This window comes from Globicephala melas, chromosome 8 (assembly GCF_963455315.2).
Source record: "Globicephala melas chromosome 8, mGloMel1.2, whole genome shotgun sequence".
NCBI lineage: Eukaryota > Metazoa > Chordata > Mammalia > Artiodactyla > Delphinidae > Globicephala > Globicephala melas.
In genome coordinates this window covers 19,361,127-19,505,305 of record NC_083321.1, presented here as the reverse complement: position 1 = coordinate 19,505,305, position 144,179 = coordinate 19,361,127, and the positions used below count along the sequence as shown (strand labels likewise).

The following is a 144,179-nucleotide window of genomic DNA, read 5'->3' as shown; positions in this document are numbered from 1 at the left end:
GAAACCAATGTAGACCTGACTGGGTGTCATCACTTTGATCCAGGCTCATCACTTATGTCCTAGAAGCAGCAGAGTACCACAATCTTGGAATGGATGCCCCATGTATGCGGAAGACCACCTCTAGTCAGCCGAGTACTTACCTAACCAGCAAGCCAAGATACCTTCAGCCAATTACCAACTGTAAGAGACTTTGCTTTCTTATAATGGGGGAGCAGGAAGGTTGTAGTCCTCTGAACTTTATATCAATAGTTCAGTGCCTACCTCGACTGTTTGATGGATTGGGTTGACTGCTTAGTAGTAAAACTTTTCATTCTGGGCTTAATCATTATCCTATTATTTTATAGGTTTCCTGTCCCCCCCAACCCTTTAATAATATTAAAGTCTAAATTCTGTAGCAGGACATTTAAGATTTGACCTTTGTTTCTCTCTTGAGATATATTTCCCAAAATCACTTTTTTAAAAATATTTATTTATTTATTTACTTATTTTATTTTTGGCTGCGTTGGGTTTTCGTTGCTGCACATGGGCTTTCTCCAGTTGTGGTGAGCCGGGGATTTTTCATCATTAGTGTATAGGAATGCTAGAGATTTCTGTGCGTTAATTTAGTATCTTGCTACTTCACCAAATTCATTGATTAGCTCTAGTAGTTTTCTGGTAGCATCTTTAGGATTCTCTATGTATAGTGTCATGTCCTCTGGAAACAGTGACAGCTTTACTTCTTCTTTTCCGATTTGGATTCCTTTTATTTCTCCTTCTTCTCTGATTGCTGTGGCTAAAACTTCCAAAACTATGTTGAATAATAGTAGTGAGAGTGGGCAACCTTGTGTTGTTCCTGATGTTAGTGGAAATGGTGTCAGTTTTTCACCATTGAGGAGGATGTTGCCTGTGGGTTTCTCACATATGGCCTTTATTATGTTGAGGCAAGTTCACTCTATGTGTACTTTCTGGAGGGTTTTTATCATAAATGGTGTTGAATTTTGCTGAAAGCTTTCTCTGCATCTATTGAGATGATCATATGGTTTTTCTCCTTCAATTTGTTAATATGGTTTATCACATTGATTGATTTGTGTATATTGAAGAATCCTTGCATTCCTGGAACAAACCCCACTTGATCATGGTGTATGATCCTTTTAATGTGCTGTTGGATTTTTTGCTAGTATTTTGTTGAGGATGTTTGCATCTATTTTCATCAGTGATATTGTCCTGTAGCTTTCTTTCTTTGTGACATCTTTGTCTGGTTTTGCTATCAGGGTGTAGGTGGCCTCGTAGAACGAGTTTGGGAGTGTTCCTCCCTCTGCTATATTAAAGCTTGTGTTTCCTTATTTATTTTCATTTTGGATGATCTGTCCATTGGTGAAAGTGGAGTGTTAAAGTCCCCTACTATGATTGTGTTCCTGTTGATTTCCCCTTTTATGGCTGTTAGCAGTTGCCCTATGTATTGATGTGCTCCTCTGTTGGGTGCACAAATATTTACAATTGTTATATCTTCTTCTTGGATTGATCCCTTGATTATTATGTAGTGTCCTTCTTTGTCTCTTGTAATAGTCTATTTTAAAGTCTATTTTGTCTGATATGAGAATTGCTACTCCAACTTTCTTTTGATTTCCATTTGCAAGGAATATCTTTTTCCATCCCCTCACTTTCAGTCTGTATGTGTCCCTAGGTCTGAAGTGGGTCTCTTGTAGACAGCATATAGATGGGTCTTGTTTTTGTATCCATTAAGCAAGACTGTGCCTTTTGGTTGGAGCATTTAATCCATTCAAGTTTAAGGTAATTATCGATATGTATGCTCCTATGACCCTTTTCTTAAATGTTTTGGGTTTGTTTTTGTAGGTCCTTTTCTTCTCTTGTGTTTCCCACTTAGAGAAGTTCCTTTAGCATTTGTTTGCTGGTGCTGAATTCTCTTAGCTTTTGCTTGTCTGTAAAACTTTCGATTTCTCCATCAAATTTGAATGAGATCCTTGCTGGGTAGAGTAATCTTGGCTGTAGGTTTTTCTCCTTCATCACTTTCAATATGTCCTGCCACTCCCATCTGGCTTGCAGAGTTTCTGCTGAAAGATCAGCTCTTAACCTTATGGGGTTTCCCTTGTGTGTTATTTGTTTTTCCCTTGCTGCTTTTAATATATTTTCTTTGTATTTAATTTTTGATAGTTTGATTAATATGTGTCTTGGCATGTTTCTCCTTGGATTTATCCTGTATGGGACTCTCTGTGCTTTCTGGACTTGATCAACTATTTCCTTTCCCATATTAGGGAAGTTTCCAACTATAATCTCTTCAAATATTTTCTCAGTCCCTTTCTTTTCCTCTTCTTCTTCTGGAACCCCTATAATTCAAATGTTGTTGCATTTAATGTTGTCCCAGAGGTCCCTGAGACTCTCCTCAATTTTTTTCCTTCTTTTTTCTTTATTCTGCTCTGCGGTAGTTACTTCCACTATTTTATCTTCCAGGTCACTCCTCCGTCTTTCTGCCTCAGTTATTATGCTATTGATGCCTTCTAGAGAATTTTTAATTTCATTTATTGTGTTGTTCATCACTGTTTGTTTGCTCTTTAGTTCTTCTAGGTCCTTGTTAAACATTTCTTGTATTTTCTCTATTCTATTTCCAAGATTTTGGAAAATTTTTACTATCATTATTCTGAATTCTTTTTCAGGTAGACTGCCTATTTCCTCTTCATTTGTTAGGTCCTTGGTGGGTTTTTTCCTTGCTCCCTCATCTGTTGTGTGTTTTTCTGTCTTCTCATTTTGCTTAACTTACTGTGTTTGGGGTCTCCATTTCACAGGCTGCAGGTTCGTAGTTCCCGTTGTTTTTGATGTCTGTCCCAAGGGCTAAATTTTGTTCAGTGGGTTGTGTAGCCTTCCTGGTGGAGGGGACTAGTGCCTGTGTTCTGGTGAATGAGGCTGGATCTTGGCTGTCTGGAGGGCAGGGCCACGTCCGGTGGTGTATTTTGGGGTGTCTGTGGCCTTATTATGATTTTAGGCAGCCTCTCTTCTAATGGATGGGGTTGTGTTCCTGTCTTGCTAGTTGTTTGGCATAGGGTGTCCAGCACTGTAGCTTGCTGGTCATTGAGTGAAGCTGGGTCTTGGCGTTGAGATGGGGATCTCTGGGAGATTTTTGCCGTTTGATATTACATGGAGCTGGGAGGTCTCTTGTGGACCAGTGTCCTGAACTTGGCTCTCCCACCTCAGAGGCACAGCCCTGATGCCTGGCTGGAGCACCAAGAGCCTGTCATCCACACAGCTCAGAATAAAAGGGAGAAATAAAAGAAAGTAAGAAAAAAAGAAGATAAAATAAAGTAAAATAAAATAAAGTTATTAAAATAAAAAATACATATTAAGAAAAAAAACGTTTTTAAAGTAAAAAAAAAAAAAAAAAAAGGAGAGCTAGAACCCTAGGACAAATGTTAAAAGGAAAGTTATGCAGACAAAATTACATACAGAAGCATACACACACACACTCACAAAAATAGAAAAAGGGGAAAAATATATATATCTTTGCTCCCAAAGTCCACCTCCTCAATTTGGAATGATTCGTTGTCTATTCAGGTATTCCACACATGCAGGGTACATCAAGTTGATTGTGGAGAGTTAATCCACTGCTCCTGAGGCTGCTGGGAGAGAGTTTCCTTTCTCTTCTTTGTTCACACAGCTCCTGGGATTCAGGTTTTGATTTGGACACGCCTCTGTGTGTAGGTCACCTGAGGGCGTCTGTTCTTTGCTCAGACAGGGTGGGGTTAAAGAAGCAGCTGTTTAGGGGGCTCTGGCTCACTCAGGCCGCAGGGAGGGAGAGGTACGGATTCGGGGCGAGCCTGCGGCAGCAGAGGTCAGCACGACATTGCACCAGCCTGAGGCATGCCGTGCGTTCTCCCGGGTAGGTTGTCCCTGGATCACGGGACCCTGGCAGTGGCGGGCTGCATAGGCTCCCAGGAGGGGAGGTGTGGATAGTGACCTGTGCTCACACACAGGCTTCTTGGTGGTGGCAGCAGCAGCCTTAGCATCTCATGCCCGTCTCTGGGGTCCGAGCTGATAGCCGCGGCTCGCGCCCGTCTCTGGAGCTCTTTTAAGTGGCGCTGTTAATCCCCTCTCCTCGCGCACCAAGAAACAAAGAAGCAAGAAAAAGTCTCTTGCCTCTTTAGCAGCTCCAGACTTGCCCGGACTCCCTCCCGTCTAGCCGTGGTGCACTAGCCTCTTCAGGCTGTGTTCATTCCGCCAACACCAGTCCCGGTGCTCTGACTGAAACCCGAGCCTCAGCTCCCAGCCCCGCCTGCCCTGGCGGGTGAGCAGACAAGCCTCTCGGGCTGGTGAGTGCTGGTTGGCACCGATCCTCTGTGCGGGAATCTCTCCGCTTTGCCCTCCACACCCCTGTTGCTGTGCTCTCCTCCGCAGTTCCGAAGCTTCCCCGCTCCGCCACCCGCAGTCTCCGCCCGCGAAGGGGCTTGCTAGTTTGTGGAAACCTTTCCTCCTTCACAGCTCCCTCCCACTGGTGCAGTCCCATCCCTATTCTTTTGTGTCTGTTTTTTCTTTTGCCCTACCCAGGTACATGGGGAGATTCTTGCGTTTTGGGAGGTCTGAGGTCTTATGCCAGCATTCATGAGGTGTTCTATAGGAGTTTTTCTACATGTAGATGTATTTCTGATGTATTTGTGGAGAGGAAGGTGATCTCAGCATCTTACTCTTCTGCCATCTTGAAGCTCCTGCCTCTGTTTAGTTTTATTTGGCTTTTTACTCTTTCATTTATTCCAAAATAGTATGATTATAAATAATCCTATTGCTACAATGACATTCTTTGCATACATCACTTCACACTTGCCTGATTGCTTCCATATAGTAAATCTGTAGAACCAGAGTTGTTTAAACAGATGATTCTGTAGAAAATTTTTATCTTTTGTATATATTATACTATTTAAGACAATGCCTATGTGTCTACAATGCCTTTTTAACAGAGTACTTTCAATTATTTTATTTGTAATTTAATTAATCTGAGAGATGAAAACGATATTTTAATACTAATTAATATGACCATAATTTTATGTCTAGAGATTAGTTGAAATTTTTATTCATATGTCTGTCAACTTTGGTTATCATATATTTGTCTCTCAAATTTTTACTCATTTATTTGTTAAACTGTACTTTCTTTTTCTGTCAGCTTTTGTGTTTTGTCCTATTCTGGCTTAGAAAAACCTTTCCAAACCCATCAGTATGATTATAAAATTATTCTTCTTAATTTTTTCTAGAATTACTTGCATAACTAAGCTCTCTAACTCATAATTCAAGCAAATAATGTACAGTTTCTTAGAAAAATATGTATTTCATCCAGATTTTCAAATTTATTACTATATGTGGATTTTAGGTATATATATATATATATGTTTTTTAATTTCTTCTGGAATATTCAACTATTCTGTTTGTTTCCAGAGTAGTTTAATATTCTAGAAGAAATTCAGAAATTCTCTGAGGAATAAACCATTGATATTTGACCCACTGAGACCTTGGATTGCTTTTCACTACAGCCTATACTGCCATATAGAAGTTAGTACTGGAGATGAAAAGCTGCCAAAACAAAAACACCAAAAATAGGTGATAGTAACTTAAGGGGCAGAAAGGAGACACTGAAGAAATAGTTATTGGAAGCTGAAAGGATGATAATGCAGGTTATCTAATGGATAGTAGTAAAACATGACTTGCAATAACTTGAAAGGAATTTTCAAGTTACAAACTTTAACCAGAAGGTAAAATGGTGGGAAAAAGAACTTTGATACCTTGTGGTGACTGATGCTACTTGCAGTTAGTAAGGTATTAAATGAATGAGATGAACTCAGAAAAGAATGGGTCAATTTGCAAGGAGAAATAGAAGAGAGAAGATTCAAACATAGAGGGACTTCAGAGAGTTGAAGAAGTAATTTCTGAATCCCAAATGACAAAACCTGATAAAAATACAACTTTGACTGGAAGGATCCAATCTATGATATTGGCTTTACACCCAACCTCTGAATGGATTACACCCAACTTTACACCCAACCCTGTACAAAATAGCTCAAGAAAAGGGAAACAAAGTATGGCTCTTCCATCAAAGCCAAAAGAGCTAAGTTGAGAAAGAAAGAAAAAAAAGGAAAATACAAGTAGAAAATTCTATATTGAACATATACACACACAGAGTCTAAAATATTTGTCTATAAAAAACTGTTGGCATGACTATAGGCACATGGAGATAACTGGACTCTGTTGAGAGATTTATGTTGCTAAAAGTACTGCCAACCTGGATTAAAAGATAGTGCAATTGTCTGAGAAGAATTACAACCACAGTTTTGTCAACCAACATTCATGCCACTGGTGAGCTAAGGAATTGCTTAACCCTCAAAGAGGTCATCGTCTCTGACGCCCAGTCTAGATGTAGCTTACAGAAACAAGAAAAAAGAAGAAATTCTCTGAGTTAAGAGGAGCCAAAGTCCAGAAAGAATGGGTTGGTGAACTTCTTCCAAGGAAGAAATGGACCCAAGTAAAGGATAATTCTCTACAGTAGCATAAGCCACTCTGGAAATATCTGCCCAGGATTTAAGACTTAATACAGATCAATGACTGCTATATCACCCTTTATTCTTCTTTATAAATTCTAGGTGTTCTCTCTTCCACAGTCTATTTTAGTTGTATGGGTTTCAATTAACTTTCCATTTTAGTTTGCCAATTTGTACATCAAGATGATTCACATGTGGAAGTACTACACATCACCCCCTGTTATTGTGATTACTGTGTACCATCTAGGGATAATGAACTAATTGATTCTAACATTGGATGGAATTTTGTTCTGTCTACTTTGGCAAGTAGGAGAGTATCTTTTGTGGGTAGGAGACAGAACCAAATCTTTGATTATTAGAATGGTGAATTCTGATAGCCATGAGTGGTGTTCAACAAATATTTTCCATTTTCCTCCTTCTAAGTACCTTCAGAAGTTAAGTGGGGTCCTGTTTTGTTTACTGCAACATGAACAGTAATAATACATAGCACTGTGGGTTAAAGTCAGTAAAACCAATATGCATGTCCACATAGCTCTTTTGTGATTGAGAAAACATGTGTTCAGATAAAGCTTCTACAGCCTGGTTCCCTTTGTGACAATGATATGCAGATGCTTCGTACCCTCTTCCATTGACCCAAATTGGACATGTATCATGAGCAAGAAAATGAGCTCTTTTTTTGCCTTAATCCACTGAGATTTGGGTGTTTGTTTTTTATTGCTACCACATAAATTTCTATTCTAAGTAAGACTGCATACAGTACAAAGCATTTTAAAAAATTATTTTAGAGTGTCCTCTTAACCTGGGTTTACTTCTATCTATGGGGGTATTCTAAAATTGCACCCAAGTATTCACATTCCTGTATATGAATGTCCTAGAACAGTGTCTGTCAAAAATAATATTGATTGCATACAGATTGATTTAAACTGAGAATGAAATCATAATGAACACTTCAGCAAAATCTACCCCTATCTCTAAGACCCTCACTTTGTACACTTTTCTTTCATCTGTATTTTGGAAAATTTTGCAGACTTGTTCAATGAGACAGAAAAGAAAATCTTAATTATTTTACTAAGCATGAGGCAAAATATATTAATATTGGTCTCTTTTTAAATATATCACACCATAAATTTTTGTTATGACCCAAATAATATGCTTTGGTAGCCTGCAGTTCAAGTCTACAGAAAAGAATCAAATTTATATATCTTTGTTTACATTGATGTTTCTGTCATTCCATTCACAATGATTCTTGCTGCCTCTCCGCTTTTTATTTTATTTTAATTTCCTTTTTACTTTTACTACTTTATTTTTAAAGTAACTTTTAAATTTACCAATACTTTTAGTTAAATTACTCCCAAGTTTCTTGTTTCAATTAATTCATTAGTATATTTATGTTATTCAAGATGTTGACCTAAAGTTATCAAGAGATTTAAACATACAGAATATTTCTCACTGAGGGTGGAAAATATAATAACAACAAACTGGGCCGGTGTGACTGATATAATGTGTTATCACCAGTCTAGAGTAAGAAAAATGAAAAAGATGGTGTATTTTGCTGTTTTTAAATTTTAAATTATTTTCATATATCTATGAAGTGGACCAGGATGGTTTAGCCAACAAAACATATTGCCATATGTTTTAAGTATCAAGACATATTACCATATGTCTTAAATTTGAATCAATTGAGCTTATTACGGTCAGGGTGTTTTTAGTTACAAGTAACCAAAACTCGATTCAAACTAGCTTTAGCTGAAAAGATTTATATATTTATTTATATCATTGAAAAGATTCAAGGGTACAAAAATATGTTGACAGGAATCAGTCTCTATCTCTTGCTATGCTTTACTCTGTATAGGCATCATTTTCAGGTAAGCTCTTTAGATATCATGGCAAAAATAGCTACCAGCACATCTAAGCTTACATTCTAATAGCTCAGCAGACACTACAGTAAGACAAAGTTCCAGCAATGGCCTGGACCGGCCCTCATGGACCCAGCTTGGCTTATGTTCATATTCTAGAACCAGCCACCAAAACCAAGGTGGTCTCCAGAACTCAGTGACCACCTTCAGCTAGGTGTTCTCTAGCTGAACTTTGTTCATGACGTCCCTCCTGGAGTGGTTTGGCCTTAATTTCAGTATATTGCCAAAGAAAAACTGGGGTCCTCTACCCAAAAAAAACTAGGTAAGAGATTTTGGGAAGGTAAAGATAACCCCTTACTGCAGAAACTTAGAGAATAAGTTAACCACTGCAAATTCACAGAGTTCTTTAATGGTAGAGCAAAGATAAATATGGCCTCTGACCCAAACACTTTCTTCTTTAGGACACAATGGTAAAACTACTTTGTATTTCATGTATGAATTCCTTATGATTATTGCTGTTGCTATAGATTTTAAATGTTTTTAATCACTCTGTTTTGGTATAAACTGATATGTAGATAAAAATATAAATATATATACATTTTTTTAGTACAAACTTTTTTTGAAAAATGCTCACATGTCGTGTAGTAAATTTAGGGTTTTTTTATGGTCATAATTGAATATAAATATCATTTAAAACAATATCTGTCAAAATGATTGGTGGGTGTTGATGGCACAAAAATAAAGCACGGCTATTAGTGTGTTATAGGTTGTTAATTAAACTGAGGGACTTTGATTAGGTTAGGATAAATGGTAATACTAGCTGTTGTCACTGGAAAGAGAAGTCTCAGCCTACTGTATAAGCATCCTGGCTCCAGCATCAAGAGAGTTACAGGAAATCAGGAGCAGTGGACCAAAGAGAAGACTTTGCTTCTTTCATACTAATTAAGAAAAGAAGTTATATAATATGTAAAATGACACCTTCCACATGATCCATTGTTAAATTCCTCACTGCAATTCCAGAGCAAACACATGGCTTAAAACATGAAAACATTTAAATCATCCTTATGTCTTAGGAAAGCTTAGGCTTCAAGTTTAAACTCAAGGTCAGTTGAAAGAACATGGTCTACTAAAGTCAAGGGTAATGCTGGAGCTAGAAGAATTAGTGCTTTTAAGGATTAATAAATAAGATTATTTATAAGAAATCCAACTAAACCTAAAAGTTGACATTTTCTTGAAAACCTTATTCTCTGGGATTAAAAGAGAGAATTTCTAACCAGTTTTTAATATTTCACCTATTGTTCAAAGAAAATTTCTTTTTTTCTGTTTCAAAGTTATCAAGAGTGAGTACAAATGTACCTCTCTTATCCATGGCTGTGAAAATCGGATGTGTGGAATTGACACATTATTTTTCACCTGGAGCAGTATATTCTAATAATCAGTGAGGTACCTAGAAGATAATAAATGACATAGTGACAGCTCACCATACAGTGGACAGTAAATATCGGAGAAACCATGATCCTAGTGTTGGCATTCACTTGGTACTGATAAAGATTTATTGCCAATCAAGAGGATTACTAAGTGCATTTTGTAAACAAGATGCTAGGTGCTGCAGCAGTAAATACAAAATAAATAAATAAAAGACAGCTTGCCCTGTTTTTTCATGCCCTGTCTAATCTGGTAGACAAGATATGCTAAACTCCACATGGTAAGGACTCTCAAAGCAACATTCCAACTAGCAAAGAAAGAAAAGAGTGTGGCCTTACTGGAGTCAGATATTGGTAATGAGGAACTCCTTGGTGGGAAAAGCTGAATTTTTTCATTTTTCTTTTTCTTTGTTTTGTTTTTAGTGGAAACATAGGTCATGTGTTAATTGAGTAGAAGAAGGAAGGGAGGTTTAGTTTTTGCAGTTGTTATCACCATGAAACAGTGCTCCCTCACCTCTTTTTTTTTGTGGGATCCTCCCGGACTGGGACACGAACCCGTGTCCCCTGCATCGGCAGGCGGACTCTCTACCACTGTGCCACCAGGGAAGCCCTTCTCTCCTGTTTTTTTTTTTCACTACTTCAGCTCCCCTAAACTCAATCTTGTAGCTAATCTAACTTCACTGTCCCTGTACAGAGAAAGAAAATTTTAAAAATTTACTGGGCACCACTGCCTCTATCCCTTTCTATGGTAAATTTCCCACAGTCAACATGCACAGTATCCATGAAGGGAGGATAGCATTTTGACTTGTGCCCAGAGTTAATCAAGCTGCACATTTGCAGTCTCCCTAAATGGTGGAAATATTTTTTCCAAACTAAAGTTTAGTGGTTTGGGAATCAAGGCCCATAGTCCTTTCTGTGTGATCTTGAGAAACATAGTTCCCTTGTCATGTTTGGTTTTCTCAATTTTAAATTTAAAAAAATTGTCAAAGATTAACTTTAAGGGTTCCCCCCCCCATTTGTTGTCATTCATCTATTTATTCAGTGAATGCTTATTGATTACCAGGTAAGGGCTATAAACAGTGTTCTAGGTTCTGGGGATACAAAACTAGCAAGGGTCTGAATGGCCATGCTCATGCTATTCATAGCCTTGTGTCAATAAAATAAATAAATAAATATCATTTTTAGTGCTGTAATGAGAAGAAATGGCATAATGAGTGCTTAAACTAGGGAGATACTTTCTCTAGGATATTCAGAGAAGGTCTATCTGAGGAAGTATCTTTTGGGTTGAAACCTGAATAAAAATAAAGGATTCAGCTGTGCATTAGAATATTATTTGAGCAGTTTCATGTTTCATCTGCAAGCATTCAAATTTTATTTCCCAAGCCCCTCACCCTTTCATCCAGATGATGTCACTCAACTGTCTGAGAACAGATAGTTTTTCTCCTTGCAGTTTTTCCATTATTATTCTTCACACACAGGGTTATGATTGCAACTCATTGTCTGTTGGACAGACTTCATACTGCATGGAGAGAGAACAATAAAATTATGACTTGGTGACAGATCTATTTTATTGCCAAGGTATGTTGTAGCTCTCCATTAATTTCATTGTTTCTCTTCTTTCTGTCTGTCATGTTACAGACAGGTGCTTTCAATGACAAGCAGACACAATGAAAAGACGCCAACTTAAAAACAAAAACAAAACAGCTTCTCAAAGATCTTTCAGATCCTGGCAGTTCAAATTTCAAAAATGTTTAAAGAACTGCCACTCGTTATGAAATTAAGGATAGGGGAATATTAATAATGATTTCTCTTGTTTGTGAAATCTTCTAAAATCTGTCCCTCCAGTCATTTTTCTTACAGGACACAACCTAATAACCGGACAGACTGTGTCGATAACCATACATCTCTGAATGAATAAATGAGAAAACTGTGCATGAAGAAAAACAAACGTAGTTTTTGTTTGTGATATCTGCACAGAACATTTGAAGGACACAGGATCAAATAATTCCATTGTGTTGGTAATTAAATAGCTCTAACAAGACAGATTTTTGGTTCCTACACAGTATGCATTATACCTTATAATGAGCAACCTGATATGCTTTTGGAAGTCCTAACCCAGAAGGAAAACAGAAAAGCTCAAACTAAATTAAAATTTAAAAAAGGAATAATTAGGAGAAGCAAAACAGAATGAGAGAAGTTACACACAGGAAAAAGGTGTAAGAAAAGGCACATTTGAAAATCTATTCTCTGAAGCATCTAAAAGAGCAATAAAATAATTAAAATCAAGAATGAAAGGAAATATGGGCTATTTGAAGTCCGCACAATCAAAATGGGAACTAAGGGTCAGTGAATGTATATGCACAATGCTGACTGAAACTCACATTAATAAATACTTATTATGTGCCAAATAAGATGCTAAGAACATCCAAATGCCTATTTTTTTATCCTTACAAATCTTTCAAATATGAATTACGACTGTCTCAGAGAATTTAGGTGACTTTCTCAAGTACTCATAGGTGGTAAAAGGTAAAAGAAAATTTTGAGAGTAATGTTCTTTATCTCTAGAGATCAGGCTTTTTCCTGTTATACACTGTTGTCTTTCAGTGAAAAATCCCTCATGTCTAAGACATGTCCAGGACAACCCAACCCCATTTAATCCTGTCACCATTTTAGAGTCAGTCAATTACTAAGTTTCTTGTGCCAGACCTAGCGGCCTCCAGGAAAGCAATTAAGAATTTGACTATAAAGTTAGTAACCCTCCTAGAGCTCATATCTAGTAGATTTACCTAGACGTCCTATCACACTTCAAGATCCTTTGGGTAACTTCAGAGGGGTGGTAAAGTGATGGTGGGGGAATAACTTAAGCTAATGTAATATATTATCTGAACAAATTATTCACTGAGAAACCAATCAGGGTTTAAAGTTATATAGAATCTGATTGATAAAATTATTTTAAAGACTTATGCTAAATATATATGGTAGAAAAAAAATTAGTTTAAATGATGACATGAGTTTAGGTTCTCTTAAACCCTTAAATCCTTCCTAGGATAAGAATAAGTTATTTGGAGAGAAGTGCACTTAAATATTTTTTAAAAGTCTTTGCAGTAGGGAAAACAAATTGTGTTGAGTTTTCACTTAAATATGCAACAGTCTGGAGATCTAATTAAATATAAAAGAAACACTCTAATAAACAATTACTCAAAACCCACACCTAACATTATATTCAATGGTGAAAATCTAAAAGTTTCTCCTCTAAGATCAAGAACACGACAAGGATGCCCACTGTTGCCACTTCTATTTAACATAGTGTTGGAAGTCCCAGGCACAGCAATCAGACAAGACAAAATAAATAAAAGGTATCTGAATTGGAAGGGAAGAAGTAAAACTGTAACTATCTGCAGATGACAGGATACTATATGTAGAAAACCCTAAAGACTCTACCAAAAAATCTATTAGAACTAATAAATAACTTCAGTGAGGTTGCAGGATACAAGATTAATTTACATAAATCTATATGCCTTTCTATACAGTAAAGAGAAATCAAGGAAAGAATCCCATTTACAATCATGTAAAAAAGAATAAAATACCTAAAAATAAATTTAACCAAGTAGGTGAAAGACATATACTCTAGAAACTATAAGACATTGATGAAGGAAATTGAAGACAAAACAAAAAAATGGAAAGATATCCTGTGTTTGTGGATTGGAAGAATTACTATTGTTAAAATGACCAAACTACTTAAAGCAATCTACAGATTTAATGTGACCCCTATCAAAATGCCCATGACATTTTCCATAGGATTAGAAAAAATAATCCTAAAATTTGAATGGAACCACAGAAGATCCCAAATAGCCAAAGCAGAGAAAAAAGAATAAAGCTGGAGACATCACACTCCATGACTTCAGCCTATACTACAAAGCTACAATAATCAAAACAGTATGGTACTGGCAAAAAACATATACACAGAACAATGGAACAGAATAGACAGCTCAGAAATGAATCCACACTTATGTGGTCAATAAACCTATGACAAAGGAGGAAATTATATACAGTGGGAAAAAGACAATCTCTTCAAAAAGTGATGTTGGGGAAACAGGACAACCACATGTAATAAAATAAAACTAGAATGTTTTCTCACACCATAGACAAAAAATAATATCAAAGTAGATTAAAGTCCTAAATTGTAAGATTTGAAACCATAAAACTCCTAGAAGAAAGCATAGGCACTACAATCTTTGACATTGGTCTTAGCAGTATTTTTTTGGCTATGTCTCCTCAGACAAGGGAAACAAAAACAAAAGTAACCAAATGGAACCTAATCAAACTTAAAAGCTTTTGCACCATGAAGGAAACCATCAACAAAATGAAAAGACAACCTACCAAATGAGAGAAGATATTTTCAAACAAGATGTCCCATCAGGGGTTAATATGCAAAATATGTAAAGAACTCATTGAACTTAATATCAAAAATAAACAAACAAGCAAAAAACAAGTAACCCAATTGAAAAATGGGCAGAGAGCCTGAATAGGCATTTTTCCAAAGAAGACATACTGATGGCCAACAGGCAACAGGACAATGCAAATCAAAACCACAATGAAATACCAATTCACAACTGTCAGAAGGGCTATCATTAAAAAGAAATACAAGTGTTGGCCAGGGTGTGGAAAGAAAAGGAGCCCTCCTGCACTGTTGATGGAGATGTAAATTGGTACAGCCACTATGGAAAACAGTATGGAGTTTCCTCAAAAATTAAAAATAGAACTACCATATGATCCAGCAATTCCACTCCTGGGTATTTATCCAAAGAAGACAAAAACACTGATTCAAAAAGACATATGTACTCCAATGGTTATAGCAGCATTGTTTAATAGCTGAGATATGGAAGCAACTTAAATGTCCACCAACAGTTGAATGGATAGAGAATACATGGAATATATATATATATATATATATATATATATATATAAAATTGGATATTGGAATATATAAATATATTCCATATTATTATCGAATATATATATTATGGAATATTAGCCACAGAAAGAATAAAATTTTGCCATTTGTGACAACATAGAACGGACCTGGAGGGTATAATGCTTAGTGAAATTAGTTAGACAGAGAAAAACAAATACTGTATGTTTTCATTTATACGTGGAATCTAAAAAGTAAAACAAATAAATGAATATAACAAAACAGAAAGACTTACAGATGTAGAGAACAAACTAGTGATTACCAGAGGGGAGAGAGTTGGGGGGGAAGGACAAGACAGTTGAACGGGATTAAGAGGTACATACTACTAGATATAAAATATATAAATTACAAGAATGTAATGTATAGCACAGGGATAATAGTCAATATTTTATAACAACTTTGTATGAATTATAACCTATAAAAATATCAAATTGCTACATTGTACGCCTGAAACTAAAATAATGTTGTAAGTCACCTATACTTCAATAAAATATTTTAAATAGTTATTTAGATCTAGCCTGTGTTTGTATGAATGTGTGTGTGTATGGCAGTAGCAAGTAGTACTTGTAATTAGGCTTATGAATAAGCACAGAATCCTTATTTAATTATTGTTTCCTTAAAAAGAATCATCTTTTTCTTTAAATTTCTTTAAATTCAACTCTCATTTTTTTAAGCACAAATAAATCTGCTTTCATTTACACTTTTATTTATAATATATTCCATTTAACTATTCTCACATAGAAGAAGTCTTTTGAGAAAGAAAGTGTGGCAGTATCTAAAGACCTTTTGTAGATCAGAATGTGTCCTTGATAATGATATGTGATAAATGATAATATCTAATAACTGCACATTAAACCATAACACTTTAAGGCATGATAGGACTGAAAATAAACTCTTCACAACATCATAGTATTTCCTGGTAATTATTTGGTAAATAATTAGGCCAAATACTTGGCAGGAGCAATAAAAGAAGATTAATCATTCATTTGGGTTACATAATCCTGCCATATAGTTTTACAGGCTTATTACATAATCCAATGAAACAGTGAATTGATCCATTCTTCAATTTCCCAGGGAACCTCATCTTTATTTATTTATTTATTCAGCTTTCTAATAAAGGAATGATTTTTTTTTTAATAGAGCTCCTGGGGTAAATACATTACGTTCTAGGTATTAGAGAATTTTAAAAATCTACATATGCTCATCCTACCGGAACAAACTGAGTTTCTTACTCATTTATGAACTCACTTGCAAGGTGAACCTCTGATTGGGGTAGTGGAGTACAATGACTGGAAAAATACTGAGGTTTGTGGGAACCCTGGCCAGGGACTGATGGACCCACACTTAGGTCTACACTGAATTTTTGCACTAGTCAAAGTGAAGTTATAGGGCTATAAACACACTGTTAATTTTACTGCAAACTGTAAATGGTGGCCAAATGATGTGTTAAAAAAAGGAAATGTTATGGAAAACAGAAAGAGGTCTTTGGGACACATTTCACTTTAGCTTTATAACAAAATTCCGAATTTTATATATTTATTTATTTATTTATTTATTTATTTATTTATTTATTCTTCTAGAGCTGAGTGGTTAAACCTGGCTATAAATCTGATTGTCTAATTACCTTTGCAAACATCTCCAGTTGCATGAAGAATAACAATTCCTGCTGGATAAAAGACGAGAATGTAAATTTTAATTCACCATCTCTATATTGCCTGAGAAGGGGGGGTGGAGTTATAAACTTTTGTGGGCTGATACATTATAATTATTTGTGAAATTTCTGCATATTTTTTTCTCTTCTACCTGGGAAATACATGTTCTTCAAACTCAGAATGGTGGCAGATACTTCTCCCAATACTCTTCTCACTTTGTCTCAGATTGTGAGGAGGACAACAATGTCCTACAGACCTTGGATGTAGAAGGCAATTTATCAATACTTGCTCAGAAATGCACTTAGACATAAAACCTTGTATAATCATAGAAAACAAACTTGTGGTTACCAAAGGGGAGAGGGAGTGGGGGAGGGACAAATTAGGGGTATGAAGTTAACAGATACAAACTACTACACATAAAATAGATAAGCAACAAGGATTTAGCACAGGGAATTATACCCAATATCTTATAATAACCTATAATCGAATATAATCAGCAAAAATACTGAATCACTGTGTTGTACAGCTGAAAGTAACACAATATTGTAAATCAACTATACTTCAGTTAAAAAAAACTTGTAGGATCATTAAAAATTTTTAGTCTTAGAGAGAATGTATGTCAAGCTAGTACCAGAAATCTTAGTACTGAATACATGCTGATTTGCTTTCCTTAGTACTGAATACATGCTAGTTTGCAAAATACATGTAATTTGCTTTCAATTACACATTAAACTCCTTAAATACAGACATTTCTTTAGTTTTGTGTGACCAGTATTTAGTGCATTCTTTCAAGACCTAATATTACTAGAATATAAGGTCTAGGAAAGAAGGATTTTTTTTTCCGTTTTGTTAAGTTTTTATTCCCAATACCTAGAATAGAGACATGTTAGGTATATAATAAATATTTTGTGACTCAACGAATAATAAAAACTGCTACTATATATTGAACACTTACTGTGTGCCTAAATAGTCTAGATATTTTACATAATAGTGTTTATTATGGTGTAAGAACAGCTATCCAATGCAGTAAGAAACTAATGCTTGGAGAAGATAAATAGCTTGTCCAAAGTCACATGGTTTGAAAATTCCAAAGCGAGATTTTAGCCCTAGTTCTGTTTGACTATGAACCCAGTGATCTTAAACAATATGATACTGCCTCAAGTATTCTATGTGCTTAATATTTATTTCCCCATTACACACCCACACTCAGCATTGTGAGTAAGATGCAAATAATTGTTTATAAAATTGCATTTATATTATACACTGGTATATTTTTATTAAAAGATTTAAGATTTTGTAGATTATCCCAGAACAGTGCTTTTCAATAGAGTAGGTATTTTAAAAACATATTTGTTCAATAAATGAATATAAAGAAAATAATTAAATGCTTAAAATGTTTGCGTCATTCTCTCGGCAGCCTTGTTCTTCTCTAGCATTGGCTATCAGTTCCCTTCTTTCAGTGGTTAGTTTGACCAATCTGGGTACATATAGCTGCAAGGAACATAGTGGCCAAATAAAATGACTTAATTAATGAAAACATAGGCTTCATGTAAGCACTCAAACATATATTCAAATATTTGAATCTTTTTATCTCTGCCATTATCAATGTATTAGCAAGTGTTGTTGTTTATAAGTTTGTTATTGCTTGGTTAGGATATGACTGAGGAAACTCCATCCATCATTAAACTTACTGAACCATGTTGAGTATAGGATGAAGAAGACTGATTTTTTTCTGATTTTTTAATAGCTATGTTTTAAATCCATCACAGAAGTTTGTATTTACCACTGGATGCCAAAGATTCACCTTTACATCAATTGACTAAAAGTGGACTGCATAAGTACTCTAAGCCATATACTAGCTAAGAGGGTTGAAATCACTATTCAAGACCAACTACTGTTTATCTTCCATGGCTGGTGGAAGAGATTATTTTCCCTGAGCATTTTTTCCTGCCAGAACAAAAGTAGCGTAGAAAGGATGAATGGCTTTTGGTAGTTAGTCATCACTGTCTATTTCATTCAAAGTCAACTTGCCAGTTACATTCCCATCATTTTTTTAACAAAAGAGTTGCCCTTGTTGTGTTAAGCTCATTCAGGTAGGATGAGGAAGCCCACTTTCAATTCCTTTCAAGAAATCATATCTTATAGGAGAATACGGCTAAAATTATGTTTGCCACACTACAATTTACTCATTATCTGCCTTTAACATAATTTGTAGAAACTATTATTAAAAAAAGTTAACTTGTAGATAAGGCATCTAGACTGAATGAAATCACCAAATATAACTTCTTAAGGAAAATAGACACCCACTACTTTGAATGCACCAGATGCTTTTTCTATAACACTGTTCTTAATCCACAAGGTACTTGACAAGGAAAGTATTATTATCTAAAATTTCTACTTGGGAAGCTTTAGAAAGGTTAGCTAAGTAAAGATCACTTAACTGGCTAGTGTTCATCAGTTACTCCATTTCCTTTCCAACTGAATCTAAAGCCCATCCTTCCTCTATTCTTCCACTCAACCTGCACAGGGAACAAAAATCACTCACATTGTTAGCCACCATGGACAACTACACTGAAGTCTCGTTCATTAGCAAACTTTCTAATTATACCTGCTTCTGAAATAGTTATGACAGAAATTGGCTTATCCATGGTGCAGTTGAAGACTCCAAAGTATTCCCAACTTGTGCCAAGGACAGTAGTAGGGTAGTATGGAAGGGTGTGGAAAATTAATCATTTTCATCAGCACAACAGTGAGGTGACTTAAGTGTTGGCTACACAAAACAATTGTATTTCCACAGCCAGAGTCCTTGGCAGCATTATTCCAAACAGAGTTTCTTGTCACAGCAGTTTCTCAAGACTGTTCAAATGCATTTACTTTTCCCTTAGGCTTATATGCAATCTTTCTGCTAGCTTGTTCTTCACTCACCTTTGTTTTCTCTGAGGGAGACAAGGAAAGATTATTCAAGAGGCTGGACTCAAGCTAAGTTGGGCAAAATCTATTGGGTATATGGTGAAGAAATGATTCATCAGGCCATTTTCTTTAATCAAAAAGATCATATCACACCTGCATCCTCATTTGGTAATACTATTAAACAGTGTTTGGGATTTCCTCTGATTTAGGCCACACCTTTGCTGATTCACTATTACAAATCTCTTCAACTGAAAATATATAGAAGGAAATGAGGGACAATAAATGCACATATAAACAAGGTGAGATTAATCATTCCCACACAAGAAAGGGTTTTAGAATTCTTCTTAACTGACTTGCACTTTTCTGAATTCCCCTTGGCTCAGAGGAAGAAAAAAATGGGTCAATGGACAAAACTCATCTTTGAAACTGACCCAGAAAGTGCCACTCTTTCTTTCTTTTTTTTTTTTAGAGATTACTTTGGAAAGGTATACTGATGAGTAAATGTGATGTTTAAAGTGTTATCACGTTCTCCCTGCCATAAAGGCTGTTGTATTAATGACAATGTGCAGCTTCAAAATAAAGTACAAATTCTTGAAAAAGATACACACAAAAACACAAAAATCTCCTGGTGATCTGGATTCAGCTTCATATACTTTCAAGGTAGTCACCATGTGTTTTCACCAGTCCAAACTAATCCCCTGGGAAAGAAGCAGCATTTGTTCAGTCCCAAGTTTCTGTATGTACACTTCCCCATCAGCCCCTTTCTATAGCTAACTCTATTTCACATGAAGACTCTGCTCAAAGATAATCCCAGCCAGAAAGTCTTCCTCAATGCCCTTCAGTGAGGAGTGGACATACCACATTTGTATTTCTGTAATACTCAAATATGTTGTTATCTTCTGTTACTGTGGGGTTTTTTTGTTTTGTTTTGTTTTGTTTTTACTATTTGTATGTTTATCTTCCTCAGATTCCTAATTATCTTGAAGATAAAATTATTTATTGCTTTTTGTGTGTACTCATAGTTTGAGTCTAGAAGATTGCATGGCCCAAATTTTGCCTGAATAAATAAGAGGTCAAACAGATTCTTGCATTCCCTAACACAAGAGAAGCAACTGGGGAAGGAAATGCTTATTCCCAACAATATACATTTTTCTGTTCTTCCTGTAATGAAGACCCTCTATAATTTGGTGGGGCCATTAGACTAAGGTCAAGCAACAGAACTTCCAGGCTGACCTATAAAACCTCTAGCATAATTCTTCTCTTCTCTCTATGCTTATCAGCCAGCTGGAGGCAAATGATCCAGTCAGAAGATGGCAGACCAACATGACTGAAGGATCCTGGCTCTCTGAATGAGTCAGTGGAAGGAGTGTGGACCCCTAAGTGACCTAATGGAAGAAGCCTGGGCTTCCTTTTTTTTTCTTTATTGGAGTATAATTGCTTTACAATGGTGTGTTAGTTTCTGCTGTATAACAAAGTGAATCTGCTATACATATACATATATCCCCATTTCTCCTCCCTCTTGTGTCTCCCTCCCATCCTCCCTATCCCACCCCTCCAGGTGGTCACAAAGCACTGTGCTCATTTCCCTGTGCCATGCGGCTGCTTCCCACTAGCTATCTATTTTACATTTGGTAGTGTATATATGTACCTGCCACTCTCTCACTTTGTCCCAGCTTACCCTTCCCCCTCTGAAGCCTGGGTTTCTTAATGACCCAATAGAATAGATCCCCACTGAGTTGAGCCATGATATGATAAAAACAAATGCTCATTGTATAAAGTATTAAAACTTGAGGGTTGTTTCAGAAATTAGACTAGCGTAATAAATTAAAAGATTTTGGGGACACTGCAACAAGATAGACAAGTGAATTTTTTATCAAACAGAAAATAATATTTTTTGCATTTCAACTTTATCTATGACATTTTCCTTGATCATTCATTCTCACTTTAAATTTTTATCTCATACTTATTTGTTACACTAATGACCTGTATGTGAAAAGTCTGATATATTGAACGAAACCAGGAAATCTGTTCAGCACAGATCCAATATTCTGTTTTAACAATCTTTGACCTCACATATACTTTCAAGTGGGCCAGGGAGGCAGAAAAGGGGGCTTGTAGATCATTATTTAATGACAGTGTCAGATTTTTTTCTACCCTGGGGTAGAGGATTCATTAGATCAAAGGAAGACGACCAAATATTATCTTCTTCACACCTGTAAACTATCCACTTGCAGTACTGTACCAGAGTCACATTGTTTTTCAATATGTTATTATTCACCTAGTTTTCTGTTTACATGTGCTTCACGTGGCTTTCTTCCAGTATGCAGGATGTGGGGCTATAGACAAATCTACTTTCTAAACTCTCAGCAACCTAATTGTGTAAGTTTCCTTCAGATATCTCTTTTCCCTTCCTTAAAGGCACGCATGTTCACTTAGCTTAAAAAAAATCTGAATTCAAGGGTTGGACTGGGAGTTTGGGGTTGGTAGATGCAAACTATTACATTTAGAATGGATAAATAACGAGATCCTACTGCATAGCACAGGGAACTATATTGAATATCTTGTGATAAACCGTAAAGGAAAAGAATATAAAAAAAGAATGTATATGTGTGTATACCTGAGTCACTTTGCTGTACAGCAGAGATTGGCACAGCATTGTAAATCAACTATATTTCAATAAAAATTTTTTTTAAAACCTGGGTTCAGTTCCTTCATTTACAAAAAAGACCTAGTTGATTATTAATAGCTTAAAACCCTCTATACAGTTTTCTTCTCATCTTGGAATAGTAGGATATATCCCTCTATAAAAGGAGGTCCCCCCTCAAACACCTCATTAGACATCACCTCATTTTTCTCACAATGGGTGAAGATGCTACTGTTAGGACTGTGTCACTGAAACAAACAGCATGAAGGTAATAAACACTGAGACTGACTGTATTGGCCAGTAACATTTCAGCACCATATGTGAGTGGGAAGGGATTTGGGTGGGTCACCCAATCAACCCAGTGCCCTACAAATACTGTTAACAGAGGCTTGCTTACTCAATCTACACACAGCACTGACCTATTTCAGACTAGAATACAGGCTCTTCTAGAAATAGATTTTAAGAAGCTACTTGGCTAAAGCAGTCTGTATCCAAAGTAGGCAGTAAAATCTGTTTTAAAAGTCCAGATTGCTAAAAGCAGAACTAGTTGCTAAGGGAAACGGCAAGGCGTATTTAAATAGATGATATATGATAGCTAGATGATAGATAGATAGATAGATAGGAGAGACAGAGAGAGAGAAAGAAGGAAGGAAGGAAAGAAGGATGAAAGGAAGGAGGGAAGGAAGGAAGGAAGGAAGGAAGGATGGAGGGAAGGAGGGAAGGAGGGAAGGAAGAGGAAGATGATGGGGGGGAGAATCTCTGTGTTTAAATGAAGTACATCGTTAGACAATTTTGAGTTGCTTAATCTAAACTCTTAGAGTTGACTTTGACCTTATTTTCTTCACAGATCAATTCTAATCTACCCAAAACCCTGAGAACCTTGCCTTTAGAATATTTTCACATATAGCCACTTACCACCTCTACCATTTTACCTTCGTCTAATCCTCCACTGTAGTTTCCCTCCATTGTAACAATAATCCCTAACTGGTAGATTTACCTCCACCCTAGACCCATGCATTCTATTTCAATTTAGCAGCCAGAGTTCTCTTGTTAAAATGTAGGTTGAATCACATAACTCCTCTGTGTAAAACTCTCCAAGGACCCCCTCTATTTGTTTCCTATTGCTACTGTAACAACTCAAAGCAATACAAATTTATCTTAATTTCTGTATGTCAGAAGTCTGACATGAGTTCTACAGAGGTTAAAATCAACGTTTCAGCTGCATTCTTTCTGGAGGCTCCAGGGAGAATCATTTTCCTTGCCTTTGCCAGTTTGTAGAGGTTGCCTGCATTCCTTGGTTTATGTTCCCCTCTTTCATCTTCAAAACACATCATCTAACACCTGCTTCCTTAGTCAAATCTCCTTACTGACTGACTTTCTTGTCCACTTATAATAGCCCTTGTAATTATACTAGGCCCACCTGGATAGCCAGGATAAGATGGAGGTGGAGATTCCCCATCTCCAGACCCTTAACTTAATCACATCTGCACATTTCCTTTTGTTATATAAGGTAACATATTCACAGCTTCCAGCAATTGGCTGTGGAAATCTTTGGGGGCCATTATTCTCTTTATGGTATTTCCCTATCTCAGTCAGATTAAAAACTTGAAATCCTTACTGTAATTCAATGGATTTGAGCCTAAAATAGTCCTGGCCTATATATGACTTGAAATATGGCAGAGGTGACATTCTAAAATGAAAAAAGGATAAACTACTCAATGCATGGTGCTAAACAAAATATGAAATTAGTGCCTATCTCATGTCAGACAAAACTGTCAATTTCAGATGTTATAAAGATTCTCTTAATAATCTTGGGAGAGGGAAGTTTTAAAAAAAAAGACACAACAAGTAATAACTACAATATGAAAGAAGGGTAAATACAACCATTTTAACTTAAAAAGTTGTGTTTCTTAAAAAGCACATAAAAAATGAAGACAAACCACAAGTTAGGAAAAGATATTTGCAACCCATATATCTGATAATTAGTATCTAGAATAAATAGAAATATCCCTATAAATCAATAGGAAAAATGAACAAAAGACATGAACACACATTTCAGAGGAAAAAACTTCTACATGGAGACATTCACCATAGATTCATAGATTCCAGGTGTATGTACCATCAACTATTCCATACAGAGACAGTACATCCTGTTAAAATAATTCCATAGGTAAGGACTCTCCTGACAAATATTGTTGGTGTGTTTTCCAGGAGGTCTGTCATTATTATCTGTACTAATAACACATTCTTTCTTTCCATGAGTAGAAGGACCATGGATCACAAAACTGTTTTAAACTATTTCCTTCCCAGTCCACCCTCTGACTTTGGTCAAATTTCTACTTTCCACGTATGTGTCACATGAATTTCCATTGTTCAACAATATATTACACAAAAGACAGAAGTCCCCTAACACCATAACAATGACCAGAATTTGAACCATTCAAATGGGATTAGGGATTTATTTTTTATAAAGTATTAAGTAGAATCATATTGTTTCACAGGTTTTTTTATATTATTCTCTTACTAGATCAGTCAGGTTTTTTCCCCTCTATTATCCAAATATACATGAATTATTTATACTTGAATCTTTTTATATGTGCTGATGGAGACATCTTTCTGTGTCATTTTTCTAAGGCCAAACTCACTTCTTATTTTGTCCCTCTGGTTTCCATAGGTATTATATTAATAATATAATATATTATATATATTATAATATATATTACATAATATAATATAATTATATTATATTGAGAGATTGAGATCAGACTCTCACTATCTTTTCTAACCTGATGGTATAAATATACTAGCCCTTTGTTGCACTACATAATTTTGATGGAGAGATTAAAGTAATGTTTGTTACACCATATATCAATTAAAATGACAGTAAAACTTTATTTCTTCCAAACAGGAAAGGCTTTCCCTATGGGTCACACATTCTGAGTTACTGAATCATGATTAGATAATCTTTTGCATATGAAATTCTGTATTCAATACTAAATGTTTTACAAACACCAGCTTCCAGATCTTATAGCACAAAGTTTTTGCCCCCCAGAACAATGACAAGGTGTTGCTTTCTTTCCCCTGTGAAATTTCAAGCAGTTGCACCACAAGGAAAGCAATTTCCCTTTTAATCTGTAGCACCAGGACATTAGAGAATAATGACAAAGCTACACTGCTCAGTGATCCTGCCACAACTAGGCTTCACATTATGCTCCCTCCCAGGCACCCTATAGCCTTGATCTTTAGCACTGTAGGTGGTTACCAATCTATAAAGACATTTGATCCCACAGTGATTAGAATATCTAATAGTCTTCCCTCTATGGGATTACAAGCTTTCTCTCAGGTCATTGATGGGTATGATTTCATTAGTCATTATTTGATTAGCCCTTTTGCTTTTAGTCTGCAAATTGCAACTGAATGATAACTGAAGTCATCTACATACCAGCTGAGCAATCACATTTTTTCCTCCAAAGTATCCAGAGAAAGTATTTATGCACAGTTTAGAAGCCAGTAGGACCCCAGTTTCCTTTGTCCAGAAAGAACAGGTCTGAAGGTTCCTCCCAGCATCAACTTTTTTTCAATGCTTGATCTGAGAGGTATAATTAAGAGTATTATTTTCTTAGAGAACAGACTTGTGGTTGCCACGAGGGAGGGTGTCGGGGAGGGATGGATTGGGTGTTTGGGATTAGCAGATGCAAACTATTATATATAGGATAGATAAACAACAAGGTCCTACTGTAGAGCACAGGGAACTCTGTGATAAACCATAATGGAAAGGAATATGAAAAAGAATGTATACATATGTATAACTGAATCACTTTGCTGTACAACAGAAAAGAACACAACATTGTAAATCAACTATACTTCAATAAAATAAAAATTTTAAAAAGAGGTATGATTGTCTTACCCTGTGGTGCCCTCCTGGACCTAGTATGGCTGTATTCCTCACTGGGATCATGGCCCATTTATGAGTACTCTTTCTATTTACTATGATCTCTTCCACTTTCAATCTATTTTGGGTTTGGACCCAAACCACCCTCCAGGCAGACAATAACAGCAGAGATGCTAAAACTTCTCAGCTCCATCCCTAGGCTTATGTTCTAGAATTTTACAAAAGCTGAGTGGGCTGCCTGTGACAGAGACTTCAGTAAATCCTGTAATAATTATTTTTGCTCAGAGTCCCATTTCAATTAAAGCTTCTTTTTGGAGATTATGAAGAGGAGCCAATAGGATTCTTCAGTTGGAAATATGATTTTTACCAAAACTCAAATAGCCATCTCCATCTCTGAGTTTCTTGCTTATGAGCAGGTTCTGTGAGAGATTTTTAACTTATTTTTTACAGTGATGAGGAATGTATTTGGGTTGTTCCAGCTCCTGTAAATCCCAGGAATTTTGTAAACTGGTTAGCTCTAAAACTTTAGCCAGATGTATCAACTACTTTCCATTAGCTATATTGATACAAATAATCCTTAAGTCCCTCAGAAAAGACAATGATTATAACTGCATCAATGTGGAGCATGAACTTGCACTTAATGAGTAGCAAGTTCAAGTCCAAACTCACTAGATAAGGCAATTTCCTTGACAAATAAAATAACACTGTGGCAAAACGGTGTATGTCTACTATGTCCATAGAATGTAAACTATGACTGGCTGGACTCCAAAATTCAAATAGAAAAGAAGGCATCCATTAGCCTACTGGTCCTCCTTACTCTGCTGTACTCTGTATATTCTCTAGCATATCAGATGTAGCTAAAACATTGGGAGGAACCACCCAGTTTAATTCTTGATCATCCCTTATTGACTCCATGAACCATCTGCCTTATGCCTTATGGCTAGACAGGACTATTAAATAAGGGGTTCGTGGGATTCAAAACTCCTGACTCAACAACTTTCTTAGCCAGAGTAATGACCTAATCACTTCCCGAGGGCTCCACCTACTAAATACCATCACATTGGGCATTAGGATTTCAACATTCAGACCTTAGCAGGAGCCATTTGTTTCATAAACTTTTCATCCTCAGTTATATTATTTAAAGGACATTTTCCAAGGAACTACATCTCATGAATTCAGATTCCATATTTATTTCCCATAAGCAAAGCTAGACAGAGAAGGTACATCCTGTGTAACACCCCTGAGGATAGGGTATTCCAGGTAGCACTTACCATTTGGTATGTTTGCCAGTAGTTCTGTCCTTAGTCTATTTACAAGCATATTTTTTGGGTCAACTGCTATGTAATCATTTCCTTACTAAGAGGTCCACAACATCATTTGTCTTGTGAGAGTCAGTGCCTCAAAATATTATTTCTCTTTTACACAAATAGCACACCAATAAAATAAAAAATGGTGCCTAAAATATCAAGCTAGGTATCACTAGTGAGAGCTAGTTTCAAACCACTTACTAACCAACAGTTACCCCTCCCCACTATTCCCTGTAATCACTATACATCTAGTCCCCATAGAGATATTTGGACTATTGGACTCCAACTTAACAGTCTTTTGTGGAGAGCAAGCTGAGATCATTTCAGAGCATGTGAATGATGAGACTTGTGGGAAGCCAACGAAACCAGGTGATAGTGAAGCAGACTCAGCTCCACCTTCTCTTAAGGACACTTGCCTAACATGTCACCAGAGATTTCTAGGAGCTCCAAGAGCAGTGTCCTTTTGGAAATTGTTCCCTTTGCACCCTCATACTTGGGTAGCAAGGAGCTACTTGGGTAGCTCCTTCTTACCCATCTAGCCTCATTTGTATGTCATCTCAAATGAGAAGGCTTCACCTCCAACTGAAGTGTGTAAAATGGTTCCACAAAACCACATATTCTTTAGCTTAGCCACACGTTTGTTTCCTTCATAACACTTATTGTATACTGTGATTACTGTATCTCTTTCTGTCTCCAATAGTGATTATTTATATTTCCCTCCAGTCTATAAACTCCTTGAAGACAATGTCAATGTTTGTACACAGTCACTGTTGAATAACAGGTGCCTGGCATAGAGTCTGGGCCATAATAAGTAGTCACTAAATATTTGATGAATGAATAATTAATGTTCCATCATTATGATGTAGTTATTTACAGAGAAAAATCTATGGGCTCCTTAGTAGAAATTTCTCATGCCATAGTTCAAGAAATGTATGAATGGAAGTTGAAGGTCCCCTTAAGTATTTTAACTAGCCTTTCATCATAACTTCTAGAGCTGTGCTGCAAAATATGGTAGCCACAATCTACACACATGTAGCTGTTTCAAATTAAATTTAAATTTAAATTAGAGATTGGTTCAAGATGGGGGAGTAGAAGGACATGCACTCCCTCCCTCTTGTGAGAGCACCAGAATCACAACTAACTGCTGAACAATCATTGACAGGAAGACACTGGAACTCACCAAAAAAGATACCCCACATCAAAAGACAAAGGAGAAGCCACACTGAGATGGTAGGAGGGGCACAATGACAATAAAATCAAATCCCATAACTGCTGGGTGGGTGACTCACAAACTGGAGAACACTTATACCACAGAAGTCCTCCCACAGGAATGAAGGTTCTGAGCCTCACATCAGGCTTCCCAACCTGAGGGCCCGGCAATGGAAGGAGGAATTCCTAGAGAATCAGACTTTGAAGGCTAGTGGGATTTGATTGCAGGATTTCAGCAGGACTGGGGGAAACAGAGACTCCACTCTTATAGGGCACACACAAAGTAGTGTGCACATTGGGACCCAGGGGAAGGAGCAATGACCCCATAGGAGACTGAACCAGACCTACCTACTAGTGTTGGAGGGTCTCCTTCAGAGACAGGGAGTGGCTGTGGCTCACCATGGGGACAAGGAAACTGGCAGTAGAAGTTCTGGGAAGTACTCCTTGGCATCAGCCCTCCCAGAGTGGGGTAGGCTAGAGTGCTAGGTCGCCTCAGGCCAAACAACCAACATGGAGGGAACCCATAAGCAGAAGAGTGGATTAAAGTTTTACTGAGCTCTGCCCACCAGAGAACAGCCAGCTCTACCTACCACCAGTCCATCCCATCAGGAAGCTTACAAAAGCCTCTTAGATAGCCTCATCCACTGGAGGGCAAAGAGGAGAAGCAAGAAGAACTACAATTCTGCCACCTGTGAAAGGAAAACCACATTCACAGAAAGATAGAGAAAATGAAAAGTCAGAGGTCTTTGTAACAGATAAAGGAAGAAGACAAAACTTCAGAAAAACAACTAAATGAAGTGGATAAGGGCAACCTTCCAGAAAAATAATTCAGAATAATGATAGTGAAGATGATCCAGGACCTCGGAAAAAGAATGGAGGCAAAGATCAAGAAGATGCAAGAAATGTTTAACAAAGACATAGAAGAAGTAAAGAACAAACAAACAGAGATGAACAATACAATAACTGAAATGAAAAATACGCTAGAAGGAACCAATAGCAGAATAACAGAGGCAGAAGAGCGGATAAGTAACCTAGAAGACAGAATGGTGGAATACACTGCCACAGAACAGAATAAAGAAAAAAAATGAAAAGAAATGAAGACAGCCTAAGAGATCTTTGGGACATTAAACACAATAACATTCACATTATAGGGGTCCCAGAAGGAGAAGACAGAGAAAGGACCTGAAAAAATATTTGAAGAGATTATACTCAAAAACTTCCCTAAAATGGGAAAGGAAATAGCCACTCAAGTCCAGGAAGCACAGAGAGTCCAGGTCAGAAAAAACCCAAGGAGAAACACATGGAGGCACATAGTAATCTAATTGACAAAAATAAAAGACAAAGTTAATTATTGAAAGCAACAAGGGAAAAATGACATAACATACAAGAAAAATTATTGAAAGCAACAAGGGAAAAACAACATAACATACAAGGGAATTCCCATAAGATCAATAGCTGATTCTCAGCAGAAACTCTCCAAGCCAGAAGGGAGTCACATGATATATTTAAAATGATGAAAGGGAAGAACCTACAACCAAGATTACTCTACATGGCAAGGATCTCATTCAGATTCAATGGAGAAATCAAAAGCTTTACAAACAAGCAAAAGCTAAGAGAATTCAGGACCACCAAACCAGCTCTGTAACAAATGCTAAAGGAACTTTTCTAACTGGGAAACACAGGAGAAGAAAAGGACCTACGAAAACAAACACATAACAATTAAGAAAATGGTAATAGGAACATACATAGTAATAATTACCTTATAGGTGAAAGGATTACGTGCTCCAACCAAAAGACAAAGACTCACTGAATGGATACAAAAAAAAGACCCATAAATATGCCATCTACAAGAGACCCACATCAGACCTAGGGACACATACAGACTGAAAGTGAGGGGAAGGAAAAAAGATATTCCATGCAAATGGAAATCAAAAGAAAGTGGGAGTAGCAATACTTATATCAGATAAAATAGACTTTAAAATAAAAAAATGTTACAAAAGACAAGGAAGGACACTACATAATGATCAAGGGATCAATCCAAGGAGAAGATATAACAATGATAAAAATATATGCACCCAACATAGGAGCACCTCAATATGTAAGGCAACTGCTAATAGCTATAAAAGAAGAAATCGACAGTAACACAATAATAGTGGGGGACTTAAACACCTCACTTACACCAAAGGACAGATCATCAAGACAGAAAATTAATAAGGAAACACAAGCTTTAAATGACACAATAGACCAGATAGATTTAATTGATATTTATAGGACATTCCATCCAAAAACAGCAGATTACACTTTCTTCTCAAGTGTACATGGAACATTCTCCAGGATAGATCACATCTTGGGTCACAAATCAGGCCTTGGTAAATTTAAGAAAATTGAAATCATATCAAACATCTTTTCCAACCACAGTTCTGTGAAATTAGAAATTAATTACAGTGAAAATAAACGTAGGAAACACAAACACATGGAGGCTAAACAGTACGTTACTAAATAACTAAGACATCATTGAAGAAATCAAAGAGGGAATCAAAAACCTACGAGAGACAAATTCCAACAAAAACACGATGATCCAAAACCTATTGGATGCAGCAAAAGCAATTCAATGAGGGAAGTTTATCGCAATACAAATCTACCTCAAGAAACAAGAAAAATCTCAAATAAACAATCTAACCTTACACCTGAAGGAACTAGAGAAAGAAGAACAAACAAAACCCAAAGTTATTAGAAGGAATGAAATCATAAAGATCAGAGAAGAAATAAATGAAATAGAGACAAAGAAAACAAGAGCAAAGATCAATAAAACTAAAATCTGGTTCTTTGAGAAGATGACCAAAATTTATAAACCTTTAGCCAGACTCATCAAGAAAAAGAGGGAGAGGACTCAAATCAATAAAATTAGGAATGAAAAAGAAGTTACAATGGACACCACAGAAATACAAAGCATCGTAAGAGACTACTACAAGCAACAATATGTCAATAAAATGGACAACCTGGAAGAAATGGACAAAGTCATAGAAAGGTATAACCTTCCAAGACTGAACTGGGAAGAAAAAGAAAATATGAACAGACCAATCACAAGTAAAGAAATTGAAACTCTGATTAAAAATCTTCCAACAAACAAAAGCCCAGGACCAGATGGCTTCACAGGCGAATTCTATCAAACATTTAGTGAAGAGCTAACACTTATTCTTCTCAAATTCTTCCAAAAACTTGCACAGGAAGGAATGCTCCCAAACTCATTCTATGAGACTACCATCACATGATACCAAAACCAGACAAAGATACTACAAAAAAAGAAAGTTACAGACCAATATCACTGATGAATACACATGCAAAAATCCTCAACAAAATACCAGCCAACAAAATCCAACAGCACATTAAAAGGATCATACACCATTACAAGTAGGATTTATCCCAGGGATGCAAGGATTCTTCGATATATGCAAATCAATCAATGTGATACACCATATTAACAAATTGAAGAATAAAAACCATATGATCATCTCAATAGATGCAGAAAAAGGTTTTGACAGAATTTAACACACATTTATGATAAAAACTCTACAGAAAGTGGGCATGCAGGGAACCTACCTCAACATAATAAAAGTCATATATGACACACAGCAAACATCATTCTCAATGGTGAAAAACTGAAAGCATTTCCTCTCAGATCAGGAACAAGACACGGATGTCCACTCTCGCCACTATCACTCAACATTGTTTTGGAAACCCAAGCCACAGCAATCAGAGAAGAAAAAGAAATAAAAAGAATACAAATTGGAAAAGAAGTAAAATGGTCACTGTTTGCAGATCACATGACACTATACACAGAGAATCCTAAATATGCCATCAGAAATCTACTAGAGCTAATCAATGAATTTGGTAAAGTTGCACGATACAAAATTAATGCACAGAAAACACTTGCATTCCTATACACTAACAATGAAAGATCAGAAGGAGAAATTAAGGAAACAATTCCATTCACCACTGCAACAAAAAGAATAAAATACCTAGGAATAAACCTACCTAGGGAGGTAAAAGACCTGTACTCATAAAACTCTAAGACACTGATGAAAGAACTCAAAGATGACACAAGCAGATGGAGAGATATACCATGTACTTGGATTGGAAGAATCAATATTGTGAAAATGACTATACTATCCAAAGCAATCTACAGATTCAATGCAATCCCTATCAACCTACCAATGGCATTTTTTACAGAACTAGAACAAAAAATCTTAAAATTCGTATGGAGACACAAAAGACCCCGAATAGCCAAAGCAGTCTTGAGGGAAAATAACAGAGCTGGGAGGAATCAGACTTCCTGACTTCAGACTATACTAGAAAGCTACAGTAATCAAGACAATATGGTACTGGCACAAAAACAGAAATAGAGATCAATAGAATAGGATAGAAAGTCCAGAGATAAACCCACACACTTATGGTCAATTAATATATGACAAAGGAGGTAAGGATATACAATGGAGAAAAGACAGTCTCTTCAATAAGTGGTGCTGGGAAAACTGGACAGCTACATGTAAAAGAATGAAATTAGAACACTCCCTAACACCATACACAAAACTAAACTCAAAATGGATTCGAGACCTAAATGTAAGACCAGACACTGTAAAACTCTTAAAGGAAAACATAGGAAGAACACTCTTTGACATACATCACAGCAAGATCTTTTTTGACCCACCTCTAAGAGTAATGGAAATAAACCCAAAAATAAACAAATGAGACCTAATGAAACTTGAAATCTTTTGCAAAGCAAAGGAAACTACAAACAAGATGAAAATACAACCCTCAGAAAGGGAGAAAATATTTGCAAATGAATCAATGGACAAAGCATTAATCTCCATAATATATAAACAGCTCTTGCAACTCAATATTAAAAAACCAAACAATCCAATCAAAAAATGGGTGGAAGATCTAAATAGATATTTCTCCAAAGAAGACATACAGATAGCCAAGAAGCACACGAAAAGCTGCTCAACATCACAAATTATTAGAGAAATGCAAATCAAAACTACAATGAGGTATCACCTCACACTAGTTAGAATGGGCATCATCAGAAAACCTTCAAACAACAAATGCTGGAGAGGGTGTGGAGGAAAGGGAACCCTCTTGCACTGTTGGTGAGAATGTTAATTGATATAGCCACTATGGAGAACTGTATGGAGATTCCTTAAAAACTATAAATAGAATTACCATATGACCCAGCAATCCTACTACTGGGCATATATGCAGAGAAAACCATATTTCAAAATGGCACATGCACCCCAATATTCATTGCAGCACTATTTACAATAGCCAGGTCATGGAAGCAACATAAATGCCCATCGACAGACGAATGGCTAAAGAAGTTGTGGTACATATATACAGTGGAATATTACTCAGCCATAAAAAAGGAATGAAATTGGGTCATTCGTAGTGACATGGATGGATCTAGCAACTGTCATACAGAGTGAAGTAAGTCATAAAGAGAAAAACAAATATTGTATATTAACGTATATATGTGGAACCTAGAAAAATGGTACAGATGAACTGATTTGCAGGGCAGATATAGAGACACAGATGTAGAGAACAAACATGTGGACACCAAGCAGGGGAAAGTGGTGGGGGGGTTGGTGGTGGTGGAGGGATGAATTGGCAGATTGTGATTGACATGTGTACACTAGCATGTATAAAATAGATAATAAGACCCTGCTGTATAATAAATAAATCAAATAAAATTCAAAAAAATTTTTAAGTTAATTAAAACCAAATATTACTAATTTAATTCCTCAGTTCCACCAGCCACATTTTAAGCTCTCTGTAGCCAGGCTAATGGCAGTCTAACATATGGCCAATGGCTGCTGTATTGGACAGTATAAAAGATCTGTCATCAGAGAAATATCTAGTGTAAATCTCTTTATAAAGACATCTTCATAACAGTGCTTTAGTGTATTGATTTAAAATTAAGAACAGAATTACCAAGGATCTTAGGCACTGGAGTGTAAGGAGATCTCTATGAGAATAACAACTGAGAAATTCAGTACTTAATTTCGAAAATGCAAAAATACTTTTGAGTTGTTTTTCTGTAGCAAGCTTCATAATACATGCTGAGTATAAGCAGTGAAAAAAAATTTTCAGGACTCCTGCCATCATGTGTCTTATAATCTAGAGAAATAAACAAATTAATACATACCCACTGTGCCTCAGTTTCCCCTTTTTAAAAATAGTACCTACTTCATGGGTTATTCTAAGCTAGTCACTTAAAATAGTGCTTGGAACATAGTAAGTATTCAATATCTCTTGGCTATTATTACTTGTGATAATGGTATTAAAATTGTGAAGTGTTGAAAGAAACAATAATGAAATGATAGAAAATAATGGCAGAGATGAAGAGGAAATAGATCATCTACTGAGGTATGGTAGTTTGAAATGGCTTCTCTGAAGAGGTGACATTCAAACTGTGACATTAATGCAGAAAGGGAGCCAAGCACTGAGATGAGGAGAAATATCTTCCAGGCAAAAGAGACCATACTTTCAAAGAAAAGGAAGAGTTTGTTATAGTGGAGGAACTGAAAAGAAGCTAATGTAGCTGGACTACAACAGCAATAAGGTTGAAAAGCAGGCAGTGAACATGGAGACGAAGAAAGTACATGGCTTTGCAGTGCCTTCCAGGCAAAGTACACGTTTTTTAAAAACATATTATTATTATTTTATTCAAAGTACACTGTTAGGTCACTGGAGAATTTACATAGAGGGAAAACAATCTGATGCACGTTTTAAAACCTATTTCTGGCTGGGTGTGGATGATTGAAAGGTACTTAGAAGGGAAGCAGAGACCACATTAGTATGTAAGTGTGTGAGTGAGGTCAATACATTTAATTGCTCTGTAGGTAGTTTGTCAGTTTTGCTGCAGTAACAACCCCCAAATCTTAGTGATTTAGAAAAACAAAGGATTTCTTGTCCATATTGAATATAGATTGCTCATTTGTTGTGACTGTGACAAATTCTACTTCCATACCATGCTGTGGGTAGGTTGCAACTTTGTTCCACAGGTCTTTAGGTAGTTTTCAACCTAAATTTGAAGTAGCAAACTCAGATGAGACATATTTATTCTCACAACACAGGGTAGAAGCAAAAGAGTAATGGAAATTCACTAGAACTCTAAAAGTTTCTGGGAAAGTTCACTTGCTTCCCATAGGTGAGAGTAAGTCACATGTCCAAACTCAACATTCATGTGGCAAAGAGATTCTGCTACCAAGAGGAAGTAGGGACCACAGACTATTGCAAAGAACTAAAGTTCCCCAAGAGAAAATCACCGCTCTCTATAAAGTCTCTGTCCTCTCTCTGGAGGTTATTTTCTTCTTTTAAGTATTTATATCTTTTGGGTTTTTTTGGCTGAAGCTTTAAGCTGAAAGTACTCTTTTCATGAAAAAAATAAGAGCCCAGAAAATCCCATCATCTCTATTTACAAACTAGTATTTAGATGATATGTTTTACAAAACAGTTTCAAATTCTCATCCTCAGAGAATATCTTAGTGATATTGAGGAATACCTTAGTGATATTTCAATGTATTACCAGTACTCCAAAATATGATAATAGCAATTAACAGAGTGGTTGATATTTACTGATGATTACTGTATAATAAGCACTTTATGTACATTATCTCAAATCTATATCAAAACCCTGCAAGGGAGATATTTTCTCACTTCTTATAATTGAGTAAACTGGGGTTTATAGAGTTCAAGTTATTTGCCCAAAGTCAAAGGTAGTTAAGGATTGAGCTGCATCAAACTCCAAGTTCAAAGCCTCTTACCTAAATTCTAACTGGCATTTCTTGTTCTCTATCTTGATATGAACAGGAACAGATGCTCTGGAGGAGAAACAAAAGTGTCGAAAAGGAATGTGCTCTTTACTTGGAGTTAATAAGTGTGCAAAATGATATATTTCACTACTATTTATTAGTTTGTTATTTTATGGTAAAGCATAAATATGCCATTTTATAATTAAGATCTCCACTATCCATTCAATATCAAGTCCCGACAAGTCAAAATAAGAAAATTGGAAACCATTTGGAATGTGGTGAAAAAAAATAATACGATTCTGATATAAAAGAATATGTGAAATTTTCAGAGTGGAATAAAATACTCTGATCTCATTGCAGAGTATGCTCCTAAATCACTCTAGGCTGGCTATCTTAAATACCACAGATTCTAAAGCATAAATAAGATATGAGTCCAATATATATATTAAATAACTGATGTTTAGATATGTCAAAACCTTGGCTCTAAATGAAACATTTTCAGCTTGCAGCAGACATTTTGCTGAATGCTGTTTACTTTATCTGAAGCTCCGTCTCTAACCTGATCATCCTGTATATTTATGCCTACAAACCACCTCCATTCCTTAAAGACACATGAGAGTTGTCAACATGAGGACACTGCTCTGCGAGCACCTGTGAATCCTGGTGACATATTATATAGGTGCCCTTAAGATCAGGTGAAGCTGAGTGTGCTTTGACTTCACGATCACCTGCTTTTGTTGGCTACCCACATGTGCCTCCTCATTCATGTGCTCTCAAATGATCTCAGCTTGCTCTCCACAGAAGAACAAAACTTGGAGTTGAAGAGTCCAAATTTCTCTGTGGCTACTGGCTGCATGGTGATCACAGGAGCAATCATGGACACAGGTATCTGTTGGTCAGCAAGAGATTTGTTATCTCATTATAATTTTTTTAAAATAGATCTTTATTAGAGTATAATTGCTTCACAATACTGTTTAGTTTCTGTTGTATGCCAAAGTGAATCAGCCATATGCATAAATATGTCCCCATATCCCCTACCTCTTGAGCCTCCCTCCCATCCTCCCTATCCCACCCTCATCGCAAAACACGAAGCTGATCTCCCTGTGCTATGCTGCAGCTTCCCACTAACTAACTATTTTACTTTCGGTAATGTATATATGCCTATGCTACTCTCACTTCGCCCCAGCTTCCCCCTCCCACCCTGTGTCCTCAAGTCCACTCTCTATGTCTACATCTTTATTCCTGCCCTGCAACTAAGTTCATCAGTACCATTTATTTTTTTTTAGGTTCCATATATATGTGTTAGCATATGGTATTTGTTTTTCTCTTTCTGACTTACCTCACTCTGTAGGACAGAAACTAGGTCAATCCACCTCACTATAAATAACAATTTTGTTTCTTTTTATGGCTAATATTCCATTGCATATATGTGCCACATCTTCTTTATCCATTCATCTGTCTATGGACATTTAGGTTGGTTCCATGTCCTGGCTATTGTAAATAGTGCTGCAATGAACATTGTGGTGCATGTCTCTTTTTGAATTATGGTTTTCTCAGGGTATATGCCCAGTAGTAGGATTGCTGGGTCATATGGTAGTTCGATTTTTAGTTTTTTAAGGAACCTCCATACTGTTCTCCATAGTGGCTGTATCAATTTACATTCCTACCAACAATGCAGGAGGGTTCCCTTTTCACCACATCCTTTCCAGCATTTATTGCTTGTAGATTTTTTGATGATGGCCATTCTGACTGGCATGAGGTGATACCTCATTGTAGTTTTGATTTGCATTTCTCTAACAATTACTGATGTTGAGCATCTTTTCATGTGCCTCTTGGCCATCTGTATGTCTTCCTTAGTGAAATGTCTATTTAGATCTTTCATCCATTTTTTAATTGGATTGTTTGTTTGTTTGATATTGAGCTCCATAAGCTCTTTGTATATTTTGGAGATTAATCCTTTGTCTGTTGTTTTATTTGTAAATATTTCCTTCCATTCTGAGGGTTGTCTTTTGATCTTGTTTATGGTTTCCTTTGCTGTGCAAAAGTTTTAAGTTTAATTAAGCCCCATATGTTTATTTTTGTTTTTATGTCTGTTACTCTAGATGATGGGTCAAAAAATATCTTGCTGTGGTTTATGTCAAAGAGTGTTTTTCCCGTGTTTTCCTCAGAGAATTTTATAGTGTCTGGTCTTACATTTAGGTCTGTAATACATTTGGAGTTTATTTTTGTGTATGGTGTTAGGTAGTGTTCTAATTTCATTCTTTTACATGTAGCTGCCCAGTTTTTCCAGCACCACTTGTTGAAGAGGCTGTATTTTCTCCATTGTATGTTCTTGCCTCCTTTGTCATAAATTATGTGACCATATGTGCATGGGTTTATCTCTGGGCTTTCTATCCTGTACCACTGATCTATATTACTGTTTCTGTGCCAGTACCATACTGTCTTGATTACTGTAGCTTTGTCATATAGTTTGAAGACAGGGAGCCTGATTCCTACAACTCCGTTTTTCTTTTTCAATATCGCTTTGGCTATTTGAGGTCTTTTGTGTTTCCATACAAATTGTAAAAATTTTTGTTCTAATTCTGTGAAAAATGCCATTGGTAGTTTGATAAGGATTGCACTGAATCTCTAGATTGCTTTGGGTAGTATAGTCATTTTCACAATATTGATTCCTCCAATCCAAGAACATGGTATATTTCTCCATCTGTTTATGTCATCTTTAATTTATTTCCTCAGTGTTTTATAGTTTTCTGAGTACAAGTCTTTTGCCCCCTTAGGCAGGTTTACTCCTAGGTATTTTATTCTTTTTGTTGTGAGGGTAAATGGGATTGTTTCCTTAATTTCTCTTTGTAAATTTTTGTTGGTGGTATACATAGAATGCCAGAGATTTCTGTGCATTAATTTTGTGTCCTGCAACTTTACCAAATTCATTGATTGCCTTTCCAAGAATTTGTCCATTTCTTCATAGTTGTCCATTTTATTGGCAGACAGTTGTTTGTTGTGGTCTCTTATAATCCTTTCTGCGGTGTCAGTTGTGATTTCTCCTTTTTCATTTCTAATTTTATTGATTTGCATCATCTCCCTTTTTTTTCTTAATGAGTCTGGGTAAGTGTTTATCAATTTTGTTTATCTTCTGAAAGAACCAACTTTTAGTTTTATTGATCTTTGCTATTGTTTTCTTAATTTCTATTTTATTTATTTCTGCTCTGATCTTTATGATTTCTTTCCTTCTACTGACTTTGGGTTTTTTTTGTTCTTCTTTCTCTAGTTGTGTTAAGTGTAGTGTTAGAATGTTTATTTGAGATTTTTCTTGTTTCTTGTGGTGAGATTGAATTGCTATAAACTTCCCTCTTAGAACTGCTTTTGCTGCATCCCATAGGTTTTGGGTCATCGTGTTTTCATTGTCATTTGTTTCTATGTACTTTTTTATTTCTTCTTTAATTTCTTCAGTTATCTCTTGGTTATTTATCAGTACACAGTTTAGCCTCCATGTATTTGGGTTTTTTACAGTTTTTTTCCTGTTATTGATTTCCAATCTCATAGCATTGTTGTCAGTAAAGATGCTTGATACAATTTCAATTTTCTTAAATTTTCCGAGGCTTGATTTGTGATGCAAGGTGTGATCTATCCTGGTGAATGTTCCATGTGCATTTGAGAAGAAAGTGTAATCTGCTGTTTTTGGGTGGAATGTTCTATAAATATTAATTAAATCTATCTAGTCTATTGTGTCATTTAAAGCTTATGTTTCCTTATTTATTTTCTGTTTGGATGACCTGTCCATTGGTGTAAGTGGGGTGTTAAAGTCCCCTACTATTATTGTGTTACTGCCGATTTCTCCTCTCATGGTTGTTAGCATTTGCCTTATGTATTGAGGTGCTCCTGTTTTGGGTACATAAACAATTATAATTGTTCTGTCTTCTTCTTGGATTGAACCTTTGATCATTATGTAGTGTCCCTCTTTATCTCTTGTAACAGTCTTTATTTGAAAGTCTATTTTATCAGATACGAGTGTTGTTACTCCAGCTTTCTTTTGATTTCCATTTGCATGGAATATCTTCTTCCATCACTTCACTTTCAGTCTGTATGTGTCTCTAGGTCTGAAGTGGGTTTCTTGTAGACAGCATATATACAGGTCTTGTTTTTGCATCCATTCAGCCAGTCTGTGTCTTTTGGTTGGGACATTTAATCCATTCACATTCAAGGTTATTACCAATATGTATGCTCCTATTACCATTTTCTTAATTGTTTAGGGTTTGTTTTTGTGGGTCTTTTTCTTCTCTTGTGTTTCCTGCCTAGAGAAGTTTCATCAGCATTTGTTGTAAAGCTGGTTTGGTGCTGAATTCTCTTAGCTTTTGCTTCTCTGAACAGCTTTTGATTTCTCTGTCAAATCTGAATGCGATCCTTGCTGGGTAGAGTAATCTTGTTTGTAGGTTTTTCTCTTTTTTTTTTTTTTTTTTTAATTTTTTTTTTTTTTTTTTTTTTTGCGGTACACGGGCCTCTCACTGTTGTGGCCTCTCCCGTTGCGGAGCACAGGCTCTGGACGCGCAGGCTCAGCGGCCATGGCTCACGGGCCCAGCCGCTCCGCGGCATGTGGGATCTTCCCAGACCGGGGCACGAACCCGTGTGCCCTGCATCGTCAGGCGGACTCTCAACCACTGCGCCACCAGGGAAGCCCAGGTTTTTCTCTTTCATCACTTTAAGGATATCCTGCCAATCCCTTCTGGCCTGCAGAGTTTCTGCTGAAAAATCAGCTGATAATCTTATGGGGATTCCTTTATATATTATTTTTTGTTTTTCCCTTGCTGCTTTTAATATTTTTTCTTTGAATTTAATTTTTGTTAGTTTGATTAATATGTGTCTTGATGTATTTTTCCTAAGGTTTATCCTGTATGGGACTCTCTGTGCTTCCTGGACTTGGATGACTATTTCCTTTCCCATGTTAAGGAAATTTTAAACTATAATCTCTTCAAATATTTTCTCAGACCCTTTCTTTTTCTCTTCTTCCTCTGGGACCCCTATAATTTGGATGTTGGTGTTTTTAGTGTCATTACAGAGGTATCTGGGAGACTGCTGAACTCCCAGGCTGGTCCCCTGCCCTCCAGGGTGCCCCCCTCCCCCTGGCTGCATTCGTCCTTGGGGCATAGGAGGGAGGCCATGGAGATCAGAAGGGACAGGTGGGAGGAGCCCTCCTGACCAGAGGAGCAGGAGAGAAGAGGAGAGCATTTGCCCCACCCACTCGAGCCCAGGAAGCCTGCTGGGCTCCCTGGTGAGGTGAGGTGCCCTGACCTCTGAGACCAGGTGTGGGAGGCACACCTGGGCCCCTTCTGTTCCTTGAGCCTAAGCCCCACCCCCCACAGCCCCCAGGTCCTTTTCCAGCCCTGTGGGTCCTGAGCATAGGTCCCATTCACTGCTCAAACTTGCCCTTGCTTAGGCCCCACCCTCCACAGCCAAGGCCTTTTCCTCCTTTTTTTTTCCTTTTCATCCTCCTCTTTTTTACTATTGTGGAACTATTATACCTTCCTATTGTTGATTCATCTATATTTTTATTTTTATATTCTTTCTAACATATATGTTAGTTTCCTAGTCTTATTTTATTTTTTTACTTTGTTATTGTTCTTGTTTTCTTTTTTTTCATGCCACCCCACTCAGTTTGTGGGATCTTGGTTCATGAGCCAAGGGTCAGGCCGAAGCTCCTACGGTGGGAGCTCCAAGTCTGAACCAGTGGACTAACAGAGAACCACAGACCCCAGGGATTATTCATTGGAGTGAGATCTCACAGTAGTCCTCATCTCAGTACCAAGACCCAGCTCTACCCAACAGCTTATACACTCCAGTGTTGGAAGCCTCAGGCCAAATGACCAGTAAGACGGGAACACAATCCCACTTATAAAAATTTTAAAAAAGTGAGATGGCAAAAAGTATGTCACAGATGAAGGAACAAGGTAAAAACCTTCAAGACCAAATAAATGAAAAGGAACTAGGCAATCTACCCGAAAAAGAATTCAGAGTAATGATAGTAAAGATGATCCAGAATCTCAGAAATAGAATGGAAGCACAGATTGAGAAAATACAAGAAATGTTTAACAAAGATCTAGAAGAACTAAAGAACAAAAAAACAGAGATGAACAACACAATAACTGAAATAAAAAATACACTAGAAGAAATCAATAACAGAATAACTGAGGCAGAAGAATGAATAAGTGAGCTGGAAGACAAAATGGTAGAAATAACTGCCAAGGAGCAGAATAAAGAAAAAAGAATGAAAAGAATTGAAGACAATCAACTGCCCCGAGTGGGTGGGGCAATTGCCCTCCACTCCTCTCCCGCTCCTCCCAGAGGGCCCCTCCCGCCTGCCTCTCTGGATCTCCCTGGCCTCAGGGGCGCAGATCCTATCTGGCTTCCACTTCTCCTCGCCCCTCATTCCCCCCATGTCCTACTGGTTCACTTAGGGGTTCCTCCCATCTCCTTGGGCATCAGGGTCCTCCACCAGTGGCAGGCAGGTTCCCTAGTTGTGGGGTGATGCTAACTCGGCATCTTCCCACACTACCATCTTGCCTCCACCCCCCCTCGTTATAATCTTTTGAACAACCCACTGAGGTGTGACTGCCCTCATTTTTCAGATGAGGATACTGAAACTCAGAGTTTACATTTCATGCCCAAGGTCAATGGACAATAACAACTAGCCCAGTGGGTTGTTCTAAGAATTATGTGTTAACAAATGTATAACTATGAACTGCACTACTGTGTATATTTAATCCCTTTTTCTGAAGAAACTAAAAAGACTGCCAGCAGTCTACTGCTACTTTAGTATACCTTACCACAAACCTACATACCTTCAACACTTTATCTTTCAAATTTACTTATCAACCTTAAAATATGATGGCTCACCTGCACATAAAAGATAGCGGTGATAAGTATGAAAACCAAGTACAGTTGTAAATACACTAATTTACCTTGAGAGAAAAAATGGTGACTTTTTGATTTCTACATTCCTACTGAATTTTGCATATAGATAACATCAGTTTTAAAGAACTGCATAGACACTTATTACCAAGTCCAAAAAAAAAGTAAGACAGATTTATCTCTGAATTTTTCAATCAGTTTCAGCCCAGGTGTAAGACAAAGTTCTTTCAGTCAATATGGTGAGAGAGAAAACAATTTAACCCATGTTTAAAATGAGCTGTGCTAACACCTCTGGGTTGTCAGAAAATCGTATGTTTGAAATTTCTCTTTATGTTCCTACTTACTTCCTTGCATCAGCAGTTTTAATATTTTCACAGTTATGGTATGAAGGAAAAATCAAATGAAGATACCTTTACTTTAATTAGGACTATTAAATGTAGGGCAGAAACCAGTCAGGAAAATCACAGATTATACTTGGAAGGTACCTATTTTTGGTTCTTATTCACCCCACAGGGCTTGCATGTGGAAGGTCCATGAAAAAGCTTCAGAGAGTTTATGGTTTCCTGAAACTTTATAAAAATATATACGCATATTTCTAAGTGTGGGTTTATAGCTTTCATTAGATTCCAGCATGGCTGGAAAATAACCAGGTTCTTGCTTTCCCCAGCACTTGTGCTAATTTAAAACATCAATTAGCATTTGTAAGATGCTAAATCCAAGATGCAAAATCCAAATGTTGGTGCCATAAATGGATATAGCAGAGATAATGTTTGGAAGAAATGCATCTACAACAAAGAAACTCAGAATTCAAAGAGACCTTAAGAATAATCTACACACCTCATATAGTCTTAACTTGAATCCCCTTTATTCATCTCCAATAGATATTTATATATCTTTTCTCTTTTTAGAAAGCTTACAGTGTGTAAATGTTTGTTGCTTTACGTAGCCATTCATTAAAAAGTTACTATAAATAATGAACACCATTTGGAGTAGCAGCTCGGAGAAATGACTCCTCAAAAGAGAATAAGAGGCTTTTTCATAACTGCTCTGGTCTTTCAAAAGTGAATCATTTCATCAGAAGAGTAAATCACTGACCAACTTCACCATCCTCTCCCATCACAAGAAATTAGGTACCATCCAATGAAGCCCCTCACTTTAAAAATGAAGAAAATCAGTATTATCCCATTTGAATGCCTTAATCCTTCAACTGAAGGCAGAATTTGACAAACAAATATCTCAAATTCCAAGTCATTTGGTGTTTTTACCATACTAAAAGACTTTAATGACTAACCCTAAGTCCTACCCAGTAACTTCTATCTATGTAAAACCCTTCAATGTCTTCCTGGTCCACTTCACATAAAATAATCATAATATATTTTTTTAAACCCCGTACTTAGCCTAGAAGGCACTGCAGAATCATGTACTTTTCCTTCTCTATGTTCATTACATGCCCCTCTACCCTAAGGCTGCTACACTCCAACTACATTAGCCGCTTTTTAGTTCCTCAAATATAACTAACTCTTTCTTTTCTTTGAATATATGGTTCTTTTCCTGGAACATGTTTCTTCTTGTTGTCTCAGTGCTGGCTCCCTTTCATCATTCTGGTCATAGATTGAAAGTCACCTCTTCTTCAGAGAAACCATCTTAGACCCCCAAACCTCAGTAGCTCTTCACAACAGCCCCTGTCCCCTGACATTTTATTCTATTATGTTATTACTTTAATAGTTTTCACCATCTTCATCACAATTTTAACACATATTCCAATAGAATAAATGGAATATTTCCACCTTGCCCATTTATCCACTATGAAGAAACATTCTATGATGAGCAGAGAAGTTGGCTGAAACTAACTTTTCCCCACAACTTACACTTAAACTGTTTAGCTAGGACATTATCTATCTACCTATCTACCAATTTATCTATTTATCTATTAATCATCTATCTAATTCTGATCAGATAACCTCAAATGAAAATCAAAATAATCAGTTTTAATATTTTTTAGTGTTGGTTGCATCATCAGGAGCCAGCAAAATTATGAGCAAGAAATGATTAAACAATAATACTCTAAGCTACCATAGTGATAATGAATGTTTAACAATATAACCGCAATAATATCCAGGACTCCTGTGGTCTACTGACTGTAAGGTTCATTTAAAACTAAGTTCACAGCAAAAAATAAATGAATAGTAAGTCCATTATTATTTGCATTTTAAATAATTAAATAAGATTTGACTTATAAGCTTCAACAAACATTTTAAAGTCCTCATTCCTTTTTTCCCAATTCTCTTTTGAGCATCTCATAAACCAAACTCCTAAAATTCCATTGCACAAGTAGTCCTGGAGCTTTCTGGTCTTTTTTTCCTAGCTTCTTCTCTATGCATAACCTTAATTTCCGCTAATTTTTTCTCTCTTCGCTAGTGCGTTCTTCTCATTATCTTTCCAGTTCACGATTTTATCACTGCATCTCTCCTAAACCCATATTTCAGTGTTATGAATGCCCAGTACAGCTTGAAAAGGGACCATTTTCCTTAGAAAGATGAGGATCAAGAAGGAGGAGAATAAATCTGATTGGGAAAGTACTGGTGATAAAGGTCAGAAAACTCTCATGGTGTTTTATTTTAGCCCTGCACAGAACTCATACTCAAAAACTATAATGACATTTGTGTTTCTGCAAAGGGCCTTCATTTTTATTCCATTGCCAGTCAGATGTGCCTTCTCTTTAAAGAATAAGTAGATTGTTAATACATTATATCCCTTACAGGCAACTGGGGAAAAAAAAGTAAACAATTGTGAAATCAAAACATGAATAAATAATTCAAGACAGTACAGACAAGAAAATAAAAGAAATTTTGGAGATAAAAAGTATAATCGTGAGCATAAAAAAATGAAACAGAATAAAATCTACTTAGGTTGCTATTAATGAGAAAAATAGTGAAATTGCATGCAGTGTCAGTTCGCCCAGGATGCATTATGGAGAAAAAAATATTAAAAGTATGGAAGAGGATTAGACATCGATGGAAGATAGACCAATGCCTCTACATATAAAGAAAATGGAGAAAATTTTGTAAAGAAATCTTAAAGATATAGCACCAAGAATTGTTCATGAATCTTCAAATTGAAAGTAAATACTGAACATGAAAATTATTAATTAACACCCAGATGTATCATAGGCAAACTTCAGAATATCAGTGATTATATAAAACATTTACTGGGCTGCAACTAGGCTATTATTATTTTTTTATCTTTTATATTTTCTAGGCTATTTTTAAAGCAATGATATATTTAAGAAGTTACTAGAACATATCTTGAAAATGCCAATAAAAGTCTCTAACAATCTAGAATTTGATACCAAGTGAAATTAACATCCAAGAATGAAAACAAAATGAAGATATGTTCAGATATAAAGACTCTTAGTTCACAACTTACAGACTAAATAACAATGAAAGCTAAATTTTCAGCAAATGTGAGCGTAGAGGGAAGAGGAGAGATACCACTGAAAATCATGAACACAGGCTAACAGAATATATTGGCAAATGTAATTAATTATAAACTGAAATAACTAATGTTTTGTGTGCAAAAAATTAAATATATTTTATTATAAATATATAAAATATAAAACTAACATTTAAACAAAAACATGAAAAATTGTTTCATTTGTATTTAAAATATGATGATGTCTGGAGGAGAAAAGAAATACTTAATGACTTTAGATTTTTGAAACAAAAATACATGGTTAATTATGAATGCTAAATATATATAATATATTGTATATAGTGGTAAATTTACATATTATATATATGTAAAAGTATGTGTGTATGTATATTTCTCTCTCTCCCTCTCTTTCTATTGAATAGAGATACAATTCACAGTTTCTAAATCAGCAGAGTGACAACAAAAGAGGTGAAGAAAATGAAGAAAAATTAATGAAACTAACAAAAGGCAGAAAAAAAGAAGCAAGGAAACAAAGGAATAAGATTGATGATAGTTGATAAAAGAAAAGGAGATAAAAGGTGCTGATAAATAATGTTGAAAATGAAAAGGTGTATATAACTACAAATATAGATTCAAAAGCCAACTCAATATGGTGAACAAATTTATGATAATACATTTGTAAGATGTCTAGAAAAGAATACTCTGATAACTTTCTGTAAATTTCTATATTACCAACATTGATTCTTGAAGAATTAGTAATTTTAAATATATCCATTAAATTAATTGTCAAAACAGTTATGTCTTCCCAACACAAAATACCAGGTTCAAATGAATTTGCAATAAATTTTGATAAGCTATTAAAGAATTCTCAATATCAACGCTGGAAGACAGTGAAGTGATGCTTTATAATTCTGTGGGAAAATGATTTTTTTTGAGAATTTTATGCAGGGGTAAGTTATCAATAAAGAATTAAGAAAAAAGATATATTCTGATGGACAAATATTCAAAAACATGTCACCTAGGCAATCTTTCTCTTAAAATATTTTTCAAGCAAGTATAAAGAACTATATAGTGAACATCCATATATCTTTCACTCAGATTTGTCACCTCTTAAACTTTCGAGTTTTTTTAAAAAAATTATTATACATTCCACTGAAATCTATACAACACTCCCCAGTCTCTTTCTTATCCCTCTTTCTTCAGGAGAGAAGAACTAGCATGGACTTATCACTCAGATGTGTGTGTGTGTATGTGTATGTGTATGTGTGTGAATAATCCTTCATATACTGTTTATCCCAAAATAATATTATTCTATGTGCTATTTAACTTATATAAATGATATACATTATTGATCCTCTGCAACTTGCCTTTTTTAATCAAACTTATATTTTTAGATTTTTCCATATTGCTACATGTACATTGTGCATGCTAGTTTTAACTGTTGTATAGTGTTCTACCCTAAGAATGTACTACAATTTACTTACATATTTTTCTCTTCATGGACATGTCAAGCATTTCTTTCCTGTACATGTCTCCTTTTATATCATAATCAGTACATACTGGATTTTCTGGAGGATGCCAAATTGCTTTCAAAAGTAAATTTACCTTTTCATACTCCCATCAGTTGTGTACGCATCTGGCACTTGGTGTTGCCGTTTTTAACTTTGTGTCAATTTGAAATGAATTGAAATGAGGGTACTTCAGTTTGCTGATCACTACTTTGATTGAGTTTTTATATCTTTAGAACTTCTAGGGGTTCCTGTGATGAATTTTCTGTTCAATACTAGAACACTTTCTTATGTAGCTATTTGAGATTGTATTTTAGCAAAATGAAACAGTAAACCTAAAGAGGTGAAATGACAGGATCCAGAAAGCACCAAGTCCTGCATGAGACAGTTGTAGAAAGGGATAACAGCTGTGGATAGTGTAGAGTAGCTGCAGGAGAATAGCTGTAGGAAAATTACCCAAAAATGTAGGAAAAATATATATATTATTATATATTTTATATTATATATATTATTATGCGTGTCTTTGCATTTCTTAAAATTATTAGGAGACATTTGAGATTTGTAAATGAAGATTAAGAAAAAAGTTAGCAATAGGTACATGGGACATTAAGCATAATTTTAAAAATATGAAAGAATTGTTAATTCAAGGAAAATCAAAAAGTTGCAAGAGAAAAGAAAGGCTTTAAAGGGCTTGGTAAAAGTAACCCAGAAGCAAATATGGTTTGACCTCATTGCTGCCCAGACCCCCACCTTAAAAACAGACAAGCAACAATGCTGTGTTGGGAGCATATGGAAAACATTAAGACCTGAACAATAGTTCAGACCTGCTCGCTCTGCCCCAATTATCCCTGTTGCCCTATGTTCTCCAGCAGAGGCCTCAGGGATACAGTCTGTTCTTTGGTGGGTGCTTCTCTGTCCCGGGTTCAGGATGAAGGTCAAGATGACCTCCAAGTGAGGGTCATGGGAGGCAATGAAGTCCTCATGTTGAGCTGGTTGTTCAGAAATAAAGACAAGGTGACAGCTCTAGTTGATACTGGGGCCAAATTTACCCTAATACTTGCTAACCCTCAGAAGTTTTCTGACCCCTTCAGCACCATCGATGGTTACAGATGGCGAATGTTTATGGTCTAAAATGTCCCTTTGATACTGCAAATTAGGTGTTTTCCCCCACGAGAATACGAGGCTTTTATCTCTTCAATACTAGAGAATGTATATATTGGGCATTGAATGTCAAACTTTGAAACCCCATCTCAGTGAATTCTGCCTCTGGTTTAGAAGGAAAACTCAGTGCTGAGGGGAAATGCCTCCTGGGAATCAGTAAGTCTACCACCCCCTTGAAGAGTGGTAACTGTCAAACAATATAAATTGCCTGGGAAGTAAAAGGAAATAGGAGGAACTACCCAAGAACTGCACTGAGTGGGTATTGTATGCTCTGCTCATCTTGCTTTCAAACAGCCTGGTATGGATGGAAAAAAATCCAGATGACCCATGGCAGATATCCACTGACTACAAAAATTTAAAAAGCAGTGGCTCCCATCCCTGCAGCTGTGTCCAACATTGCCACCATCTTAGATATATTGGTCAAGGTCCTTAGAAATATTGGTCAAGGTCCTTAGATATATTGGTCAAGGTACCATGTTGTACTGGACTTAGCAAATACTTTATTCAATATTCCCCTGGCCTCTGTGTCACAAAAGCAATTTGGCTTCACATTGGAGGGGCAACAGTGAACCTTCAAATTGCTTCCCCAAGCCTAGCTGTACAACTCCACCATATGTCATGGGTGGTAACCCAAGCTCTGTCCCTGTTCTCCTTCTCCACATCAGTAAAATGGGCCTGTTACATTGATGATATAACGATAGCACGTGAAGACTTGTGTTTGCTGCAGTTTTGCTCTACAAACTTGACTGGAACATCTATAAGGGAGAGGAGGGGTAGTGAATTTGCAGAAAATTCAAGGCCCAGGCACTGCTGCAAAGTTTGGGGGAGTTATTTGGTCAGGTGAGATGTGTATCATCCCAGAAACTGTGATTGACAAGCTGTAAGCCTATTCAACCCATGAGAATGTGAAAGAGGTGCAAACTTTTGTAGGGACTTGAAAGTTTTGGAGGACTTTTATGACCCCACGCCCCAGACACAGTGCCTCCATTCCTTATACTGCTTGGTAAAGAAAGGATATGTGTGAGACTGGGGATGATCAGAACAACACGCTGCCTTGAGGTACTAGTGAAGCAAATTAAAGCTCTGGGCACCTCTCAAGCAGGGCTACCATTTGAGTTAGATGTGTCTGTGATTCCAGAAGTTGTGGGTTTGACACTATGGCAGAGACAACAGAAGGAAAGGTTACCCCTAAGATTTTGGTCCCCAGTTCTGGAAAGAGACAGAAACACAACATACCTTCATACAGCAATAGCTCATAGTAGTGTACACAGCACTCCTACAGGTAAAGCCTCTCATGAAGGAACAGCGTAGCATGGTAAGAACTTCCTTTCCTATTAAGGGGTGGGTTGAAAGTATGTTCTACCAACCCATTTCTGCCGTGGCTTGAAATCCCACGTTCACTAAGCAGTGTGCCTGCTTTGCACTCACATATTTATACGTAGGAATGACAAAGTTCAACAACTATAGAGCAACAATTAATCATTGGGAGGTAGGGGTATTTCCTTCATTCATCTCCTGGGAAGACAGTTTGCGACATATTATATGAGGCTCCTCAGAAAGTCCAAGTGGGATTAAGAACACATTTATCTGGGGATGGGGAAGAGATAAATTAGGAGACCTGGATTAGCAGATACATACTACTATATATAAAATAGATAAACAACAAGTTCCTACTGCATAGCAAAAAAAAAAAAAAAAAAAAGTATATTTTCTGTAACAGAGGCTAAGTTGATAAACTTTTAAATAAAGCAGAAGTTTTCCTTTTTCTCTGTTTACTCTCAGATAATACACCTTCATGCACACCTTTGACTCTGCTTACAGGAAACTTGGGCAAAGACAACACCCTTTATAAAGCAAGGCAGAATGCCTGTAACTTGGGATACAACTTCCAATAATTTCAGAAGACCTAGTTATAGTACTGTTTTAAAGTTAACCATCAGAATACAGCTTACTACCACTACACTCTCAACTTCCAACTAATTTTCTGGAGGAAAAAAGGGCTTAAGAGTAATTAAGGACACATGAAACCTGGGCTTTGTCAAAGTTTGGGAAGGAAAAGCTGTTCAAAATGTTCTCATTTTGTGCGCTGGGAAAAGAGATTGGAAATGCTATTTCCGTTCTTCCTTTGAAAAAGGCATTAGAACCAGATCAATTTCTCCTTTAAAGAGAAAATTGACATTTTATTTAAATTCCTCTAGCATATGCAAAATATTTAATAACGTCTCATCATTTTTCACAAAAGAACATCTTTAAATAAACAAAAACATTCATGACAACAAAATAAAATTAGATTAAAAGCAAATAATCATTATCTATGTATGTATATGTGTATATTTATACACACACATATGGAGAAAGGCATGCACAGAAACACATACAATATTTACATGACATAATAGCATATAAAATGCAGCAATAATTAATCAAATACAAATTTCGACCAAATAGCGTTTTTTAAAAGTTGTTTAATATCAAGAAATTTGTGCATATTGACACACTGTATACAAAAAATATGTACTCTATCTCAAATAATATATTATAAAAAGACAATCTTTTTGAAAAGCTGCTAGATCACTTAGAAATTTACTAATAATGATAACACTGATGTCAAGGAAGTATGTATAAGTCTGAATAAAATTACTTTCATTAAAGTGACTATGAAAAAAGTTCTCTCTAAATTAATACATTATATATAATAGTGCATTAATAAATGTATACAACTAATTTAATCCAATAATATAATATGTTTGATTTATCTCTTCTACACTATTAAGCATCCAGATTGACAAGTTAGTAAAAATAGGAAGTCTCTTATCTACAACTATTTTTTTGAGAAATGTGGGGTCACTTGACATTTGAGTTCATGTTATTTTGATGCATTTAGGACTTTTGTTTATTTTATGTTTTTACTACTAAATTAGATCTCTTAAGGGCAAGTTACTTTGCCTTGTTTTCAACTTTTATTTATCTTTTTGATCACTGATGATTTTGTTTCTGACATTAAAGGCTGAAAAGTGACTGGTAGGGATGGGAAAATGTTTTCTTAATAATTTGATGGTCATCAAATTCACCGAAGATTCTGTTTCTCAGTAAAGTATAAAAGGTGAGAGAGATAGATGGGTCTTAGTGAAAAGATTTTCATACATCTTTTCAAGGATTTCTTACCTGCTAACTCCAGTGTGGAATAAAGCCCTCAAATATGAATCCACATAGATGAGTTAGCATTTTCTCTCTTCTGCGTGCACCAGAATAGCCATTTTAAACAAGGTTGTCTTTCAGAAACCTCAGGGTAAATATCTAGGAAGTGAATTCACACCATGACTAGTATTGTTTATTAGCCATTATTTTTTACTGCATTTTCTTCTGTTGAGAAAAAAAAAATCATTATAGCAAGATTGCCAGAATTAGCAAACAAAAATAAAGGGCACCCAGTTAATCTGAATCTCAGATAAAGGATGAAAGAAACATACTTATACTAAATATATCGTTGTTACTACTGTTTTTATGAAATTTAAATTTAACTGAATGTCTTTTATTTTATCGGGCAAACCTAATTATAAATCCCTGCATACCTCTTTTCTTGTAAAGTCTACTCACATGGTCATTATACTTTTTCATACAGATATGTCATTAGTCTCCTCAAAACACACACACACACAAACACACACACATCACACACAAAAACTAATAAAATAAATTTTGTTAGGATTTGAGGGGGATCCAAGCTCTGAATGATTTGGAAATAAACAGACAATAAGGATTAATATGTTACTACTATTACTAATAAAATGAATACCAGAGAACGTGGCTTAGTTGGACAACAGTAATGTCATTTCTAGTAGTGAACTCAAACTTACAAAAACAATTACAAGCAGCCTTGATCAATTGCAGGCTTTTCCACATGGAGATCTCAAGGCCTATGTCTTAAAAATGTGTGATTTTTGTCCAGCACTACATCCGTCAGGCTAAAATTATTTTGTAGCTATTTCAGGTTGTGCAAGCAACCTGGCTCAGGAAATGCATAAAAGATGGTGAACCTTAGATGAGTTTTTTCAAAATCAGCAGAGTGTTGCAATTTGGGGTCTGCAACTATGGTGAGCCAAATGCAAGTCCCCATTCAAGGTAAGGAGAACACTTTTATAGACAGGAAAAGGAAGTTGGGAGGGCTCTAGTAAACAAAGAGTCCACGGCTTTTCTTTGGCTGAGTCCTTGCCAGGAAAGGAGTCTTAACTTCTCTTCCCCTTGGGCTTTGCTATCATCATGAGGCATGAGAGCTCCCCCTTCTGGTCTCCCAACTCTATTAATTGGGGTTTCTGTTTATTATTTTTTTACAACGGCAACATATTCATCTAGAAAATGAGCAGGCTATGTTTCCTACATTCCTTTCTAGATCTAAGATTTGATGTCTCTAACACCCTGTCTCTTTTTACAAAGTAATGCCTGTCATCAGCAATGTCAACTTGTCATATGTTTCAACAGGCTGAAAAATATCAAACCTGCAAAACCTATTTATATGTGTGAACTGTAGTTGAAATATATCTCTATAAAAATATATGAACTAAAAAATTAATTTATGTTAGATTCATAAGAAATATCCTCTAGTATTAGTTCATTATTTGTCTTTGTATTCTTCGCTGGAACTAAGTAGAAGTCCAATAAATTTTTGCTGCATGAAAAAAAAATTAAGATAGAAGGAAGCATTTGGTATTTGGATGTCACAGGACATTTGTTGAAAGAAAGATCCTAGGGTAAATGCACCAAACTTGGAAATCCATAAAAATTAAGACCTGAAAGGTTAACATAATCATTTTATTCCAACATATTATCTCTAAAGATTCCTCCGCAAATCACCATAATTTTGGTTATGTCTCTGCTCATACCTGAATTAGTATAAATAGTAAGCTGATGTGATGAGGAGAAGTCAAAATGGAATAAAAATAGGACACCTACTGTTCACCATAAGAAGGTGTCTTTTCTCATCTTTTCATTGTTTCCATTTTAGTTCCCATTTTTTCCATTGAAAAATCACTGCATTTTTGCAAATGAGTTATAAAAGGCCAAGTTGACAATTAACAACTATATTTCTGAGCATGGAGATCAAAATCAAAGGTTTTATTTATTTATTTTCTCCTTTGAATTACTTATGAGTCTATAAGTGACATGTAATTTTTACCAGTATTAAATCCACCTGGCCAAGTAATGCTGTTACATTTTGGTGGTACTTACATGGATATGGAAAAAAATTGCTCATAGCCCTTTTGAAGTCATAAACTGAGAATGTCATATTAGTTGTGATATAATATGTGAGTAACTGAAAATATTCTTACCTAAAAAGTTTAGCATATACAAATACATATATATATATATATATAGTCAGAAAAATATCAAATTTAAAATAATGTTAGGAGTTAAATTCATACGAATCAATCTCTCAGAATTCAAAAGACACTAAGTGTTTTGAACTGAATAATTGAAAAAATCAAAATAATCCCTGCCAATATAAGGTTTAATGGAAAAAAGGCAAATCTTGGACCCACGTGTTTTATCAAAATTGCTCTTTTTCTCTCTCAAACCACATGCAAGGAATCTGCTTCTTCTCTTTCCCCATTGAGGGTGTTAATCTTTGCCTTAATACTCTTTTTATCTCCTAATCATTTATGCTCATCTCTCTCTCCCTTTTTCCATTTATTTTTAAAATTCCTATAGTTCTGCTCCCTCTCACAAGGTCCTTTTGAGTAAAAGACTCTTTCCTAAAAGTTAACCCATTGCCCTCTTTCAAAATAAATCCAGTTTCTTTCCTAGAGCTCTATCTGATCAAGTTGCAGAAAAGAACATTTTTGTCCTCCTGTTCAGGAGACCCCACAGTGGTTTGCCTTATCCCAGCCTCTGATACAAATAGGCTTACTTCTATTTAGACACAATGAAAAGATAATTAGAGTGCTATTAATTTTACAAAGGCTGTATTATTTCTCTAATTTACAGTTTAAAATTTTTACCTTTTATGTTTCTATAAAAATGATATCTTAAGCAATTTGTGCACAAATTATTTAAAAGAAGATCATTACTATTTTACAGCTAATAAGTGAGAAGAGGATGGAAATTAGAAAGAAGTCAATTGGCTGTCTCGTGCTCAGTACAACTACTATATTTCTGGTTCTAATTTGGATGACTCTCAACTGTTGTCAATATTGTCATCTGATATTTCTCTTGTCCCCTATAAATTCATTTTGGACAACAGATTTTGCTTTACCTACTTTATTTGTGTTGTCAGTTAATTAAAGACAAAGGACTTCTCAGGAAGAAAGCAACTTCTTTTATTGGCTGAACCTCCTGAGAATATAAGCCATTGCAAAGGGAATTATGGTAACAAAAATAAAGTCAATAAAAACCTGACTTTAGAAAAACCAGCTTGGTTCTCTCCACCCACAGAGAGCGTGGAACAATATAATAATGTCTGATTTCAGAAGACATGCTCATTACTTTTAATTTCTTACATTCACTATGCTTTTTTGTATTATTCATTGGAAGACTTTAATTGTATAGGGTGATGTTTCTGAGCATAACATGTGCATCTTGCTTATCTAGTGATCTCAAATACATAAACCACTGGTAGAAGTTATACTGAGTTGCCTCTCTTTTTGGGGAGGATTCCAAGAACATCTAGCATATTGTCCTATTATCAATATCCACTCAATAAATACCTGTAAAATTGATAACTAAATTAATGAAGGTCACAAGTACTTATAGAGTATATCAAATTTAAAACATAGCTCAGGACTATCATTTAAAAATTATAGTGAGTTTATGGCTTAGACACTGATCAGGTACAAGTACATAGAGTTGACTCTTGAACAACATGGAGGTTAGGGGCACCAACACCCAGCAGAGTCAAAAATCTGAGTATAACTTCTCAGTGACCCTCCATAATCTAAGTTCCACATCCATGGATTAAATCACCTGTGGATGGTGTCCTACTGTATTATTTATTGAAAAAGATCCGTGTGTAAGTGGACTCATGCAGTTCAAATTTGTGTTGTTCAAGAGGACTGTACTTAAAAAGTTCAAACTAATCCTATGAGATTTTGTAAAACCATCTGAGAATACACACCAAGAAATTCTGCTGAGATGCTTTAAAAAAAAACAGCAAAAGTATAAAACAAGTAACGTAGTCTTGTCACACTTAAAAAGAATAAAAATCAATGGGAGGTGAACTCAAATATTATAGGCCAGCAATAAATGCAATTCATATTCACGTAGTAGTTTTTCCAAGTTTCTGTGAATGTGTCTGTGTTCTAAAATAAATAGCAACCTGTTAATAATTCCTCATGTTCATTGAAAGTGTTAGCTCCTTTTCTTAGGCTTCTCAAAATGTTATATACAATCTCATAGAAAATACAGACCAAAAAAAAAATATATATATATATATATATGATCCTGCAATTGAAATACATTGCTATGATGTTCATCTTAATATATATATTTCCATATTATTAATGGAGACTGAGAAGAATTTTGACACTAGGAATTTCCCAAGGTCTTAGAACATGGATCAAGAAATATTCATTCTGATCAAAAGTTTATCATATATAGAATATTAGAAATATTTGTATTGACTTTTCCCATGTATTTCTGAGACTTCCTTGACTTGTGTGGCATCTTAACTAAAAAAATTTCAAGAAATGCACGGGTTAATGAATCTCAGACCTTAGAGGATTACAATATGATGTCCTTCAGTGTAGGAAACTTCTGTGGGTATATATTAATTTATGGAAAGCTTTGAAGAGTTTCCAATATTTTTGATTATTTTAACTCAAGTTTTATAAGTTTTTAAATTTTAAAAATATTTCATATACTATTGCCTAATCATTCATTGAAAAGCAGAAGTCTTCAATGATGAGAAAATGTTAACTTTTTAGTTATTGTTAGTGTTGGGTGCAGTCAATTCATAATATAATGCCACTCTCAGTAATGTCCTCCAAGAAAATAATTCAAGAAAGGAAAAAAGGATAATTTTTCCTCTAAATTATGGAGCAAACCATATTATGTCTTATAAGACATGTTCCTTGTCATTGGGAGCTTACAAATGAAGTAAAATATGCTAAATATTTGTTGAAATAATTAATAAATGCTAAAATAGAGGTGTTTTTTGGAAAGTCATGCCAGAAAAGAATATGCACACAGAAGCATATAAACACAGAACTTCTAGAACTGACCTTACTGGGGACAGATAGGAAGATGTAGGCTACACACTAAAGAGATTTTTATAACATCCAAAATAGTGTCAACTCTCTTTCCAGATACATAATGAAAGGATTTAAGCAGGAAAGTAGTCCACTCAAATTTACCTTTTAGAAAGATCAATGTGGTATCAAAGTGAATTACATTTAATTGAAGAGAGAAGTACTGATCATAGTTTAGGCAAAATACGATTAGGGACTGAAGTAAGAAATGTGTAGTGTGGAGATAGAGAACAATGAATTTTGAACATTAGTAGAAAGTAGAATTAACAGAAACTGTTAAAAATTTGTAAGTTGGAAGTTAATGAAAGGGATGAAAAAAACCAAAATTTTATTTTGGACGTGCAGAATTGCATAGATTTTCATGTTATTCATTCACCAAAATGAATAACTCAGGAGAAATTTTCAAATTTACAATGTCGGGGGAATCAAGCAAATGAAAGAGAATTTCAAAATTAGAAAAAAATAAATTTAAGGTGCTATAAAGTGTCTGTAAAATAGTTCCACAATAATACTATGAATAAAGATCTGATGATCAAAAGCTAATGTTAGGCTAAATTCAACACATTTTTTCTCACGCAGAAATAGCTAATTCGGGCAGGGTTTGACTCATTCCAGAAGGGCTTGCTCGTAAATCTATAGTCAGCTGGGGGCTTGGCTAGACGATAGTTGAATATAAAGACTTAAAAATCACAAATCACTCATCTTATCCTCTGTACCCTTGACAATACCTGTACCACTTCCAACATCAGGTGTATGGTGAAAGTCAAAGTCACTGGTGTTGAGTAGATGAGGAAATCTCAAGTCTTTTATTACATGGCACACCCACTAGATGTAGAAATCATTAGTGTGATGGCAGCCAATGGATATGAGGGGTGACTGGGAGACAGAGGATGAAATCCTCAATAATTGTGAATTTATTTTATAATATGTAGCAAACAAGCAAATTATCTTGTAAATAGTAGCTGAAATTGGACAAAGATGGTGAAAAATTAAAGTATCTTTTTAAAAGTAAAAGAATTATGGGTCAAAATGTTCAACTATCTTAATGTTATTACAAACTAAATATAATGTTACAATGATGAATGCATTTAAAAATAATATAAAATTTAATGTTATTAAAGGTAAAAATGAAAATTTGGCATGGTTAGTTAATATTACAGGAAATAGATATTTTATAGGATTCAAATACAGTTCTTTTATACTTAAGAAATGGCTCATGGAAATTTTCATTTCCTAGGGAAAAAATTTCTGATCCTTTCATCTGAGAAAGTAAATTTTGATTAATAAAATTAGTTACTAGTATAAAACATCTAAAAGAAAGCAATAGAAAGTACTGGCTTTTATCTGAAATCATAGTTCAAAATGAACCATAAACCCATTTTTATTAAAATCCTCAGCCTAGCTAGGTGTCCTTTTAGGAGCTATAGTGACTCCCTTGAAATAAAAATGTCTACCTTAGATTTTAGAAAAATGTCTAAATAGACATATTTATACAGGATCCTTTACTCATAAAAGATGAAGTTTGGAATGTGCTTTCAAGGGCAATTAAATACCTAAGAGTAGATGCTCCAAGATCCATTTGAAGAATTATGTATGTTGATATCCTACAAAACCTGCCTTTAATGTTACTTTTATCAGCAAGAGAATTTATGTTGACAGAATGTCTTCTATAGTTTTGTGTAGGCAAGAGAGAGGATGAGAGGAAACATCTAAAACAAAAAAAGCACACAGTGATCCATAGAGACTTATTCTTACTGACATTCATTACTTGGTATTGAGGGGTCAAGTTAAACTGACTTTAAAACTTTACTAAATCTGATCTTTGGCATATTTTTTAGTCTTACTGAACTAAGTATAAAATGGGAACTTAAAAATCTACCTCCACCGTGTTTTTATGAAAATTAAATAAGTGTATAGTCTACGTGGTAGCATAGATGCTAGCATACAAATACATTCATTCAATGTGGGTCTGGCCACCATAGGAATCCAACATGACTGGAACAGTTCTGATAGTTGTGATATTAGTGTATCCCTACATATACCAGTAAAAAATAAATTGGGTCTTTCAAATTCTCATTTGGCAATTCTAAAGGTATGTTAGAAATTCCTTTAGCCTGATACCCCACCCAGAGGTGGCTTTATACCCATGGAAAAGAAATGTGTTTGACCGTATAGTAATTATCAGATAGAAATATGCAAAAAAAACCCTTACTTCATGGTTTCAATAAGTCAGATCAATTTATATAAAATTATTTTTTGAGATTAAATTTGGTTATTTAAAAAAATTATGTTATTAAAGCATTCTTTCAGTTTAATTCAATAGGCGACCAAAATTAATTCCATTTCTTTTGAAAGCTACTCTTAAGGATGGGATAGGGAACTTTTTGATGTATTTAAATGTGAAATCACTATTTATTGAGTGTTCAATAGCCTATTTAAAAAATAATTTTATCATCTTAAACAAAAAAACAAAAAATCAAACTTTTTCTGTAATATTTATACTCAAATAAACTTCAGCCCAAACCTGAAAGGATCTGGTCATTTCTGAATTAAAGGTACCTTTATTTAAAGATGAACTGGTTATGATACTTTCAGCTTCAATTTTAGAGAAACTATGTTAAGAAAGAAGATTATGGTTGTATGGGAATGGAAAATATTTGAGAAAAAAAATAATCTGTATGGGTGTAGACATGGAACCCAAAATTCTACACACAAACCTAATATTGTTTATTAGTTTTAGCAAATTCTCTTGCAGAGTCCAAATAACAGCAAGACCATAGATGCGCTACTCTGCTTTGATATATTAGTCAAGACCTACTTTCCATCTTACGGATAGATTCTCTGAATATATGCCTCTACAATGCATGAGAAATCTTTGATGTTATATATTTCCTTTTAACCACTCAGCATTTGTGTCCTACTTTTCCCTTCAAGAAACACTAATCAAAAATAGAAAAAATTACCATAAATTAAGTGTCTTTTGTATGCGAGGAATTGTCCTAGGTAAATAATTGTCACTTCAGTTCTGAGAATGAAACTTTGTTAACCACCTATACACTGTTAATTGACAAGTGTAACCTTGATCAAGTGATTTCACAATTCAAAACCCATATCTTCTTCCATAAAATATAAATAAATAAGTAAGTAAGTAAGTAAATAACATTAGTTGAGTTTTCTAAGATTGGAAAGATGGTAAATACTAATTAGATCTTATTCATCTTTGTAGTCATGTGTTTACATACTAGAATTCACGGATTTTTTCCTATATTGAATCACTTATAAATGTTCAATATCATTATGAACATTGTTATATGCAAAATGCAAATGAATATCAGAGAAGAAATCACATGTTTTGATTATATGCTTAAACAAACAGCTAAAAAGCAACTCAGGTTATAATAAGAAATACTTAGATGAAACAGAATCTATGCTGAGTAAAATGTTTAGATTAATGTGTAAAGTCCCAAATCTAACTCAGGTGTTAACAGACTTGTGGGTGTTGTTTAGTTTTCTTTTTAGTTTGTTGTCTTTATACAATAACATGTTGAAATTATTTTTAAATATGCAAATACTAAACACAGACTTTGATTCTTAGAGTGTGTTTTGATCATATTGTCTTTATGACTTTTCTTAATTATGCCTCACATTGTTTGTCTTACTCGGTCAGGTTTTGAAAGACTTCTCCTTCCTCAGTCCTACCAAGGATAGAATATTGAAGTTATTTTCTTATATTTTACTCAATACAATGTTCACTTAAAGGACAGAAAATGAAAGCTCTTTATTATGAAATAAGCCATTTGCTGATACTATGTATGATTCTTATAGTCAACTGTGAGCATTACAACAACACAGCAAACAAGAGTGAACTTATAAATGTTGAGTCAAGTCATTAGGAGAGTAAGAACTTTATTTAGTGAGACTCTCCAGAAGAATCCTAAAGGAAGATGATATTTAAAATAATTGAATGTCCCCTACATAGCAATTGGAAAAACTCTTTAGTTGTTATATTTTTATATCTACATGTCCCTGCTTTATAAATAGATTAGAAAAATCATTTAATTTTATTTAAAATTAATTTCAATAGTCTTTATGAATATTTAGCTATTGTGGTATGATAGAGTTATGTGTAAAAACAGACATGACACAGAGGAGTAAAGAGCCTCATCAAAGCTTTTTCCATTGAAAAGATCATAGAAAACGTGTTGTTTTGCTTATTTGGTTAATTGGGGATGAATTTAATTGCTTAACTTTCATGGAATTCTGCAATTCAGTAAATAGAAGAACACATATATTTTTTGCTGGATTATGTTCACTCTTTTATTGACATAAGTGATAGATTATAAAGGAGAAATAATTCTCAATGTTTTGAGAATATATCTTGGACCAATATGTGGGAGATATATCAAAAGTCTTCTTTTGTTATTAAATATTCATGTATGTTTCATTTATCCATTTTGCACCTGTTTATTGGTCAAATATGTACACGTGGGAGTGGGTTATAACTTTCTCTAAGACCCTTCTTAATATTTGTCTTAGAATCAAATGTCAGGTGTGATAGACATGAAAAATAATTATAAATATGAGAATTTTTACTTGATAATTTAAATTTATTGCATGTGTATCATATACAATTTAGAAAAGACAGGAATATATATTCTACATTTGTCTCTCTGCTATAGTTTCACACACATGAAATTCCTATTTTTATAACTTTGAAATCATAACTATTATTATATAAGATATATTCCAAATATTTGCCATGTAATTAAGCATTATCAAAGAATAGGTTTCATGAAGATGGAGTAAACTTTCATTCGTTGTATACAACTGACAAATATTGTCAGAAAGGCAGCATTCAGGGGAGACCTTCAAGACGGCAGAGGAGTAAGACATGGAGATCACTTTCCCCCCACAAATATATCAGAAATACATCTACATGTGGAAAAACTCCTACAGAACACCTACTGAACGTTGACAGAAGACCTCAGACTTCCCAAAAAGGGAACAGACGCCCGAAGGCGACCTACATGCAGAGACAGGGCCAATCCAAAGCTGAACCCCAGGAGCTGTGTGAAGAAAGAAGAGAAAGGGAAATTTCTCTCAGCAGCCTCAGGAGCAGCAGATTAAATCTCCAAAATCAACTTGATGTACCCTGCATCTGTGGCAAGCCTGAAAAGATGACGAATCATCCCAAAATTGAGGCAGTGGACTTTGGGAGCAACTGTAGACTTAGGGTTTTCTGTATGCAACTGACTGGTTTTGGTTTTATTTTTATCTTAGTTTAATTTTTAGTATTATCATTGGTAGATTTGTTTATTGATTCGTTTGCTCTCTTCCTTTTTTTAAATATATAGATATATATACTTTATTCTTTTTCTCTTTTTGTGAGTATGTGTATGCTTCTTTGTGTGATTTTGTCAGTATAGCTTTGCTTTTACCATTTGTATTGGGGTTCTATCTGCCTTTTTTTTTTTTTGGTATAGTTTTTAGAGCTTGTTATCATCGGTGGGTTTGTTTTCTGGATTGGCTTCTCTCTTATATCTTTCTTTCTTTTTTTAAAATTAATTTGCAATTTTTTATTTTTAATAAAATTTTTAATTTTAATAATATTATTTCTTTTTATTTTCTTTCTTTCTTTCTTTCTTTCTTTCTTTCTTTCTTTCTTTCTTTCTTTCTTTCTTTCTTTCTTTCTTTCTTTCTTTCTTTCTTTCTCCCTTTTCTTCTGAGCCATGTGACTCACAGGGTCATGGTGCTCCGGCCGGGTGTCAGACCTGTGCCTCTGAGGTGGGAGAGCCAAGTTCAGGACATTGGTCCACCAGAGACCTCCTAGCTCCACTCAACAACCAGCAAGATAGAGTGTTGGACACTCTATGCCAAAAAACTAGAAAAACAGGAACACAACCCCACCCATTAGCAGAGAGGCTGCTTAAAATCATAATAAGTTCACAGACACCCCAAAACACACCATCAGACACGGACCTGCCCACCAGAAAGACAAGATCCAGGCTCATTAACCAGGACACAGGCACTGTCCCCTCCACTAGGAAGCCTACAGAACCCACTGAACCAACCTTAGCCACTGGAGGCAGACACAAAAAACAATGGGAACTACAAACCTGCAGCCTGTGAAAAGGAGACCCCAAACAGAGTAAGTTAAGCAAAATGATAAGACACAGAAACACACAGTAGATGAAGGAGCAAGGCAAAAACGCACCACACCAAACAAATGAAGAGGAAATAGGGAGTCTACCCGAAAAAGAATTCAGAGTAAAGATACTAAAGTTGATCCAAAATATTGGAAATAGAATGGAGAACATACAATAAACCTTTAACAAGGACCTGGAAGAACTACAGAACAAACAAACAATGATGAACAACACAATAAATGAAATTAAAAATTCTCTAGAAGGAATCAATAGCAGAATTAATGGAGGCAGAAAAACGGATAAGTGACCTGAAACATAAAATAGTGGAAATAACTACTTCAGAGCAGAATAAAGAGAAAAGAATGAAAAGAATTGAGGACCCTCTTACAGACCTCTGGGAAAACATTAAGGGCACCAACATTCAAATTATAGGGGTCCCAAAGAAGAAGAAAAAAAGAAAGTGACTGAGAAAATATATGAAGAGATTATAGTTGAAAACTTCCCTAATATGAGAAAGGAAATAGTCAATCAAGTCCAGGAAGCGCAGAGTCCCATACAGCATAAATCCAAGGAGAAACATGCAAAGAAACATATTAATCAAACCACCAAAATTGAATACAAAGAAAAAATATTAAACGCTGCAAGGGAAAATCAAAAACTAATATACAAGGGAATCCCCATAAGGTTAAGAGCTGATCTTTCAGCAGAAACTCTGCAAGCCAGAAGGGAGTGGCAGGACATATTTAAAGTGATGAAAGGGAAAAACCTACAACCAAGATTACTCTACCCAACAAGGATCTCATTCAGATTCGATGAAGAGATTGAAAACTTCAAAGACAAGCGAAAGCTAAGAGAATTCATCACCACCAAACCAGCTTTACAACAAATGCTATAGGAAATTCTCTAGGCAGGAAGCACCATAGAAGGAAAAGACCTACAATCACAAACCCAAAACAATGAAGAAAATGGTAATAGGAACATACATATAGATAACAACCTTAAATGTAAATGGATTAAATGCTCCAACCAAAAGATATAGACTGGCTGAATGCATACAAAAACAAGACCCATATTTATGCTGTCTACAAGAGGACCACTGCAGACCTAGGGACACATACAGACTGAAAGAGAGGGGATGGAAAAAGATATTCCATGCAAATGGAAATCAAAAGAAAGCTGGAGTAGCAATTCTCATATCAGACAAAATAGACTTTAAAATAATGACTATTACAAGCGACAAAGAAGAACACTACATAATGATCAAGGGATCAATCAAAGAAAAAGATACAACAATTGTAAGTATTTATGCACCCAACATAGGAGCACCTCAGTACATAAGGCAAATGCTAAGAGCCATAAAAGAGGAAATCAACAGTAACACAATCATAGTAGGGGACTTTAACACCCCACTTTCACCATCACCAATGGACAGATCATCAAAAGAGAAAAGAAATAAGGAAACACAAGCATTAAATGATACATTAAACAAGATGCCCTTAATTTATATTTATAGGACATTCCATCCAAAAACAACAGAATACACTTCCTTCTCAAGTGCTCATGGAACATTCTCCAGGATCATACCTTGGGTCACAAATCAAGCCTTGGTAAATTTAAGAAAATTGAAATTGTATCAAGTGTCTTTTCTGACCATAATACTATGAGACTAGATATCAATAACAGGAAAAAATCTCTAAAAATACAAACACATGAAGACTAAACAATACACTACTTAATAACCAAGAGATCACTGAAGAAATCAAAGAGGGAATCATAAAATACCTAGAAACAAATGACAATGAAAATACGACAACCCAAAACCTATGGGATGCGTCAAAAGAAGTTCTAAGATGGAAGGTTATAGCAATACAATCCTACCTCAGGAAACAAGAAATATCTCAAATCATCAACCTAACCTTACACCTAAAGCAATTAGAGAAAGAAGGACAAAAAAGCCCCCAAAGTTAGCAGAAGAGAAGAAATCATAAAGATCAGATCAGAAATAAATGAAAAAGAAATGAAGCAAATGATATCAAAGATCAATAAAACTAAAGCTGGTTCTTTGAGAAGATAAACAAAATTGATAAACCTTTTGCCAGATTTATCAAGAAAAAAAGGGAGAAGACTCAAATCAATAGAATTATAAATGAAAAAGGAGAAGTAACAACTGACACTGCAGAATTACAAAGGATCGTAAGAGATTACTACAAGCAACTCTTTGCCAATAAAATGGACAACCTGGAAGAAATGGACAAATTCTTAGAAAAGCACAATGTTCCAAGACTGAACCAGGAAAAATACAAAATATAAACAGACAAACCACCAGTACTGAAATTGAGACTGCGATTAAAACTCTTCCAACAAACAACAGTCCAGGACCAGATGGCTTCACAGGTGAATTCTATCAAACACTTAGAGAAGAGCTAACACCTTTTCTTCTTAAACTCTTCCAAAATATAGCAGAGGGAGGAAAACTCCCAAACTCATTCTATGAGGTCACCATCACCCTGATTTTAAAACCAAACAAAGATGTCACAAAGAAAGAAAACTACAGGCCAATATCACTGATGAACATAGATGCAAAAATCCTCAACAAAATACTAGCAAACAGAATCCAACAGCACATTAAGAGTATCATACACATAATCAAGTGGGGCTTATCCCTAGGATGCAAGGAGTCTTCAATATACACAAATCAATCCATGTGATAAACCATATTAACAAATTTAAGGAGAAAAACCATATGACCATCTCAATAGATGCAGAAAAAGCTTTTGACAAAATTCAACACCCATTTATGATAAAAACCCTCCAGAAAGTAAGCAGAGAGGAAATTTACCTCAACATAATAAAGGCCATATATGACAAAACACTCAGCCAACTTTGCTCTCAATGTTGAAAGACTGAAACTATTTCCTCTAAGGTCAGGAACAAGACAAGGTTGCCCACTCTCACCAGTATTATTCAACATACTTTTGACAGTTTTAGCCACAGCAATCATAGAAGAAAAGGAAATGAAATGAATCCAAATCAGAAAAGAAGAAGTAAAGCTGTCGCTCTTTGCAGATGACATGATACTATACATACAGAATCCTAACGATACCACCAAAAAACTACTAGAGCTAATCAATGAATTTGGTCAAGTTGCAGATACAAAATTAATGCACAGAAATCTCTTGTATTCCTATACACTAATGATGAAAAATCTCAAACAGAAATTAAGGAAACAATCTCATTTACCATTGCAACTAAAAGAATAAAATACCTAGGAATAAACCTACCTAGGGAAGTAAAAGATTTGTATGCAGAAAACTGTAAGACACTGATGAAAGAAATTAAAAATGATACAAACAGATGGAGAAATAGACCATGTTCTTGGATTGGAAGAATCAACATTCTGAAAATGACTATTCTGCCCAAAGCAATCTACAGATTCAGTGCAATCCCTATCAAGCTTCCAATGGCGTTTTCTACAGAACTAGAACAAAAAATTTCACCATTTGTATGGAAACACAAAAGACCCTGAATAGCCAAAGCGACCTTGAGAAATAAAAATGGAGCTGGAAGAATTAGGATCCCGGACTTCAAACTATACTACAAAGCTACAGTATTCATGAGAGTATGGTACTGGCACAAAAACAGAAATATAGATCGATGGAACAGGATAGAAAGACCAGAGATAAACCCATGCACATATGGTCACCTTATTTTTGATAAAGGAGGCAAGAATATACAATGGAGAAAAGATAGCCTCTTCAATTAGTGGTACTGGGAAAACTGGACAGCTGCATGTAAAAGAATGAAATGAGAACACTCCCTAACACCATACACAAAAATAAACTCAAAATGGATTAAAGACCTAAATGTAAGGCCAGGCACTATAAAACTCTTAGAGGAAAACAGAGGCAGAACACTCCATTACATAAATCACAGCAAGCTCCTATTTTACCCACCTCCTAGAGAAATGGAGATAAAAATAAAAATAAACAAATGGGACCTAATGAAATTTAAAAGCTTTTGCACAGCAAAGGAAGCCATAAACAAGACAAAAAGATAACATTCAGAATGGGAGAAAATATTTTCAAATGAACCTACTGACAAAAGATTAATCTCAAAAATTTACAAGCAGCTTATGCAGCTCAATATCAAAAAAACAAACAACCCAGTCCAAAAATGGGCAGAAGACCTAAATAGACATTTCTCCAAAGAAGATATACAGATTACCAACAAACACATGAAAGAATGCTCTACATCACTAACCATTAGAGAAATGCAAATCAAAACTACAAGGAGGTATCACCTCACACCTATCAGAATGGCCATCTTTAAAAAAATCTATAAGCAAGAAATGCTGTAGAGGGTGTGGAGAAAAGGGAACCCTCTTGCAGTGTTGGTGGGAATGTAAATTGATACAGCCACTATGGAGAACTCTATGCAGGCTCCTTAAAAATCTAAAAATAGAACTACCATATGACTCAGCAATCCCACTACTGGGCATATACCCTGAGAAAACCATAATTCAAAAAGAGTCATGTACCACAATGTTCATTGCAGCTCTATTTACAATAGCCAAGACATGGAACCAACCTAAGTGTCCACTGACAGATGAATGGGGAAAGTAGACGTGTCAGATATATACAATGGAATATTACTCAGCCATAAAAGGAAACGAAACTGAGTTATTTGTAGTGAGGTGGATGGACCTAGAATCTGTCAAACAGTGAAGTAGGTCAGAAAGAGAAAAATTAATACTGTATGATAACACATATATATGGAATCTAAAAAAAAAAAATGGTTCTAAAGAACCTAGGTGTAGGACAGGAATAAAGATGCAGACTTAGTGAATGGACCTGAGGACACGGTGAGGGGGAAGGGTAAGCTGGGATGAAGTGAGAGAGTGGCATGTACTTACATATACTAGCCAATGTAAAATAGATAGCTAGTGGGAAGCAGCTGCATAGCACAGGGAGATCAGCTCAGTGCTCTGTGACCACCTAGAGGGGTGGGATAGGGAGGGTGGGAGGGAGACGCAAGAGGGAGGAGATATGGGGATATTTGTATTTGTATAGCTGATTCACTTTGTTATACAGCGGAAACTAACACCCAATTGTAAAGCAATTATACTCCAATAAAGGTGTTTAAAAAAAAAAAAAAGAAAGGTAGAATTCAGATTCGTCTATTATATTTAAATGTCTTTATCTTAAGATTGATTCCTAGAAACACTGTCTAATCAGAGGCACCGGGAATTTAAAATTTTATAGATTTTGACAAATTGACCAATGAAATTTTGGTAAAGGATCTAACTCAGATATCAGCAACATAACATACTGAGCATTTACTAAGCATATTCATCTCACAGTATTATTCTTCTATAGCAATATTTTTGAGTATAATACATGTATAATAGTATTGGACAATAAAGACTCAGTATTAAAAATATAAAGATGATCAGATTCACAGTAAAACAAATATTGAATAAACATAGCCTAAATTATTTGCAGTAAATTGTGTCAAAGAGATGATGGCAAAACTCTCAATTCAGAGTTATTAATGGTATAATGAGTTGTAGGGGTCCCTGGAGTCAATGTTAGAATGATGACTTGGAAAATTGCACTGGAAATAAATGAAACTGTATCCTGCTTGACTTCAATACTAGATAAAAGAGATCTTTATCTCCTATAATAGAAAGAGAGACAGGGCAGTGGCCCCAGCATAACCCCATCGGATTGTTGTAATTCCATATCCAGAAGACAAATAATGGACACATCCTACCTGTCTTGACCCTCCATCTATATCAAAAAGCCATGTTCAAGTTATCAGTACCTATGACAAAAGACAGGTGTGCATGGATATTAAATTTCAGTGATTAGCAGACAACCAAGAATCATCAAAACTTTGAAGAAAGTCTAACAATTTTAAAGAGAAGCATCAAATTAACAAAAGAAATAACATAGGGAGGGGCAAGTTTAATAGAAAAAAAGTGCATAGAACTGAATTAATAATGTAAAAGTTCAAGGCCAGTGTTATGCTAGAATGCCAAATGCAGTTTACACTAGAATGTATGCACCTCACCAGAATGCAAGTTCTGTAAAAGCAATTAATTTTCCTGTTTTTCTCATTGATATATTCCCAGCTGACACTCAGTAAATTCTCAATAAATACTTATTGAAGTAGTACAAATCAAAGAGATGGAATGGAGAAAGATAAATTTTTTTTGAATTTTATTTAATTTATTTTTTTATACAACAGGTTCTTATTAGTTATGAGAATGTTTCTTTTAAAGACAAAAATTTCCAACATCTTTCTCCATATATTACAGGAAGGAAAAATATCTTCATGAGTCACAGAAAGAGATTCTCAGGGCCAAAACATCAAATCTTCTGAGGAATATTAATAAATTTAATGAATACAAGACTTTTGAATATTCCAATGAACAAGGACTATTAGGTATATATTTGTACCCCCAAAATACATTTTTTCAACTACTCGTGGCTCATTCCCACTCTTTCACTGTTTAGTAAAACCAGCAAATGTCACAACATGAGTCACACATTACATATTTTTTGACTAAAATGCAGTTGATTTAGAAATTAACAATGAAAAGAGAGCTCAACAAATCCATCCACTTAGAAATTTAAATGTCAACAAACATTACTACCTTTATTAAAGGGGAAAGCAAAACAGTGACTGGCGACTACGTAAAATAAAGTAAAAACAGTGCGTATCAACACCTGTGTAATGTGTCTAAATCAGAACACCTAGAAAAATATTATGACTTCAATGTGTGTGTTAGAATATAGATTTAAAATAAATTATGTAAATAACCAAGAATCTAGAATAAGAGCTAGAAGATATGGAGGAGCTATGTTAAATGGGATATTCATTCATCCAGTCATTGACGTATAATATATGCCAGCCACTAAAAAATAGTGGCTAAAAAAATGCAATGGCTACCAAAAACAGATACTCTTTCTGACTTCATTCAGCCTAGATTCTATTAAAGAAGACAAACACCGAAGAAGCAGACAATAATTATATAAACAAAAGCGTAGATAGGTGTCACAAAGAAGAATATTTGATGGGAGAGTTTTACTTTGTTGAGGAATTCGGAGAACATTTTCCTTAGGAAGTTTGGACCAGTCTGAGATCTGAAGGATGAGTAGGTGTTAACTAGGCGAAGTTGATGGGGTAGGCGTGCTGAAAGACAGGAGCCAGTCCAAAGGCACTGCAGTCCAAAGGGACATGGCACAATGCAGGAACTAAAGGAAGACCTGTGTGTCTAGAAAACAGCATGACATAAGGAGAAGCTTTAAGAAAGTTAGTGACAAGTTCATATAAGGTCTTTAGTCCATGTTTGTGACATTGTTCTTCATGTTAAAAGCAATGTGAAACCGTAGAAATGGTTTAAGCTGAGGAAGAGATGTGCTGTGGTCAGACTGCATTTTGAAAAAAGCCTTCTTGCTACACGTGGTAAATTGATTGAAGGATGGTGTTAGTCAGAGTGAACACAGAGACACGAGTTAAGAAACTGCAGTAATCCATGTGAGAAAACATAGGCAATTTTCTAGAATGACAATGAGGGAGGTAAAGCAATGTAGCCAACACTGAGGAATATTTGAGTGTTAAGATCAATGAAAGCACAAAGCAATAAAATAAAAATCAATGCAACCAACAGATTTGATCAAACACTCAAAATAATTAGAAATCAGAGATATGCACATTGAAATAATGAGAAACCACTTTTCACATATAAGATTCACAGAAATTAAATGTTTAATGATATCAACTATTGGCAAGTGTGTGACACTCTGAGAATACAAATCAATACAGCTACTCTTCAAGAGTGATTTGACAGAGTCAGTTAAAATTTAAAATGTTTATATTCTTATACTCAGCAATTCTACACCATAGTCTACCTGAGGTATATGATTGTGCATATGTCAGGGAGTCATGTATAGTATGTACATTGAAGTGTTATTTGATGATAGCAAAAAATTGAAAATAGTTTAAAGATCCATTAAAAGGAGATTGGCTGAAAAAGAGATGATAGACACACATAAATGTGATTAAGATCGAGAAATATTTTTACCAGATAAAGACCAAGTTGGGAACTATAAAACGAGTCACAAGATACACTGGGTGTTGTAGAATAAGCATAGGACTGAGAGTAACCATGCTGGGTTCTAATCCATTCTCTCTCTCTCTCTCTCTTTCTCTCTCTCTCTCTTTTTAACTCAATATTCTTTGCGTCTCCTTAGCTGTAATTTCTAATTAATTCTCAATATTTTTCTTATTAGATTTTAACCTCCAAATGCCAAAGAGTCTGTGTCTTTATCACAGCTGCATCTTCAACATCTACACCTGTACCAGGCATATTATATATAGTCAATACATGTTCATTATTAAATATATATGAATATTTACATAAATAAATGAACAAATCTATGAATGAATAATGTCACTTTTGCTGCTAACTCAGGCATACAAATACTCTCATTTCTCCTAAGATCCCATGTATAATATTAAATACTCTCATTTCTCTTAAGATCCCATGTATAATATTAAATACTAAGATTTCTTAGTGCTTTTTCTACTTTAAAATTTTATGATTCCAAGATGTTGCATAAGTTGTCTCAAAATCTTTCATCAGTTCTTTATATCATAACATGTTTTAATTCTTTTATATTTCTACACACCACAAACTCTTAATAGAGTTTGCTATATTTAAATTATGTGTACTAATCTCATATATGCTTAAACAATAAAAACTCAGATGTTTCTATATCACCTCCTTGGGATAATATTAGAACACTCTCTAACACCATATAAACTAAAAATAAACACCTAAATGTAAAACCAGATACTATAAAACTCCTAGAGGAAAACAAATATAGGTAGTACGCTATTTGACATAAATCACAGCAATATTTTTTGGATCCATCTCCTAAAGTAAAAGAAATAAAAGCAAAAATAAACAAATGGGACCTAATCAAACTTAAAAGATTTTGCACAACAAAGGAAACCATCAGCAAAATGAAAAGACAACCTGCTGAATGGGACAATATATTTGCAAAAGATATGAGCAATAAGGCATTAATAACCAACATATAAAAACAGCTCATACAACTCAATGTCAAAAAAACAAACAACCTGATTTAAAAAAATAGGCAGAAGAATTGAATAGTAATTTTTCCAAAGAGGAAATAGAGGTGGCCAACAGGAACATGAAAAGATGCTCAACATCACTAATCATCAGGGAAATGCAAATCAAAACCAAAATGAGTTATAACCTCACACCTGTCAGAATGACCATCATCAAGAAGAACACAAATAACAAATGTTGTTGAGGGTGTGGAGAAAAGGGAACCTTGGGGCACTGTGGCGGGAATGTAAACTAGTGCAGCCACTGTGGAAAACAGTATGGTGGTTTCTCAAAAAACTAAAAATAAAACTACCATATGACCCAGCAATTCCACTCCTGGGTATATATTTGAAAGAAACAAAAACACTAATTTGAAAGTTACATGCAACTCAATGTTTAAAGCAGCACTATTCACAATTGCCAAGGCATGAAAGCAACCTAAGTGTCCATCAACAGATGATTGGATAAAGAAGATGTGGTGTGTATTATGTATATATGTATATAAATACACACACTATATATAGTGGAATACTACTCAGCCATAAAAAAGAATGAAATTTTGCCATTTGCAACAACGTGGGTGGACTTGGACAGTATTATGCTAAGTGAAATAAGTCAGACAGAGAAAGACAAATATTGTATGATATCACTTGTGTGTGGAATCTAAAAACAATCAAGAAATCAGTGAATATAACAAAAAGAAGCAGACTCATAGATAGAACAAATGAGTGGTTACCAGTGGGGGGGGAGGGGCAATATAGGGGTGGAGGAGTGGGAGATACAAACTATTGGGTATAAGATAGGCTCAAGGATGTATTGTACAACATGGGGAATATAGTCAATATTTTGTAATAACTGTAAATGGAAAGTAGCCTTTAAAAATTTTATGAAAAATTTTTAAGTGTTTTAAATAAAAATACATTGTCTAATACAGTCACAGGCAAAAAAAACTCATAAGATTTTTAATAAAAATGGGCAGTGGAACATATTGTAGTGCAACTCAGAAAGATCTGAGAGGATCTGAGTCAGGATACTTTATAAAATCGACAACTGTGGTAAATGTGAATTGAGTAGATGTTTAGGTACTTTAGTTTCTCTGTTCCTTTGGGCTAATAGTACCATAAAATAAAATAGGCGAGATTTTCCCCCAAATCTATTTTATATCATAGGAATGGCAAAACTCATGTTTTCTTGTCCTAGATTGCAATCCTATAACCCTGTAACCCTATGACATCACCACAGCCCTTCATACATGATGTGGCTGAGTAGAAGCACAACAAACCAATTAGGTAGTATTTTTCAGCTACATGGCTTATTGGCACAGTCAATCTCATTTTGCACTTCATTACATAGAGACAGACTGGAGCCGGAGGGGAACACTAATTAATGTAAACTTGTTATCTGAGTCACAAACTCTGAAAACCTATTGGTTTATCCCTTTCTCTACATAATCAGCAAATAATCATTCTGAAAATATAGTTTTCCTATCACATTACACTATCATGACATTTCAAATCTCTCCAACCTTTTCTTTGAAATATTTAAATGTTTACTCCCTGATATACTTGCTCATGACACATACATATACACTCAAACAATTACATGCAGCACGTAATAAAAGTGCACAATCACTGGAAATGGAAATTAAGTAAATGAAAATCTTTAACGTCTGACAAATGTTTGTGATAAGTTATAATATTTAAAATATATTCACTTTATCTCTTTATGATATATCTCCACCCCCATATCAGAAGGATTTTTACATCCCTACCCCATTTTACTTCCAGATTGGTGATATGACTTACTTTGTTTAATGGAATGTGAATGGATGTGAAATATTCAATTTTCAAATAGAATACTTAATAGCTACTTAGTAGTGTACCTCCTTCCCTTTTCCCTCTATCGTTTCTCCATCTTCAAACCTAGAGAGGAAAAGAAGTAAAGCAGAGCCTGCAACCAAAATGTACAGTGGGCAAGAAACAAAATCAAAAAGTTGCAGTTATAAAATACTGAAATTTTGGTGGGTTTTGTTATACGGCTTTGCATCACAGCAGCTAACTAATACAGTGTTTAAATGTGACACACTATAATTCCCATTAGGAAATCAGTAAATATTTTAATGAAAATAAAGCATAATTAAAGAAAATTAAACATAATTTGTTTAAAATCTAAGCATGTATTAATTTCTAGTAGAACTAGGGAAAGAATCCTCTAACATTGATTTAATGGGTTTTTTTTTCTGTAATGTTGAGGAAGGCTAGTATTAGGTTTTCAATCAAAATATTAGTTATATTTGCCAAATAATTACTGATTATTTACCATTTTTTTCCATAAATGATCTCCTACATTGGAGATAATTTTTTTTCTATGGATAGGTTACAATTTGGTTATTTTTTTCTTTAAATGAGCAATTCCACCTCTGCAAGGGATTGGCCATGAGTTTTCTGAGATCTTAAAAATATATTTAGTTTAAGCCTAATTTAAGGAAAAAATATAAAGTTTGATTTTTGAACTGCAATATTTAGAAAGTTTGAAATTCAATTTAGAATGTAAAAATATGAATTTTTTTAAAACATCAATTAGTGTTAAAGTAAGAATAATGACATATATCATGATTTCACTAGAAGCAAGGCCCAACATTTAAAATATTCTTTTCCAAATTTCATCAGCTTCACATTATTTTTGCCAGTGTTTTGAGAATCTCATCAATTCTATGAGATCTTTAAGGTACATTTAAGAGTAAGATAAGAAATGTTATAGCTGTCAAATTAATCCCATGTCTTCCTGAAGAACCTATTCATATGTAAGTAAATTTCTCCTAAGCCTAATACCCTATCACTAATTCTAGGATATAAAAACATCTGATGTGTTACCTGTGAGCCAGTTTTCAAAACCACAAGGTTCTCTTTTCAACTTTCTTTTTCTCTTCATATTAGTGAATTTTTAGGTAAATCATTAAAGATCTATCCTTATTGTTAGATTAGATATGAATAGAATTAGAATAAATATATGGCTACTCAAAATTTCTACTCCTATGAATGAATAAGTACATAAATTCTATCTGACACTTACTGAACATCTACTAAATGTAAAGTGTTTTGCTCCAGATTGTATAAGTTTTTCTAGTTTTTAGTTTACCAAACATCCAACACAGAAGAAATTATTATCCCTTTCTTGAAGATAAAGAACCAGTTTTATAAATGTCATGGTATTTCCCAAGACTGAACACCTGGTAGAGAACAATAGCAACACAAGAAACTAGGTTTATGTGATTCTAAATGCTTTGATTTTTCCCTAATATTTTTTATTGTGAGGGTTGTAGATTATATTATTTGTTTATAATTATTTGTTCTCTCCATACCTTTGCCATTTTTACTTGCCCTATTAATTTTGAGCTTTATCATGTGACATTTTTGCTTCTAGGATCTGTCATATGTAAGTAAAAATATATGATTGGATGGTTTATCTGGAAACTCTTTTCCTCCAGACCTTTCTTATGAGAAGAGTAGCCTATAACAGAAGATATCCAATTAGCCTATGTTCCAGAATGAGAAGACCTGTGGAGTTATAAGAGCCCACATGAGCTCATCAGAGCCCTGCAGACCCCAGCTGAGCCAGGAGAACCATGGCTGACCCACAACTCTCATGTAATGCAAATTAGAAATAAATATGTTTTTGTAACCAGTTGAGATTTTAAGCTGGGTTATTATACAAATAACCTAGCAGAATTTAACTAATACATTAATTGGAATCTAAAAGTAGAGGCTAACATAAAATAAAAAGTATATAGTGTTGGCTTTAAGGCTGGGTGGCAGGTTACAAGTAAACCATTATAGGAGGATGAAAAATATTACCCCAAACTTGCAGTGATGAAATATTTGATACAGCTGTCATTATTGATAAACTGGTAGGAAGATAAAATGTATCTAAAGAAACTGTGGCTGTAGATCATGAATTGTGGGTCATTAGGTACGTTCGGTTACATGAAATGTTTAGAAAATAATTGGTCTTTTCGTAATTAGAGATGAAAGAGAAAAGAAAGGAACCAGAAATTCCATGGGTTTCAGTGTTGAAAGAGTCAATTTTTCTTATCCTCATTTTGTAAAAGATTCTCAGATTAAGACCCAGATGCTGGGCAAAGACCAGATTAAGGTCTGTTTGCGTGAAGTTGGCCCCCAATAAATCCTGTCAGACAAAATGACTTGGAAAAAGAGATCAAGTGTATGATTGTGTGGAAGTCTGGTAAGCTCAAAGTACCCTTTATTAATTCTAGCAAGAAAAGAATTGTTGATGTTGCTTTTGGTATGCAAAAATGACTGGAATAAAGTAGTTCTTTTTTTTTTTTTTTTTTTTTTTGCGGTTCGCGGGCCTCTCACTGTTGTGGCTTCTCCCGTTGCGGAGCACAGGCTCCGGACGCACAGGCTCAGCGGCCATGGCTCACGGGCCCAGCCGCTCCGCGGCACGTGGGATCCTCCCGGACCTGGACACGAATCCGCGTCCCCTCCATTGGCAGGTGGACTCTCAACCACTGCGCCACCAGGGAAGCCCCTAGTTCATTTTTTTTAAGGAAGGTCTATAATATTTGGGGGAAGGAAAGTCCCTTGTTACAGGAGTAAAGAGACATTACAACATTTGCCTGAATTGCTTCAAAAGTGATTAGAACCAGTGACTATTCCACCCTCCCCTTCCTTCCCTTTTCTGAATGGAGGGGTTCACAGGGAGTGTCACTCCTTTTTCACTCCATGTTTTGGTATATTCGGTATTTTTAGCTCATGTATCTCTGGATGACTTGTAGTTTTCGTATGGAGATTCCATGATCAAAAGGAACTCAAAACTCACTTTAGGTAGATCATGAGATCTTGTAATTTGAGTCAGATATGTCGCTGAACTTCCTGGGTGGCTTGGGGAAGATATTGAGTGTATTCCGCTCATAGGAGGGAAGCAAATATTTGTAATAAAAAAGAAGGCAGTAGTAGTAGATTATGTCATTTGTTAACAATGATCTATTTGTTCTTCCCCCTTCCCATGCTGTCTGGTAAGTGCAGTGTATTTCCCCACCATGAGAACAGAGTGGCTGGGGACCAAAATGGGAAGCCATGTAGAGCCAAGCTAACCCCAGACTGATTCCAGACGAGCCCATGAGAAGTGACAGGAACGCAGTAAGTTTACAGCAACCATGTAGCACTCATATTACACGGTAAGAAGTAAACAGATGTTCTTGTAAGAGATTGAAATTTGGACGTTGTTTTGGCCATAAGGTAAGTCTTATTCACAAATTCTCTCTCAAGCCCCTACCCATTTCACTAGACTCTGGCATTTTTTCTCTTCCTTTTTCAGACCCTGTAAATTTGTTTTTCCCCTTACTTGAATACACTGCCCATATCCTTTCCTCACAGGCACTTGTGTAAAGAGTCTTCACCTCCCAGTTTTCTTAGGAATGTTCTTCCCAATCTTTCAAATTAGACATCACCTGTTATATGCCATCATAGCACTTTACTTTTTCTTGAAACTAAAGACATTTTTATCTGTATATTTTTGGTTATATATCTATTTGAAAAATATTGATCTCTCCAACTAGACTGCAAGTTCCATGAGGGCAGGAACGGTGTCAATTTCTTTCTCTGCTACATAACCAGAATCTGAAACAGTGCTTGACACCTAGAACAAGTTCAACAAATATGTGTTGTCTAAATTAGCATACCAAATAGCGATACTAATGAATTTAAGCCAGAAAATCTGTATAACTACCTATGCCTGCATATTTTTCTTGAGGATTTTACTAATTTGTGCCCGTTCATTGTGTGAGCTTGAAATTAGAAAAGTGGTGTATTGATAATTTCCCTCAAATTCTTCTCCCACTCAGTGTTGTGTATCTCTTTGCTATGAAACATGATTTTGTCTTTATATACACACAATCTCTTGGTTCCTGATGCTTAAATTACTCTGCATAAAGCCTTTGGGACACTACAATGAGCAGTGAGATGTGATATAAATAAATCTTCTTGTGGAATTCTGTTCTGTGAGAAATATTATTAGGAGGTTTGCAGGAGAAGATTTAAATTAAATTTTACTCTCAAATGATTATTTCCTTTTTAAAATCAGACTTTTCTATTAAAAGCACACTTGAAATGTTCATTTTAGTTTATTTTGTGGTAAAGTAATGGCCCAGGGCATTTTCTAAATAAAAGTAAAATGTCTACCATGATTTTTATTCTGAAGAACATACTCCAGATATTCACAAAATGTTCTCTCCTCCTCTTTTACTGTGACACACCACAACTAAATTGTTTATCCATTATGAGCTTCAATTTTCTCCTTGGCAAAATGGTGTTGAGAGGTTTAAACACAAGCTTAGATATCAGAGAGCCATAAGTTTATTTACTGATTTCATTGCAGGTCATCTTTCTTTAGTTATTTTATCTTAAGAAAATATAATAAAAAATTTCATGCATTGTTTTTAATATTAAAATTTTACCAATATACAGAGAATGCAATCTTTGCTAATACATGGTTTACTTTTTTTTTTTTTTTTTTTTTTGCGGCACGCAGGCCTCTCACCGCCGTGGCCCCTCCTGCTGCGCAGCACAGGCTCCGGACGAGCAGGCCCAGCGGCCATGGCCCATGGGCCCAGCCGCTCTGCGGCATGTGGGATCTTCCCGGACCGGGGCACGAACCCTTGTCCTCTGCATCGGCAGGCAGACCCTCAACCACTGCGCCACTAGGAAAGCCCCTATACATGGTTTACTTTAAGTCAGTAGTTTTCCTCTATCATTTTCTAGGATCATTAGAATAACTAGGTAAGACCATTTAAATTGTGTCTAGAATCAGTACTCAATACACATTTTTCCCTCTCTTTTTCTACCAATCCAGGGTTATTTTACATAAAGGAAATTTACCATAAATACGTTTTATCTTTCAATTCCTTTTTTTCTTTAATAGCTATTTCATTGCTTATTTTTGAAGGTCTTATAAAACATGATTTGGAACATTCTGTTTGTCACACAGGTTCAATTTAGGTACCTGATCTCTAGCTTCTCTGGAGCACTAAGATCAATCCCATACATCAATCCTCCCCTGCTTGCACAATGAAACATAAATTCCACAGAAGATCAAAGTATCACACATTTATCTTTGCAGACAATCAACATATCGATATGCCTAGAAGCAAAAGATAAATTTCCCCTGTGTTTGATCAATAGACTAATAACTACAAGAGCTAAGAATGAAGGTAAAGCTTTCTCTTCTACTTTCATATCCAGCCACATTATTTGACTTGATTTCACCTGAGTCAGAGAATTCTCTCGCCTGACTATACACAACGCAAAGAACGTATTTCCTTTCATTGATTCTCGATTTCCCCATCATTAATTTCACTGACTGGGTTGCAGGCTTTCAAATTAAAGAAAAGTAAAGCTCAAACAGTGAAGTTCTGTCTGTTTAGTATTACTGAATTTCTTTATTCCTTTTTTTGGGAGGGTCGGGAAAGTGGGCAGAGCTCTTACTGTTCAAGCATTTTTTCATGATACCCAAGAGAAGAGAAGGTAAAGGTAAAAACATGCATAATAGTGAAATCCTAGTGCCTAAAACAGTGCTTGAGGATTACAGAGTAAACAATAAATGTTGATGGATTACATAAACCATGATTCATGAACAAAATAATCAATACGCAAATGCTATGTATTCACCAGTCAGTAGAGAAACATTTACTGGTGGTCTACTTATATCAAGACTGTGAAATATGCTGCAGAGAACTGAATGAAAAGTCATGGTTCTGTCCTCAAAAACCTTATAACCAGCTGGAGACCTCATGTTAATTATTATAGTGTAGATACATTAGTGCAATAGAAAAAGAGAGAATAGAGCATCTTTTACCACCTGGAGCAGTTAGGGAGCTTCTCATTTATTTATTCTCATACCCTTCATTCTCTTTCATTCTTTTATCATCTTCCCATTCATTATCATATCATACACATGGATGATACTAAAGCTAATTATCTTATTGGAGAGAGGAATTAAAACTTTTTAACGACTCTCACCTTCGATACAGATTTATAGAACTTGAACACATTTCTTATATTTATTGTAACTTAGTCCAGTCCTGATATGACTAAATAATTAAATTCTACTTGATTTTTACAGCTTGTGTGTTTATTGAGACATGTTTTTGGCATTTTAATACTATGCTCCTCATGCTTAGAATAATGTTTAGGTTTAATAAAAATGTATAAAAACTCAAAGTGTCTGTATGTACCTTATATTCCAGCGGAAGGGTATTAAAAAAAACACATAAATTTCAAAATACAGTAATAAGTTTTATGAAAGGTATAAAACAAGGTGATGCCATACAGAGGACTAGGTGGCTAATTTAAGTAGAGTCGACAAGGAAGGTCCTCAGGAAGTGACAATTGATAAGAGATGTTTTTGTTTTTTGCGGCACGCGGGCCTCTCACTGTTGTGGCCTCTCCCATTGCGGAGCACAGGCTCCGGATGCGCAGGCTCAACGGCCATGGCTCACGGGTCCAGCCGCTCCGCGGCATGTGGGATCTTCCTGGACCTGGGCACGAACCCCTGTTCCCTGCATCGGCAGGCGGACTCTCAGCCACTGCGCCACCAGGGAAGCCCGATAAGAGATGTGAAAGAGCTACTTACTTGAAGATCTTGAGATCGAGTAGTCCAAATTGAGAGAACAATTTATTTAACGGCTTTTAAAAATTAATAGACAGAAAATTCAATTAAATAGTGTCAGGAGACTAGTATGGAGAGCTCTCATGACCTGTGACCATAGCAGAGCCCAACAGGAAGATGAAAGACTCCTCTTCTTTCTGTGCAAGCACTCAGCCAGTGAGAAGCCATGGACTCTTCCCTTATGATAGCCCTCCCAACTTCCTTTTCCCCTTTACAAAAGTGTTCTTCTTCTCCTGCCATTGGGGATGGGGCCTTGCATGTGGCCTGTGCAAATATGAGCAGATCAGTTTGGGATTTTGTAGGCTAGGATAATGAGTGTGAAATTTATTTTGAATTGTGTACAGTCTTTGGCACAATGATTCTCAACAAGGTGACAGTTTTGCTCCTTAGGGGACACTTGGCAATGTGAACACATTTTTGGTTGTCACAGATGGGGGGGGGGGGTGCGTGGAGATGTTACTGGCATTTAGTGAGTTGAAGGATGATGCTAAACATTGTACAATACACAGGACAGTTTCTCACTGCAAAGAACTACCCTGCCTAAAATGTTATAGTGTCCAGGTTAAAAAAAACTGTTTTAGGAGATTGGAAATAGTTAAGTATAAAGCAATATAATCTAACTTACATTTTAATTACTCTGGATGCTTTTTGGAAATTAAGTTATAGAGCAGAGAGTGTGGATCCCAAAAGACAACAGTAGACCTTTGTTGTAGTCATAAGACACAATACACATTTGTATTGATCATATATCTTCTCTATGTAGTTTTATTTCCAAAAACATGATTTCCTTGGTGTCATACATAAACTCATATAGCAAGTCATACTTCTAACTATGTTCTGGTGCGTTTGTAGTCTCTTCATCTCTTGCCTCAAAGCCTTTCAGCTTTAACAACTTTGACAATAGAGAAGACAAGGGGTGAATCTATCATAAACAGAATATTTAACATTTCAGTGAAATCTCATATCAATCTTACCCCCAGCCCCACATCCTATTTTTTATTTATTTTGATCTCTTCAGGGTCCTAACAAATAAAACATGGCATTTCTTCCTGTGATGATTTTTATCACTAGAAGGAAGGTGAAATGTGAAAGCTGAACAATCTCTGTTAACTATTATTTATATATTATTCCTACTTAAATATTATTCACAGAAGATCAATATATAATAGTGAGATTTTTTTCTTCTTCAGTTCTAGACAATTTGATTAAGTTGCTACACATTCATACATCTTTCAGGGAAAAACAATATTTGAATTACAGCAAAAAAGAAGGGAAATAATTTTGATACTTCAGAAAACAATTCAGGCATCTAGGAATTGGGAATTTTGAACAATTTTCAAATCTGTCATGTGCTTTGGATCTAAAGCTAATGAAAACAATAGGGATCATTCCATTAGACGACCTGTGGTCACCGTTGACCACTCATATTTTAAATATAGACTTTGTAGACAGCTGTTTATTCAAATTTTACCTCTGCCACTTATAATATTTGGGCAAAATACAGTCAAAACTCTCTGAGCCAGATATATTTTTATATCAATTGGCGACGATATCAGATCTTAAAAAACAAAACAATACATAAGACATATGGTTTATGCTGTTAATATAAAACCAATGAATTAGAAGGAATTCTGTTGTTCAGATTTCCATCTAAATTTTGTGGTCATTGTTGGATTTTCATATTTTAGTGAGGCAGGCCCATTCTATTTGGCTAACTCTTCATCGATACTAGAGACAAGAATTAATTTGAATGCTGCCTGTCTCCTTCTCCTTTTTTTTTTTTTTTTTTTTTTTGCGGTACATGGGCCTCTCACTGTTGTGGCCTCTCCCGTTGCGGAGCACAGGCTTCGGACGCACAGGCTCAGCGGCCATGGCTCACAGGCCCAGCCGCTCCGCAGCATGTGGGATCCTCCCGGACCAGGGCACAAACCCGCGTCCCCTGCATTGGCAGGCGGACTGTCAACCACTGTGCCACCAGGGAAGCCCTAGTACTTTAATTATAAAAGCCAGTCTGAGCTTCTTACAGTAACACAGTATTGATTCAGAGTTTGGAGGGTAGGCAACAGTCATTCCTAAGCAAAGTTTGCAATTAAGGAAACAGAAAAGAAGAAACAGAGTGATGAGTGACAAACTGTGACCCCAATACATGAATCTAACTGCAGCTAGGGTTACATATACCAACTTAGGAGATCCATAGGTCTATACCACCATTCCTCTCTAGCCAAAAAACAGCCATCTAAATACTTCTCATTTTTGGTTCCACAAGTAAGGAATCTTGAAGTCACCACACTGTCCTAACAACAAGTAAAATGGTGAACAGAGTTAAAAATCAGTAAAGAGTTCACTTCCAAGAGCATAACCAGTTTATCAAGGTGAATAATGAAGAATAATCCTCTCATGCTTCTAGCAGGGGGAGAGAAAAAGAAACCATTTTAAATACACCAGAGCATTCTATTCTTTTTTTTTTAAAAAAAATTATTTATTTATTTATTTGGCTGCGTTGGGTCTTCGTTTCTGTGCGAGGGCTTTCTCTGGTTGCGGCGAGCAGGGGCCACTCCTCATCGCGGTGCACGGGCCTCTCACTGTCGCGGCCTCTCCTGTTGCAGAGCACAGGCTCCAGATGCGCAGGCTCAGTAGTTGTGGCTCATGGGCCCAGTTGCTCCACGGCATGTGGGATCTTCCCAGACCAGGGCTCGAACCCGTGTCCCCTGCATTGGCAGGCAGATTCTCAGCCACTGCGCCACCCGGGAAGCCTGAGCATTCTATTCTTAATGAGGCCTGCTTTTAGAGGAAACTAATTAAATAGAGCCTAACCTGCTGTGGTATTATCAGAGCCTATCTGACCTGGGAGAAGAGAAATACCCCACTCTAGCCCACTCCAGCCATCCTGTCCCACCAAATGGGGAGAAAAAGACTGAGAAACTCTTATGAAATTTATAATCCAGACAAATAAGTTCACTAAAAGACTGAGACCTACTGATATGACTATAGAATGCTACCTGTTTCCCCATATCTCACTGAAGGCCTAGTTAGAGCAGTTCCTTTTACTCTGTACACTTTGTCCACTTATCAAGGAAAAATTATAAGGCCAACTAAAAGGCAAAATACACAATTTAACAAGAGAGAGCATGCATCAGATCAGACAAAGCAGGGATGTTGGAATTATCAAACCAGGAGTTTAAAAGAACCATGATTTTTAGGCTGAGTGCTCTACGGGATAAACTAGACAACATGCAAAGCCTGATGAACAATGTAAGCAGAGTGGTGGAAATCCTAAGAACCCAAAAAAAGAAATGTTAGAGATAAAAAACAATGTAACAATGTAACAAAAATGAAGAATGCTTTTGATACTTTGTAGCCCGGACACAGCTGAGGAAAGAATGTCTGAGCTAGAGAATCCTTGGACACCAAAAGGCAAGGAGCACAAAAGCCTGAAAAAACAGAACAGAATATCCAAGCACTGTAGGACAACTACAAAAGATAGCTGTAGTCACATAATTGGGAATAACAGAAGGAGAAAAGAGACAGAGAAGAGAAGAAATATTTGAAAAAATAATGACTAAGAATTTCCTCCAAATTAATGGCAGATATTAAAGCACAGATCCTGGAAACTCAGAGAACAAGCAGGATAAATGCCAACAGAACAAAAACAGCAAAAACAAAAAGACTACTCTTGGGTATATAATTTTCAAACTATAGAAGGTGAAATATAATGAAAAAAAATCAGAAAGAAACCAGAGGAGGAAAACAACTTTCACATAGAGGAACAAAGATAGGAATTATATCTGACTTTTTTCTCAGTAGCCATGCAAGGAAGGAAAATGTCAGTTAAACACGTAAAGTGTTAAAAGAAAAAAAAAACACTACCAAGAATTCTGTACTTTATGAAATTATCCTTCAGAAGTAAAGAAGAAATAAAGACTCTCTCAGACAAACAGATGGAGAGAGGGGAGGAAATGAATGCGAAAAGCAAAAGGTATAAAGGTATAAAAGCAGGGAACATGAAAGAACATACATAGTAAGGGGATTCATTCAGAATGAAGTGGTGGGTTGCAAGTAAAATGAGAAGATGAGGACTAACCCTTGCAAACTCTGGATTTCTTTATGTACAATAAGTAATTGTTTCATATGAAATGTAAAGTGAATGCTAACAACGCACTAACATTATTTTTAAAATCTTAATATTGCAGACATCTCAAAGCAACTAAAATGCAAGAGAGGTTGTTTCAAGACATTCATTTTTTTATCAAACACATCTTTCATACTTGGATTGCAAATTTCCCAGAGTCTAAATCAGAATAAATATAAAACATTGAACACTAGAAAATTTTAACTATCTCATTTAACAATGTAAACACAATACTTACAGAGCTTTGTGAAAGAAGGCAGTGTTCTCTTTTTAAATCTGCAACCAGATGTTAGATTACTGGTCTTTGTTTCAACCACAATGACACTGGAGAGGAAGAAATTAATTGCAATTTTGATGAATGGAAAGCCTGACAAAATAATAGTTTTTAGCAGATCATTGTTTTCACTCTTTAATTTCTATCCAGCAAAGTTTTATTTCAATGGTACATCATCATAATTGCCATTTTTATAAACATCAAACTGTGCAGGTGCATTTGCAAACTCGCCCTCTGTGGCAAATAAAATGTACTCAGAAAATGTAGAATAGATTATGAAATTGCAGAATTTCTTTGAGCATATGGTGATGTGCAGAATGTCTGTATTAAAGAAAACAGAAAAATAACTGGCCCTTCCAACTGGGTAGCTAGCCATAAGCAAAGAAACTCCTAGGGTTCAATATTTGAGTTAATAATTCACTTCCACTGCATTTCACAGATTTTGGCTCTTTCTGCCATATGTGCTATGCTTTAACATTAGGTTTAGTGTGTTTATATCCTTCGAATCAACACGCAATTAGATATCAGCACTGAATTTGTCATTAGTGAACAAGTAAAATATGGGTTAAAGACATGTTGGTTCACAAATGAAACATTTTGAGGGTACCTTGGGATGCCATGGCAACACTGGTATAATTAGTGGGACATGTTATTTCCCAAAACCCATTACTTAAAATTTGAGATTAAACATAAAATTAAGTTTCTTATTCTTCAAGCATATGCATTAGTTTATTTACTTCAGGTACTACTCAAGTACCTGTAGAAATGTATATTTCTATCATTAAGACTCAGTTTTTAGCTCTTTTTCATTAATTCATATATAAATTCCAAACCCCCATCTAAAGTCTAACATGCTTATAGTTGGTGTGATTTTCTATCTAGGAAAAAAAAAACTAACAATAGATGCAAATAGCTTCAATTTTTAATAGATGTATCAGATTAGTGCATGATTCACACAAATTGGTATCATCTAGAACAATAGCTGAGAAAAAACTACAAATATAGTATTATTTTCTGGTGATCAGAAATATTTACTACCCAAAATACATTCTCATTTAGCTGTTTAATTGCTAAAATGTTACCATTATGAATTCATTCATCAATTAGTTCTTTCTTCAGAAAAGAACAGCTATGTCAACATTTACCCTTAAAGTTCTTTTTCATGGCTTTATACAATCTTAACTTTGGAAATATACTTACTAGAATTTATTTAGTCAAACCAATTTTATTCATGAACCTCCTCTCCAACCTGTTCATCAGACTGAGATTCATTTTCTCTTTAAAAATACTCTATGGCTAAGAAGACACTTCCATTGTCAGACAGCTTTTTTTATTCTTCTAGCTAAAAAAGAAAAGATTAGAAAAACAGTTTCTAATTTTGGAAAAAAATTAGCTGAATTTTGCTGTCCTGATTGGCCTCCAGAGTTACATAACATAAATCTAATTTTTTACATGGTTACTTCTGAAATATTTGAAGACATATATCATATTTCTATATAACCTTCCCTGTTCCAAACTAAATATTCTTACTTCTTCAATGATTCTTTGTATGACATAGCTTCTTGATGATCTAGTTAATGAACTCAATAGATAATGGTAACAAGTAAAACGTGAATATGTGGCATGTACTCTTACAGGAGCTGGCTGTATGGTGATGACTAAACATAGATCCTGCATTCATGGCTTTTATAACTGAGTGAGGAGAGAGAAAAAAACAAGCAGTAACCAGATGAAGAAGTTTGACTGTTGATAAAATGCAATGAGGGAAACTCTGAGAGTGCTGTGAACAGAGAATTACAAGAACTTAACTAGCTTAAAATTAGCCAGGCATATGGAAATGGAGTGTAGTGAATGACAGATGCATGTTCCAGTGAGAGGGAACACAGACAAATGACAAATTGGAAGGATATATTGGTAACTTATATCACAGAAAAAGAAGCCAATCTCCTTAAGATATAAATACTTTTCAAACTCAAAGAGGTCTATATAGGATCCTAGCACAGAAGAAAGACATTAGTGGAAAAACTGATAGAATTTGAATATGGTGTGTAGTTGAGTAAAGTGTTAATTTGCTAGTTTCATTAGGTGTACTATGGTTACGTGTGAAATTCACATTCGGGGAAATAGAGTGAAGACCACATTGGGATATTACTCTGCATTTTTTTTGCAACTTTCCTGTGATACCAAATTGGTTCAAAATAAAAAGGTAAAAATTTTTAAAGGAAACAATTACCAAAATATTTCTCAAGGAAAGTACTTTGCAAATAAATGTAAACCAAAGGCCCTTCAACATGTGAAAAGATAATCCAAATTACTCGTAGTAGAAGAAATAGAAAATAAAACTTCAGTAAGATATTTTTCACCATGACAACAGCTTGACAAAAATTTTTAAATTATAACAGCAAATTCTTAGGTCAATCTCTGAAAAAGCAGTCACTATCTGACTTTGCTTGTTAAAGAGCAAAGTGGAATAGCTTCAATATGGCAGGAGGAGTGAGACGCAGAGATCACCTTCCTCCCCACAAATACATCAGAAATACATCTACATGTGGAACAGCTCCTACAGAACATCTACTGAACGCTGGCAGAAGACCTCAGACCTCCCAAAAAGCAAGAAAGTCCCCACGTACCTGGGTAGGGCAAAAGAAAAAAGAATAAACAGAGACAAAAGGATAAGGACGGGACTTGCACCAGTGGGAGGGAGCCGTGAAGGAGGAAAGGTTTCCACACACTAGAAGCCCCTTCACGGGCGAACACTGAGGGTGGCAGAGGGGGGAAGCTTCAGAGCCACAGAGGAGAGTGCAGCAACAGGGGTGTGCAGGGCAAAGCGGAGAGATTCCCACACAGAGGATCAGGGTCGACCGGCACTCACCAGCTCGAGAGGCTTGTCGGCTCACCCGCCGGGGTGCGCGGGGGCTGGGAGCTGAGGCTCGGGGTTCAGAGCTTAGATCCCAGGAAGAGGACTGCGGTTGGCTGCGTGAGCACAGCCTGAAGGAGTTAGTGCGCCACGACTAGCCGGAAGGGAGTCCGTGAAAGTCTGGAGCTGCCGAAGAGACAAGAGATGTTTTCACTATCCACACCTCCCCTGCTGGGAGCCTGTGCAGCCCGCCACTGCCAGGTCCCCGGGATCCGGGGACAACTTCCCCAGGAGAACGCACGGCGCGCCTCAGGCTGGTTGCAACGTCACGCCGGGCTCTGCCGCCGCAGGCTCGCCCCACATCCGTACCCCTCCCTCCCCTAGGCCTGAGTGAGCCAGAGCCCCCGAATCGGCTGCTCCTTTAACCCCCTCCTGTCTAAGCAAAGAACAGATGCCCTCAGGCGAGGGCATCTACACGCAAAGGCGGGGCAAAATCCAAAGCTGAAGCCCAGGAGCTGTGAGAATAGAGAAGAGAAAGGGAAATCTCTCCCAGCAGCCTCAGGAGCAGCGGATTAAATCTCCATAATCAACTTGATGTACCTGCATCTGTAGAACACCTGAATAGACAACGAACCATCCCAAATTGAGGAGATGGACTTTGGAAGCAATGATATATATATATATATTTTTTCCCCTTTTCTCTTTTTGTGAGTGTGTATGTGTATGCTTCTGGGTGAGATTTTGTCTGTATAGCTTTGCTTTTGCCATTTCTCCTAGGGTTCTGTTTGTCGTTTTTTTCTTTTTTTCTTAATATAATTATTTTTTATTTTAATAACTTTATTTTATTTCTTCTTATTTCTTTCTCTCTTTCATTCTTTGTCTTTCTTTCTTTCTTTCTTTCTTTCTTTCTTTCTTTCTTTCTTTCTTTCTTTCTTTCTTTTTCTCCCTTTTATTCTGAGCCATGTAGATGACAGGCTCTTGGTGCTCCAGCCAGGTGTCAGGGCTGTGCCTCTGAGGTGGGAGAGCCAAGTTCAGGACACTGGTCCACAAGAGACCTCCCAGTGCCAAATAATATCAAACAGCGAAAATCTCCCAGAGATCTCCATCTCAACAGCAAGACCCAGCTCCACTCAACAACCAGCAAGCTCCAGTGCTGGACACCCTATGCCAAACAACTAACAAGAAGGAACACAACCTAATCCATTAGCAGAGAGGCTGCCTAAAATCATAATAAGGCCACAGATACCCCCAAAGCACACCACCAGACACGGCGCTGTCCTCTAGACAGCCAAAATCCAGCCTCATCCACCAGAACACAGGCACTAGTCCCCTCCACCAGGAAACCTACACAACCCACTGAACAAACCTTAGCCACTAGGGACAGACACCAACAACAACGGTAACTACAAACCTGCAGCCTGCGAAAAGGAGACCCCAAACACAGTAAGTTAGGCAACATGAGAAGACAGAGAAACACACAGAACATGAAGGAGCAAGGCAAAAACTCATCAGGGATAACAAATGAAGAGGAAATAGGCAGTCTCCCTGAAAAAGAATTCAGGATAATGATAGTAAAGATGATCCAAAATCTTGGAAATAGATTGGAGAAAATACAAGAAATGTTTAACAAGGACCTAGAAGAACTAAAGAGCAAACAAACAGTGATGAAGAGCACAGTAAATGGAATTAAATATTCCTTAGAAGGGATCAATAGCAGAATAACTGAGGCAGAAGAATGGATAAGTGACCTGGAAGATAAAATAGTGGAAATAACTACTGCAGAGCAGAATAAAGAAAAAGAAGGAAAAAAATTGAGGACAGTCTCAGAGACCTCTGGGACAACATTAAACGCACCAATATTCGAATTATAGGGGTCCTAGAAGAAGAAGAGACAAAGAAAGGGACTGAGAAAATATTTGAAGAGATTAGAGTTGAAAACTTCCCTAATATGGGAAAGGAAATAGATAATCAAGTCCAGGAAGAACAGAAAGTCCCATACAGGATAAATCCAAGGAGAAATATGCCAAGACACATATTAATCAAACTATCAAAAATTAAATACAAAGAAAAAATAGTAAAAGCAGCAAGGGAAAAACAACAAATAACACACAAGGGAATCCTCATAAGGTTAACAGCTGATCTTTCAGCAGACACTCTGCAAGCCAGAAGGGAGTCGCAGGACATATTTAAAGTGATGAAGGAGAAAAACCTACAACCAAGATTACACAGCAAGGATCCCATTCAGATTTGACATAGAAATTAAAACCTTTAAAGACAGGCAAAAGCTAAGAGAATTCAGCAACACAGAACCAGCTTTACAACAAATGCTAAAGGAACTTCTCTAGGTAGGAAACACAAGAGAAGGAAAAGACCTATATTAACAAACCCAAAACAAATAAGAAAATGGTAATAGGAACATACATATCGATAATTACCTTAAATGTAAATGAATTAAATGCTCCAACCAAAACACATAGATTGGCTGTATGGATACTAAAACAAGACCCATATATATGCTTTCTAAAAGAGACCCACTTCAGACCTAGGGATACATACAGACTGAAAGTGAGGGGATAGTAAAAGATACTCCATGCAAATGGAAATTAAAAAAAAGCTGGAGTAGCAATTCTCATATCAGACAAAATAGACTTTAAAATAAAGACTATTACAAGAGGCAAAGAAGGACACTACATAATGATCAAGGGATCAATCCAAGAAGAAGATAAACAATTGTAAATATTTATGCACCCAACATAGGAGCACCTCAATATATAAGGCAAATACTAACAGACATAAAATGGGAAATCGACAGTAACACAATCATAGTAAGGGACTTTAACACTCCACTTTCACCAATGGACAGACAATCCAAAGTGAAAATAAATAAGGAAACACAAGTTTTAAATGATACGTTAAAGAAGATGGATTTAATTTATATTTATAGGACATTCCATCCGAAAACAACAGAATACACATTCTTCTCAAATGCTCATGGAACATTCTCCAGGATACATCATATCTTGGGTCACAAATCAAGCTTTGGTAAATTTAAGAAAATTGAAATCATATCAAGTATCTTTTCTGACCACAATACTATGAGACTAGATATTAATTCCAGGAAAAAAATCTGTAAAAAATACAAACACATGGAGGCTAAACAATACACTACTTAATAACCAAGAGATCACTGAAGAAATCAAAGAGGAATCAAAAAATACCTAGAAACAAATGACAGTGAAAATACGACGACCCAAATCCTATGGGATGCAGCAAAAGCACTTGTAAGAGAGAAGTTTATAGCAATACAATCCTACCTCAGGAAACAAGAAATATCTCAAATCATCAACCTAACCTTACACCTAAAGCAATTAGAGAAAGAAGGACAAAAAAGCCCCCAAAGTTAGCAGAAGGGAAGAAATCATAAAGATCAGATCAGAAATAAATGAAAAAGAAATGAAGCAAATGATATCAAAGATCAATAAAACTAAAGCTGGTTCTTTGAGAAGATAAACAAAATTGATAAACCTTTTGCCAGATTTATCAAGAAAAAAAGGGAGAAGACTCAAATCAATAGAATTATAAATGAAAAAGGAGAAGTAACAACTGACACTGCAGAAATACAAAGGATCGTAAGAGATTACTACAAGCAACTCTTTGCCAATAAAATGGACAACCTGGAAGAAATGGACAAATTCTTAGAAATGCACAACCTTCTGAGACTAAACCAGGAAGAAATAGAAAATATGAACAGACCAATCACAAGCACAGCAATTGAAACTGTGATTAAAACTCTTCCAACAAAAAAAAGCCCAGGACCAGATGGCTTCACAAGCGAATTCTATCAAACATTTAGAGAAGAGTTAACACCTATCCTTCTCAAACTCTTACAAAACATAGCAGAGGGAGGAACACTCCCAAACTCATTTTACAAGGCCACAATCACCCTGACACCAAAACCAGACAAAGATGTCACAAAGAAAGAAAACTACAGGCCAATATCGCTGATGAACATAGATTCAAAACTCCTCAACAAAACACTAGCAAACAGAATCCAGCAGCACATTAAAAGGATCATACACCATGATCAAGTGTGGTTTATCCCAGGAATGCAAGGATTCTTCAATATACGCAAATCAACGTGGCACACCATATTAACCAATTGAAGGAGAAAAACCATAAGATCATCTCAATCGAGGCAGAGAAAGCTTTCAACAAATTTCAACACCCATTTATGATAAAAACCCTCCAGAAAGTAGGCATAGAGGGAACTTTCCTCAACATAATAAAGGCCATATATGACAAACCCACAGCCAACACTGTCCTCAATGGTGAAAAACTGAAACCATTTCCACAAATATCAGGAACAAGACAAGGTTACTCAGTCTCACCACTATTATTCAACACAATTTTCGAAGTTTTAGCCACAGCAATCAGAGAAGAAAAAGAAATAAAATGAATCCAAATCGGAAAAGAAGAAGTAAAGCTGTCACTGTTTGCAGATGACATGATACTATACATAGAGAACCCTAAAGATGCTACCAGAAAACTACTAGAGCCAATCAATTAATTTGGTAAAGTAGCAGCATACAAAATTTATGCACACAAGTCTCTTGCATTCGTATACAATAATGATGAAAAATCTGAAATTGAAATTAAGAAAACACGCCCATTTACCATTGTAACAAAAAGAATAAAATATCTAGGAATAAACCTAAGGAGAAAAAAGACCTGTATGCAGAAAATTATAAGACACTGATGAAAGAAATTAAAGATGATACAAATAGATGGAGAGATATACCATGTTCTTGGATTGGTAGGATCAACATTGTGAAAATGACTCAACTACCCAAAGCAATCTACAGATTCAATGCAAGCCCTATCAAACTACCAATGGCATTTTTCACAGAACTAGAACAAAAAATTTCACAATTTGTATGGAAACACAAAAGACCCCTAATAGCTAAAGCAATCTTGAGAAAGAAAAATGGAGCTGGAGGAATCAGGCTCCGTGACTTCAGACTATACTACAAAGCTACAGTAATCAAGAGAGCATGGTACTGGCACAAAAAGAGAACTATAGATCAATGGAACAGGATAGAAAGCCCAGAGATAAACCCACACACATATGGTCACCTTATCTTTGATAAAGGAGGCAAGAATATACAGTGGAAAAAACACAACCTGTTCAATAAGTGGTGCTAGGAAAACAGGACAGCTACATGTAAAAGAATGAAATTAGAACACTCCCTAGCACCATACACAAAAATAAGCTCAAAATGGGTCAAAGACCTAAATGTAAGGCCAGACACTGTAAAACTCTTAAAGGAAAACATAGGCAGAACACTCTATGACATAAATCACAGCAAGATCCTTTTTGACCCACCTCCTAGAGAAATGGAAATAAAAACAAAAATAAACAAATGGACCTAATGAAACTTAAAACCTTTTGCACATAAAAGGAAAGCATAAACAAGACCAAAAGACAGCCCTCAGAATGGGAGAAAATATTTGCAAACGAAGCAACTGACAAAGGATTAATCTCTGAAGTTTACAAGCAGCTCATGCAGCTCAGTATCAAAAAAACAAAAACCCCAATCCAAAAAGGGCAGAAGACCTAAATAGACATTTCTCCAAAGAAGATATGCAGATTGCCAACAAACACATGAAAGAATGATCAACATCACTAATCATTAGAGAAATGCAAATCATAACTACAAGGAGGTATCAACTCACACCAGTCAGAATGGCCATCATCAAAAACTCTACACACAATAAATGCTGGAGAGGGTGTGGAGAAAAGGGAACCCTCTTGCACTGTTGGTGGAATGTAAACTGATAGAGCCACTTTGTAAAACAATATGGAGTTTCCTTAAAAAACTGAAAATAGAACTACCGTACAACCCAGCAATCCCAGTACTGGGCATATACACTGAGAAAACCACAATTCAAAAGGAGTCATGTACCAAAGTGTTCATTGCAGCTCTATTTACAATAGCCAGAACATGGAAGCAATCTAAGTGTCCATCAGCAGATGAATGGATAAAGAAGATATGGCACATATATACAATTGAATATTACTTAGCCATAAAAAGAAATGAAATTGAGTTGTTTGTAGTGAGGTGGATGGACCTAGAGTCTGTCATACAGAGTGAAGTAAGTCAGAAGGAGAAAAACAAATACCTTATGCTAACTCATATATATGGAATCTAAAAAAAAAAAAAAAAAAAAAAAAAATTGTCCTGAAGAACATAAGGGCAAGATGGGAATAAAGACGCAGACCTACTAGAGAATGGACTTGTGGATACAGGGAGGGGGAAGGGTAAGCTGGGACAATGTGAGAGAGTGGCATGGACATATTTACACTACCAAACGTAAAATAGATTGCTAGTGGAAGCAGCCGCATAGCACAGGGAGATCAGCTCGGTGCTTTGTGACCACCTAGAGGGGTGGGATAGGGAGGGTGGGAGGGAGGGAGATGCAAGAGGGAAGAGATATGGGGACATATGTATAACTGATTCACTTTGTTAGAAAGCAGAAACCAACACACCATTGTAAGGCAATTATACTCCAATAAAGATGTTAAAAAATTTTTAAAAATAATAAATTAATTAAAAAAAAAGACCAAAGTAATGCAACCACTATGGAGAGGAATTAAATAAATTTGCGTCAAAACCACATACACGTTTACCTTATGAAAATTTATTAGAATAATGCACTGCACTTATGAGAAATGATCGTGAAGCTATATGTCCACTGGTATGAGAAAATATATGCACAAATGTGTTCACATTGGGGTCAGTTGGAAAAGGAAAATATCCGAAATTACATGCATGTCACTCATAAGAGACTGGACTGAATAAACTATGGTACATTCACATAGTGCTGTACAGTGAAGCTTAATCGAAATGAGGAAGAACCTTTACAAACTGACATTAGTATTTTTTGGCATGAATTGTTAAATGAAAAATGGAAGGAATGAAAGAATGTCTATAGGCTACTTTTTGCCTGAGATAGAAAGGGAAATAAGTGTGTGTGTGTGTGTGTGTGTGTGTGTGTGTGTGTGTGTGTGTGTGGTAATGTTTGTTTATGTTTGCAAAAATAAATTATAGAAAGATAAACTAGAAAGTAAGGAAAAATGTGGTTTCTGGAGGGTAGATGACATATGATAAGGACGAGGGATGAGAGTGTGACATTTCTTGATTTAATTTTTAAAATGGTTTCAATTTTAAACCATGTCAATATTTTGCATATTCAAAATATAAAATATATAAACAAAATAGAAAGAAAAACCAAATCTTAAAATTGACTGCAAATAGAAATTACAACATTTAACTTCATATCAAGTTGAAATCGTGAGAACACATGATTTCACATAACTTTTGAACGCTACTCTCCTCAAGGAATGTATTCTACGGGCAAAAAAAATCTTAAAAACAAAAAAACAGAAAAACAAAACTCAAGACTGAGTTATCGGTTTGTTCTTGATAAAAGCGTTGGAGGAATGATTCAAAATTGTTTTTAGTATATTGTAAATTATAGCATATGAGTATATATACTAATATTTTTGGAAACCAGCTTTCATTGCTTAAGAAGGTAAAAGTAATGTGAACTAGAGAAGGTGAGAAAGAATGCGGTGGAGTGTGATGATAATGGAAAATATTAATACAGGTTCATATTTTGTAAAAATATTTTTCTACAACTGTTCACTAAAAAGACTTAGAAATAATGACACTTCAGTATCATAAGCACGTTTAGGTCTTAAATATTGCTTCTGAAACACCATTCCCTAATGAAAGAAACCAGGCTGCTTGTAGAAATGAATGATTCCAGGTTTAGGCAGATAAAGTATAAAGTGAACTTAGAACACTTAATGCCTGAAAACAAGGACACAGGAGCTAGTGTGATGGTACTTCCACAAACTAAATGTGGGACAATTTGAGCAGTAAAATGAATAGTGAATAATAACAGAAACAGATCATAACACATGGAATTGAAAAATTCATAGACCTACAGTGACACTAGAAAAAATGATGATGATGATAACCATATTAGAAAACAAGAGAGGAAAAGAAGGAAAACTTTCCTTTATAGAAAAATTCTGACTAATAATTGTAGAAGACATGATAGAATGGGAAAACGACCATTTTATTGATATAAGCCCCAAAGTAATGATTAATTCAGGTAAAGGTCATCAAAGGATGCTAAAACATTTTGATGAACCATTTTTGAGGAACTGAATATTTACATACCCTCTTGCAAAAAGGAAAAAAAGACTATCTTTTACAATTTCTATTGACCCTCTCCCCAACCAAGTATCAAATTAAGCATTACCAATTTTGTGAAACTGAATTTACATGCCTCCCGAATTGATGCAATAAAATATTCAAACAACAGCTTTGTAATATTCTTTCCAAAAGCGTTTAATCTAAATCTGATAATGACAAAACAAATGGATAAATATAGAATGCAAGATATTCTGCAAGATAAGTGGCATAAACTCCATAAAAAATTATATACCTTGAAATTAAAAAAAAAGAAAAGGTAGAGGGGCTGTCTTAGATTTAAAACAACTAAGAAAGCATACAAATCAAATGCATCAACTTTTACTGGATCTTCGATTTTAAAAGCCCCACTATATCACTCCTTTACCTTTTCTATGGGTTTAAAATTTTCAGGAGAGGGCTTCCCTGGTGGCGCAGTGGTTGAGAGTCCGCCTGCCGATGCAGCGGATGCGGGTTCGTGCCCCGGTCCGGGAGGATCCCACATGCTGCGGAGCGGCTGGGCCCGTGAGCCATGGCCACTGAGCCTGCGTGTCCGGAGCCTGTGCTCCGCAGTGGGAGAAGCCACAACGGTGAGAGGCTCGCGTACCGCAAAAAAAAAAAATTCAGGAGAAAAAAATAAAAATGAAAAATAAATAAACTGAACTGAGATTAGGATGACCCTTAAGCACATGGCAGAGGGAAATAAACATGTGTCTGAATGAATGAAGGGATAAACATATGAAGTGCAAAATCACCTCATCTGTATTTTAGTTGCCACCATAACAATAGTGTTTGAGTGTATTCACATTGACAGCACTTTGACACTTCTGGTTCACTGTAATTTTAAAGATGAATTAATGTTTCCAAATTTGTGATGATATTCACTCATCTGACTAGCTGTCTTTAGAGGATGTGTTGTATTTGTGTACATAGAGTCCTTTTCACCTACCAATTCCTCTTTGGGATGCTTGCTCAATCTTGCACCTAAGAAGTTCGAGTTCATTGGAAATCATAGTTTTCAAACTCTGTGACTTAAGAGTGGACACTTTATTGAGGGTAGTAAAATTATTGTATTCACTCTCCCTGGAGTCCATAGTGGCCAGCCAAGAGACAGGCATACAAACTAAACAGATCAGAGTGCTTCTCTAGGAGTTTACGTGCAATCTCAGATCAAGGGAATCTTTTTTTTTCCTTCAAACATTGCTAAATTGGAAGGATGCATGCTTCAACTTTCTGGGCTGATGATACCCACCACAAATCCAAGATCTCCAAGGCATAAAAAATAAGCAGTGAGAAAGAAACAAAGAGGGGAAGGGAGGTCCAGCAACACAGGTAGACAGAGGGGGAGAGAGAGAGAGAGAGAGAGAGAGAGAGAGAGATAACATGGTTCTAATGACATTTTTTACCTTTCAGATGTCTTTAAGGCGAGTTCCACTCCTTGATGGTGCAGTTTTTGGAAAATCCCCTTCTTGGTTAAAGCTAGCTGAGTTAGCTTTTAGTTATAAACAACTGGAAAAAATCCTGATGCACAGTTGAAGACAGTGAATATTGTTCATGTAGTTTCAATATATCACCCCACATGCTAAACATTTATCCAGTAAACTAACATACTCTATTAAAATAAGAAAGTAATAATACTAACTCATTAATTTAGATGTCCTTAAGATTTTTTCTTAATTTTCACTGAAGTTAAGCAACACTATCAATTAATGAAAGTTCCAAATGTAGACGATATGAATCCACATATGGATACATTATTTATAATCTTATGTACTGTATGGTGCATATTTAATTTAGAGGCCAACGGAGTTATATGGATTTATTTGTAGCTGGTCTATTTTTGCCTTTGTTCTTTTGTGCTCTCTTGTGTACCAGAAAAACGAACAATTTGGTCTAAGTGGCTAGATGGTGGTTTAACTGCTATCATATTTACCTTTGCATTTCTTAAGAGGAACAGAGGTGGAGGAATGCCAAGTAAATTAAAAGCTGTATATTGAGTTTATAACAGAGTAATACTGTTTCAAACCCCCTGTACTGATGTACAGTACCATCTACAACTACAATAAGAAAATAGAATATAAACAGAGATTGTCAGAGTTTAAACTCTGTTTCTTTTCTGTATTGATGACTAATCTCTTTTGATCTGTCATTACCAATACATCCTCTGAGGTTGTGGTACATTAGGTACCCTCAAGTGAGTGAATTTAAAGCACTTGAAAACCCCACATTATTAAGTCAGTCAACACTTCTTTAGTGCCTATTGTGAGTCATGTGCTATGTTGGCAACTGGAAAATCAGAATAAAAAAAAGCCTCATACTATACTAGTGGTATAAACTGGTAAGCATAAGTAAATATGGACTGGAGAAGTATAAACAAGCAATATTTCAGATGGAAAATAAGGTCAAAACCAAAACCATTTAAATTCCTCATGGTTCTGCTCTTCTGTGACATTGAATCTTTTTTTTCTCCTTTTGTTTGAAGAGAGAGAGAAAGTGGTATGAGCACCTGGAAGCAATTTGCAGATAAATTCAATCATTTGGGGATGTATTCTTGCATCGTTTGCCCTTTTATAAAGGACAAAGAAAGACAAAAAAGAAAAAGAAAACATGCAGGGAAGGATCTTTTGAAATACCTAGATGTCAAAATCATTATATGTTTTGGAAATATTAAACCATACAGAAATATCCCCATCTATAATTTGCTCTAACAGTTGCAATTTAGGAAATTGGAAGGAAATATGATCTAAAATTGAATACTAAAGGTAAAATTAAGACTTACTCTTAAGGAACTATTATGGGGTGAAATGTTCTCTCAAAAGTTCTCTAGAAGTCTTAATCCTCAGTACTTCAGAAGGACACGTGGTTACAAGAGGGTTTCCTAGACAGACCTATTTTCCCAAAACAATAGGTGAAACTGCCTTTTAATTGTGGCTTGTCAATATGCTTCAAACAGTCCTTGGAGAGAACAAAAATCCCATAAAGAATTTCTTCTCCAGATGAAAGTTAGGAATACTACTAAAACTAAATAATCAAAACAGTGAACATTTATTGAGCCTTTATTATTTGCTGGGCACCATATTGAGTGCTTAACCTTATTTATGATTTCACTAATTCCCAGAACTATTTTATGAAGTTGGTGCAATGGTTCTTGTTATACATAAAACAAACATAGATATAACACAGATAAAAACAAAGTTAGCAAGGTTAAGCAATTTGCTCCAAGGCACAGAGCTAAATTTGCTACAGCAGGTGTCTTTACCCATGTTCTTCTAACATCTATGAACTCTAGCTTCAGGGATGGGGTTTTGGCAAGAACTGATTAATTCCCCTGCCCTAAAATAGGTATCAGGTATTTTACTAGAGATGAGGAGTAATCCTTTAATTAAGACAAGTACAATAAGATTAAAAGGGAAGATGGTGGTTCACATACTTGGCAAATTTTACCACGCAAGCAGAGCTTTACAGGATTTTGTTTTAAAGTTAAGAATTCTGTGCAATAAAAATCTGTTTTTTCTTTTTTGTTTTGTTTTGTTTTTTGTTTTCTGTCATAGTCCACAGGGCTTATTGTGGGTTTTGGTTCCATTCTCTCTATTTAGGTTGCTGTCACTCATGCTATTGAGACTGTTTCCCAAAAAAGTAATTTAGGACACTGTCTATTTCATAATAAAAGTAGAACTTCAGCTGTTTGTATATAGTCCATACTTTCATTTGTAAGCAGAGGAAAAACAAAAAAGTGTAAGTGGGGGAGCAAAAACAGCCAAGAGTTTTAATGTGGTAAATATAAAATAATATGTAAGAACTATCATATTACTTACATGTCACAGTATTGAATATTGATTGTTAATAGGAAGGAAGTGGGATTAACTGAATGTCAAAAGTTTCAAATTAGTCTTTTAAGAGAACTTCCTCATGCAAGGGTGTAAGCAATTGGAATGGTTTGCCAAAGGAGTTCACAGAATTTCACACTTTCAGTATGGTAAAACAAACAAACAAAACACCAACAAACACAAATCTTCAACATGTCCTTATTTTGAATTATTTTCTATTTTATTATAGCTTGCTAGAGAAATTCCATTGAAAAACTCCCAACTAGGATAACTGAAGAAATGGAGAAAATTGAAGTGACCAGACATTCGCCAGGATAGCTGGGGAGCTTATAGTGCAAACATAGGTCAGATGGGAAAAGAGAGCAACCAACAGTCACTCATACTCATGGAGATAAAAGAGAAGGCTGTGAAAGCAGGACTAACTCTCCTTAATTAGAAAAGAAACTTAAGTAAGCACAGGCTTTTATTTTTTTCTAAATGGGAAAGGGGATGCCAAAGATAATTGTTTTGTCATCAAGGCAAGATCAAATTGTTGACCCTCTAATTATATTGGGAAAAATAACAACGGATCTTACTGATGGCCTTCCTAATTCTGGAGCTCAGAAATCAAATTACAATGGGAGATATTATGCTTACAGTCTAATTTGCCCAGAGTTCATTATATTGGAGGCTTACAGAGAGCTTTGTGACTAATTACTTTGCATTGTCTACTTCCTCAACATTACAGCTGATATCATCTAAGTATAATCAAATCAGATCAATGTCAAATCAATGATCTGATAGAACCAAGAGTGAATTTAAAGCATAGCTGAGCCTGAACAAGTTTAAACATGCATACACTTACTTGTGATCTGTAACTTTAAATAAGATTTTGAGTTTTTCTGGAATTACCGCGTTGTGCATAGTATACTCAAGTTTGCAGAAAAATATAGTTCCTTATTCTCTGAAAATGACATATTATCTTCATGCGTACCTCTAGCCACTGTTGGGTAAGAAGAGTAAAAAGGAATCAAAGTTAATTTTTTTGAGAGGGGAGGGTCAAGTCTGGTTTAATTTTATAATTTGAGATATACTTTGAGGAGGTTAGTTTCTTGGAGTGTTTAGGTGATGAGTTTCCCTAGGATAAGAACCCAGTGCTTTAGATTATCTTTGCTCCTGCTACAGTTCCCTTTAGTGTCTGCTGGTATGAAGGGGTTGAATACACACATGCCGTCAAATGAAGAGAGTCTCAAAACTGACTGAATTGTGTTCTGCTGTTCCCTGGACCAGACTCCTAAAGTGTGACTGGCCCATCCTGGGGCCTCTGCTGGTGTCAGTTTTTCATATTTATCTGCTTGGTCAGGGTGGGTCTTTGGCTGTTTGGCCTCCATCTCAACTCTTACTGCTGCTGTCCCTTGGCTCCAGGTCTGGCAGTGAGGTCCATAGACCCCATCCACGTGGTCTACTCTTCAGCCCTTACCTATAAGATCCCCATTACCCCTCTGGAGAGCCCCCTCTTCTGCCAACCTCCTAAGCCAGATGTTGAACTAACTCCCATGCCACTATCCCTCCTAAAAGAAAATGGACACATTCACACTATATAGGAATAAAGGAAGCTACACTCAGGCTCTTTTCCATGTAACAATGTCATGTCATGCCACTGAGTTTACACTAATGGAAAACCCATATCACTAACCCCTTTGGTACATCAATATTGTCTCCCAGGGTTTCATATTGGTTAAAGGGAAAAGCGCCCTGCTTTCAGTGGTCCCTCCATTTAACAGATACATGTCACCCTCTCTGGGATGGCATTCTTATCCCTTGCTCTTTCACTCTATTCTAGGGTGTTAACCTCATGAGCTAGTTGTAAGCATAGGTTTCTTATCTATACAATATGACATTATGATCTGGTTCCAGAATTGGTTCATGATATGCTGAGAGAATTTAGAAAATCTTCCATCTCTTTTTCAGTCCTGGATTACAAGCTTTTCTGTTTGTTGCAAGATGATTTGGGGGAATTCTAGTAGCTGAATAGCAATTCTTTATTACTCTTTACATGTCACCCATAACAATTCTGTACATGTCTCACCCAGTCCCTAATGGGGTTATCCGTGGTAGTAGGAGAGTGTCTCAAGATTACTAGGGAGAAGGTCTGTAGACAAAATGAAAAATAGAAAGACATATTAATAATTTCAAAAATATTAATTCTTTGTGTTGTCTAATTTCCATTTTCCCCCTTCCCCTCTCCAAGCAGATCTATTTTCTTCACTTTGCTGCCCTGATTGGGCCCATCAGGAGGCTAACTACATGCTACATCATTTATACGCTCTTGCTCTCCAATGTCCAATTCCTTTAGGCCAATGGATGGTACCAAAGGGAGATTAGAGAGGAAAGGGAGAGAGATGTCTATTTGTTCTCCCTTCACCTGCCTTGTTTCACTATGGCTGCCAAGGTCTCCAATCCCTATGGTCAGGGATCCATTAGGTTAACTTTCTTCCTTGACTCCAGTTACAGCTGTCCTTCCCTCTTTGATATTTCCAGTCTAGAAGGGAAATGTTTTCCCCCTGTGGCTAGGTCCTTGGTGTCTCACCATCATCTGTTGGCTCCTTTAACTCTGCCTACCCCGTTCTAAATAGTCCCCCCACTAATCACAGTTCAGTTAAACCTTTCTGAATATTCCCATCTTACTGAAAGCCTTACTGGTACCTTTAAATCTTTAAATTATCAATTGAAATAGTTCATTTATTATTTTGACAACTATGTATGCTGAGCATCAATCCCTGTGCTGAGAATAAAACCACCAGGTGGGAACAAAAGGAAAAGTCCTTGATCTCATGGAGCTTATCACCTAATGAAGGACACAGACAATCAACAGTAAGTTTATTATGATGAAGTGGTAATAATTGCTATAAAGAAGAATAAAGAAGGAATGGGGTGGGTAAGAAGGTGATGGTGAGGGGAGTGAAATTTTTGAAGAGTAGTCAGAGAAACCTTCACTGCTCACTGATAGAGTGATGAATGAAGAGAATAAGGGAATAATATGGGCTGAATTATGTCCTCCCAACATTCATGGGACCCTAACCTTAATGTGACTGTATTTGGAGATAGGTCCCTTAAGGAAGTAATTAAGGTTAAATGAGACCATAAATGTGGGGTCCTAATACAATAGGAGTGACATCCTTATAAGAAGAGACATCAGGAGTGCACTGAGAAAGGCCATGTGAAGACATAAAGAGAATGTAGCAGTCTACAAGCCAAGGAGAGAATCTTCAAGAGAAGCCAACTGTGTCAATATCTTGATCTTGGACTTCCAGCTGCCAGAATCATAAGAAAATAAATTTCTTTATTGTTGTTTAAACCACCCCATCTATGGCATTTTGTTATGACAGCTCTAGAACACGAATACAAGGAACAAACCACAGGATATATAAAATAAGACCATATCAGGCAAAAGGAATGGCAAGGGTAACAGCCTGGAGGCAGGAAGATCCTTGGCAGATTCAAAGGAAGAGTAAAGGGGTAATGTTCCTATAGCAGAGTAGATAAGGGAGAGGTTATCAGGAGATAAGGTAAGAGAAGTAATGGAGGTCCAGATCTTTAATAGCCAGATTCCGTACGCAAGGAAGCTCTGATAGCCGAGATGGGAATAGAGGAGGAAGAATAGGAGGAACGTGATCAATGGGAGAGCAACTGCAATAGCTCAATGAGACACATGTGGCTTGGATAAGGAGGTTAAGGGTGGAGATGGTAAGAAGTGGTTAAATTTTAGATTATCTTGAAAGTAAAGCTAATAGAGATTTTTGTTTGTTCGTTTATGTTTGTTTATTTGATTAGATGTGTATTGTGATGGGAAGAAAGTTGTCAGGGATGAATGCCCAAGTCTTTGTCCTGAGCAACCAACACACAACATGTACACTTACTAAGATGACAAGACAACGGGAAGAATCTAGTGTTTGGATGTGGGCATGGTTAGCTTGAATTGTGTATCGGTATCCAAGTGCAGATGCAAAGTAGACAGTTAGTTGGAAATATGAAGCTGAAATTCAGGGTAGTGCATGGGGGGAGGTGAAGTAGAAAGTATTTATGTGAAGCACTACCCTGATATACAGTGAATGCAGCAAAGATAAATCAGACCTTGCACCTGTCTTCAAAAAAACATATGATTTTAGTAGAGAATACACATTTAGTAAAGTATTGACGATTCTATGAAAAAGTTGCCACGAGGGGGAAGAGTGTATTATGACCACAGAAATTTTCTTGGAATTGTTTGCATGTCTCATATATTCAGTTCCTGAATTGTTTTAACAAAATACAGTTGATAAAAATGTGCAATATTTGTACTTTTAATACCTATTCATTTGTTTTTCCATTATATACCTTGTCTGCTCATCCATTATTGGTTAAAAAAGAACATTTAAAATATAACATCAACTAAACTGTTCCATGCTGAAATTTTATATCACTTTTTTAAGACCTTTATAATGTCTATATATAGTAATTACACCTACTGCATGACAATAGCCAATTAAACTAAGCTAAGATGATATAATATTCTATACAGAAAATTGTCTACAAAGTATGGGAGGGAGTCATAAAGCGGGAAGATTGGTGGTAAGAATGTGATGAACAGAATGTAAGAAATACTTTCAAACTCCTAAATGCTGGCTAAACTAAAACTGTATTTACCTTTGAGTTACATGAAGAACTCTAACTAGGTTTTCAATTAATTACATTTAAGGAGATTCAGATATCTGAGATCTAATTTTACTTCCAGCAGTGATCATTACCTAAACTTTAGTTTTTTTGCCCCGGTTTTTATCCTACCCATGCCCATCCTCCTTCACCGGACAGGTGTGAAATTTGCAGACCTTAACAACAGTTAATCTACAACTGGTCAGTTTAACCAAGCAAAGTAAAAACTTTTCTAGTTTGAATATTTCTTATCATTTTGAAAATTATATAACTTAAATTTCTAAAATTATGATGCTGCATGTATTTGACAGTAGGTATATTAGTTGCAGCCTACCTAAGAGCAAAGCCTGATACAAGGACAGAGGTACAGGTAAATTATTTGGAAAGCTCTCTGCAAAATCAGGAGAGAAGGGTCAGAAAAACGAAGCCAGGGAAGGAGGATTTAGGATGTGTTTAGGGAACTGGTATGGGCACCAGGGTCTTGATTCTCCCAGTATCTCAGAGAATTTAGGATTGTTCTAAAATTGTCTTCAAGACAGCAAAGGGCTGAGACATCGTTCCAAGGGAATGTGACATGTGTCATCAAAAGCCTACACTAGCTGTCAAAATTCAACCCTTTGTTTCATGATTCTGCTGCAAAAATAAAACTATCCTCTAGAATCACAGGAATACAAAGGATTCACAGTGAACTGGAAAAAAATAAAATCCTCTCTAACATGGGTCTTCCAGCCTCTGGTCTTGCCCAACTAAAATTGAGTTTGAACAATTCCAAAGTTAACTCAGAAGATCATCAACATTCCTAGAGCTTTGCATATTTCACTGTGCCACCCTAAACATGTCACTGATGATGACTGTCCTCCTGATCTAACTTCAGCATCTCAGGAATTGCAAGCAGATATTTCAAGACAGGGTTATTGGAGAAGTATGATAGCTAGCTCTCAGATAGGCAGTTGACATTGTCTGCCACGAAATAGGTCTCACCGTATTTGTCTGTTTAATATTTAAGTATACAAATTTAGCAAGGTAGAATTAGTAACAAAAAATATACTTGCATTTACAACAGATAAAATTTGATGCCAACACAAGAAGTATTTACTTCTTGACTTGAAGAGTCTACTCATATTTTAAGCCACTATCTTTTCCCTGTGTCATTTTCATGGATATTTTGATAGCTCTAAATCTAAATACAGATAATCCTATATGACAGATCCCAAATAAACTTAAAAGCCTCAATAGTTAAAGTTTCTCTTACCATTATAAATAGATGCATTCTCTGTTCATTATCCCTTCCAAGTCCCATATTAGCTTCCACCAGACATGTATATTTCAAATAAAGCTAAAGTAAAATTCTAGACAGTTATCTGCAGAAAGGATGAGCAAGCTTATTTATGATTCATTTGCCTTTTTAATCTAGGCTCTTCATTGGAAGCCTCTGATACTGACAGTTTGAAGAGATAAATAGGCCAACTATGGTCATTACACAGAGATCTACTCAAGCGCATCAGAATATTCTCGTCTCCTCTTTTAATTTACATAATTTCTAAATGTGCTAAGAATGGAAAGCATTGTTCATCGATGGCAGTTTTTACTACAGAAAAATCAGCAACATAAAACACATTGTGGCTTAACCAACGTTGAGAAAGTGATTGCTATAAGTGTTTTTTCATATCTCCCTTGTCAGAAACTTTTAGTTTGAATGCAGCTGTTTTCATCAAATGTTCTATCACAGGAACATTTACAAGTGGTCCTAGCAGGCCACTCTCTGAGGATCAGATTTTATATCAAAGTTTCAGGGGATGCATGTATCTTTTCAAATTAATGTTTTTGGGGTTTTTTTGGATATATACCCAGGAGTGGAATTGCTGGATCACATGGTAGTTTTATTTTTAGTTTTTTGAGGAACCTCCATACTGTTTTCCATAGTGGCTGCATCAATTTACATTCCCACCAACAATGTACAAGTGTTCCCTTTTCTCTATATCCTTGCCAATGTTTGTTACTTGTGTTCTTTTTGATGATAACCGTTCTGACAGGTATGAAATGATATCTCATTATTATTTTGATTTGCATTTCCCTGATGGTTAGTGTTGTCGAGCATCTTTTCATGTGACTGTTGACCATCGGCATGTCTTCTTTGGAAAACTGTCTATTCAGTTCCTCTGCCCATTTTTTAATTGGGTTGTTTGGTTTTTTGATGGTGAGTTGTATGAGCTATTTACATATGTTGGCTATCAATCCCTTATCAGTCATATCATTTGCAAATATTTTCTCCCATTCACTAGGTTGTTTTTTCTTTTGTTCCATGGTTTCCTTTGTTGTGCAAAAGATTTACATTTGATTAGATCCCATTTATTTATTTTTGTTTTTATTTCCTTGGATTTAGGAGACAGATTCACAAAAATAGATTCATGCACCCTAATGTTCATAGCAGCATTATTTACAGTTTCCAAGATATGAAACAACTTAAATGTCCATCAATATATGAATGGATAAAGAAGATGTGGTAATATATACACACAATGGAATACTACTCAGCCATAAAGAGAATGAAATTCTACCATTTTGCAGTAACATAAATGGACTTGGAGGGCATTATGCTAAGTGAAAAAAGTCAGACAGAGAAAGACAAATACTGTATGATATGACTTATATGTGGAATCTGAAAAATACAACAAACTAGTGAATATAACAAAAAAGAAGTAAACTCACTGATATAGAGAACAAACTAGTGGTGACCAGTGGGGAGAAGGAGTAGATGGGAAACAGAGGGGTGGGGGAGTGGAAAGTACAAACTATTGGCTGCAAGATAGGCTCAAGGATATATTGTACTACATGGGGAATGTAACCAATATTGAGTAATAACTGTAAATGGAATGTAACACTTAAAATTGAATAAAATTTTTAAAAATAAATAACAATTAATAAAAAAGATTGGAATGGTAGTTCCTAGGGAAGAGGAAATATTTTGGGCTGGTGCAACAACCAGTGGGTGAGTGTTCATTATAGAGATAAAAACCTAACTTGATTATTTCCCAGATAAAAAGTGATCCAAATGACAAATAGGAATAGCAGAGGAAAAACAGCTTGGGAAAGACAATGTTTTTTACTGTGCAGAATCAGGAAACAAGATGCTTTCACCTAAAAGGGATATAAGGTGAGGAGAAAGAAAGAGAGAAAAGAAAGGAGAGAGAGAGAATGGAGAAAAGGAGAGAGAAGGAGAGAGGATGAGATGGAAGTTATAAGAGAATGAAAGAATAAGAGAAAAATGAGGGAGTGAAAAAAAGAGTTAAAAAGGAAGGGAGAAAATGAAGAGATGGGTACAGGCAGGAAGGAGGGGAGGATGCCAGACCTGTGCCTACATTCAGACCCTTAGGGTGCCCCGTGATGCAGGAGATAGGCAACAGCAGCCAAGTTTCCTCCCTTTAATAATATTAATGCATAATAGCTGTATGTTATCAGATGCTACTTAAATATGTCATCAAGAGAAAATGCTAGCCTAACTCAGGTTACATCTAATCTCTTTGGAAAATGTTTTCTCCAAAGTGGCTTAGAAAAAAGGATTGGTCTCAAATAGGGAAAGCTCTCTAGGTTTTATATCTCCTCTTTTAACTATTTAAAAACCAGAGAGGTAATCTTAAATTCTCTCTCCTTAAGGGGTCCCTATTAAGGGCTATGAGGATAGGCTTTAAAGAGACATTAAGTATGGGTATTATCAGAGCTTCTAAAAAACAAGGAAATGACTCCTATACATTTAAATAAGAATGTTTGGTAACAACATTGAATGGTTCAGTGGAATGTGCATAAATGTTCAAGTCTAAATTATCTGGGTTCTTTGTGATATACAGTAGGTCCTTATTAGTTATCTATTTTATATATAGTAGTATGTATATGTCAATCCCAGTCTTCAAAGAACACTACTCAATACTCTGTAACGGCCTATATGGGAAAATAATCTAAAAAATAGTGGATATATGTATACGTATAACTGATTCACTTTGCTGTACACCTGAAACTAACACAACATTGTAAATCAACTGTACTCCAATAAAAATTTAAGAAAAAAAAAAGAAAGACTAAAGATATCTTGAAAACAAATTGTCTGGGTTCTTTTTTTGGCTTGCTGTCTGGGGGAACTTGAAGAAACAAGGCTTTTTCACCTCTAATTTCTGCATCAATGAAATAGAGTTAATACCACTAATTTCAGAGATGCTGTGGGGACTTATGATGTAAGCCTACCACATGGTCCAGCCTCCAAGCTTCAGCCTCCAGGAGTGGTTTAGCTCCATCAATGTGCAAGTTGAATATTGCTCTATATTTATCTATTTGAGTTACAAGATATTTATCAAAAACTATCTAAGTTCAAATCACCATGCTAGGTGCTAGAAAGTGGTTTTGCAGACTTCACCTGGATAAATATAAAATCTTTTATGTTATTTTATGCTTTGGAGTGAGAGGTAGGACTTAATAAATGATGCTTTATACCTTAGAAATTTCTCTGCTCGTAGATTTTATTATCTCTTCTGTTCACTAGCCAAATTGTCATGACCTGAATTGTGAGAGAGCTGTAGTTTAATTCACACTGCTCTGTATATATTTAAACACCTGTCTTTTCCCATAAAGTATAAACTATTTTAGGGCTGGGCCTCTGTGTTACAGTTCTTTAAATTTCCTGCAATACCAAGAATATTATGCTACATGTAGAGAAATTTTTGATAAAGTACTAGGGAGTTCTTACTAATTCCATCTGGAATTAGAAAACCAGAGAATTTATTATTACGCACTCTCTTGGACAGTTATATCTGAATTTGGGAACAATCATTAACTAACTCAAAAAAGTCTTATTTATGGCTTTAGTTCCAATTTATTACTCAAGTGCATTTCACTCTGCCTCCTTGTAATATACCAAATCACAAAGAAAGCATGTATTCCAACTTCTTCAAGTCCAATTGCAATTGACAAATGTTTCTTCAGATCATGAAAGAGCTATACACAGAAAAATGAAAATTTCTGGAAATACTGGAAGGCAGATAGTTTCTAGAGGACGTTGTCCTGTCTTACAGAGGAACAAATATTGGAAATGTTAGAAAGTTCAAATATATGCTAGTCGAAACAAAGCTACAGACAATCTATTACATTTATGAATTATAAATATATATTATAGGCTTCAATTTGTTCATGAAAGTTTTATAATGTATATTTAAATTGCACTTAATAAACAAAATTGCAAATTAAAATTCTTTTCTTTTTTATTAAGATATATAAAATTACATTGGATATTTTGTTCACTTTTTTGCTATTTGCAAAAAAAAGAAAAATCTTTTTAATTAAAAATATTAAAGTAAGTTTGTGGTGTTTAAGCTAGTATTGTTTTTTACTGATACATAATTTAATAATTACCTTCACGTAAGAAATTAAAAAACAGAAAATCTTAATTTAATATATTTTAATACTTATTTATATTTTAATCTCTTGTTTCTTAATTTGCATTATAGACACTTTATGTTTCCTCTGATAATTTGCCTGTCATTGTTTTTTAAGTTCAGTGGTGGCATAAGCAAAAATGTATTAAAAACACTGGAAATGGAGTTCAGGAATCTTTGCTTTGAAATCAACTCTGTTGGTGATAAGACCAAATCATGTGACCTTGGGGAATTTCTGTCTACACTGAGCAGTTTCCTCATCTGTTAACATATCAGAAAGAGTGAGAGAGCTCTGTGGGGTCACTTTTACAAAGGCATTATTATTGTTTTTATTATTATTTATTATTATTGACTCTTGTTTCTTGCATTACCAAATGTGTGACTGAGCCTCAGATATAATTTATGATCATTAGTCAATTTAAAACGATTGACAGAATATAACAGTTCAGTAAGATTAATGATTGTAATAGTGTAACTCTAGATATGGGCAGAAGCAACAAGAGGGAAAAATTTCCAAGACCATAGTAGACTAGTAAGACAGGTGGTCCAGAGGTTTCTGGCTACTGTTAACAGGGATTAGTCTGGTGATAGTACACTGAGAGTCTATCAATGAAATCATGCCTAACCTGGGAATGAGCATTTCTAGCACCATGGGGCAAACTGGTCACAAAATGCCTCCCAAATCTTGGTCGAAATTAAGACCGGAAAGGAAGGGATTGTAAAATAAACAATGTTACCCACCATCCAGTTCTACAAGAATCAAGTCATTAGCCACTGCAGTTGCTGACCTACAATACACCCTGAAAGGAATTCAGGGTGAAGATCAGGAAGAAATACTGTGTTCTCTGGGGAAACTGGCAGAACCCTTCCTAACTAAGAGGCATAGTTAGATTTTTTCTGAAGAAATTTTTTATGAACCTGGATTCTTGCATTTCCCGTACTTAGAAAAGCACTAAATTCATTAATTAAAACGTCTGTTCCTTGTGGGTAGCAGCAACCTTCTACTGAGATGTGTGTTTGATTGCAGGTACCCTTTTCTCCAAAATCATATTGATACTGACATTCCTCTCTTACCCTTTGGCAACTGTTCTCAGAGCTCTCTGAGAGACTGTCTCCTGGGTTATAATCCTCAGTTTGGCTCAAATAAAATTTTCTATTTCTTTCTTAGATTAATTAATTAGATTAATTAATTTTTTCTGTTGACAAAAATCTACCAGAAATTGAAGGGATAGAGAAACAGTTCAAAAATGCAATAAAGAAACAATCAGATAAACACACAATATGTGAGAATCTATAAAACAAATTTAATTCTCCAACAAATAAAAATTTAAGTTGAGGGGAGGAGTAGTATTATAGAGAGAATAAAGGGAACTTAAACAGCTTTAATAACCAAACGTAGTGTTTGGACTTTGTTTGGAAATTGATTTGAACCAAGCAAGTGTAAAATAAATTCTATGAGTCAGTTGGGACCATTGAAATATGGGCTTGATGTTACACGGTAGTAAGTAATATTAATTTTTTTAAAGATTGATATTGTCATGTTGGTTAACAAATAAAAGAAAAGTCTACACCAGTATAAAGTCTTTATGAAAAAGTGGAAATATATGAAAATATGAGACAGTATACTGTCTGGGATTGATTGAAAATACTCTAGCATTTAAAAAAAAAGTTGGGAGGGAGGGATACAGGATACAGACTGGCAAAAAGTTTATACTTGTTGTAGCATAATGAAGTATACAATATTTCATGATAGTATTATTTCTGTTTTTATATTTTGATAATTTCATTTACAAAAGGTTATGTTTGCTAAATGGCCCTAGGGAAATCTCACACACGATTTGCTAATAGTATAAATTTAAGATAACCTATGGTGAAAATTGTCATTCTACTAATACTCTACACAAGCTGGATGTCTCAAGCTAATATTAAGCTAAATTATATAATTTACATATCAGCAACCCTTTGGAATAAGCCATATTATTTATAGAAACTGTCAAAATAAATAAATATACAATCATATTCATAATTTCATTCTTAAAAGTCACGTATATTTAACCTTGGCTTGCCTTGTAATGTGTACCCCAATTATAAATAATCCTTAATTTTATAGATGAAAAATTATAGATATTGATAAAAATATGGATATGACTAATTGATAGAACTTCTCATTGATAATGTATATGCAAATCTATCTAAAAGCTCCTTTTTAGAGAGCCATGGTATGTACTAATTACTGTGATAAAATCTTTAACAAAGATAATGATTTAACACTGTGCATCCTCCCAAATTTTAAAATTTATTTGACAATGGAATTCATTTTTCTCATGGCATGTGCAACACATATGTGCAAATATGTGCATGTAGTTGATGTGTACTCTTCAGAATTTTTACTCAACCAATAAATATGATTTAAACTAATATATTAGTATTAAGAAATCTTTATTGTGTCACTTAAGTCTCATCAGGTAGACTAGCTTGAATGGCTTTACTTAAAAATCAACTAAAATAGAAGTCACTGTCTTTTCAAGATTTAATATTCAGTCATATCAAATAATTGTTACATTACTAATATATAAATTAAAATAAGAAAACTAGGGACATAAAAATAGAAAAACAAAATATATACTGTCTCATTTTAGATTCATGTTTTATATTTTTATTCACATGATATGAACTGTTTGGTAATTACATTCTGTTCCATTTGATGGGTGAAGAATTTAAAGAAATCTGCTGAGATGTCAGCATATTACATAAGAAAATGAGGAATCATAAAGATGCATAGGCAGAATGGCAATATAGGTAAAGTAGTGAATGAAAATATTTTTAATCATTAAAGGGGTAGGAGTCAAGCAAGCAACAATTGAATAGTTAAAAGAAAAGAGAGATAATTGGAAAGCCTACATAAAGGTATATAATAGTAATCTCATGGGCCCTAGTAATAGGATTAACACAGGGAATAATAATAAAAATTAAAAATAAAATAAAATAAAATAATGAAATTTAATTAGTGACATTAATTAGTGATATCACATAAATAGATCCACAGATCCCAATGATACTTCAATCATAATGGAGTTCAGTAGAAGAATCCTATGGAGATTAGATCAATATCCAGACATTCACCAAATTTATCAAGTATCTGGGCTCTGAAATATGCTCACTTTCTTACCTTGGGTAAGACATTTACCCTCTGAAATATGTAATATCTAGGTTTAAGACTAGTATCTATTACAGAGTTGTAGTCAAGATTAAAGGGAATAAAGTATGTTTTATGTATACCCAAAACATATTAACAATGAAAAATGTCATTGGTTATTATGATCATAAATATTATTGTTTATCATCCATGCTTTATATTGAAGACACAGGATTATTGAAGCAGTTCTTTAACACCTAGTAGATACCCAGTGGAGCAAGGGCTATATAAAAGTGAATTATTTTTAGATTAGATTACTGAAAACTTTCAAGCTTGCTTGCACATTCACACATTCTTTAACAAAATTGAGAAATAGCCTATTTTCTCTTCTCTAGTCCCAAAGCAGAATCCTCATGGAAAGTGGGCAGAGTAAATGAATACTTTTTTGAGTTGGGTGTGTTTATGAATAGGAGAGTAATTGATGCTCCTGAGTCATAACTGGAATAGGCTGGGCCTCTGTTTTCAATTATTTGAATCACTCTCCCCAGGGAAGTCACTAGGCTACACTGGGTGTAAAAGTTTATGGAGCAAAAAAGATGAAGAAGGGATTCATTGTTAATGCATGCCTACTAGAGATAAAGTGGTGTCATTAAAATTGAAGCTTTTTACAGTCATAATTTATCAAGGCTTATCCATGATAAAAACCAACATTTTCACTTGAGTTTATTTCCTACTCATCTAGTTGGAGAGCCCTTGTAAGTGTCCATTTCTGGAGCATCTCTGATGCAGGAAAATGATGTTGAGGACATTGGGCTGTATTAGCATCCATATGAAACTCATTTTAATTTTATTAAAGTAAGCCACTCAGGCAATCTTTCTTTCTTCTTACATTAACATTACACTAAGAATATATCAAAAAGATTAAACAGCATATACATATTTGTAAAAAGAATAGTTAGCTTAAAATATTTCAATTTGCTTCTGTGTGTGTGTGTGTGTCTGTGTGTGTGTGTGCTTGGATCTATGTTACATCAACGAGATTTGGACCAAAAACATGCAATTTTTAAAATCAGATATTCGATGTGTTTTGTCCCCAAATTGGATCACTGCCCAGTTTTTTTCTTTGCATGACAATATTTCTTATTACTCAGTCTTTCCTAATGCACAGTGCTCACTTTCAAAGGGAAATATTTCTTACAGTTTTATCAGTCATGTCTATGTTTTGTCAATGGATATTAAAACCAAGAGTTGCAAAGTGTAATTCTTGGTCCCCACCTCACAATTCTAACTACATTCAATAGAAATGTCACACTATTCAACTGAGATTTGTTATCATTTAGATGTTGGAAACAGAATTTCAGATTGGTATCGATACTGAGGACCATTCAAAGCATAAAAAAAATAAAACTTTATTTTGCCATCTTTATTGTATAGAACTGAAAGTCTCTTGAGAACCCATCTTATTGCTGGTTCCAGAGAGAAAGTTTTACAGTTGTCTCATCTGATTATCAGATACAAGAAAATGAGGGTGCTGCATATTGACTATTCTCTTACTGTGTTAGTTTCCTATACTGTCTACAAATTATAACAGACTTTGCAGCTTAGAACAACATCCATTTATTATCACATAGTTTCTCTAGGTCAGAAATCCAGGCAGGCTCAACAGGGTCCTCTGCTCAGAGTCTCCCCAGGCCAAATGCAAAGGGTTGGATGGGCTAGTCCTTTCCACATTATCTGGAGAAGAATCGTCTTCCACACTCATTTTTGTTGTTGGCAGAATGCAGTTCCCTGCATCAGTTGGACTAAGGTCCCATTTCCTTACCTGCTGTCAGTTGGGGGCAGTGAGGTGGATGTGGGGCTCTCCCCTGCTCCTGAAGGCCAAATACATTTCTTTTAACATTGCTCTTTTTATCTTCAAAGCCAGCAATGGTACATCAATTTCTTTTTGCACTTCAATTCTCCCTAACTTCCTCTTCTATCTCTGAGTTTAAGAACTTGTGTGATTAAATTAGACCTAGTTGAATAATCTCCTTTCTGTCATATAAGTAAAGGGTATTCAACGGATGAGAGATTTTTTAAAACATCATTCAGGTAACCAGAGTCTCTATACACCTACCCTAGACTTGCGAGAATATACATTTTATCAGAATATACAATGGTTAAAATGTGTATGCTCTGCACATAAATGTACATATAAAATGTAGGCTTTGGAATCAACTAAGCCCAGGTTCAAGTTTAAGCTTAATTATTCAATAATTAGGTGATTTTTTGAGTCTCAGTTTTTTTAACCTCTAAAACTCAATTATTACCAATTTTATAGGGCTGTTGAATTGATTACATGAGATAAAGCATGGCAGTTAATACAGTAATTAATATAGAGGGAGCCCTAAAAGAATGATTCCCACATTATGTAGAAATTTTATCATTATAAAGAGTATTTATTCAGCAACTCTCCCTAGCAGAGTCCATCCCATCCTTTGGTTCACTTATTTCTCTCCTAAAATGCCTTCTGTCCTCAAGCATGCACAAAAAGATGCCTAAAATATCTCTTTGCCATGTACTCCTCCAAATTTTTCAAGAATTCCAGTGCAACCCTACACATCTATAAACAGCGTGTATCATTTGTAATAAGCAGTATGCATGTCTTGCCATCTAATTTTAAAATTCACATCCCACATTTTCCTGAATCGAAATTAGGGTGTCTTGATTACACTAAATCTTTAGTGTCAGGTATGTGATATTGAAACTGAGCAGGACCCTGCAGGGCCTTCCCAGGGACAGATCCCTGGTGTCCCCTGTCTGCCTCTTGTTTGTAAAGCTTTTCAGCTTTAGCCTCCTGGGGCTTCCCTGAGTTCCAAAGAGCACATTTAATCAGAGAAGTAAGAAAATGCAGAAACAAAGGAAAACATTCATGCAAGACAAAATGATAATAGTTTAGCCATAACATAAAAAGTCAAGGACTTTTAGTTCCTCCTCAGAGGCTACAGATAATATCCCTAGCCATATCCTTGAGTTGTTTTGCAGATAATAAAATCCCCACCAGGTGGAAAAAGTTAACTGCATGCTGACCACCAGCATGTAGACCCGAGACCTGTTGGAACCAGGAGGTTGATGATGTTGACTCCCAAAATACCACCCAGTTACCTAACCACCAACCAATCAGAAGAATGTCCACAAGTTGATCAGGCACCCTGTGGCCCTCTTCCTCACCTTGCCTTTAAAAAACTTTCCCTGAAAGCCATCAGTGGGTTCAGGTCTTTTGAGCATGAGCTGCTCATTCTCCTTGCTTGGCCCCAGGTTGGATGTCTTGCAATAAATGCTGTACTCTCCTTCACCATGACTTGGTGTCAGTAGACTGGCTTTACTGCAAGCAGGCAAGTGGACCCAAGTTTGGTTTGGTAACAATATCTCACCTATCATTAGGACAGTTGTCTATAAACTCCCATTCATTAGCAATTAAAATCTTGTCCAATAAGGAGTTGAATTGGGGAAATTTTATTTACAAAATGGTTTTTCCTTCCCAAAGGAATGGAAGGAAAACCATCAGCACCTTTCACTCATCCCCTATTCAATTCATTTCTGCATCTGGAACAAAGTAATAGAAGAAAGTGCCATTAATACAAATGCACTGTAAATCTTGATTTTCAAATACTAACTCCTGACCTCACAGGGATCATTTATTCAGCACCAGGGATCTCTCTCCTTCTCCATAGATATTCTCTATTCTTCCTGATAACTATTCACTTCATTCCTGAGAACCACAATTACATTTCCTATTGCAGTCGTGATTATACAGAGTATTTTAAGCTGCCAATTTAATCCAAATGTTTATTAAACTCTTTCTGGGGAAAGAAAATTAAATTATTTTAGTAAAACTAGACCTTTATTAGTACACCAGTAAGCATGCAATGTTTATTACAGCTCAGAGATTTCAGCAAATGTCTTTTAACTGAACTTGTTTTGTAGCTGTCCCCTAACAATTTTGTTAAATTCAGTGGTAATTAGCAATTAGGCACCTACATGAACTGGGATGAACATTACTGAATGATAGGTGCGTGAGCTGTGTGGAAATACTGACAATGAGGTAAGGAAATGTGAATAGACTGATGAAAATGATGTTTACTTCCTGTGATCTCATCCATACCCATAGGTTTTAATACTATCCATAAGCCAATAACTCTTAAGTTCTTATTCTTGGCAAGCTTTCTATGAGTTTCAAGCTACTTGCAATCTCCTCTTTAATGTCTAATAAGCATCTCAAGTTTTATGTACAAGTAGTAACACAAATACTTTCTTCACTACATACTCACCTCTAGTCTTCCTCATCTCAAAAACATAACAAATAACACATCAACATAATTGTCTGATTGAAAACCTGTGAAAACTGGTAGATTTTTAAAGAACCACAAAACAGCAAGTTATTTTCTTGAAATTATTCTGGCTTTTTGGTACATAAATGGATACTACCTAAGTCAGATATCCTGTATAGTATATTACTGTTAATTTTTCTTGCATATCACCCTATTTAAGAAATAATCCTAGAATTTGATTGTTTTGTGCTAATGAACTTGCAATGATTTCAAAATTAATTAGCAAAATTATTTTCTTAATATCTAAAGTACAATTCTCTCTAGGAAAATATTCTATATATTTTTGTTTGATGATAATATGAAACAAATTTCTAAATAAATACAATTTCACTCTGTGTATTAACAACAAATATAGGACAAAATGTAAAAAAACATATACCATTTATAATAGTACAAAAATATTATAAACCTAGGAATAAATTTAACAAATGATGTAAAAGATTTCTACACAGAAACCCATAAAAGTTGTGTTTCATAAAATGCAAGATTTATCAGATTTATTAGGCAGAAGATAATATTTTGAATTTGACACTCTCCCCCATAGATTTAGTTCAATTTCAATCAAAATCCAATAAGAATTTGGGGAAATTTGACGAGGTAAAACTAAAGTTTATTTGGGAATATAAGTGGTCAATAAGAACCAAATATTTATTTTGAAAGGATAAGATGAGAAGACTTCCTTTACTGAATGCCAAGACTAATTATAAAGCTATAATAAATATGGCAATACACATTGGCATAAGAATAAAGAGATAAACACTCAGATACATACTCACATATAAGTGGACCCTTGAATGTATTACTGCAGAGTGATAGACAAATAATAAAAGTTCTCAATAAAAGTTGCTGGAAAATTACCTACATGGGAAAAAAAGTGGAACGTAATCCTACTTCAGATTTTTTGAGAAAAAATTGTGATTCGCTTTCAAGAGATGTGTAAAATAATGTTAATGTGAAAAATATGTATTTTAGGAGATTATTTAGTAAAACATGCTTTTGACTACAGGATAGGCAAAACCTTTTTTAAAAATAAGCACAAAGAATATTTTTAAACTTAATGAGAAAAGATAATAAGCTGGGCTACATTAAAATTAAAAACTTGAATTCATCAAGAGACTCCTGCCAAGAGAATGAAAATGCAAGCCACAGAGTGGGAGAAATTATTTGCAACAAATATAGCTCACAAGCTACACATACACACACACACACAATGTATACATATAAAACATACATATATATGTATATATTCCACATATCTATAATATGTAAGTATAAATATCCCACAAATGAATTTAAAATAAAGAAAACCAGTAGGAAAATGAATAAGATTTAAACTAGTATTTTAAAAAATGTGCATTGGTATTTATAGCTCTACAATATGTTTGTAACAACATAAACTGGAAGCAACACAAAAGTTCATTAGTAAGGGAATGAATAAATAGAATATTCACATATAGATATAATACATCAGGGTAAAGGAGTGAACTACCACTAGATGCAACAATACAGATAACTCTAAGAAACATATTTAGTGAAAAAAGAAAGTACAAGACCATTTTAAAATTCAAACATAAGCAAAATTAAGCAATTTTTTTAACATGCATAAAGTGGTGTGATGGTAAATTGGCTCTTCAGAAAACAAAAAGTCATGATTTTTAGTTTATACTGATTTTTGTGGTGTAAATACTGCCATCATGGCTGATTTTCTAACTAGCAACATTGCAGATCTGAAAGTGAAATTGGGAAAACGTGCAAATAATAGGCTCTTTGGCACCAATACTCAGTGGTCCCCGCATATCACTGCATTCACAGGTGATATAGCAATTAAATATTTCTACAAAGCAAAATGCAAACCTTTAAAAAGTGTTCATTTTTTCAAAAAGTTAAAAAAATGATTTTCAGACACATATACAATGAAAACATGAGAAAGATTTTATTCAGTTCATTAATGAAGGAGGGAACTGATCAGATGGTAAACTTGGTTCAAACAAGAATTAGAAGAAAAATGATTATAAGTCCACTGTAAAAGGCATTCTAAAATAGTCTACTTAGTTAGCAACAAAAATGATTAATGACCTACAGGACAGTACATAACTTTTGGAGTTATTTTTCTACTAGATAGAAATTATTTGCAATTCTATTGGATAAGATCTACAAGCTTAACAGGTAATTTATGAGTGTGTGATCATTTATTTAATAGCAACATCAACCACAGTTACATTTTTCTAGAGCGTTAAGTCATTTGTTGCAGAAGTTTCAATATAAATTTGAAAGAATATACTGTCCACATTTCTGCTTTATTTCCAAGTTGTAAATAATTGTTCTTAATGACCCTGCCAATTTGATAATATATAGTCTCCAAAGGTTATTCTTGATCACAAAAATGATAGTCCCTCCTAGAGAAAGGGAAATAAAAACAAAAATAAACAAATGGGACCTAATGAAACTTAAAAACTTTTGCACAGCAAAGGAAACCATAAACAAGACAAAAAGACAACCCTCAGAATGGGAGAAAATATTTGCAAATGAAGCAACTGACAAAGGATTAATCTCCAAAATTTACAAGCAGCTCCTGCAGCTCAATATCAAAAAAACAAACAACCTAATCCAAAATCGGGCAGAAGACCTAAATAGACATTTCTCCAAAGAAGATACACCGATTGCCAACAAACACATGAAAGGATGCTCGACATCAGTAATCATTAGAGAAATGCAAATCAAAACTACAAGGAGGTATAACCTCACACCAGTCAGAATGGCCATCAACAAAAACTCTAGAAGCAATAAGTGCTGGAGAGGGTGTGGAGACTCTTGCACTCTTGCACTATTGGTGGGAATGTAAATTGATACAGCCACTATGGAGAATAGTATAGAAGTTCCTTAAAAAACTAAAAATAGAACTACAATACGACTCAGCAATCCCACTACTGGGCATATACGTTGAGAAAACCATAATTCAAAAAGTGTCATGTACCAAAATGTTCATTGCAGCTCTATTTACAATAGCCAGGACATGGAAGCAACCTAAGTGTCCATCAACAGATGAATGGATAAAGAAGATGTGGCACATATATACAATTGAATATTACTCAGTCATAAAAAGAAACAAAATTGAGTTATTTGTAGTGAGGTGGATGGGCCTAGAGTCTGTCATACAGAGTGAAGTAAGTCAGAAAGAGAAAAACAAATATGCTAACACATATACATGGAATCTAAGGGGAAAAAAAGGTCATGAAGAACCTAGGGGAAAGACGGGAATAAAGACACAGACCTACTAGAGAATGGACTTGAGGATATGGGGAGGGGGAAGGGTAAGCTGTGACAAAGTGAGAGAGTGTCATGGACATATACACACTACCAAACGTAAAACAGATAGCTAGTGGGAAGCAGCCGCATAGCACAGGGAGATCAGCTGGGTGCTTTGTGACCACCTAGAGAGGTGGGATAGGGAGGGTGGGAGGGAGGGAGATGCAAGAGGGAAGAGATATGGGAACATATGTATATGTATAACAGATTCACTTTGTTATAAAGCAGAAACTAACACACCATTGTAAAGCAATTATACTCCAATAAAGATGTTAAAAAAAAAAAAGATAGTCCCAATAGTCTTTGGCTTAATTATTTACATAGGGCTACAAGAAGTGTTAATTAACCATATAAACCTCTTTGAGTATACAGTATTGAGCACATTCTGAAGCAAGAGAATTAACTTCTGTCTCAAAATTTCGTCAAGGAATCTCAAATTGTATAATGTGAAAGCCTTTATTATTATCTCTTTCATCTTGAGGCTAACCAAGAAGAAAAATTCTCTCCACTATATTTCTCCTATAGTGCTTTTTTTTTTTTTTTTTTTTTTTTTGCGGTACGCGGGCCTCTCACTGTTGTGGCCTCTGCCGTTGCAGAGCACAGGCTCCGGACGCGCAGGCTCAGCGGCCATGGCTCACGGGCCTAGCCTCTCCGAGGCATGTGGGATCTTCCCGGACCGGGGCACGAACCCGCGTCCCCTGCATCGGCAGGCAGACTCCCAACCACTGCGCCACCAGGGAAGCGCTCCTACAGTGCTTTTTGACTTCAGTGATTTTCTCTCTCCTCTTTTCAACTGAAAGTATCAAACTAGTCTGATTCAACCAAGGGTTCTTCTTACTACTACGAACTTTCAATCTTATATAAGAAGGTTTCTGAGCTAGCAGTTTCTGACTCTCTTTCTTTCTCGAAAGACTAATATCATCAGTGCTCAAACTCTGGACTCAAGAACTCTCTACAACTCCTAAAAATATCTGAAAAACTTAAAGTGTTTCTGGTGGGTTTATCTCTAAACGTTTACTGTATTAGCCATTTTAAATATTTTTTACTAATTTATTTAAAAATAACAATAATAAATCCATAACATATTAATGTCTAAACACGATTTATTTATTAAACTGTATTTTCCAAAATAAAATTGTGAGAAGAATGGGATTATTTTATACTTTAATATCTCCTTAATAAAATAGATCTCCTTAATAAAATATATATCAGCATTCAACCTGTCAAGTTTATGTAGAACATCTATCCTCACTAGATATGTAGTTAGAAAAACAAAGAGTATTTTGAATAGCTTTTTTAGATCATTGTAGATATTTTCCTTTGATACTACTTCAAAAACATGATATGTTATTTCTAAAGGTTATTTGCAATGTGGAATTTGATCTCATATCAGTAAATTTTTCATACTGTTTCTTTAAAATCCATTGATGTATTCTGTCTTTTGAATGGATCTTTTCTCTGTCCTTCCTTTTATAAGATCTTCCATTGGTCATTTGGAAAATATTAGTTCACTGGATTATACAGATCTTCCAAATGTAAACACAACTGATCATATGATATCAGAAATTGTATTAGTTAATATCACCAGTGATCTCATCAGAAAAATCTCTTACTACTAGCAAGTTCTTAAGATCATGGTGACAGATACAAGTTTTCCAAAATTATAAGTTTTGTTTGAAAGCTCAAAAATTTTTAATAACAAGTGCTGTCAGTTTTTCCTTGACTTAATAGATGTACGTATTCACTTTTAAGAAAATATGTGCTAAATATCCAAATCTGAATAAATATGTCTATCATTCTGTCAAGTAAAAATGGACAATGATGGGATTACGGAGACAGCAGTAGGTACAGCTAGTAAGAGGATAGTAATATTACTGAGAATATACTGAGTCAATGTCTGAATATGCATGTATTTACATACAAAAGCTACTACCTTAAAAATTCTAGCAATCATAACAACATTTTCCATTAGCTGTCTGAAAAATATTCTCATCAAATATCATGCAACATCTAGACAGATCCACTATATTCCCATAAAAAGTGAGAATAAAAAAGCCTATAATGTCTTAATATTATTATGAAAATAGTTTTGACCTCATAGACAGCACACTTTTGAGAAATACTGAGCATGATTAAAGTATTAGAAATTTAGTTTATCTCCTGGAAATGTTGGAATATTTAATTTATATACATTTATTTATGAACTAATTAAAATATTCTTATTTTAAGAGGTATTTTAATCTAATTTATTAATACTTTTAAACATAGAAAAAATGTTTCACATTCATACAAGGAGCTATAAAGACCCTTTCTATTTACAGATGACAGACCTACAGAAAGCTTAGAGATTACCCTAGTCAAAGTAAACACAGAAGCATAAAAAAATCACAGTTTCATATCTCAAAGAGCCATTCTCCTTTCCAGTGGGCAGTAAATCTCACAAATAGACTAAAATGAAATAGTCTAAAAAAACTTGATCCTTTGTCATCTCTTATCCAACAAAGAATAGATCCCATCATCCACCTGACTGATATCATCAAGTGGTCACATAAACCAGGATACAATCTTTGCTGCTTTCATAATGGAATAAATTATCAACTGTGTACAAATCAGCTTGACACATACCTGCAGTGCTCTCTTTGTTATACAGGTGAGACAACGTAGTATATCCCAGGATGAGATACAGATTAATAAGTCCCTGGGTCTTTTTATGGAAAAGGCATGGACATGACCATGAGTTAGGCAAGATACAAACAAAATAACACACTCAATAAGAAAAAAAAGAAACCAAAAAAATCAAGATTACAAGAAAGAACACAAACTTAGAGAAATAGAGTCAGTGAAAGTAAAGTCCTAGTGTTACCTGAGAATCATTTCAGGGGCTATGAAACGATTTGCCTGAGTCCATGAAGTGTGCTTTTCAGACAAGACGATTTAATTGTCTCTGGCAGGTGAGTCCTTTGAACTTTTGGTGCGTTCTCCAAAACTGTCAAAATACAATTTATAAACACTTTAAAATGTGATTATATGTCAGACTTAGGCAGCTTACTAATTAATAAGCATGTTCAAATGATATTTTTAGGAACAGAGTATTTATAATCCACTTGGGAAGATAGTACAAAATATGTGTACTAAATCAAACTGGTTAATAGCTTAGGGCAGTAAAATTGTCATCTTTAGAGTTCTATTTTCTACCAGAAAGTTATTATTTTGACTAGACAGGTATACGTTAACATGTTACTTCTGTAGTCTAAGTCCTTAACAGCAAATAGTCAAATCAAATAAAGTAAACTCTCCTAAAAAATTAAGTGATTATTGGGTGCTTTAAACAATTAGTAAGGTATCTAAAGGTCATGCTCTTCACATTGTCCTTACTCCCAAAATTTAAATAATTTATCATGCTTTATAATTTGCATATATTTGCAATAAATAGTATATTATACATTTTTTGTCTCTAAAATATTATTTACATACCCATTTAAACTGGAATATGGAAAATACCTTTCTAACCTTTTGGGTCCAGGCTAGTGAAAGTTTAAATGACAATGTATCCAGTCTTTGTTTCCTTCACATTTCACAGAACCAATTCAAGTATAGTTCTCAGCGTGGAGCCAGTTGAAATACTAAGTTCAGACCAACTAACCCTGGGATTCAATAACAAAAGAAAAGACACAACTTAAAAGTCTTTGGCAAAAAACAGAAGAACAATTATCTTGTAACTATTGGGTATCAAATGAGAGAACTTAAAAACAAGAATGATAAAAATGTACTTATAGCTTTCTATCGTCTTTTTGAAGTCACTTATGGAAGTTCAGAAATCATCAGCCCCATAGTTTTAAGCCCTCATAACCCAAGATGCAATTGTATTAATAATTAAAGCTTCTGACAGCTATAGAAAGTAATATACAACCCTACTTGCTTGACTGAGTGGTAAATGATTTATTATAAATGATGAGTATTCTATTTTTCTTTCCTGATTGGCTTAAGTCCAGGAAATGAAAATGTTAGTTATTGACATGTGAAGAAATGAAATCAGTATGCTGAAGTGATTCCATTCCAGTACTATAAATATAACTAGTGTTGCTTTAATGTGTTTTAAAGCTAAGACAAAAGCCACCTCTGACAGTTCCATTTATTATCTTAACATGGAATATTCTGCAATCGAATTTATAGTGCCCTGCCACTAATAATAACCAATGAGACATTTGACTAGTAGTTCCTCAAATAAAATCTTGAGTATAATCTTCAAACTTAAAGTCTGCAGATTCCTCAAATTCTGCCCTTTCCTCAAGTTCTGTATTTCATCTTATGCTAAGATCGAAGGCAGAAAATTGTCTCTAAATTTCTTTGCAGCTGTGAAATTTTATTCTAGAGACAGAACACCAGGGGAAAACCACCCTTCCTTTCACAGTGTTATCCCTAAATTGGCTTCAATTCAACTTAAATAAAAACATTGTATATATGAAACATTATAGATTACTTGGGGGAAAACTAAAGGAAAATATGTCTGAATACTAAGGAAAAAAAATCTTTCAAAAAAACTCAAAACTTTTAGAAGAGACTACTCACATACTCAGCTCACATACAAACTAGCATGCCTGACCTGAAGTAAGTCCTCTTCTATGTTTGAGAAAGAGGACTTGATTGAAATTAAAAAACAAACAAACAAAGAAAAAAAACACCTTTCTTTTCTCAGGGTATGGCTTAGCTCTATAACTTCTATCAACCTCTCGGCATCCTTCATTCCATCACCCACATCAGCAGGGTAAACTAGGACACAATTACATTTTCATGGCCAAGAATAGCCAAGGTATTTTTCAAGAAGAACAAAGTGAGCCAAGATATTGATTTCTATTATAGAATTATAATTTTCAAAAGAGTGTGGTAATTTAACAAGAATACACAAATTGACCAATGGAACACAATAAAGATGCATACATACATGGTAAACTGATTCATGAAACAGGTGACACCACAGTACAATGGAGAAAGGGTAGAATTTTAAATAAAGGGTGCTACTATTTACAATAGCCAGGTCATGGAAGCAACCTAAATGCCCATCGACAGACAAATGGATAAAGAAGATGTGGTACATATATACAATGGACTATTACTCAGCCATAAAAAGGAACAAAATTGGGTCATTTGTAGAGACATGGATGGATCTAGAGACTGTCATACAGAGTGAAGTAAGTCAGAAAGAGAAAAACAAATATCATATATTAACACATACATGTGGCACCTAGAAAAATGGTACAGATGAACCAGTTTGCAGGGCAGAAATAGAGACACAGATGTAGAGAATAAACGTATGGACACCAAGGGGGGAAAGTGGCGTGGGGGAGGTGTGTGTGATGAATTGGGAGATTGGGATTGACATATATACACTAATATGTATAAAATAGATAACAAATAAGAACTGCTGTATAAATAAATAAATAAATAAAATAAAATTCAAAAAAATAAAATGAAGGGTGCTAGGTAAGTTGATTCCATACAGGAAATAAAGGAACTTTGTTCTTCTTATGACAACAAAAATTCAATGCCAGATATGCTGCTGACATTGTTATGGAAGGTAAATTAATACAGACTTTTGAAGAAAACATAGAGAATGTCTCCTGAACTTGGATTAGGCGTAGCCATCTCATGCTCAATTTTTAAAAATACTTTTAAAAAAGGAAATAAAAAATAAATAGCAATGTATGAAGAAGATTAAGAACATTTTTCCATCAATAGATGGGTCATAAGAATGAAGAGGCAATACATAGAACGGAATAAGATATTTGAAGCACATATATTTGATAAATATCTAGTTCTCAAAAAATAGCAAAAGAAAGTTTTACAAGTTGATTAAAATCAGTAGAAAAAAGCAAACTTGAAGAGTTACTTTATAAAAAAGGATGTGCATAAATGGCCAAAAAGCAAATGAAAAGTGTCCCACTTCATTTGTTATCAGGGAAATGTAAATTTAAACTACAATAAAATTTCACTGAATACCCAAGGGACATTCTAAAACGTAAAAGGGATCATAGCAACAGGTATCAAGGAATTGGAGTAATAGGGAATCTCATTATACACTGCTGGTGGGTATATAAGTTGTTAGCAAACTCTTTAGAAAATTACTTCGTAGTACAAAACTACACTGAACATAATCTATTACCCACCGACTCCATTTCTGGGTGTGTAACTAACAGAAATGTGCACACCAAAAGACATATATTAGTGTGTTTATAGCAGCACTATTCATAAGTTACCCTAAAATTGAAACAATGCAAATCCCAATCAAGAGTTGAATGAATAAAATACGATATGGTCAAACAATGGAATGCTCTACAGAAATGAGAATGAATGATTTACACCTACTTGCAACAACATGGATGAATCTCAGATATATTATTTTGAGCCAAAGAAGCCAGATACCAAAAGTACATGATTCTATTGATGTACAGTTTAAAACAGGCAAAATGAATCTATAATATTAAAAATCAGAATAGTGATTACCCTGGGGGAGAAATGAATAGATGATTACATGTTAGATTTTTCTAGGATGCTGCTAGGATGTTCTGTTCCTACAAGCCAGTGCTGGTTACAGGTGTAGTTAAATTTATAAATTAATCCCCCCATTTCTGATTTGTGTATTTTTCTGCATATATATTATACTTCCACAAAAATGTCAAAAAAGGAGAAAAAATATCTTTAACGTTTTTTCAAAATTTTTCACCAATGCATTTCCCCAAATTGCAACACTCAATCTAGGAATAATATCATTTAAAAAAATTTTATTAATTTTATTTTTTGCTGTGTTGGATCTTTGTTGCTGTGTGCGGGCTTTCTCTAGTTGCGGTGAGCAGGGGCTACTCTTTGTTGCGGTGCGTAGGCTTCTCATTGCGGTGGCTTCTCTTGTTGCAGAGCACAGGCTCTAGGCGCTCAGGCTTCAGTAGTTGTGGCTCGCGGGCTCTAGAATGCAAGCTCAGTAGTTGTGGTGCACGGGATTAGTTGCTCTGCAGCATGTGGTATCTTCCGGACCAGGGCTAGAACCTGTGTCTCCTGCATTGGTAGGCAGATTCTTAACCACTGTGCCACCAGGGAAGCCCTATCATTTTTAATATGGTGTGTTAAAGGGGCAAAGTAATTTCAGCAAAAGAGTTGATTCAGACTAGGCTATGCCACACACACACACACACACACACACACACACCCCAGAGACGCACACTCACATATATCTTCTAAGGAAATAAAATTATTCTCAGATTCAATAAGGTCTAAATCCATATTAATAAAGAATGATTGTTTTCCTAAAGCAATAATTAGTAGAAATATGACATGCCAGAAATGAAAAAAACTCCTTTATATTATTATGAGAAGCAATTTCAACCTTATTTATAGCTATATCTGGTTTTTCCAAACTCTATCCGGAGACATAATTGTTCATTAAAAATTGTCCTGTTATTGTGATTTCTCCCCCAAAACACCATTTATTTATCTTCATTCAGACTATACAAGAAACCTGCTAAAGAAGCTAAAGAGTTTTCAGTGTTTTACTAACTCAAGATGGAAATGATTGGGCAGTGTGACACACACTGCTCCCAAGTAAGTGCTCGCATTTATGACTAACTTCCCCGTAGCACCTCTCATCCGATTTAAGAGGAGTTAAATCTCCTATGTTCTCCGAGCCAGGAGAAACCTACAAATGTTGTTGAATATTTTTGGCATGTAAGAATTAAATGTTACCTTAAAGAGAGCATTACAAACTAATGGAAAAATATTTTTTTTTTAAATACAGTTTTTAGAAAAGTGGTTGGAAAAAATTAAGTTTGGATCTTTACATCATAGAACAACTAAACTATATGCCGCCCAATAAATTTAGAAGTTATGTGTAAAAATGAACAGTCTTAAAACACCAAAAACAGTACAAACAAAATGTAAAATGATGATGTTCTAAGGGAAAATAATCAGAGGTGAATAAGGTGACATATTAAGTACACATTTTATAGATATTTTAAACCCTGAATAGTCACAGATAACATTAAAAGATTAAAAAATAAACTTGTAAATTTTGTAATAAGTATGATCGAAGTTAATTTTTAATATGTAAAAATGTCATAAATCTAAATTTATTAACATATACAGCAATAAAAATAGAAATAGATGTGAAAGAATGGGTACAATTTTTTAAAGAAGTGTTTTACTTTAATATTTATATAATTACTTAATTTAAAATAACTAAATTCTATTTGCTGCCAAAATTTTTTTTAGGACTAGTACTTTGTGAGAGAGGGTATGGTGTGACCAGAAATTATTACTGCTGATGAAAGATAAAATTGTGGTGCAGGTCTGGAAATGATTTTGGAAGTCTATATAGAGAGGACAAAAGTATTTTTCTATCCTTTGGGCCAGAATTAAATTCCTCAAAACTTCATTCATAGGTGTGGCAATTTAGGTGAGAATATGTATTATAGAATTGCTTACAGGGGAAAAAAAGAACTAACCTACAAATTAATAGATGAGATTGTTCAGTAATTTATGTTACTCATATGTTATAGAATGTTATTCATCAAATATTTTATACTTTTGAAGAATATTTAATATAGCCTAATGCTATGCTAAAAGCAAGTATTGAGTTAAAAAATACAATAATGTATTTGCAGGATAGTAGTTTAATGCCAATTTTATAAATATATATCTATTTCTACCTTCATTATTTTTTATCCATCTATTTATTAATCATCTGAGTAGTGAAAAACTTTTCAGCATAACAAAATATTAAACTTTGGATATTGGAATTATCAATAATTTAATCTCCTTTTTATATTCTTATATTGTCCAACATTTCTCAGGGAACACTTTTAAAATCACAATAAACTGTTGAAAATAAATGGCCTCATTCCTCTTAAGTTTTTTCACCTTTGCTTTGCTTTTCTTATCTTACTGTAGTTGTACAATGTACATGTACAATGTATATTTGTACAATGTAGCCAGTTGTACAATGTACATGTACAATGCATATTTGTACAATGTAGCCAGCACAGAATAGCACATCATGTATAAAAGGAAATTATTTTGTTATTCATTAATTCACCCACTAGATCATATTGGACTACTCCTCCTTATATTCCACAAATAATCATGTATTTAAACTACTAAAATTTCATCAAAAGTCTTTACTATTTCCAACCTCTCTGCAACTGATAAATCAGTTTCTCAAAGAATATAGTTTTTCTGCTGATTTCTGTTTCCAAGATCTTAAAACTTAACAATTAGAGCTAAATTACATATAACCACACAAATCTGCATGTTCTCAAAAGTAGTTGAGGTAAACAAATTAAATAGTTCTTAGTAATTGAATATAACCTATCAAAATTATGGCAGACAATGAAACTTTTTTACATATTTCCAATCTAGAAATTTATTTTAAGTGGCATCTGATTTCCTTTCCTTTCCTTTCCTTTCTCCAAGTCAAAAATGAAGTCTACTTTACTGTAATATAACCGGTAATCTGAAATAAATGCCATACTTTTTGCATAAGTCAAAACCTGTGTACATTACCTTCATGAACTTCAGACTCATCAACATCAGCATCAGAAAGGAATACAGGATTCCAAATTAGTATTTCAATATCTCTTTGTTAATGTGAAAATCATTTACTGAAGCCTAGCCAATCAAAACAAAAAGAAATTGGATGTACACCAAGATTGAGGATTTCTGCCAATGTTTCCTTTATGTAAATAGCACCAGAAAAAGAAACAGACAAAAATATCTCCAGAATCTGCTTAGACTTTCAAATCAAGGGTCACCTGGAAATGTTTTCTCACATAGATGATTTCCAAAATTTGTATACTTATTAGAGAACTTTTCAAACAACTAGATTTCTTATTGCATATGAACTCAGAGGGCCTCTGTGGGTTTTGCAGTGGTACTGAGCTGGACTCACATCTCTGAGTTGCCATATTCCACCTATATGACCCTAAGCCTACAATGTCCTCTCTGTCAAGAATGACCTTCCTCTTCCTTTCTGCTTAGAGAATCATCTCATTTTTCAAAACTCGGAAAAAAAGAAAAGATAGCATACTTCCAGGAACTTTTGGTGTCATTGAAGGCAGAATCTCTCTACATTGAAAATTAGAAATAACTATGAACAAGCAAATGGTAAACTGATCCATACGGGATGAAACTACATAAAGTTGAGTTTGGAGATATTAAGAAAGTTACTATACAAATGAAAAATGAATTTTAATATTTAGTTTTGGCATAAGATAAAATAGCTAGCATTTTATTTTTATATACAAAAATAAAAATAAAGTTATGGCAAAATTAAAATTCCAAAGTAATCAAATACTGCCTTTTACATATGTCTTTTGCAAATGGTAGGCACACAGCAGGAAAAAACAGCACTGAGTGAATGGAAACATGTAATATGATAAAGGAAAAAATGAGAGGATATGAGAAATGATATAAGAAGTTACAATTAATCATGGTTTCACCAGCCTCAGAGAGACGATTCTGAAATGCAGGCTTTCACTTGACCGTAGCCCTTTTCCTCTCTGAGGGGGGGCCTACAGAAACCCACTGAAGTTTAAGACATCATCTGAGGGTGAGAAGGACCTTTTATTCCTTATTATTATTTTACCTTCACTTCTCACCACCCTCACATATGTACCAGCAGGAGGAGGAGGATACTCTGCGAGGTTTCCAGCAGCCATGTGTACTTTGTGGCAGATACAGAGGGATTATCAAAGGACACTTGCTAAATTCACATAGTATTATGTATTACGAAAACCACAATAGAATAATGATAATTATAATTGATTTAATTTTTGATTTAATTTTGCTAAGATTCCTTTTTGTGGCCACATTTAAAACAAAGATGTGTTCATAGGTGACACATGATAGAAAATGTGCTTTATTTAAAACTGAGCCGGATAAGCACACTGGGTTTGTATTTATCACCTAAAATGGCACCCCAACGTGGTAAGATGTAAACACAGATTTCAATTCACTGGGCTCCTTAAATATGCATAAAATGTGAACTGCTCTGTATAGGTGCACTTCCTTACTGAAAAGAATCACATTTGGTGGTAAACTAGGAAGTCAAAATGCAATGATTAAAAGTTTATATAATTAAGACAGAAAAAAGATGAAGACGATGGGGACAAGGGATATTTCTTATTTATCTCATTCGAAGCAGCAAGCAAAGAATCAGGAAAAATGTGGCACTAAATAAATCCGTCATGGCTTTAATCATTTAACAAATATTACATTTCTACTATGGCAGTCTTCTAAATGTGGGGGAGGGAGGGAATGGGATATAAAGGTAAGGGAATCATATTCTAGTGATAAGGATAGTGTTTGTTGAGTGAATGACTATACCTACCTGGGTAAATTCAACTAAAGAAGGGGAGAAAGTTCAGATAGGCATAAAGATTTGGAAAGAATCTTTTTATTGTATGCATATTATCTATACTTTAGATTTATAGAACATTTATTTTATCAAAACTTTATATTTACAGATTATTATTTTACCTCACAACAACACTCCAAGAAGGTGTTAACATAACCATTTCATTGATGAGTAAGGCTCAAAGTAGTGAATTGTATTGCTTAAATTCCCATAACTATTAGGGGTCAAGTAGAATCTTGAACCCAGGTTCTGGTGGTTTCTTTTGTTTTACTTTATGGAAGAGAGTGCATCTTCTCTACTACAGGCACACCTGAGAGATATTGTGAGTTCAATTCAAGATCACATCAATAAATTAAATCACAATAAAGTGAGTCACACAAATTTTTTTTGGCTTCGCAGTACATAAAAAGTTTGTTTACACTATACTCTAGCCTATTAAGTGTGCAATAGCATTATGTCTAAAAAAACAATGTACATACCTTAATTAAAAAAATACTTTAGGGCTTCCCTGGTGGCGCAGTGGTTGAGAGTCCGCCTGCCGATGCAGAGGACACGGGCTCGTGCCCCGGTCCGGGAGGATCCCACATGCCGCGGAGCGGCTGGGCCCATGAGCCATGGCCGCTGAGCCTGCGCGTCCGGAGCCTGTGCTTCGCAACGGAAGAGGCCACAGCAGTGAGAGGCCCGCGTACCGCAAAAAAAAAAAAAAAAAACTTTATTGCTAAAATATGCTAACCATCCTCTGAGCCTTTAGCGAAGTCCTAATCTTTTGCTGATGGAGGTTCTTGTCTTAACATTGATGGCTGCTGACAGATTAGGTGGTGGTTGCTGAAGCTGGGGTATCTGTGGCAATTTCTTTAAATAAGACAACAATGACGTTTGCCCCATTGATGGACTCTTCCTTTCACGAAAGATTTCTCTGTAGCTCACAGTGCTGTTTGATAACATTTTACACCCAGCTGAATTTCTTTCAAAATCAGAGTCAATCCTCTTAAATCTTGCTGCTGCTTTATCAAATAAGTTAACATCATATTCTAAATCCTTTCTTGTCATTTAAGCAATCTTCAAGCATCTCCACCAGAAGTAGCTTCCATCCCAAGAAAACACTTTCTTTCTCATCTATGAGAAGCAATTCCTCATCTGTTCAATTTTTAACATGAAATTGCAGGCATTCAGTCACATCTTCAGGCTCCACTTCTAATTCTAGTTCTTTCCACCACATCTACAGTTACTTTCTCCACTGAAAACTTGAATCCCTTAAAGTCATCCGTGAGGATTGCAATCAACCTCTTCCAAACTCCTGCTAATATTGATATTTTAGCCTCTTCCCAGGAATCATAAATATTCATAATGGCATCTAGAATGATGAATCCTTTCCATAAGGTTTTCAATTTACTTTGCCAAGGTCCATCAGAAGAATCGCCATTTATAGGTTATAGCCTTGTGAAATGTATTTCTTAAATAAGACCTGAAAGTCAAAATTACTCCTTGTCCCATGGGCTGCAGAATGGATGTTGTGTTAACAGGCATGACAGCAGCATTAATCTCCTTGTACATATCCATCAAAGATCTTGGGTGACCAGGTGCATTGTCAGTGAGAAGTCATATTTAGAAAGGAATCTTTTCTGAGCAGTAGGTCTGCACAGTGGGCTTAAATGATGTTGTAAACAGATGTACCATCATCTAGACTTTGTTGCTCCATTTCTAAAGCACAGACAGAATAGATTTAGCATCATTTTTAAGGGCCCTGGGATTTTGGGGGTGGTAAATGAGACCTGGCTTTGACTTTAAGTCACCAGATGCATTAGCCCTTAGACAGGCTGAGAGTCAGCCTGTCTGTCCTTTAAAACTTTGAAGCCAGGCATTGACTTCTCCTCTCTACCTATGAAAGTCCTAGATGGCATCTTATTTCAACATAAGGTTGTTTCATCTACACTGAAAATCTGTTGTTTAGTATATCCACCTACATTAATTATCTGAGCTAGATCTTCTGGATAACTTGCTGCAGTTCTATGTGAACACTCATGGTTTCACCTTACACTTTTATGTTACAGAGATGGCTTCTTTCCTTAACCCTCATGAACCAACCTCTGTTGGCTTCAAATCTTTTTTCTGCAGCTTCCTTACCTCTCTCAGTCTTAACAGAATTGAAATGAGTTAGAGCCTTGTTTTGGATTAGGCTTTGGCTCTAGGGAATATTGTGTATGATTTGGTGTATCCAAACCACTAATACTTTCTCCATAACTAGAAATAAGTCTGTTTTGTTTTCTTAACATTTGTGTGTTCACTGGAGCAGCACTTATAATTTCCTTCAAGAACTTTTCCTTCACATTCACAACCTGGCTAACTGGTGCAAGAGGCCCAGACTTTGGCCTATGTCAGCTTTCAACATGCCTTCCTCACTAAGTTTAATCATTTCTAGCTTTTGATTTAAAGTGAGAGACTTGTGACTTTTCCTTTCAGTTGAACACTTAGAGGCCATTTTAGGGTTATTAATTGGCCTAATTTTAATATGGTTTTGTCCTCAGGAATAGGAAGGCCCGAGGAGAGGGAGAGAGATGGGGGAACAGCTGGCTGGTGGAGCAGTCAGAACATACGCACAATATTTATTAAGTTGACCACCTTATATGGCACAGTTCGTGGTGCCGCGACACAATTACAATAGTAACATCAAAGATCACGGATCACAGTTCACCATAACAAATATAATGAAAAAGTTTGAAATATTGTGAGAATCACCAAAATGTAACACAGAGACATGAAGTGAGCAAATACTTCTAGAAAATATGGCACTGATAGTCTAGCTTGAAGAAATGTTGCCACAAATCTTCAATTTTTAAACAACGTTCTATCTGTGAAGTGCAATAAAGCAAAGCACAATAAGATGAGGTATGCTCTTACCTTCATGGAACCTGTCAGGGTTGTATTCCCATTAAGTCTCTTCCTGTGAAAACTAATCCAGTGAAAAGAATATTGTACCTGCATTTGAAAAATCTCAGGCTCTATCTGGTATTGCTGTGGACAAGCAGCTTGCCTGTGGTCATGCGTGCTCATGTACAGTTTCTTCATTTCTGAGGAGACTTCTACAAAGTTTCTATCCCACTACAATCAACGGTCCGTTGTCTAGTGTAGATTTTATTCTAGTTTTTCTTGTTGTCTGTTTATTAGTGCTCCTTGGGGTATTCTGCTTGTCACCCACTTTTCCCAAAGTCTTGAAGAGGAGTTCCTTAGGATCAAGGCCTTGTCTGGAACTCCTGGTCTCACTGTTTCCTCGATAGGACTCAAAATTCTTCCAACTAGTGCCATTGGAGAGGTTACTATAGGGCAAGTCACACTTTATTTACTGTTCTCTATCTTTATTTTCCATGACACTATTATATAAAACATACAGGTGTATAAGACTTAATTAAAGCCTTGAGAAAATGAAATGTAATTACAGTGTAGGAGGAGAAAACTTAGATATATGTGCCACATAATAATTTTCTTACAGAATAAGGGTACTTATTCAAGAGGTTAAGCTTTAAGGAGGCAGGCGGGGAAGAAGGTCCCTTTATAGAGAAAGACTATTTTCATCCTAATTTCTTTCATTCAGATTTTTTTCTCTCTTCAAAAACTGATCTAACCTCTGCTATTTTGCTAACCCCCTCTACCCACAAAATTTCATCTGATGCCAAGCTCCATATTCCTCCTTTTTTTAATCAGGTGAGATTAACACACTATGGGTGTGTCAGGACAGCTTCAGTAGGATAATCAGGGCTTTCTATTTGAGAGAAACGTATATTAATTACATTCTGAGAAGTACAGGAAATATCTATTCTTCCCTGACCGGATGACGAGAAATGATATAATTCGTCTCTGCATATAGTAAATTTAGATTTAGAACTCTTTGACTTCACCCCCTTATGCAGTATTATTTGTAATCTTCATACCACACGGTCATCACCAACTTGTACTTTCCATGGAAATGTGCTTTTTTAGTTGATCTTAGAGTCCACAGGGCCAATTTTATAGCTTTCAAACAGGATGCAAGTCCCTTCTCCTTCTGGTCTTCCCTTGGGAATTTCCAAGACAGATACTTTGTCAAAGTACTTACTTCTCTTCTGTCCTAACACTCCATTAACTGCTTTTCACCTTTATTAACAGTTGTTTTGGTCATTAGCATTTGAATTGCAACAAGTTCATGCCAGTACTCATCATCACCTAAACTCTTGTTCAATTTTTCCTAAAAATCATTGTCTGCACTTCTCCTGATTCTCTGTTGCAAGTTCTCAAGCAGCTCAGTTGGTGATACTCAGTCTACCCACGGTGCACTTCAAGGCATGTATTGTACTCTTCCAGCATCAAGTATTTACAGAGGGTGACTACCTGACTCCTGTTCTCCAGTGTTCCTTTTTTTTTCCCAGGTTGTATGGCAATTTCTCCCTTATTTTCAGTTGTACCCACAACATAGTGGTATAGGTCCAAATATCAATACATTTGGAACTTCCATACTTAGCTCCTTGGTGGCAGGAAACCCCTATCATATTCATTTGGATTGCTGTTAATAAAGGGATTTTCTTTTTACCTTTGATCATCCCAACCTCTGCTTTGAACTTAAGGGATGGGAAATGAGTCAGATAATGCTCAGGATATCTTTATTTTGTGCCAGGGATCACTATTCTCTTGTTATACTGTTGTGAAAATGTAAACCAAAATATATGAATTAATCAAAAAGATGGGTGGGATGGACTGAAGGCCACCAGACGAAAACCAAAGGAAATGTCTTTAGTTTGACTTGTTTCCAATTGATTAAAAGTCTTAAATTGAGTGAGGCTCTAGATTAACTGTGTTTTTTTGTTTTGTTTTGTTTGTTTGTTTATACTGCAGATACTTTTTTTTTTTTTTTTTTGCGGTATGCGGGACTCTCACTGTTGTGGCCTCTCCCATTGCAGAGCACAGGCTCCGGACGCGTAGGCTCAGCGGCCATGGCTCACGGGCCCAGCCGCTCTGCGGCATGAGGGATCTTCCTAGACTGGGACACGAACCTGCGTCCCCTGCATTGGCAGGCAGACTCTCAACCACTGTGTCACCAAGGAAGCCCTGCAGATTCTTATTAGTCATCAATTTTACACACATCAGTGTATACATATCAATCCCAATTGCCCAATTCAGAACAACACCATCCCCACCCCACCGTGGTTTTCCCCACTTGGTGTCCATACATTTGTTCTCTACATCTCTGTCTCAACTTCTGCCCTGCAAACCGGTTCATATGTACCATTTTCTAGGTTCCACATATATGCGTTAATATACAATATTTGTTTTTCTCTTTCTGACTTACTTCACTCTGTATGACAGTCTCTAGATCCATCCACGTCTCAACAAATGACTCAATTTCATTCCTTTTTAAGGCTGAGTAATATTCCATTGTATATATGTACCACATCTTCTTTATCCATTCATCTGTTGATGGGCATTTAGGTTGCTTCCATGACCTGGCTATTGTAAATAGTGTTGCAATGAACATTGGAGTGCATGTGCCTTATTGAATTATGGTTTTCTGTGGGTATATGCCCAGTAGTGGGATTGCTAGATCATATGGTAATTCTATTTTTAGTTTTTTAAGGAACCTCCATACTGTTCTCCATAGTGGCTGTTTCAATTTACATTCCCACCAACAGTGCAAGAGGGTCCCCTTTTCTCCACACTCTCTCCAGCATTTGTTGTTTGTAGATTTTCTGATGATGCCCATTCTAACCAGTGTGAGGTGATACTTCATTGTAGTTTTGATTTGCATTTCTCTAATAATTAGTGATGTTGAGCATCCTTTCATGTGCTTCTTGGCCATCTGTATGTCTTCTTTGGAGAAATATCTATTTAGGTCTTCTGCCTATTTTTGGATTGGGTTGTTTTTTTCTTTAATATTGAGCTGCATGAGCTGTTTACATTTTGGAGATTAATCCTTTGTCCATTGATTCACTTGCAAATATTTTCTCCCATTCTGAGGGTTGTCTTTTCATCTTGTTTATACTTTCCTTTGTTGTGCAAAAGCTTTTAAGTTTCATTAGGTCCCATTTGTTTATTTTTGTTATTTCCATTACTCTAGGAGGTGGATCAAGAAAGATCTTGCTGTGATTTATGTCAAAGAGTGTTCCTCCTATGTTTTCCTCTAAGAGTTTTATGGTGTCTGGTCTTACATTTAGGTCTCAAATCCATTTTGAGTTTATTTTTGTGTATGGTGTTAGGGAGTGTTCTATTTTTATTCTTTTACATGTAGCTGTCCAGTTTTGCCAGCACCACTTATTGAAGAGACTGTCTTTTCTCCATTGCATATCTTTGCCTCCTTTGTCACAGATTAGTTGACCATAGGTGCGTGGGTTTATCTCTGGGCTTTTTATCTTGTTCCATTGATCTATGTTTCTGTTTTTGTGCCAGTACCATATTGTCTTGATTACTATAACTTTGTAGTATAGTCTGAAGTCAGGGAGTCTGACTCCTCCAGCTCTGTTTTTCTCCCTCAAGACTGCTTTGGCTATTCGGGGTCTTTTGTGTCTCCATAAAATTTTAAGATGATTTGTTCTTGTTCTGTAAATAATGCCATTGGTAATTTGATAGGGATTGCATTGAATCTGTAGATTGCTATGGGTAGTATAGTCATTTTCACAATGTTGATTCTTCCAATCCAAGAACATGGTATACCTCTCCATCTGTTGGTATCATCTTTAATTTCTTTCATCAGTGTCTTGTAGTTTTCTGCATACAGGTCTTTTGTCTCCCTAGGTAGGTTTATTCCTAGGTATTTTATTTTTTTAATCTAGAAGAGGTGCCAATTTTTGTTCAGTAAAACAGATAACCACAAGGTTATCTTTTTTAAAAAATCTTTATTTTATATTAGAGTATAGTTGATTTACAATGTTGTATTAGTTTTGGGTGTACGGCAAAGTGATTCAGTTACACGTATACATATAGCTATTCTTTTTCAAGTTCTTTTCCCATTAAGTTATTACAGAATATTGAGTAGAGTTCCCTGTGATATATAGTAGGTCCTTGTTGATTATCTATTTTATATATAGTAGTGTGTACACAGTTATATTTTATTGCTCTGTGAGATATTAACAAGTTTTGTATGTAACCAGGCAATCTTATTCTAACATTACTTTCTTAAATTTACTACCAATACCCTAGTTTCTTAAGTGTTGTGTGGACAAGTTTTAACATCTTCCCAGTTTCCTCATTAATTAATGAGTTAAATAAAATCTATGACAAAAGTTGTTTCTTGGGCTTCCCTGGTGGCACAGTGGTTGAGAGTCCGCCTGCTGATGCAGGGGACACGGGTTCATGCCCCTGTCCGGGAAGATTCCACATGCCACGGAGCAGCTGGGCCCGTGAGCCATGGCCGCTGAGCCTGCGCGTCCAGAGCCTGTGCTCTGCAACGGGAGAGGCTACAACAGTGAGAATCCCGTGTACCGCAAAAAAAAAATAATAATAAATAAATAAATAAGTTGTTTTTCAATGAGCCTGAAAGTCATGATTTTACCTTTTAAAAAATTTAACTTTAAACATTCTGCTCCCACCAGTGAATTTCCATTTAGGATATTCTGGTTCATCCTTGTGTGACTTCGCTTGACTCTGCCATTCGGATTTCCAGTAGTACTGATGCAATGGATGATTCTACATTTAATAGGTCTTACAAATTTCCTGTTTTTTAAAAAATTTTTAATTATGTATTTATTTTTTGCTGCATTGGGTCCTTGTTGCTGCACAAGGGCTTTCTCTAGTTGAAAAGAGTAGGGGCCGCTCTTCATTGTGGTGCACGGGCTTCTCATTGTGGTGGCTTCTCTTGTTGCAGAGCACGGGCTCTTGTTCACGGGCTTCAGTAGTTTTGGTGTGTGGGCTCAGTAGTTGTGGCTCCTGGGCTCTAGAGTGCAGGCTCAGTAATTGTGGTGCACAAGCTTAGCTGCTCTGCAGCATGTGGGATCTTCCCGGACCAGTGATTGAACCTGTGACCCCTGCATTGGCAGGTGGATTCTTAACCACTGCACTACCAGGAAAGTCCACAAATTTCCTTTTAATTCACCTTTTAGAGTCATTCAACTGATGCTATTACACTTCCCAGGCCTCTGACCCACCAATTTTGATTTTTAATCAGATGAAAAAATTCAATTAAAAATAACTTCTGATTTAAACCTTCATGAAAATATACATAAAAGATAATTTAATTTTGTGAAGCTCATATGCCTTTTTATAATAGAAGTCCAATCACATATTTGGAATACAAAGTTAGTTTCGTCAGCTCAAAGATTTTAAGAGAAAAGTTTACTGATCTGGATTATTGACCCAAAGTTTCCAAATTAATGAAGATTACTCTATGGAAATTTAAGTTTGGAGCCAAGAGCCAGGAGAAGCAGCCATTTGAACAGATTTGTACTGGAGATACAGTGTATTTAAACTTTCATTTTAGAATCTTTGATTACACAGTCACTGGGTGTTATGTATATATATCAGCATTCAGTGCAAGTTTTTATATCAGGAAAACCAAAATAAGTACACAGCAGAAACTAATTTATTCTGCTTATTATTACACTTGAAATTCTAAAGCTCCTGCTCCAATAACATATGGATCCTTGTTACTGTAATTTTGTCATGTTTAAGAGAGAAAATTTCATGTATTGGGCTGAATCTCATCCATAATACCATGAATCTCTGATGTCTGAAAGTAGAAAAGTAAATGATGTGATGACATTGAGGCCTGGATGGGTCTCTCAAGAAACTCGTCCAGCAGACCACTCCTCTACCTGCAAGAAACCTTCTCACTTCCCAGTCCTGTGTCACTACTACCACCCCAGGGCTCCAGGAGACACAGTTGAGGATGCTTGCCTGAGAGCATTCTAGAAGCTGTATGAAATCCCATATTTTCGTAGTTATTTCTCTTTTTTGTTCTCTTTCTGGTAAACACGGTGGATTTACCTTTATAATAGTGATATAAAGCTTCCTCTTTAAATAAATTTAAATTAAAAATGAATTCATACAAGAGAACTGTTGAGTAAATTATAGTTCTATTGGCATATGGCTAGAACAAAGCTTGAAACTCAAATAAGTGCACAAAAGTAATCTTGTGCCTCTGTGAAAATCAAAGATTGATACTTAGGGAATCTAAAATAGGGATAACACTTCCTTGTATTTAAGATTTTTTTTTTTTCAGTAAATCCCATGGGGAGGTTAGTAAACAGTATAGTCAATGGAAAATATACTCAGGCTTTTTGGTTAGGCAAACCACAGCTTAAACGCTACCACTGTTTAAGGAGACCTTGGACTCAGGGTCCTCATTTATAAAATAGGAATCTTATCTCATGAGGCTGGTGTATGGATTAAATGACATTGCACACATAAAGTGAATGGTACATAGATCCTACTCATTCATTACCTTTGACTCCTTCTTGAATAATGATATTTGCTGTTTCTGTTTCTTAATGGCTTATGAAGTGGAAGTAGGTCATTTTACATTGCATTATTTTTTTGTAATGTGTCAACAAAATAAGGAAAAGTCAGATATTAAAGCCCCATATTACCATGGCACAGGGAAATAAAAGTCTATGTCAATGGCAAAAAAGAAAATGAAAAAAGAACAAAAGAAAGAGAAGGAAAGAAAGAAAACTGTATATCATCCACTGAAATGCCAGATGGACACACCTGATGGCAGCAAGTAAGCAGTAATGGCAGAGAAGTGTACGCTGTGACAGATTTAAACCCAGGCATATCTTTTCTTGGTTCCATGAGTGAATCCCAAATGACAATAGTACTAAGATATTTGTGACTTTTTTTTCTTTACTTCCTACTGTTTTTATCATTTTGTTTTTGTTTCTAGTTTGTACACAGACAACAAGTTATTCTACTATGGTAATAATAAAAATCAAATATTTGATTTTATGGTCTAAATATTTGATGATCTCCATCAAAAAGATTATAGAGATCTATTCTATGTTGTTTGAGCTAGGAAGGAATACATGGCTTGTTAGTCTATTTATTTGTTAGTTTTTTAAAATTGCTTTTTAGCCTGTTGATTTATTTGTGAGTGTATATCAATTAAGAATTGCATATGCACTGAGAAGGAAAACAGCTCTTTGAAACCTGAAAAGATGATTTTTCATTTTGTGTTTACTTTTGACTCAGGGTTTAGTTTGTAGAATTGAAACATAATTTGTCTATGTGTCTGTAACTGAAGAAAGCTTTAACCTTTCATTTTGAGTGTGAAATATTTTCCTAATTCCAGAGGGTACAAAGTAGATTATAACATTTCTTAATTAAATAGATTATCTTCCAATTGTTTTAGTTATATGTATTTACATATAAAAATTAGAATATTTTTAAATTTCACAGTAAATAAGTAAAATGAATCAATGATCCTTTAAAAGTACTAAGACATATGTTTATTATAGACACTGCTATCATAGAAACATTTAAAGAGTCCAAGATCATATAAGCAATGTGAATTTTTAAAATTATATTACTTAAATAATTTTATGTTTAAAGATAAATGATAACTATATGTTTGTTACTTGTTTCAATATGGCATAAAATATAAACCTTTTCTAAGATTATAAAAATATTATCTATTTTATAAGATTTATAAGAGCTTTATTTTTTATAAAATTTGGATTTGTTTTCTCATAAAGAGATAAATTAGTCTGAAATTTCTAAACTTCTCATACTGGTTTACTAACATTAAATCTATATAATGTTTAAGCTCATAAAAATGTAAGTGTGAGGGGCTTCCCTGGTGGCACAGTGGTTAAGAATCTGCCTGCCAATGCAGGGGATATGGGTTCCAGCCCTGGTCCAGGAAGATCCCACATGCTGTGGAGCAACTAAGCCCATGCACCACAGCTACTGAGCCTGTGCTCTAGAGCCCGCTAGCCACAACTACTGAGCCCACGTGCCACAACTACTGGAGCCCATGCTCCACCACAGGAGAAGCCACCACAATGAGAAGCCCATGCACCGCAACGAGGAGTAGCCCCTGCTTGCAGCAACTAGAGAAAGCCCACAGGCAGCAACAAAGACCCAACGCAGCCAAAAATAAACAAATTTTGAAAAAAGAGAACAAATGTGAAAATGATTTTTAAAAATGTAAGTGTGGGTTTAATTAAGTTGAAT

The 144,179-nt window shown here is 35.4% G+C and overlaps 1 long non-coding RNA gene and 1 pseudogene across 3 annotated transcripts; one reads left to right on the top strand and one right to left on the bottom strand.

Annotated features, from left to right (window-relative positions):
* Window positions 1-83,171: 83,171 nt before the first annotated feature.
* Window positions 83,172-101,725, bottom strand: LOC132597671 (uncharacterized). 3 transcript variants are annotated; one of them, XR_009564878.1, is made up of 6 exons: window positions 101,593-101,725; window positions 98,328-98,442; window positions 88,676-88,846; window positions 87,004-87,145; window positions 85,768-85,853; window positions 83,172-84,178 (listed from the first exon to the last, which is right to left on the bottom strand). It is a non-coding gene; the product is annotated as an uncharacterized lncRNA (long non-coding RNA). The 3 variants fall into 3 exon arrangements; XR_009564877.1 differs by having other exon boundaries at window positions 83,172-84,108; XR_009564876.1 differs by lacking the exon at window positions 87,004-87,145 and having other exon boundaries at window positions 83,172-84,108.
* A 27,477-nt stretch (window positions 101,726-129,202) lies between these two features.
* On the top strand, window positions 129,203-141,732 carry LOC115857405 (AP-5 complex subunit mu-1 pseudogene; annotated as a pseudogene).
* The last annotated feature ends 2,447 nt before the right edge of the window (window positions 141,733-144,179 follow it).